Source organism: Notolepis coatsorum (assembly GCF_963971535.1).
Source record: "Notolepis coatsorum genome assembly, chromosome: 8".
Taxonomy (NCBI): Eukaryota; Metazoa; Chordata; class Actinopteri; order Aulopiformes; family Paralepididae; genus Notolepis; species Notolepis coatsorum.
The window spans coordinates 60,236,670-60,380,848 of NC_140172.1; the positions used below are offsets into that span (position 1 = coordinate 60,236,670).

Consider the following 144,179-nt stretch of genomic DNA (forward strand, 5'->3'; position numbering starts at 1 on the left):
ATGTATGCAAACATATAAAAACACATTTCATTCATGTTTCTACCTTGTTTAGTCAAAAAGATATGCACTTAAATAGATTTCAGCCTGGCACTGGCGGCCATGTTGGATTTCTCAATTTTGAGGCCTTATTTGACATTTTGGAGCTTGGTATACAGCAGATTTGGATTCAGCACCCCTCAAGTTCCTTCAGGGTTATGATTTTCTGAAAATTTACCCTGTCTACAATGGGAACACAACACAAGCAATACATTTGCTTAGATTAGATTCAAATGTATTGTCACTATACAGCTCAAGTACAGCACAACTAAAAGAAGTTTGATATTCAAGTTTAAGTTTGTTTTTATCATGTTGTGATGGATCAGTTTAATGTGGGTTGGATTTTAGTTTATTCCTGTGTGCTTTGGATGTATTTTGGGTTTTCTCTGGTGAGCTGTCAATCACCAGACACCAGTTAATTGCCATGTGGCATGGCAGGTGTGTGGGCTTGATTGGTGTCAGGTGTGCACTGTGCAGTGCCTTTAAGTAGGCTTGGTTTCCTGTGTTCGGATGAATGAATGATCATTACATATATAGCGCTTTTTTAACAATCCCCTGCATAATAGATTCATAGCATTTAGGAATAAAAAAAACGTCATTTTGAGACATACCTCATCATGGTCCTGAGGGAAATCCTTGGAATGAAGCAAAACGGACAAGGAGTGCAGCAAGATGAGCAGACGCGCATGGCAACGGGGAACAGGACAGCAATGACCCTGGCATGTTTGCATCCAACTGACGGAAAGCCAATGTCTACAAGCCAGTAAGCCAGTCGTTTTGATACCTTACACTTGTGTGTGGTGTGAAAGCTCTCACAGGAGTTACTGGACAAAAATCGGCGGAATAAAGATACAATATGGATTACAATAGTGTGGGTGGGTGGTCACCCACACTAATAAAGGTTAAAAGACAATACATTTGAATCTAATCAAATAGTCCTCTATAAATGTAGCAAGTTTCATAAAAAGTTACTATGGTTCTATGAGCTGCCATTGATACCCACTATACAGAATAAAGAAAATAGACAATAAATGTACTTGGCCCCTAATGATATGGAGACAAAAGGTCTACAAGCCAATGTCAGGCTCTCTAATTACCTTGACGGATGCATTGTTTTGGCTCAGCATTTTCTCCATTGACATTATTCATTCAACGTAGCAAATTATCACCGGGTTGCTCCAATTGGTTACTCTGAATAGTTCAAGGGAAAAGACCGGTACATACTATTCTAAATTCAAAGAGGGGTTAATTTCAGGAACACTATTCTTTAGGGTAAAATGGCTGGATGGACCAGTGTAAACCACTATGTAAGCCACTGGGATGGTACGGCTTTGAATCTCACTTATACAATGTTGTAAACTATATTCCTGATGAATTGAAAATGGGGGACCCTGATGTAAACAAGATGAAAGTCTTTCTCTGGTCTGCATCCCCTTAACAATTGTGTGTATTGAGAGAAAACGGTGCTTTTTCAATGTATGTGATGTATAGATTGGGGAGAGATGACCACAGCTAAAATGGTAGATCGAAATGTGCATGGAAGCAGGAGACGGTGATAGAACGGTGACCAGCGGATTGAATACACTGCCAGCGAGGGTGTTTTGTTTTGCATTCCTTGGAAGAACACAGATAAGAGTGTACTGTAGGCCCAGGAGGGAGAGAGGTTCATCTTAATGAAACGTGAGTTTATTAGTGTTAAAGGTTATGCAGTTGTCATGACAACACGTCGCATGACAACCAGAAGGCGGGGCCGTCGTTGCGACGACGAACATCTATAAATCGAACGGTGTTTCCGGGTGTAAGGCAGACCAGAATATGACCAAGAGCGAGTAGGACTGAGATCACACGAAGACACTTCCTCCTCCACCACGGAGGGGGGGGGAAGGGAGAATGCCACATCATCATTACAGTAGCTTCGGCTAACACGAGGAGGGTTAGGCTGACGACCAGGCCTGAACACTATTGGACTGAATAACAAAAGGACGATATATGAACACACCAAAAGATCATTAGAAATATACTCTTCAAGGACAATACAATCTGTTAACATCTGAGCTGAGGTTTCTGTTTAGAGAAATAAAACCACGCTTTTCCTTGTAAGGTATTTCACGTTGTCGAAGTGTCGAATTCTTACGGAGGTGGGGAATTATTATGGTTTATGGATTGCACTAACGGGGGGAGATAAGGATCTTATCTACCAGTATCGGAGACGTCAGGACCATTAAAAGTACACAACGCAGAGGAATTGGATGGAGGGCCAAACAGACGAAGACGTGATACTGGCCAGTTTGATCAGAATCTTACAGTTGGTGCCGTTGGGACCCGGATTTGCAAGAGATTAAAACAACGGGAACAGTTGGTTGTTGTTGGTTGTTGATGACAGCCGGATTTGCAAGAGATAAGAACAACGGATAAAGACTTTTTCAATAATGGGGCGACAGTGGACAACAGTCATCAATGTGTGGGAGAATCATGATCGAAGCAAGGCCGGCCAGCCCTGGGAGAGAGCGGCGAGTCGAGCGGTCAGGAGGCGAACCAGCGCTGTAGGGGAAACAGCGCTCCGATAAAAAATGTGAGTTCACTGTGCACACGGTTGTTTTGATCTTTTAAGCCAAATAAAAACGAACAGATAGTGAATCCGTAAACGTAAACATTTCTAGTTCGACAGAGAGAATGCCAGCTGTAATAATATGAGCAGAGAGCCATGGTGAAAATCGAGGGGGTTATCTACAGAGAATGAAAAGCAAACGAGGCAGGCTGCACAGTTTTGGTTTAAGGAGGGTAAATGCGAGATGAGGAAAGGGGGGGGGGGAACGCTTGAATCAGATCGAAAAATTGTTATGGCGGGACTGTTTTCATAACAGAAGGAAAGTCGAAAGGAGATTGTACCAGTGTGTATTATGTCCGATCAGGCAAGAGTATTAGTCTGAGAAAGCGTCCCCTGATAATGGATAGGAAAGAGAGGAAAAACAGCTGTGTTTTTAGGCCTTAGAAGGAAGGGCAGCGTTCGTTTGTTGAGAGAGTAGCCATTTGCACCGAGTTAAAATGGCAGCAGAGCCACGAGGGGTTTAGAATCAGGAAGTGACACGTCAACTAAACCACCATAGAGGAGGAGTAGGTCGCCACCTAGTGGTGGAGGGGGGGTAGTGCTGGGGAGTTTTCATTACCCATAGGGGAATATTTAGCACAGAGTGGATTATTATTATAATAATAATATTAGATATAGAGTTTAATTATACAATGGATTAAATAAGAATTGCACAGAAAGATGGTGCAGTTATTTGAATGGGTTAATTATTGAATAAAGAGGGAGTTTGAATTCCAGTGGGGCCTTCTCACACCTAATAAATAGGCAGAGTCTTGAGGGGACACGTCACCAGAAAGAACTGGCGCGCGCTGGGGGTCACCCGTGGGACAAACGTAGAGCGCCGAGTGGGTATCGTTTAGCTGCTGGTGTCACGCCGGAAGACAACAAAACAGGGAACAGCCCTGTAGGATTAGATATGGGTGTTGAGAAGGTGGGGGACTAATAGAGAACAAATAGGGGCTTGCAGAGGAAAAAAAATATATAGAGAACGAGCTGCAGGCCCAAAGCCATGGTAGACTAATAGCAAAACAAGGGAAGTCGATTGTACAGACGACTGCCGGTGTTGTGTTTCTGCTTTCAAGGGGGGAATGACACCGACAGCGATGGAGATGACCAGGAGACCGACTGGAGGAGGAGGAAGCCGCAGGGGCCAGGCACCGACGCCTGGTACACAGATCATCCACGACGAGAGAGAGGAGACGGCGGCGGTGGAGGAGCAGATGTGGAGAGGACAGCCAGAGACACTGAGCAGTAGCAGACCAGGGGAGACATTTTTGCCTAGGGGACCGCGCCCTGGAGGGGGGGACCAGCTCAGGAAAGGAGCCGTCACTGAAAGGGGCCCTTGCCCTAGATAGAAGACGGGACCGGCCCGAGATGGGAGGTGTACTGTAAGAGAGGGAAGGGAGCGCTCTGATTTGGACGTAGGTGTACCTAATAGGGGGGCCGAAGGGTTTAGGTGTGTCGTTTGAAAAGTTGCAATCTGTGTTTTTCTCTGTCTCTCTCTCTCTCTCCTCCATGACCGTTGTTTATCCTTTCTGGTTTGGGTGTGATGCGGGTAATGGAAAACAAAAGGAAAAACAGCAGACGGCGGGGCCCTAATTGTTATGAGTCTATTTTTGTGTATAATTAATTGAAAAACCAAGTAGTCTTATGATTCTGAGGGGTGATAAGAATCAAGGGGGGATTGAGAGAAAACGGTGCTTTTTCAATGTATGTGATGTATAGATTGGGGAGAGATGACCACAGCTAAAATGGTAGATCGAAATGTGCATGGAAGCAGGAGACGGTGATAGAACGGTGACCAGCGGATTGAATACACTGCCAGCGAGGGTGTTTTGTTTTGCATTCCTTGGAAGAACACAGATAAGAGTGTACTGTAGGCCCAGGAGGGAGAGGTTCATCTTAATGAAACGTGAGTTTATTAGTGTTAAAGGTTATGCAGTTGTCATGACAACACGTCGCATGACAACCAGAAGGCGGGGCCGTCGTTGCGACGACGAACATCTATAAATCGAACGGTGTTTCCGGGTGTAAGGCAGACCAGAATATGACCAAGAGCGAGTAGGACTGAGATCACACGAAGACACTTCCTCCTCCACCACGGAGGGGGGGGGGAAGGGAGAATGCCACATCATCATTACAGTAGCTTCGGCTAACACGAGGAGGGTTAGGCTGACGACCAGGCCTGAACACTATTGGACTGAATAACAAAAGGACGATATATGAACACACCGAAAGATCATTAGAAATATACTCTTCAAGGACAATACAATCTGTTAACATCTGAGCTGAGGTTTCTGTTTAGAGAAATAAAACCACGCTTTTCCTTGTAAGGTATTTCACGTTGTCGAAGTGTCGAATTCTTACGGAGGTGGGGAATTATTATGGTTTATGGATTGCACTAACGGGGGGAGATAAGGATCTTATCTACGAGTATCGGAGACGTCAGGACCATTAAAAGTACACAACGCAGAGGAATTGGATGGAGGGCCAAACAGACGAAGACGTGATACTGGCCAGTTTGATCAGAATCTTACTGTGTATTGAGCTGTACTGTATTGTACCCATTCTGCAATCTGTTAATAAAGTTTTCAATCAATCAATCAATCAATCAATCAATGTCTACTTAAAACTTGACGTGAGGTACTTATAGCTCACATTCACGCACAGAAGGTAGAGGCAACCATGCAAGACGCAAACTTAAAACCATAAACTTCTTAAAAGGAGGATGTCACCCAGTTCAAGAGTTCACAATGTTCTTCCTGTTCCACAGGACAGTTGAGACAATGAATGGGGATCAGACTTTGAGGCTTTAATTCTGGATTTGACATCCTAGTTGGTTACATCACCAATTGGAGGGTTCTCTCATTGCGATGCAATTCATTGCATTTAAATAATTGTTATTTTTTTGGTGGTGGTGGGGCCCATTTACGTTTTTATCACGGATTGGTCCTTTAAATGAAATAATTTTTATAATAATCGATGAGGTGAACATTCTATCAAACTAAGGGGCTCCTAGTAAAAAGATCAACACTTTGATATGCAGATGCAAAACACATGCTTATAACACATTTCCATATTTTAGACAAAAAAAATTCAATCTTATTTCAGTTTGACTTTTAATCCCCAGGAAATCACACATTGAGAGACAGTTTCCCAAACACAGATTAAGAACATTTCATAGCTTCTTAAAAACTGCTTTAAAAAGGTAGTGTGGTACATGTATATTATACTTATTTAAGCCGTAAATTTGTAATATTTGTGCAATCAGGCACATTCTAATAATAATAATAAAAAAAAAATGAATTGATTAACAGTTATTTATGTTTAAAATGTTTAAAAAACAAACAAATCTAGAATGGCAATGCTTAGTGACCAATACTTTCCTGTTCAAACCTAAAGCAACATTTGTGGCATGCTGCACATACGTCTCTAACCCGGGAACTGTGTTGCAATCAGACTGAACTGACAAATCAGCTGTTTCTAGTCAACCTCAGTAGCCTAAAGCTTTTAGGGATAACCTAATTAGGGCTGAACGATATGGGGGAAAACACACAATTACATTTTTTACAGATATTTCAACTTAAATATGATTCATTACATTAGAGGGAATAGTATTCTTAGCGTCATTATAATTTTTATGGAACAATTCAGTTTTCTTACATCTGTAGAATATAATTTGTAGACAAAGGCATCTCTGCAGCAGTAGAATACTTAATCTAGACTGGTATTCTGTTGGCTGTCCCCTCTTAGTCAATTAATCGGCCAGTTTGGTCTTAGTCGACCATGAATTTGTTAGTGGATTAGTTGTGAGTTTTTTTTCCATGCTGAAATACTTAGTTCCTAAAAAAAACGATGAGCACATCTCTGGTAGGCACAGGATTTAAAGTGGTCCTTCTGCATGATTGCATGTGGGGAAACAATTTAACAGATTTGTTGATTAAATCAACTAGGCCTAAGCAATCAACAAATTCCAGGTGACTATTAGTCGACTAAGAATCTCTTTAATCGAGGACAGCCCTAGTATTTTGACACATTTCACAGTTATCAAATATTGCAGCCTGCTGCAACTTGGATATTGCACTATTGCTTATTGTGATTTCATAAAAATGTAGACGACTTGTTCAGCCCTAAGCCTAATGGCATATCCTTTCTCAGTCTTCACCATATGAAGGAATACGGAGTGTATCTTGATATATGGGCACAGTCATATACATACAGCAGCTGACAACACATTTCCTAGTCGACCATATAGAACAGCTATACAAGAAAAACAAATTGGAAGGTGAATGATTTAGTGTCCCTTAATTTCCCTAACAAATACTTTAATATACAGTATATACAGTATACAAACATAGGCAGACAAAGGCTAATAAAAGTATTTTCTATGGCTAAAGCCTCTGGCTAAAATCTATATTTGCCAGAATAATTTTACTATGCAACATAGAAACCCACGGCACTCAGATGCTGTAAAACAGTCGCTGTAAAACAAAAGACGCATAGATCTCTCTTGTGCTTGTCGAAACCAGAAAATCCACATTTAAAGTCAGGTGGAAACCATAACAACCAATAGTAATCTATGTTCTTCAACTACTTCACAATGTCAAGAGTTGGTTTCTGTGTTGCATGGTAAAATGATCATGGCCTAATCTTACATTTCTTTCTTAGAGACTATGTTCATAGAGAAAATTGTTGTGAAGTCAGAAGGTGGTGCCACAGCGGAGCTCCATTAACAATCAATATAAAAACAGCCAGCCAGGCTTGCTGGGGTTAAGCAGGATGTCTATATCACTTTGTATAAAAATTAAAAAGAAGAAAAAAGGTTCACAAAATATTTCTGTATCTACATTTGATTGTGTCTTTAATGAAAAGAACCAAATAATGATAAAATAAAAATTTTGTGAAATCAAACAATAATTTCTCATTATCTGATTCCTTTGCACACAAAAAGATTAAAATAGGACATGATCTGAGCAGCGCTGATCTGGGTTTTCAGGAGAAGAGTAGAACGATAGATAATAACATCTACATTTAATTTTTTAAACATACCTGGCTGGCATTGTGCATTTGGTTTGAACAGTGTTTGTAGAAACCAGGAAATTGTATAGTGCCAGTATCAGCTTTCCCTCCTCTGCCTGCCTGGCTGCCTTTCGTTTCTATTGGAGGCTCTGGGGATTCGTCACAGCACACAAAGTATTTTCTGTGGAGGAAAATGTTGGCATGGCATGTGGCCCAAGCCGTTGGGAGATAATGGATTTCAGAGTGCAGCAATGATGTTGTTGTGTCCTATGTGAAAAGGTCTTTAAGGCTACGATTACACTCGTCATTTCAACTTCAATTTCTGAGACTGCGTGTCCACAATTGGCATGTTATGCAACTCCCGTGATTGGATTGCTTTTAAACTCTCTTCCTCTTCACACACTGCTTGTGTAAAATCTTAGTCCACATTACTTGTCCTGCTCTTACTTCCCATCACATTATATTGTTGCATTTACGAAAATATTATGCAAAATCATCAATCTGTCAATTAGGCTAAAAGGAATCCTGGTATGATTGGGCGACACAGATTCCAATGAAACAACTAATGTAACTACAGCCTAAAAGACCCATAATATGTTGATGATATACCAGAGTTTGTTCAAATCGACAACTTGATAAAGCGAAGATTTAGAGCGCTTTCAGACCGACCATATAGCACAATCAATCAAATATACATGACAAGCAGCAGAAACATTTTTGCGTAATATATTTGTAATATTCTATCATTCATTGTATAATTTGACTGTGGAATTACATATGAAATAAAATGGAAAAGTAACTTTTAAAAACATCCACAACTTGACAGGATTAAAAAAAAATCATCAGACATTTCCTCTCTTGGCATATCCCCGAACTACAGGTCCTGCCAAAAATCAAGTGAATCATAATTAAAACAACAAACGGTTGTGAAGCTGGATTTATGGGACATAAATCCCCACATACAGAGAGTATAAAAGTTAGTGTGAACGCTTGGATGTTTCCCTTAGAAACTACAATAGTTACTCCCCAAAATCATAATCGAGACCACAACATTCATTGCATTTAGCTACACAGGATTCATTTGATCATTCATTTCAGGCTTAAAATCATATAAAATCCCTAGAAATAACATTTACTGTACTATGAGGCTGTATTATAATCTGGCAGCCCGTTTCAATCTGTGCCTTACGATGAATTGAAAATGGGGGACCCTGATGTAAACAAGACGAAAGTCTTTCTCTGGTCTGCATCCCCTTAACAATTGTGTATTGAGCTGTACTGTATTGTACCCATTCTGCAATCTGTTAATAACATTTTCAATCAATCAATCAATCAATGCAACACTATAGTGCTTAGGTCAGATGGGGTATATTTACTACTTATAATCCATTTGAGGCATGGCAATGTCATTATATAAAAAAACTAGTGCAGATACTGCATCGACCCACGGTGACTTTAATACGTATTAATACTCGTAATTATGTCTTATCAGGGCTAAACTGAATGTAAATGTAATTAAATTGTATGTAACAATCAGAATCCAAGGAATAATTTCACTTGCGACAAGAGACATTATCGATTTGTGAAAGTAGAGAACTTTAGACACTGGTCTAGGGCTCGCCCAAAGTATTTGTTTGGCTGAGGCTCAGATACCAACGTTACTATTCGGAGGGCATTCATTTATATTTTCTTATTGGACATTAGCTTCAAATGGACACACACACACACACACACACGCACATCCTCTCCTTACTTAAAGTGTCGTCAGCAAAAAATTACACTTGGCTATTTTAGCCAGTGGATGGTTCTTCAAGCACAATTGTAGCTGAAATATTTTTGTTCCCCCACAAAACCAACTGGAGAGTGAAAATGAAAGTAAACTGAAGTGGATTAGAAAGGACTGGACTGCTCTGCAGAGTTTCAAATAGAGCTAAAAACGGATATTATTTTTAGCTCCAACAAACAAATATCTGAAGCCTATAAACTGAAGGCGATACTGTGGGGCTTGTGGATAGGATCTGTGGATAAGAGCTACAGTACAGTTGTGTTTAAACACAAACAAGCAGGTTCTCCTGCCTATATCGGGTAAAAATATTCTGTTAGAATGAACCAAAATGGCAAGTGTTTTAAAAGTCTATGGCTGAGACTCTTTCATAGACAAACATGCATACTTCATACGGTAACGTGGTGACAACACACCCGGTAACAGACGCCTCTTCCAGATAAAAACAAATTCAAATTTTTTAGCACAACTAATGTCGGGCCCCGTCTCTGACCCCGTCTCAGACCCCGACGGCACCTCTACCGATGAGCTGAGCCGCGTCGTCTTCGGTGGGCTGGGGGTCCTCCTCTCCCGCCTCATCCGTTTCGGAGTCCGTCTCCTCATGGGGGGAGTAGTAGCCATCGTAGCCTTGGAAGCCCAGGACAGGCGAGTCGCCGTGGGTGGGGGAGGCTAGGCACTGGGCAGTGGTTACCGTGGTAACGGTGGCTTCGTAGGCTGTGGGGATGCCGGAGGGGGACCCCAGGTTAGAGGAAGAGGGGCGAAGCAAAGGGGTGCGCTCCGTGTCACCCTCTGCCCCTTCCTCCTCGCCGCCTCTTCTGCCCTCATCGTCGGACTCGGATTCTGAGTAGTCCGGGTTGGGCCGCGTCACGCGCTGCTTGCACACGGGGCACGTCTTCTTGGTCTGTGTGAGCCAGGGATCCACGCACTTGCAGTGGTATGCTGAGAAGAGACGAGAACAGTGAGAACGCTTCAGACGGAACCCATTATCTGTACAGAAAAAACACCTTTAGTCAAACTGTTATTATATATTCAGAACCATATGCTTTTACAGAACACCCATATGCCTTTAAATGCTATTTAACTTTACAACAGAATTAGTAGAAGAAAATGTATAATGAATGAAAACTATAATGTAATTAAATATGAAATTAAAGCTGTGAGGAGTTAATGATCAATACTATGCAGTGAAAATTTATTTTTGTTAATTTGGTTATGTTCTCCAGCACATTGGAGTTGAAATGGAACAATGACTATGAGGTTAACGTTCAGACTTCCAGATTTAATTCAAGGGTGTTTACATCCATATCTGGTCATCCGTGTAGGAATTGTAGTCATTTTTACACAGACACCCAGCCCCCCAATTTTAGGGGACCAAAAGTAAATTAAATTTAAATTAAAGGGGCACATAACCAAAAACAATGCAGATTTATTTTGCACATACAGTAATCTCACACACATCGCAAAACTCTAAACTGTTTTGCACACATTTAGTAATTACAGCTCAATGACATGATAAGGTAGCAGTCCCTATAAGACAAGGTATTGCTATTTGTTCATCTACATCATTTCATGGAGCTATAATTAACACAACACAATGATTCAGTGTCCCTGATTACTTCACTGGTGGCCATATTCAAATTAATCTACTCTCAATAATTGTCAAGAATCAAGAATCAAGGTTTATTTGTCACATACATACCAGGGGATACAGTGAAATGCGGGTGGTCATGCCTGCATTGATTGTGCAAAATACAATAATAAAAATAGGCATAGAAAAAATAAAATAGGTAAGACACAACATATGCATGATTAAAAAAAATACATTCTAAGTTCCTGAGAAACTGGTTCCTATATACACTACTATACAATATACAATTTCAAATTTTAACTCTTAACCCATTCCGTGCCAATCACGATGATAGTTGGGTTAACTCGCCATCGCTTGCGTGCCAATCACGAGTATAGTTGGGTTTTAATCGTTATTTCTTTTATTAGCGATATCCATTCATTTTCATCCATCCAACCTGATGTTATCGTTAGGAATGGGTCTGAGCTCGCAAAAGGGCAAATACCGCCGCCTATCGTCTCCCGGATGGTATTGCACATCATTGGATTGGATTGGCTGGGTATGTGCATCAGAAAAAAAACTCCGGTCCGGGTTTCCCTTCTCGGGCATGCAGTATCGTGTTACCACATTGACTGGGGAGGCAGGGAGCAGCATGGATTATGTGTTTTGGACTATAACGTTGGATCAATGGACGTGATCGATATTTGGAATGGCGATCAGGAATTGGATTAATCTTTTTGCAGAACATCTGATGTGAGGTAAAGACTCTATGTTACCAGTCTTGGGTTAATCAGATGTTCCTTTCACCGCCATCGGAGCGTGTGTGTGTGCCGTTGGCGCGGAGCAAGACACGGATAAGCGATTTTTCAGCCCGCTTCTCTAGCGTGCATAAGGACACATACAGTATCGATAATCTAGCGTTTATTTGAAAACGATTCATAAATCAGCCGAAAGATTTCAACGTGTTTTGTGTATTCCACTAAAGGGCTATTATCGCGTCTTTCTCTGGAATTACTAGAAATCTCCAAAACTATACTCGTATTCAAAACGGTATAAAACGGAAATGTATCGATAAAAAAACAATCCGTTTCGTACATGTTGACTGCAAGCAAGTCATTGATAAGCGACGGGTGTATTAGACCCATAGCCATAATTTAAGATATAGTTTAAGCATTCGCAAATATCCCCGTCCTCCCATTGATTAAAGCGCTGGCCTACAAGACCGATATTGTCACAGCTTTTAGAATGTATACATACTGTATACATTCCGAAAACGTGAGATTCTTGTTTTCCTAAACTCCTCAACCGTAGTAGTGTGCACATACATTAAATAAATAATATACATAAAATACATTATATACATACAAATACAATACATTGCAATACAACAAATATACTTAAGATAATCCTATACTATACAATATTACTTCAACAAGACATTTTGTACGTGACCATGATGGTTCAGACTCAGTCTCTCAGTCAGTAGCCTATTGACCCGGTGGAAGTAGCTGTTCAAAGTTCTTTTGGAGGTGGATCTGAGACTCCGCTACCGTCTGCCAGACTGCATGAGCTCAAACAGTTTATGGTTGGGGTTGCTGGGGTCTTTCAGAATCCTGTGTGCCTTGCTGACGCACCGCTCGGTGAAGATACAGACTATGGTGGGTAGCTTGCTTCCACAGATCTTCTCGGCCGTTCGCACTACTCTCTCCAGTGCTCTGCGGTCGCTTTGGTTGGCATTTCCAAACCATGCGGTGGTGCATCCTGTCAGTACGCTCTCCGTGGTGCCTCTGTAGAAGGCCCTGAGGTTCTGTGGGCCCCCCATGCCACATTTTTTAAGTCGCCTGAGGTGGTAGAGGCGTTGCTGGGCCTTCATCACCACGTGGCCAGTGTGCACTCCCCAGTCCAGCATCTAATTTGGTCATAACCGGCCGGCTCTGAATGTGTTAATGTATCTAAACTATACTATTAGTACCCCCTTCCTTTAAAGTAGGGATGTCCGATATTATCGGCCTACCGATATTGGCATTAAAATGTGATATCGGAAATGATCTGTATCGTGTTTTTATTTATTTATTTACATTTATTTAACCTTTATTTACCCAGGCAAGCAAGTAAGAACAAATTCTGATTTTATTTATCGTCAAAAGTATGCATAATGTTGTTAATTCCACGACAAGAAATATGTAATGTTAATTACCTGAAATTATTCCGTTTTTTGGGGGGGGGGGGGGGGGAACCCTGCATATATCAGTATCGGTTGATATCGGTATCGGAAATGAAGAGTTGGACAATATCGGTATAGGTAAAAAAGCCAATATCGAACATCCCTACTTTAAAGTGACATTTTGTTTAAGTGATTGTTTTAGCGGTTGCCGCATGAGTGTTGTGTGTGCGAGTGTCTATGTGTGCTCATGTGTACTTGTGAGTGGAGAGTTCAGTAACTTCAGTGTTCTGATGGCCTGGGGGAAGAAGCTGAGCCGGAGTCTCTCTGTTCTTGCAGCGTGTGACCGTAGGCGCTTGCCTGACCGCAGCAGCTTGAACAGGCTGTTGTTGGGGTGGTGGGGATCTTTCATAATTCTGCAGGCTCTGGATTTGCACCTCCTGTTATAAAGTCCTGCAGGAGTGGTAGTGCAATACCCGTAGTACGCTCTGCTGAGCGCACCACTCTCTGGAGTGCCTCGTGGCAATACGAGCAATTTATAAAAACATGTTGGCAAAACATAACATTAGTCTGCAGAAATGCACCGTTTTCGACTGCTTTGCTCGCAGTGTTGCATCTGCATCCACGTCCACTGCAGGTAAGCCAAGATACGAAGTTAGCTAGGCTAATAACGAATTATTACGAATAGGCTAATAAATCAAATATAATTGCTTAGCTAATTGTTTAGCTACAAATATATTTGAAAGATGACAACTTTTTATAGATCGTCAGGCTGAGGCTGCAGCCACCATGTCCCAGCCCACCCCTCCTCCCTCTACCACCACCGGTCCCAGCCAAGCCCAAAGTCCCTTCACCCTAGCAGCTAGAGGAAGGATGGCAGAGGATAGGGTGAACGAGTGTCACAGGGTTACCGTTGCTGAAGAAATAATATTTATTTATTATATTTATTTATAATATTTATTTATAAAGTTATAAATAATAAAGCAATGCCGATTCCGTTCTTAATTGTTTTTTTTTCTTGCAAAAGAATAAAAAATAACCGATAAGAGTATCGATAAAGTACCGAACCTTTAAGCAGTATCGATAAGAGTAGTAGTATCGATAAAATCCTAACGATACCCATCCCTACTCCCGATAGGCCTTCTCGTCATTGTTAGAGATCAGCCCCACCACCACTGTGTCGTCCTTCACTATGGAGTTGGAGCTGAACCTGGCCACACAGTCATGTGTGTACAGTGAATACAGCAGGGGGCTCAGAACGCAGCCCTGGGGGGACCCGATACTCAGGGTGATTTTGCTGGAGGTATGACCCCCCCCACCCTGACCGCCTGGGGCCTGTCACTTAGAAAGTCCAAGATCCAGGCGCTCATGGCGGAGCTCAGACCCAGATCGATCAGCTTGTCAACCAGTCTGGTGGGGACTATGGTGTTGAAAGCTGAACTATAGTCAATGAACAGCAATCTCACATAGCCCCCCTTCTGACTGTCAAGGTGAGATAGTGTGTTGTGTAGTACTTGGGAGACTGCATCGTCAGTGGACTGGTTTGTCCTGTATGCAAACTGCAATGGGTCCATGTTACTGGGGAGGGGAGGGAGGCACAGATGTAATCCTTGACCAGCCTCTCAAAGCATTTCATGACCACAGAGGTGAGTGCCACCGGTCTGTAGTCATTAACTCATTCTGCGCCAATCACGAAAAAAGTCGGGTTAACTCGCCAAACATTCAGCGCCAATCACGAGAAAAGTCGGGTTTTAATCGTTATTTCTTTTATTAGCTATATCCATAAATGTTCATCCATCCAGCCTGATGTTATCATTGGGAATGGGTCTGAGCTCGCAAAAGGGCAAATACAGCTGCCTACGCCTTCCAGCAGGTATTTCACTCTATTAGAAATGGTGTAGTTTCTTTTCGATCTGAGCCGTGCGGGCGGGGTTTAAATACTCAGACGAGGCAGGGCTTTACAACGATGGCATGGAACAGTAACCCTGCCCGCCCGTTCATGAGTAACGCTCTGTAATGTGGGACGGACCTCCACAAGCTAAATTTGGAATGGCGATCAGATAATTGGATTATTTCTTTTGCATTACATCAGATACCAGGTAAGAACACTGATATTTCTTTCTACCCCGATCGACGCTGTCTCTGTTTGTGTGTGGCTGTGTGCCGTTGGGTGGGAGGTGGCGGGGGAGCCCCACGGTCCAGGGCTCTTTTCATTCTTGCATGAGGAAGGATAATAATGATGATCTAGCGTTGATTTCAGGAAGATTCGATAATCAGGTGAAAAATGACAACGTGTTTAGTGTATTCCACTAAGGGCTATTATCGTAGTGTATTGCACTAAAGGGCTATTATCGCGTATTTTCCTGGAATTACTCTGAAGCACCCAAACTATATTCATATTCGAAACGGTATAAAACAGAAATGAACTGATGAAAAAACAATCTGTTTCGTGGATGTTGACTGGAAGCAACTCACTGACAATTGACTGGTGTATTAGACCCATAGCTTTAATAAAAGATATATTTTAAGCAAGCGCCCCATTGACTTACATCGCTGGCGTAATAGCGCCTTCTAGCGCATTAAGCGATGGCGCAGAATGAGTTAAGGCCTGCTGGAGAGGAGTTTTTTGGCACAGGGATTATAGTTGACCTTTTGAAGCAGGCAAGGACCACGTACTCAGCCAGGGATAGATTGAATATGGATGTAAATACTGGGGCCAGCTGATTTGCACAGGACTTAAGTATTCGTCCCGTTATCCCATCTGGGCCAGCTGCTTTCCGAGTATTTACACCCCTGAACGCTAATCTCACGCTGTGTTCCGTCAATGAGTGTGTCCCCCCTCCGCTGATGAACCCCGCGGCAGCCGGTGCGTCAGTGACGTCGTTAGCCGGTGAGCTAACGTCGCCACTGCTTGCTCCAAACCACGCGTAAAAGGAGTTGAGTTAATACGCGAGAGAGGCATCGGCACTCACTATTGAGGGGGGGGCTGACTTTATAACCAGTTATCGTTCGTACTCCCCGCCATAAGCCTCTCGTGCCGCTCTGTGCCATCTGTGTCTCCATCTTGTTCGCATATCGCCGTTTAGCAGCCTGCACCTCTTTGCGTAGCATATAGGCTGCTACCTTATACTCTTCCATACTTCCCGATGCTCGGCCCGAGTTGTAAGCAGCGGTACGAGCATTCAGGGCCACTCGGATGGAATTGTCCCCCCAAGGTTTCTGGTTTGGGAAAACACTCACCTTCTTCGTGGGGACAATACCGTCAGCTAACGTTGCTATAAAGCTAACAACAACATCAGCATTAGGGGTGGGGGAAAAAATCGATACGTAGTAGTATCACGATACTTTGCGTGGCGATACTGTATCGATACAGGGACGCCAAGTATCAATATTAAATTATTCATAAAAAAATATATATATAATGGGCGGCTAAGTGGCACAGTGGGGGCAAGGCGCTCGCCACTAACGCAGGAGATGCTGGGTTCGAGCCCAGCTCTCGCCGTTGCTTCCGGCTTGGCTGGTCGTTCATACTAATACAATTGGCAGTATTAGGGGGTGGGAAAGCCGGTGGGTGGGGATCGGACGTTGTGGACAGCGACTCCTACAGGTCGGTTGGTGCGCCTGTACAGCAGAATCAGGAAGCAACGGGGGCAGCGTGAGCCTTCCACACGTTACTCCTCGCCGCTGAGAGATTGCGCTGTACAGGTGAAAAGATGCGACAGCTGCCTCCTCGTGTACCGGAGGGGACACGTGATGCAAGGCTTGGTCCACTTTGCAGCCGACCAGTGGGAGGCATGGTCTAACAACGTTCGAGACAGGGGAGGGTAGAATTGGATCATACGAAATTGGGATGGGAGAAAAAATAGAAAATGGGGAGAAAAAGTAGATAAAGAAAAATATATATATACCGGTATATATATATATATATATTTATTTATTTTTTGTATAAGGAAGTTGCATTGTTCATTTCAATACCTGTAATAGTACAGTAGTCCACACACACACATGTGCATTCAGTTAAGTTGGAATATGACTGTAATACAAACAGTTCAGTTTGTCAGGTACATGCAACACAGATTACAGTGTTTACATCCGTCTGCTTGAGAAAATACCATGTTCTGCAATAAAAATGATTGAAGTGAGATGAACAGACTGAACTTTATTTTATTAGATAAAACATGTCGACAGTTTTACTACAGGTAAAAGGTAATACAAAAAAATATATATATAAAAATTTTAATCGCAATATTAATATCGCAATACTCAGCGTATCTCGATATATTTAGGACGCAAGTATCGCGATAGTATCGTATCGTGAGGTCTCTGGCGATTCTTACCCCTAATCAGCATATTCACTGACGTCACTGGAGCTCGACCGGAGCATACCCCAGTCGACGTCCTCCAGTGTGTCTTGTAGCGTGACCTCTGAGCTCTCGGACCACTGCTTAACCTCTCGCGACACAACAGCCTCTCGGGCTCTTTGTTTGTAGCCGGGCAAAAGAAATATGGCGTCGTGGTCAGATTTACCTAGGGGAGGAGCCGGTACTGCCTTATAGCCCTTCTTAAAAGGGGTGTAACAGTGATCTAGCGTATTCCCTCCCCTGGTGGTGCATGTAATGTGCTGGTAGAAGTTTGGCATAACGTTTTTAAGATTAGCCTTATTGAAATTGCCAGCTACGATCATAGCCGTGTCTGGATGCTTGATTTGGTGTTGGTTCAATGAGTCCTGTAGGTCTGCCAGAGCTTTGGCGGTATCTGCTTGCGGTGGGATGTATACTGCTGTGATGATTATGGCTGTGAATTCCCGGGGGAGATAGAACGGGCGACATAGAATGGACAAATGTTCAAGGTCCGGCGAACAGGAGCGGGAAAGAATCTTTAGCTCCTTGGGGCTGCACCAGCCGTTGTTTGTGAGGAAGCAGACCCCTCCACCTATGGACTTTCCCGACTCTTCTGTTTGGTCAGCGCGGAAGACAGAGAAGGAATCAGATGGGATGATGTTGTGATCCGGTGTTGATGGCTTCAACTATGTCTCCTTAAAGCATAGGATGTTGCAGTCTCTCACGTCCCGTTGGAATCTAATCCTTGCACGGAGATCATCCATCTTATTCTCCAGCGAACGTACATTCGCCAACAGAATCGATGGGATCGCGGGCCGGTAAGCAGAACTCTTTAGCCTGATTCTGATTCCACTTCTCCGTCCTCTGTGCTTCCGTTTGATCTCACCGCCTTTTCAATTGTCCTCGTCTTTGTCCTTGTCCCGTCTTATCTCCGATGGCCAATCTTGGCAAAAAGTGTCGTTAAACTCCTCTTTCAGTCCGGAGTTTAAATCCATAAGTGACTGGCGGTCGTACGACGTCCAAGCATGGTTTTTATAAAAAAAAGTATTAAAAAGAAACATAATAACTAAAAGTGCGCGCAATCTCTGCGGAGCAAAACCAACGGCGACCGACCTCGGTCGCGCCATCGTACCATGATGTGACGTACCAATTGTCAAACTAAATGAATGTGAGATTTGGATTGTGTGTGAGATTATGTGCAAAAATAAATCAGCATTGTTTTTTGGTGCCCCTTTAACATAAACCTATAAACATAAACCTTCCACTGTTATGCCGATGACACACAACTCTACATAAAAACTGCCCCAAACCCCTCTGCAGCTCTATCATGCCTCAACACCTGTCTTGAGGAGATAAAGGCATGGATGAACAGCAACTTCCTCCAACTAAACAGCAAAAAAAACTCTGACGGCCAGGTAATCCCCCTCTCCCCCTCAGTCACAAATCTGGGGGTTCGATTTGACCCCCACCTGACCTTCAACATCCACATAAAACACCTCTGCAAGACCTCATTCTATCACCTAAAAAATATATCCAAACTCCGTCCCACTTTAACCCTGTCAGACGCAGAGAAGCTTGTTCATGTCTTTGTCTCCTCAAGACTGGACTACTGTAACAGACTCATCGGGATTCCTGACAAGAGCATCCAAAAGCTGCAATACATCCAGAACAGTGCTGCCAGGATCCTGATGAGAGTCTGTAAACACGATGACATAACCCCCATCCTCCACTCACTACATTGGCTCCCCGTCTCATCCCGGATCAATTACAAAATCCTGATGCTCACCCATAACTGCATAAACGGACATGCACCCCTCTACTTTCAGGAACTCATCACTCCACAATCCTCCACCCGTACCCTCAGATCTGCAGGTAGCCTGCTCCTTCGGGTCCCCAATACCCGGCTCTGCACCATGGGTGACCGAGCCTTCTGCACGGCTGCACCACGCATGTGGAACAGCCTTCCCATCCAGCTGAGGGCACCACAGAGCCTGGACTCTTTTAAAAGCAGGACTGAAAACCTATCCGTTTCAAAAGGCCTTTGACTGTTAGCTTTTTATTTTTATCTTGTGATATTATTTTTTTCTTGTGCTGTTGTCTTACATTTTCTGTTTATACTATGTTTTTAACTATGTTCTATTTTTATTCTGTATTTAATTTTTTTTACTAATAATTATTTTATTTTTTAACTGTTTTAACCCTGTAGCACTTTCGGATCCCAGTGAACAAAAAGTGCAATACAAATTAAATTTATTATTATTATAAACCTAAGAGTGGTCAGAATGAACAGCCTGATTTGCAAAGACGAAGAAGAATCAAATGTCATCATTACTAATACACTGTAGGCCTAATATAAGTATTAATAATTACCGTGTGAACATGGTAAAACTCGCAGCTTGTCTCCCTCTTCATACTCATCCAGACAGATGGCACAGACATCATAATCATCACCTGCAAGAGAAGGCATTTACAGAGTTAAAAGAGGAATATCACTTGATAAAAATGTATTATTAAAATAATTAAATAACCCACAGTGTGTGTCCTCCTAATGACTGACCACTCAATATTTGTGAGCATGAACTTGCTCGCAAAAAGCCAATAACCAGCACTGGGTCACAGCAGCTATGCTTCAGTTTCCTCCTACGTTCTGGTGTAAAGTCGACATTAAAGGCTCAAAGAGCCGCTAATGCGAAGCCTGTTAGCCAACGTAAACATAATCACGTACAACAGAGTCCTATGACATTTCTTTTTTGCATTTCAAATCAATAAATCCGTTAAGACAACTTCATATGGGGGAGCTCCAGTAGCTCACCACGTACCGCGAGCGCTATTTCGGCGCCGTGGACAACCGTGCTCGTCACGGATCTGGGGTTTAGCGAGTTCGAATCCCGGACTGCAGCCGTGCCTTTCCCAGAGTGTCTTCCCCCCCATCTGAACCCTTTCAGCCTGTTTCTGTCGGTCATCCTTGACCAGAATAAATGTGATAAACACATAAAAGAGCCAGGGGAATGGCCAAAGTTTAAAAAAAAAGACAACTTCATATGACACCAAATGGCTGATGTGAATTGCCGACAATGCATCAGCCTATACGTGTGGATTTGTCGGAATCATGTGTTGGAATAATGAGACAGTACTAGGGTTGCAGCAGTGATGTGAAATTTCCCATGACTAATACATTCTTGACAACACTGATATTCCGGTGACACTGGACATTTTACATAATGACGCTCATTATCTGTAGAGCGCTTACAGCGCTACATTGATCCGCTGTGTCTAGTCTGTTTTTTTAAGTTGACGTTGGATTGTAATAAAAAAATAAACCAATGGACAGTAATACCTTCCGTCAAGTTTCTATCTGACAGATGTAGCCGTTATTTAGCACATCACTCAAAGATACTTTTGCTGGTCTGGACTGATCCTATGAGTTCCTCTCCAGTCAAGTATTCGCTGCTGCAGGTTTTAACACTTTGAGTGCCAGCGACGAGAATTCTCGTTAGTTCATGCCAACCGTTGAGTGCCAACCGACGAGAAATCTGTTTTTAATCGTTATTTTTTTTTTTATTATCGATTTCCATTCATTTTTCATCAATCTAGCCTCACGTTACCAGTGGGGATCTATCTGAGCTCGAACAGGGAAAATACCGCCCCCTATCGTCTCTCCGGATGGTATTGCACCCCATTGGATTGGACTGAATAAAATGGGTGGGGAAAATGTTTTACTTGTCAGGCATGTAATCCGAGCCTATTGCAGTCATCGCCCACCATCAGAACAGCGTGGAATATGTCTTTCGACCACCCAGCATTGGATCAATAAACGCGATCGATATTTGGAATGGCGATCAGGAATTGGAATAATCTTTTTGGAGAACATCTGATCTGAGGTAAGGAATCTATTTTTACCAGTATTGGGATAATCAGAGCCGTTTTCACCTATATATCAACGTGTCCCATATGTGTGTGTGTGGCTGAGTGTGTGCGTGCTGATCAGGAAATAAGATAATCGATTTTTCAGCCCACTTCTATAGCGTGCATAAGTACACATTGTGGTGGAAAATATTATCATGTCATTATAGATCTGTGTTGAGATATCATTTTACAGCTTGACTGTTTCAGTGTGACCAACTAGTGTAATGTGTCTCTTTAAGAGACTCCAAGGTACCGACATCTCCCCAGCCAGCCAAAACAAGGTTATTACTTCCCGTAACTGGGAACAATTTTTATTTACTTTCATCATCATATCTGTTCTAATGTTACGTCTTGCAAGTGTGTATAAACTATGTTCTGCCCAGACCTCCTGGTCACTTTATGGCCAGACGCTAGTGTGTAAACATGATGTATCCGTCTGTACTGTCCTTTCATTGTGGCCACGGTGAAATAAACTTTTCTATTATTAATAATGACTCAGAATGATTTATAAAACGGCTCATCATTTTGTCCTTTAATATTTCCCATTACAACATATACTATCGATTAGGCCTGCCGCGATAAGCAATAAATCGATTAATCGGCGCGATAATTCAAATGAATGCAATGATTTTGACGGGCGCGATTAATTGCTATTTGCGCGTTTGTTTTAATGAGGCGGAACCAGTACCCCTTGTCAGTCACTCTCCGTGTGGGGGCCCGCTGGCCTTACTACAGCGCACAGCACGGGAGCTCCGTGGGGCACTAGCAACGGCACATATAGCTTAACACTTTGGGTGCCGGGAAACGCTTAAACACGTCATTCCCGGCCATGCTCAAGTTGCCGAAGACGCTTTACAGCGTCTTTGATATCAATATTTCAAAAATCTGGGATCGGATTCATATGTCCCCTCCGCTGGCCTGAGATCCACCAGGAGGACCCACTGAGCTCTCTGGCGGTTCAGGAGCGCCATCTGGTGGCCGATCGGTGCAATCGCTTAACAGGAAGTGCCGTAGAGGTTGTGCTGGACGGCCGTATTACTTCCGGGCACTCGGTACATGTCCCGGGACTCTGGCTCGTCACACTACATAGCGATCGATTGCCAATAACTCGATAAACAACATGATTTGGACGTATATACCATTATACAAGCTGGAGATGGACCGGGTAAATCTACATCCCATAATGATAACATTTCTACTCTACGATGATCGCCCAACGGCGCGCGGAGACTGGGGTGAGTTTTAGCGTGTAAAGTTACCGTCTTCGATACTAACTGCTATTATCAACATTTGACCCACATTAGATCAATCAATCAATCAAATTTATTTATAAAGCACATTTCACATGACGCGTGTCAACCAAAGTGCTGTACAGAGGGTAAATACACAAGATACATATAGACAACAATCACACTCCGTTTTATGGGAGGGCACACAGGCAAACACATAGAAAAACAGGGCATGAGTCAGTGAACGGGAAAGGCTAGTAGGTAGAAGTGGGTTTTGAGCCTCGATTTGAAGGCATCTATCGAGGGGGCGAGCCTAATGGAGGTGGGGATGCTGTTCCACAGTTCAGGGGCTGCGATAGCAAAGGCACGGCCCCCCCTGAGCTTGAGGTTAGACCTCCGGACTGTCAGGAGCCTCTGATCGGCTGACCTGAGGGACCTGGTGTTGGAATAGGGGGATAGGAGGTCTGAGATGTAGGAGGGTGTGTGACCATTAAGGGCTTTAAAAACAAATAGGAGAACCTTAAAATCTATCCTGTAGCGTACTGGGAGCCAATGAAGGGAGGCAAGGACAGGGGTGATGTGGTCTCTCTTGCGGGTTCCGGTCAACAGTCTGGCAGCAGCGTTTTGTACCAGTTGTAAGCGGGACAGGGAAGACTGGTTAATGCCTATATAGAGGGAGTTGCAGTAGTCTAATCTAGATGAAATGAAGGCGTGGATGACTCTCTGAAGGTCTGCAGGGGAGAGAAGGGCTTTGAGTTTGGCAATGGTGCGTAGTTGGAAAAAACATGCCTTTACCACTGAGTTTACTTGTCTGTCAAATTTAAATTGTGGATCAAAAATGACCCCTAGGTTCTTGACATACGGCTTGACCAGGGAGGACAGGTTGCCAAGGCTGTTGGTAAGGGTGGTGACAGCGTCTGGGGGACCGAAGAGGATTATTTCGGATTTGTTTTGATTTAGTTGTAGAGAGTTTTGTGCCATCCAACATTTAACATCATCCAGGCAGGATATGAGACTGTTAAGTAGAGACTGGTTGTTGGGTTTCAGGGAAACATAAAGCTGTGTGTCGTCAGCATAACAGTGAAAAGAGATGTTGTGCTTCTGAATGATTGGACCAAGGGGTAGCATGTAAAGGGAGAACATGATCGGGCCAAGGATGGACCCTTGTGGGACCCCACAGGAGAGGGAGGTTGAGGGGGAGGAGCAGTTGGCGATGTTGACAGCAAAGCTTCTATTTGTGAGATAGGAGGAAAACCATGCTAATGCAGTGTCACTGACACCAACCCCATGTTGGAGACGATCTAATAAAATGGTGTGATCAACAGTGTCGAAGGCTGCACTGAGGTCAAGCAGCATTAAAATAGAGCAGTCACGGTTGTCAGCGGCGAGGAGTAGGTCATTTGACACTTTAAGGAGGGCTGATTCTGTGCTATGGCCAGTCCTGAACCCTGACTGAAATGTCTCCAGGATGCTGTTCTGGTGCAGGTAGGGAGACAATTGGCACAGAACAACCTTTTCAAGTATTTTTGACAGAAAAGGAAGCTTGGAAATGGGCCTGTAATTACTGTGCAGGGTGGGGTCAAGGTTTGGTTTTTTCAATAGGGGCTGGACTACTGCATGTTTAAAGCAGGATGGAACAGTACCAGTTGCCAGGGAGCTGTTAATAATGGAGAGGATGCTGGGACCGGTTGTGTGAAAAACCTGTTTCAGGAGAGCAGTGGGAACAGTGTCAAGGGGGCAGGTTGCAGGTTTCATAGAGGAAACTATCTCTGTGAGGGTGAGTAGACTGATGGGCTGAAAGCAGGTCAGTGTAGATGAGCAGACCAGAGGGACAGCTACATTACGTGTGGGGGGTGAGATGTTCCTTCTGATATTTTCAACTTTGGTGGTGAAAAAATTTGAGAATTCCTCACACTTAGCTGGGGACACATCCAGGCAGGTGCTGGGGGGGGGGCTAATGAGAGAGTTGATGGTAGTGAACAGGGTCCTGGGGTTGTGGGAGTTGTTGATGAGGTCAGAAAAATATGTGACTCTCGCCGCTTTAACCGCTAGCTGGTAGTTAATGCGACTGTCCCTAAGCATTTCAAGTGAAACTTGAAGTTTGTCACGTTTCCACTTCCGCTCTGCCTTCCTATACTCTTTTCTCTGGGCTCTGGTGTTATCATTGAGCCAGGGCTGCCCTTTAGGCTTAGGTTTTTTCTGTCTAAGGGGGGCTACAGAGTCTAGAGTGGAGAGGCAGGTGGTGTTGAAAAGGGATGTAAGCTCTTCAGTGCTAAGATGGGAGGGAGAGGCTTCAATAGTGCAGGTGTTAGGGGCAGCTATGAAGGCAGTGGAGAACTTACTGGCAGTCGAGGGGTTAATGTTGCGAGAGAGACGTGCAGGGGGAAGGGGTTTGGGTGTGGGGAGTAACAGAGATAAGGTAAACATAACAGCAAGATGATCAGATGAGCATGCATTTGTTGTGATTAAACTGGACACTGGAAAACCAGATGTTAACACTAGATCTAGTGTATGGCCCAACCTGTGGGTAGAGTCAGTGACGAGCTGGGAGAGACCAAGCGAGTCAATCAGATGTAAAAAGTCTGACACCATAGGCTTGGAAGGGCAGCATACATGAATGTTAAAGTCTCCAAGGATCAAAACTTTGTCATGCTTTGACATAATAGTAGAGATAAAATCCGAAAATTGTAAAATAAAGTTCTTACTACTTGGCGGTCGATACACAAGAACAATTAGGAGGGGAGAGTCCAAGTCTAGCATAATCAACTGTACCTCGAAGCTGGAGAAATTATCACAGTTGAGAGCGCGGCAGTTGAAGGTTTTTTTAAACAGCACGGCCAGACCTCCTCCTCGTCCGGAGGATCTGGCTGCCCACGGAATTATAAACGCCCCCTAGCCCATCCGGTCAACATCAGATGACGTGTAGTAACTTCTAGAAGTACGTCTAGTTGGAATTTTTTATATCGCGCTGATTGCCATAAAACTGTATTGCATCATCAATATAATGTATTTGGGGCTATAGATCACGTTCTGGAGAAAGCTGCAGAAAGAGATGAAAACATACTTATACATTAGACCATACTTTACTATGAATATGTGAATGAAAAAGTTTAACGTTGCTACACAATGAACAATACATATAGGACTTTGAATGGGCCCTAATAATGGCAATGTAGCAATAGAATTTAAAAAGTTATAGCCCTGCAAAGAAGGGGACTTTCTCTATAGACAAATAGAGCCGGCAACCTACGGTTGATAATGAATTTAACCCATGGCAGCCAAAGTGTTAACTACATTTCTCAACAGTGTTGCTCCTTTTAACCAAGTAGCGTTCTTTGTAGTGTAACGTTAGCTATTTTTAGACCCAAGTAGTTACTCGCTACTGCCCGGAGAAACTGGACTGCTAAATAAACAGGGTTCCCACGCTTGCCCTGAATTTTTTTTCCATACTACCTCCTGATTTTCCAGGTACCATATTAAGTGATGATCTATAGGCCCCTGAAGTTTTCCGCCCCCATCCGCGCCCCCCCTCCCCTCACACACACAACCCCCTAGGACACCTGACTACTTACTTGATTTAAAAGATGTACCAGTCAAGTCTACATTGTAAATGCTTAGAGATTATGTCTTATTGATAATATCAATGCATGAAATAATGCAACAAGCTGGAGATGAACAACAATTTATTGAACTGGAACACATGAGCACTGGGATTGATATATGTTCTCTCTTCCACTCCTCTCCTATCTCATCCTGTCCTCTCCACACCTCCCCTTGTGTCCGCTCCTGTCTTCTTTTCCTACTCTTCTCAACTCCTCGTAATCATAATCGAAATTAATCGTTGTGAGGTTGCATCGTTTCACCCCTACTACTCTTACTCTGTAAAAGCGTTTGTAAAAGCTTTTGTAAATCAAACTGGTTATCGTTATGAGAGCTAACCAGGGGCGGATTTAGGATTATAGGAGATCCGGGGCTTAGCCCAGATAGGTGCCCGTCTTTTTATTTTTATTTATTTTCTTTTTCAAATTTTTTTTTGCAGGCAAGCGGCAGATTTTTTTTGAATTTAATTAACCTGTACGTGCAATTTCCTGCAATATAGAGCCTTCAATCTTGACCAATAAAGCTGCTCTTTTCACTATAAAACTCAGTTAACCATAACGTAGTTATGGTTAGATTTATATATTGGGGGGGGGGTATATCATATTTTTCATATGATCAAAAAGTGGTGGAGCAAGAGCATACCTTTGCTCCCCCAAGTTCAATAGTGGGAGAGCAGAGATGCTCCGAATGCTCTTATGGCCAGGCGTCTATGATTCACTGATACAAAGTAAAATAGTGCAGTGCAATAAAATAGTTAGTAAAATAGAATAAAATAATGCAATAGTGCATTGCAATAAAATAGTTATCATCGTATTTTTTCGGGAGGCCGGTAAGGAGTGCATTACAGTAGTCGAGTTGGCTTGAAATAAAGGCATGGATCTGGTTTTCAGCGTCCTTTTGATTTATAAATGGCCGTACTTTAGCTATGTTTCTAAGGTGGAAGAATTAAGTTTTTGTCAACTTGTTGATTGTGATTTAAAGCTTAGGTCTGAGTCTACCATGACACCAAGACTTAAAGGCCAACCTCTAGGTTAAACCCTACTGATCAATTATGGGTAGTTTACATCATTGGTATATAATTTCATTATTTATTTATTTCCATTTGACACCGGAAATGCCACTCTGAAAGAGTTAAAAAGGTCCACGCACGAATAACATGCACGCGCGAATCAAAAAAGCTTATCAAAACGCCGACGTCACAACAGGTGTGGCTTGCATATTAATGAGCCGAATCTAATGTTGCTTTTCCACTAAAATAAAGTACTCAGTTTGTCTCCGTGTGGGGAGGCGGGGCTGCTGGTGATCAGCATGAGAGCTCCAGAAATGACACGTGAAAAACTGCAGACCACTGATTGGTCAGAAGAGAGACGCGTGACGTCACTGTTTGGGGAGTCTGAACGAAAACAGAATGTCCGCGCCGCCATCTTTAATGTCTCGCGTAGGATATCTTTTGTGTGTTTGCAGCAAGAAACGAGTGCAATAAAAAAGGATACAGTCACTGTGTATTCTGCCTCATTTATTGATGAAACAAAACCGACATCAACACAATTTGCCACCGAGCGGAGAGTTTAGTCTGACAAAAAGATCGCTGATTAGTTACGCTTGTTGTTGGGGGTTAGGGACGTAACGTTAGTTAGCCTAATGCTAACGTTAGCAGATAGACACGAGAGGCTATCTGTGTAGAATAGACACAATGAGGTAACGTTAGCGTTAGCATAATAGACACAACGAGAGTCTGGTTAATGTTGTTATTGATTGATTGAAAACTGTGTTTTACTCTGGCTTGCCAAGCTCATCATAGCCCCTTTCGTGACTGATGCACCGAGTGAAGCTTGTGGACTCGACAACAGCGGCGGCCGCAGGGCGCCGGAGCCCGCAGCGCTAGTTAGCTCATAGCTATCGTGTAACACTAGCCTTTGCGGGCTCGGGCGCCCTGCGGCTGCCGTCGCGTCCATGGGCCCCCCGGCAGGGCACCCGTGGGGTCGGGTCGGGGTGTACAGAGAGGAGAGAACCATTTTGGGTCGGCCGTTCATGCCGGCCAGCGAGCCGGATGTCGGGATATGTTGTTAGCACAATAGCTACCAAGCTAAGCTATGTTATCTACTAACGTTATAAACACAATGTGTACAACGACACAATGATTTACATTATTACAAATATGGTAACGTGGTTAGCTTTAGAGATGGATGGATGGCTATAATCACGGAGCAATAGTGAGGTGAAACAGATACATTTCCATTCGGCTAGTAGTAGCAAGCATATATCTATGGTAGCAAGGCTCTCTGCCTGCCACTAGCTGTGTGACTCTCAGCGCCCCCTGGTGATACCCCTGGTGACCAATACCTGTTGTGACGACATTACACGTGCACGTTATAAACCATTGATTAAAATATGCAAGTGCATGTTGATTGTGTTGGGCAGACAAAATGTTTTGATAAAAACGCTAAAACTGGGTCAATTTCAATACTTTTTTTTACAATTCTTCATGAAAGTCACTGTTGGCCTAGTCCACATTGTTTATTGAACAAAAATACAACGTGGAGGTTGCACTTTAACTCACTCAAATACAGTTAGCAGCTGGATAGACCACAAATGGAAATTAGCTTCTGCTAAATCTGGTGCAAACATATTTTCATGCAACAATGATGAATTGTCAGAAAAAATAAAAAAAATATTTTTTTTTAAAATAGATTCGGGGCTTTTCAGAAAACATTCAGGGCTTGAGCCCAAGTAGCCACCCCCTAGCCCCGCCCCTGGAGCTAACGTTGGCTAGCTACTGTACCTGGTGCTGGCTAACTGGCTCGTTATGAGAGCTAACGTTGGCTAGCTACTGTACCTGGCGCTGGCTAACTGGCTCGTTATGAGAGCTAACGTTGGCTAGCTACTGTACCTGGAGCTGGCTAACTGCCTCGTTATGAGAGCTAACGTTGGTAGCTACTGTACCTGGCGCTGGCTAACTGGCTCGTTATGAGAGCTAACGTTGGCTAGCTACTGTACCTGGCGCTGGCTAACTGGCTCGTTATGAGAGCTAACGTTGGCTAGCTACTGTACCTGGCGCTGGCTAACTGGCTCGTTATGAGAGCTAACGTTGGCTAGCTACTGTACCTGGCGCTGGCTAACTGGCTCGTTATGAGAGCTAACGTTGGCTAGCTAGTTAGCAAGATTGCACTGCTTACTAACTAACGTTGATAAACCCAGGTTTACCACACAGTTAAAACACAGCTACTTACATTTGAGGATAAACTTGCATAAGAAGTTTCACTCAAGTTTCACTGTAGATGCCAAGGCTCCATTGGCTCACCAAGCTGCCTGCATCAAATTCCAACATCCAATATACCATATAGGATGCCAAGAGCATGCTCTACAACATGGGATCATCCATTTCTATCTACAGTAAAAGCTGTTCACGTGTAAAGGGTTTTTATAAACTCATGTTAATTCTGTGCTCAATAGTTACATTTTATTACACATCATCCAATAAAATTTTCCAGGACAACTGTTTCTATTTCCATGTAATTGGTCACTTTTGCTCAGTTTCCATGCCTTTCCATACCTGGAAAATGAATCCCATGAATCCCATGTTTTCCAGGTCCGTGGGAACCCTGATAAAGATTAAAGATCTAGCGTTGATGCTCATTCAATGCTAACAACATTAGCTAAATAGCTAACAAACGAAATACAACGTATAGCATAGCTACAACACAGAATAACGTTAATACAATTACATGCATCATTGTTTACAATGAACGGGTGGGGCTAGTCAAAGGACTGGACACGGGGACAAGTTAAACATGAATTAATTTATTATAACAGGTAATCGAGTTGCGCTCTCGTGCCTACGCACCACAGGGCTATTCTATTATATACGGCTTTGACGCTTCCTCCTCATCGTTGATTGCCTGTAGTAGCTGCATCTAACGTTAGTAGCTAACGTTAAAACTAACCTAAAGTTAGTTGTTCACCAACAATCTCAACATTTGTTGTATCATTAGCTCAAAAACACAGAACCGGACGAGACAAGTTGGCCGCTCATAGGTGCTGCTAGGATAATAACAAAAATACTTCCGCTCCGGTCGGTGGGCTTCAAAATAAAAGTCTAAAACACCGGAAAAGACGGAGCGGTGGGCTTCAAAATAAAAGTCTAAGGCCATGGTTAGACTAGTGTTTTTGTGGTCGTTTTTGTGGTAGTTTTGAATACGTTTGCTGTCCCTATTAGATAGAAATGCCGTTTTGGCAGGAAACGTTGTGGCCCTACTGATAACGCTAAATTGTGTTTCCGTTTTGGAATAGCGCCAAAAACTCGCCCACAACATGTCGTGTAATCTGCGCGGAGCCGTTGTTGCTCAACACCCATGCGCAGTAGATACCATCTGCGTGCCCTTCCGGTGACAACAGAGCTGTCCCAAATAGCTGCAGCTACCATGTGTTGTCAAGTTATTGTTATAAGGACCCCAGTCCAAGCTACAACAGTCTGCATACCCTTAACAATTGTTTGTATTGAGCCGTATTGTATTGTACCCATTATGCAATATGTTAAATAAAGTTTACATCCATTCATTCTGCTAGCATTACCGATTGCATGAGCACTGCAGCTGGCTAACGTGAGCTAGCGTTAGCTATCAGACCCTGTTAGCTCAAGCTCCTCTTTCAATCTTAACAAGCATTAAACAAAATGGCCCAGTCATCTATTCACCTTTGTTTAATACACACAGCGTTGTCTCTAATGTTATCTAGCTACTGATAGCTCCTGATATCATCAGTTTGGTGCTGGCTGGTTAACGTGAGCTAGCGTCAGCTTCTAGCCACAATGCTATACTGTTATACTGGCATATTCCATTCACGTTAGCATGTAGCTAACAACATTGTTAGCTACATTGTTTCATCAACAAATGAGAGGCAGAACACACAGTGAATGTATCCGTTTTGTTTATTGCACTTTTATTACACTTTTCTGAAAAATAAGTGCTGCATTGGGTAAATAGGCATTTAAAGATGGCGACGCCTTGTTGACATTTTCTTTGCAGGAAGTGTATTGGCACATTCAAGTTCTGATTGGTTGAAAATTGCCTTCATGTTCGCCACCTACTGACACCTACTGCTTTGGCAGTGTACTACATCACTGTGCTCAGGTTGCAAAACGTATGTCTCACTCGGCTACCGCTACGTTGCGACCTGGAAAAGCGAAACTCATCTGAAAACGAAACAAAGGTGTAACCGCAGCCTAAAACACCGGAAAATACGTTTATTTTGTACAGCGTATTCCTCCACGAGTACATCATGTGATCAATCGATCTGGATTATTTTTGCCCATCCCTAGTTTATCCTGTGCTCCATTCCAATAGAGATAGTATATATTTTGGTGTTTATTTGATTATTGTTTCACTGCCTTTTTATTTATTACGTTTCCAGTTTTTTCCTCACACTTTATTAACATTTTGTACATGGTACCGCGGCGCAAGGTACATTAATAATACATGTACATGTTAAAAGGATGACACAAAAAGCCAGACAGAGGGCTTGTTTCCAGTTTCAGTTTGTTTTATAATAAACAATCAAACTGAGCATTTTTTTATTTAGGATATTTAAAATGTCTTCCAATGTTAAATAAAAGTTTATTGCACTTTGAAACGGTGTCCTTGCATTATTATGCTATTATCATTATATTAGTGAATTTTTAAAAGAAAATTGAGAACTTTTGGGAAATAAATGTCTCCAAAAAAGAAATTCTCTAACCGGTCGCAATAATATCGCTTATCGCGATATTTTCGGGCGCAATTAATCGCCCAGCAAAATGTGTTATCGTGGCAGGCCTACTATCGATAATCTAGCGTTTATTAAATAGGCCGAAAAATGACAACGTGTTTTGTGTAAAGCGCGATTCCTGCAGATTCCTTTTATTTTTTCTGAAAGTTTCAAAAGACAAGCATTTTTCAAAATGGTATAAAACGGAAATTAACCGATTAAAAAACAATCCGTTTCGACAATGTTGACTGCAAACAAGTCATTGATAAGCGACGGTCGTATTGGACACATAGCCATCATTTAAGATATAGTTTATGCGTTCACAAATGTGAGCGCTCCGTCATTGAATAGAGCGTTGGCACTCAACGGGTATGTAGGACTGGCACGGCTGGCACGGAAAGTGTTAAATCCAAATCCTTGTGTCGCCTCTAGACCCTTCTTTCTCTACTTCATGTGAAGTTAAACGTACTCTACTACTAGAAATTAAAGTGAAACTTAAAGTGGAAATGAAGCAGTGAACAATGTGATCCTAGTTTGTTTGTTGTGTACCTTGTGTAAGACAGGGTTCTATAATCAAATGTGAAATCTATCTTATTTGTCTGAAAAATCAAATATAATATCCCTGTTTTCAACATGGGCGCCGCCATTTTGTTGCTGACGTCATGGCTGACGTCATGGGGCTTGTTTGGTGTATACACTGCTGGTTAGCTGCCTATAGTGAATGGGTCAGTCAGTAAATAAAATGTTGCCTACAAAACAACGGGACCGCGGTGGTTCTGTTTGTATTGCTCCTGGCTGTTCAAACTAATTTTACCATGTGAGAGAGAGGAAAGTTGGTTAATTTCCACAAACTACCAGTGAAAAAAACAGTGTTGTTGGCATGTTGGCTCAGGCTGGCTGCACTCAGGCGGCGTGATCAGCCTGTTGGACAGGGAATGAAGATCCCCAGAGAACACTTCATTGCCTCGGATTATGTTGTTGGGGGTGGAAGGTTTGTCCAGAAGACCACTAATCAGCTGAAGCCTGATGCGGTTCCCTCGGTCTTCGAGCTCTCGGGAGCTAGCACTAGCCGGGAGTTAGCACCAGCCGGGGACCGGCGTTAGCAACCGGGAGCGTCGCGGAGCATTCAGCCTGCTGGCTACCTAGATCCACTTCAACCAGCCGAGCATCGGGAGCTCCAGCAGCTTGTCGATGTGCTAATAGCCTGGAGCCAGCTACCGTTAGCTTGCCGAGGCTATTAGCACACCGACAAGCTGTGTAGCCAGCTACCGTTAGCTTGCCGAGGTTCCAGCACACCGACAAGCTGTGTAGCCAGCTACCGTTAGCTTGCCGAGGTTCCAGCACACCGACAAGCTGTGTAGCCAGCTACCGTTAGCTTGCCGAGGTTCCAGCACACCGACAAGCTGTGAAGCCAGCAGGCTGAATGCTCCGCGACGCTCCCGGTTGCTAACGCCGGTCCCCGGCTGGTGCTAACTCCCGGCTGGTGCTAGCTCCCGAGAGCTAACGCCGGTCTGTCTGTCGAAGACCGAGGGAACCGCATCAGGCTTCAGCTGATTAGTGGTCTTCTGGACAAACCTTCCACCCCCAACAACATAATCCGAGGCAATGAAGTGTTCTCTGGGGATCTTCATTCCCTGTCCAACAGGCTGATCACGCCGCCTGAGTGCAGCCAGCCTGAGCCAACAACACTGTTTTTTTCACTGGTAGTTTGTGGAAATTAACCAACTTTCCTCTCTCTCACATGGTAAAATTAGTTTGAACAGCCAGGAGCAATACAAACAGAACCACCGCGGTCCCGTTGTTTTGTAGGCAACATTTTATTTACCGACTGACCCATTCACTATAGGCAGCTAACCAGCAGTGTATACACCAAACAAGCCCCATGACGTCAGCAACAAAATGGCCGCGCCCATAATGATAAATGCTTCAAAAATGCACATAACAAATTGTTTTTTCTTAGAAACTGCTTATTTTTATAACGTGATTTTTTCTGTGGCTTATCTAAATACTAATGTGATGATATGAATATGTATTTATCGCACTGCTTCATTTCCACTTTAAGCTGCTCTGTACTGAAAAGTAGAAGTAGTTTGGATATAAAGTACTTATCATCAATTGGTGTGATATTTGTTGCGATACATTGGCAGAACAATATCATTGTGACAAATTGCAGGTCTCTATCATGTACAATATTGTGGCAATGGCAAACAACATTATTTCTTTGGGACAGACAGACACTCATACTAGATTGATTGATTGATTGAAAACTTTAACACTTTGACTGCCGGAAAACGCTTAAAAGCGTCATTCCCGGCCATGCTCAAGTTGCCGGAGGACGCTTTACAGCGTCCTTATATCAATATTTCAAAAATCTGCGATCGGATTCATATTTCCCCTCCGCTGGCCTGAGATCCACCAGGAGGACCCACTGAGCTCTCTGGCGGTTCAGGAGCGCCATCTGGTGGCCGATCGGCGCAATCGCTTAACAGGAAGTGCTATGGAGGTTGTGCTGATCGGCCGTATTACTTCCGGGCACTCGCTATAGGTTCCGGGACTCGATCTCGACACACTACATAGCGATCGATTGCCAATAACTCGATAAACAACATGATTTGGACGTATATACCATTATACAAGCTGGAGATGGACCGGGTAAATCGACATCCCATAATGATAAAATGTCTACTCTACGATGATCGCCCAACGGCGCGCGGAGACTGGGGTGAGTTTTAGCGTGTACAATTACTGTCTTCGATACTAACTGCTATTATCAACATTTGACCCACATTAGATGATTGGTATAACGCTGCCCACGGAATTATAAACGCCCCCTAGCCCATCCGGTCAACATCAGATGACGTGTAGTAACTTCTAGAAGTACGTCTAGTTGGAATTTTTTATATCGCGCTGATTGCCATAAAACTGTATTGCATCATCAATATAATGCATTTGGGGCTATAGATCACGTTCTGGAGAAAGCTGCAGAAAGAGATGAAAACATACTTATACATTAGACCATACTTTACTATGAATATGTGAGGGGTGGGTGGGGAACACTGTACAAGCAAAACTGTACATTGGAATATTGACAAAACCATACTTGGTCATTTACTGTACATTGGAGGGGGTTGAGTTAGGACATTTACAGGGGCCAGTTTTGAATTGCAGTCTCCCGTAGGTGTTCTTTGAGAGTGGTTTCTGAAAGTGGGTAGTTGTTACGAAGGATCAGATTAAACCGAATCTATATATTTACTACTTGATATATATTGCATAATATTTGTATATCGTCTGATATCCCTTGTGTATTCTTTGTACATATACACGGAATATCCCTTTTACCTAGTACAGACCATAATATTTCGTTCTCCTATTGGATAGCGATCCACTAGGCGCCACTGCCATACCCCCAAGGTCTAGTTCAAAGTCACCGCCAAAGACATGCCTGAACATGATCGGCTCTGCGCAAGAATACGAGACAGAAATAAGGCTGGTACTAGTTTGTTCACCTAACGTATAAATACGTCGCAGGTGGATACAGAAGCACTTAGCCTAAAGTCAAGTTAACCTAGAACGCGTTACCCTCAAACGTTAAAGCCTTCATCACGAGTCAACGACCAAGTGAAGTGAGCAACCGTGCATCTAAATAGAGCACTTATAACCGCGTGCGAATAGGATAGTAAAGTGTCAGAGCTTAGTGGAATAACGTCAAGTTCGACCTAGTTAATGTGAAGTACCGCGCACCGGAGAATCTACACCGGTGAATGCAGAGCCCTTTTCTGGCTGGATTATTATTATATTGCTTTGGTCCTGTGGCTGTTGGAACGGAGGAGAATCGTCTACACCCACTACTGAGTGGGATTTACCCGTGAGGAACATCACTCGAGCCCGTCTCTAAGAGAGGCTGACCGGCTTTCACCTATGCTGCACGCATACTTGGATTACAGCTGCTGCTTTCGTCTGCCGATCAAGGGAGTAATGTACCGACTCCCGTAGCTGGAGCTTATTGATTCCCCGTTGATCCAGAGTTTGCATTCGAACATTTCCTCCCCCTGCTGGCCTACAACCGGAGGGACCCTACCAGTATCTCCCGCTGCCCTACTAGTGTACCATAGATATAATTCCTAAGATACAGGTGGTATTCATTATCTCCTGCGTAATATGATAATGGACTTACGTTATTGATTTACTCACGCACATTCTTTGCCTTATAAGCGCGACTCTACGTAAAGTATTGTTATATACTATCATTGCTGCTAATAAATATTATTATAACCCAGATTTGTGTGGAACCGTGTCATTGTGGAGGTGTTCATATCATATACCTGTGTACTGTATGGCCAGTAGTAATGTACATAAGACAGTAGTGGTTTAATGATACCATACTTATTAATACAGTCAGGGAATTGTACCCCTCAGTTAAAATTGGTCCTTCGAGCCGGAGGGTAATTAGCGTAATATCAATATAATATTAATATTAACATGGCCGATGATGAACACTCCACAAACGGTTCTCCTAAGCTAGATCGCCCAGAGCGCAGACGTCAGCCACCTCCCTATCTAGAGGCATACGCTGTCAGTCTAATACCTAGCTTTATAAAGAAGTTAAATGCGGATAAAACAACTAAAGCGGATAGTCAAAGCACGTCAAACCCTACCGAACAGGCGACCATGCCAGTAGAGACCCCAGTGGGTTCTAACGTAACTGACCAAGCTCACGGGGGGGACCAGGAGGGACCCGACATGACTTTACCCCCCGCCGACGCCAACGAGGTAGTCCCCGGAGAGCTCCAGGATAAAGAAAGCCCTCCAGGGACGGAACCCGACCCACCACAAGAAGAGACGCACACCCAGGAGATGGACCTCCTCGGAGCGCGACAGGAGAACGGATCTCCAACGAGCACTGCCAGAAGCCGATCACCTCCGCCGGTGTCTTCCCCCAGCGAAGCGGACAAGATGCTGGCGCAGGCATTCATCGCCACCCTGGCAGCCTCCACCGAACGCGATCGACTTCAAGCGCAACAACTAAGTGAGCGCGAACACTCTACCATGGAAAGAGAACGCCTCCAGGCTCAACAGACGAGCGAGCGCGAACACGCCGCAACCGAGCGAGAGCGCTTCCAGGCGCGGCAAAGGAGTGACGAAGACCGCATACGCCTGGAGACCAGACGCCTCCAGACGGAAGAGAACATTGAAAGAAGCCGCGCCGATGCACAGCACGCCGCCGCCAATGCACAGCGCGACGCCGCCAATGCACAGCGCGACGCCGCCAATGCCCAGCGCGAAGCAGCGCATGACGCCGCCCATGCCCAGCGCGAGGCAGAGCGCGACCGGCTGCAGGCGCAGCTGATGGACAAATTGATTGCCATGGCGACACCCCCTCACTCCGCACGGAGCTCCCGGAGATCGTCACGACACGGGTCTAGGACACATTCCCCTACCCGACCAAGCGACCCGGGACCCCGCCAACAGGAGGATCCTGTCCACGTCTCCGAACCCCCTCCCCGGCCGGTCCATACGAGACCCAGCAACCGGGAAGAACCGGACCACGCCGAGAGACTGAACAGAAGACTCCAGGACCTAGCAGAGGAAGAGGAAGAGGAGGAATGTCAAGCCGACCAGCAGCAACGTACTCTGGACCAGGAGGCCCAGTACAGCCCCGACCAGCAGCAACGTACTCTGGACCAGGAGGCCCAGTACAGCCCCGACCAGCAGCAACGTACTCTGGACCAGGAGGTCCAGTACAGCCCAGACGTCAGCCCCGAGGCACTGCGCTACAAACCCCCGACTCAACTCACGGGTGAGTTTGACGCACCGTCAGCACCGAGGAACAGCACCTGGGTACCCGACCTTCGGTACCCACCAAGTACCAGTCCATGACGACACGCAAGGGGAGACTCGCCCAGGAGGCCTCTCCCCCAACGCTCACCGATGTGCCAGCCATCCATGGCATCGTACCTTGGCACACCGACGTTCGCGGACTTCACACACGAGAACAGAGCACAGTACACAGAGCTACGAATGTGCTTAGAGACAATGATGTCCGATGTACCGGATGAAACGTACAAGTATGCTATCCTACTCAAGCACCTGAAGGTGCCCAGAGCGCACAATATAGCGCTGGCATATTCCAACTCTACTACCCCATACACCGCGGCTCTAGTAGCCCTCGACCAACGTTATGGACGCATATGGGACTACGTGATACAGGAGATAAGAGACATTGACCGTCTCCCCCCAGCCAGAGACAACAGAGCATTAGATGACCTCTCTATCAAGGTACAGTCCCTGGTAGGGATGCTGGGGTCCCAAAAGGAAAAAGGGATATACGAACTGTACGCTAACTCTAATGTAGAGAGGATATTAGAGAAGCTCCCTCCCGCCCGACAAGAGCGTTTTCGGCGGCAGAGAGACCACAGTGACCCCAACGGCCCAGAGGCATCCCTCCTAGACCTGTCTGAGTTCCTCGCCAGGGAGGTCAGCAGCTTACGACTGGACACGTTCGTATGGAGTGGACCAAGCCCAAGACCTCGGGGATTAAATGATAACCGCCGGTCGGTGACCGTTATGCACCAAGCCGAATCAGTACCGCCGCACAAGAACCACAACACCCCCTCGACAAAAGAGGAGTGGAAGATTGAATGCCAGTACTGTGAAGGGGAACATCGGCTGTATCAATGCGACACTTTCGGGAAGCTGACCACGGATGAGGTGAGTCAGTGGATCAAGGACCACCGCCGCTGCTTCCGCTGCGCGCGCAGCCATATGGCAGCTGAGTGCCGCTTGAAGAAGAAGTGCGGCAGGTGCGGCGGCGCCCACCTGGAAGTCCTGCATGACATCAACAGGCGTCCGCCAGGACAACAGAGTGGGCCCGTCGCGGTAATGTACCATGCCGAGGCGGTGGCACCAGCGTTTCCGTTAGCCGGTAATTACCGGTTTTTGACCGGCAAAATCTGTTGAAGTCCGACTTATTTAATATCTCCGGTCTTAATGTCCGGTGAAAATAATTCCCTGAGTCTAAGCACAATTTGATTATTTGAATTGTATTAAAATAGGCTAAAATTAAATAGCCTATGCGATGAACGAAACGATCATTACATTTGTTTCCTCGTTGCTTCTAATAATGACAACGACGTTGTCGGCGAGAGCTTAGTGCTGGTGTGCGGACTTTTGTGTGAAGCTGCAGAGCCAGAGAGGCAACGGCACAATGCAGTATTCCAGCAGTACTCCAATTTGGCCATTTTCAGCCAATGTTGGGTGGGGGGCGCTGCTGTGCGGTTCCCAGAAAAGAGCCAATAACAGCTAAATCAGCTTCTCTGCAGCGCCATACTCTTTGCAAATAAGTCGTTGCGAGGTGGAGAGAGTCGTCACGCAAACCACGATAATGTTGCCGTCTCTCTGCTTTCTCAGTTCTTCGCTTGATATAATTAATACAAATGTCCAATATAACGGAATTCGTTAGCTCATAAAAATGTGATTATAACAGACTGCTGTTTAGTGTCGGACCGACTGCCCACATACGCGGTCTATTTTAGTTCAAGTCAGCAGCAGCACGGAGTATCGAGGGACTTATTTTATTTGGAATATATTAATTAATGACTGTATACGCAAAAGTAGCCTAGTTTTAAGTAATAATATTATAAATCTACATGCCTTGAGGATGACATTCTTTATATTGCCTGCCTATCAATTGTTTTAAAGCTCAATAAACTATGACCGGAATTAATCTCATTTGTCCGGTAGATTGAAATCTTGCAGGTCACGGAGACCGGCAACAATTTTTTCTAACGGAAACCCTGGGTGGCACCAGTACCAAAGATCCACCAGACCGCTCCCTACTGTTCCGACTGCTACAGCAGACACTGGGAGTCACGGTGCTACTCGGACGACCGCAAGTCGGCACCACCCCAGACGATCCAAAGCAACCGACCAACAGGAGTGCTCCACATTGACCAGCATAGCGGGAGCATAGCCCTACCCTCACAACGGACATTGAGTAGTGGACAGTGCGGTTAATCTGTCTCTGCTTATCTAATTAGGTGGGACTAATTAGGAGGCGGCTGTTACGAAGTATCAGATTAAACCGAATCTATATATTTACTACTTGATATATATTGCATATTTGTATATCGTCTGATATCCCTTGTGTATTCTTTGTACATATACACGGAATATCCCTTTTACCTAGTACAGACCATAATATTTCGTTCTCCTATTGGATAGCGATCCACTAGGCGCCACTGCCATACCCCCAAGGTCTAGTTCAAAGTCACCGCCAAAGACATGCCTGAACATGATCGGCTCTGCGCAAGAATACGAGACAGAAATAAGGCTGGTACTAGTTTGTTCACCTAACGTATAAATACGTCGCAGGTGGATACAGAAGCACTTAGCCTAAAGTCAAGTTAACCTAGAACGCGTTACCCTCAAACGTTAAAGCCTTCATCACGAGTCAACGACCAAGTGAAGTGAGCAACCGTGCATCTAAATAGAGCACTTATAACCGCGTGCGAATAGGATAGTAAAGTGTCAGAGCTTAGTGGAATAACGTCAAGTTCGACCTAGTTAATGTGAAGTACCGCGCACCGGAGAATCTACACCGGTGAATGCAGAGCCCTTTTCTGGCTGGATTATTATTATATTGCTTTGGTCCTGTGGCTGTTGGAACGGAGGAGAATCGTCTACACCCACTACTGAGTGGGATTTACCCGTGAGGAACATCACTCGAGCCCGTCTCTAAGAGAGGCTGACCGGCTTTCACCTATGCTGCACGCATACTTGGATTACAGCTGCTGCTTTCGTCTGCCGATCAAGGGAGTAATGTACCGACTCCCGTAGCTGGAGCTTATTGATTCCCCGTTGATCCAGAGTTTGCATTCGAACATTTCCTCCCCCTGCTGGCCTACAACCGGAGGGACCCTACCAGTATCTCCCGCTGCCCTACTAGTGTACCATAGATATAATTCCTAAGATACAGGTGGTATTCATTATCTCCTGCGTAATATGATAATGGACTTACGTTATTGATTTACTCACACACATTCTTCGCCTTATAAGCGCGACTCTACGTAAAGTATTGTTATATACTATCATTGCTGCTAATAAATATTATTATAACTCAGATTTGTGTGGAACCGTGTCATTGTGGAGGTGTTCATATCATATACCTGTGTACTGTATGGCCAGTAGTAATGTACATAAGACAGTAGTGGTTTAATGATACCATACTTATTAATACAGTCAGGGAATTGTACCCCTCAGTTACAGTAGTGATTCACATTCCTTTACAGCTTTGGGTAGGGCGTTCCACATTGATGTGGCATAATTGCGAAACGTGTTTAGTCCCTTGTTTGAGCCGAATCTGGGTTTAACATGATTTGTGGAGCTCCCTCTGGTCTTGTGATCGTGGTATTCACTGACCTTTGGGAAGTATTTTGACATGTACATGGGTACCTTGGTCGTGTAGTGTATCTTGTAGACCAGGCCCATTGCAAGTTGCTGTACTCTGTTGTCTACTCTAAGCCATCCTAGGTTGTCAACGTGGGTAGGGGTGAGGTGGGTTCTAGGTGCTTGGTTGCAGCTAAAAACCCTGTTTTCCTATTGGTGAGTGTAAATCTGTGATGTTGATTTAACCACTAACTATCTAGTGGTTACTTAAAGGTGCTATGCATTATAAATGTCATTTTTCAGTCTCTAGCATTGTATTATAGTAATAGGAGTTCGTATCAATGTGTTTTTGGGCCTAAATACTATATTGGCGAATTCCTCAGCTACAGCCCATCCCCTCTTTGCCTCTAGTAAATCAGGTCATGTTGATTTGACGACCTGGTGCACGTCACAGGGCGCTGTTTATAGCGCACGGTGATGTGATTGGCTCTGTGGTTTTAGTAATGCCCGCCTCCATTCTTGCTACCTGCAGGGTGGAAGGTTTGTCCAGAAGATCACTAATCAGCTGAAGCCTGATGCGGTTCCCTCGGTCTTCGACAGACAGACCGGCGTTAGCTCTCGGGACTCGGGAGCGATCGCTAGCTACTTAGCACCAGCCGGGGCCGGCGTTAGCAACCGGGAGCGTCGTTGAGCATTCAGCCTGCTGGCTACCTATATCCACTTCAACCAGCGTCGCGGAGCATTCAGCCTGCTGGCTACACAGCTTGTCGGTGTGCTAATAGCCTCTGCAAGCTAACGGTAGCTGGCTCCAGGCTATTAGCACATCGACAAGCTGCTGGAGCTCCCGACGCTCGGCTGGTTGAAGTGGATCTAGGTAGCCAGCAGGCTGAATGCTCCGCGACGCTCCCGGTTGCTATCATGTGCAGGTCCTCTTCTCAGACCTGTGTGGCAAAGCACTGCACACGCATCATGCAAGCTACACATCGCTGCATGTTGATCAATGGTGGCCCACTCGGTGCATCACAGTGGGCTACTATTGTGCTAACAACAACCGCGGTGTCCGGCTTGTCGGCCGGCATGAGTGCTCGATTTGGGGTGGTTCTCTCCTCCTTGTGTGCCCCCGTTCTCGCGGGTGTCCTGCCGGGGAGCTTGTGGACGCGACAACAGCGGCGGCCGTAGCGTTAGTTAGCTCATAGCTATTGTGTACCACTAGCGTTACGGCGGGCTCGAGCACCCTACGGCTGCCGCCGTTGTCGCGTCCATGGGCTCCCCGGCAGGGTACCCGTGGGGACGGGGGTGTACAGAGAGGAGATAACCATTTTGTGTCGGGCGTGCATGCCGGCCAGCGAGCCGGACGTCGGGATATGTTGTTAGCACAATAGCTACCAAGCTAAGCTATGTTAGCTTCTAACGGTGTATACACAATATGTACAACGACACAATGATTTACATTATTACAAATATGGTAACGTGGTTGTGGCTTTTACAAATAGTGGTAACATATATATAGATAGACAGTACTGCTACATCTCTATATTTATGACATACCATATTTGTATTGCTACAGTACTGCTCAGTACTGCTATGATGGAGACCAGAGAAAGACTTTCGTCTTGTTTACATCAGGGTCCCCCAATTTCAATTCATGGTAACATTTTATATATATATAGATAGACAGTACTGCTACATCTCTATATTTATGACATACCATATTTGTATGTAACCTGAAACCTAATCTCTGACGGGGAGATGGGCGGAGCTATTTGGTGGGTGGCTGTCACTCAAAGCATTCTGCCAGAATGGGTGGAGCCAAGCCAATAATAGCCTGCTTTCATGAGGCTGAAAAATGCTGGTTTTGAGTACAAGATTAGAAATATAAAACAATGATTATTTTTGGAATAAAAATTACAGATGTGTTACATAGACTCACAGGAAGTGTGTAAAGTTGCCCAAATAGTGCTAGGAATAGCAGTGCATAACCCCTTTAAGACTTCCATTGTAACTTATTTCCGTGGAGCAACTGCACACACATCAGAACTTTGTAGGAATTTAGGTTATCATTTTAGGCTATGTTTGAACCTAAGTACAGCTAGAGAAACAGGCTGCAGAGAACTATGACTAGGGATGGGTACCTTTCACATTTGAACCGATACGGTACCGGTACCTGTGAATCGATACCGGTACCCAACGGTACCTTTTTTCTGTACTTTAGTCTAAAAAAAAATTATTTACCTACCTCAGTCGTGAAAAAAAAAATCCTAACTTCAAATAACTACAATTTCGACCGTTTTCGGCTTGCCATTGCTCCAACTGCTTTGTTGTTGAATCAAGTCAAATCCTAGGTAAGCATATATTGTGCGTGTGAACGTTGACATGAAAAGAAAAAAGGTAAAAAAAACAAAAAGAAAAAAAAGTTATTTTTTTTTGGTATCTCACTTGAATCGATACTTGGTAGTACCGACGTGTTTCGGTTCGGTACCTCAAAAGAACCGAATTCGGTACCCATCCCTAACTATGACGAATATGTAACATTGTCAACATGCGCTGTGGAATAATGATCCCCTCCCCCCTCCCATACTTATTATTCCCCCAACACCTCTCTAATCTGTCTACCCTCCCCCATTCATACAACTTCGTCTCTCCCTCCCCCCCACTCCCATCCACCTTTCAACCCTCTCCAGCCCTCCCCAATCCAGAGGCTGCAGAATAATGAAAGACCTGCACCACCCCAACAAGAGCCTGTTCAAGCTGCTGCGGTCAGGCAAGCGCCTACGGACACACGCTACGAGAACAGAGAGACTCTGGCTCAGCTTCTTCCCCCAGGCCATCAGAACACTGAACTCTCCACTCACAAGTACACATGAGCACACACACAAACAACACACATGCTGCTGCAACCACTTTAAACAAAATGTCACTTTAAACTAAATGGAAAAGTCACTTGAAAGGAATGAGGAATATAAAAGTAACTTTAAAGGGGAACTATCTTACTGTTTCTTTCACTATTTGGGCAATTTGACACAATTCCTGTGAGTCTACGGAACACATCTGTAATTTTTTTTTTTTTTTAAATGCATTGTTTTGTATTTCTAATGAAGTACTCTAAAGCAGCATTTTTCCACTTCAAGATTTCAAGCTCGTTTGTGGCTGGGCTCCGCCCATACTCGGAATGCGATTTGAGTGACAGACCCCCACCTGTAGCCCCGCCCATACTACTCTACTATCATCAAAGTGAACCTAATACAGAAAAAATATGCCGCACGCACACACAAACACACAGAGACGGCTCCCTCCCCCGAGAGCCCCCACCCGTGCTAGCTCAGTGTTCTCTCTGTCTCCGACGACTCCCTCCCCCGATAGCCCCCACCCGTGCTAGCTCAGTGTTCTCTCTCGGTCTCTCTCTGTCATCATCAGCGTGGCTATTTAGCTAGCTAGCCGCTAACGTTAGTTTACCATGTAAATTAATGACTAGTCTAGGATGCAAAGCACTTTCACTTTTCACTGCACATAGAAACAGCGGGAGCATTTCGGGAGCAGCACATGTCCTGCATGTTTTGCTCATACTATTTACGTTAGGCTAACTCACTGCACTTCCTTCCTTGCGGTCAGCACTAAATAAAGGTAGATTGTGGGCAGTGGCTCCAACCACAGTGTGTGCGCCTGGTGGCAACAAACATAGACGGGGCGGGCATTATTATTAGGGGTGGGGGGGGGGGGGGGGGATCGATACGGAGTAGTATCGCGATACTTTGCGTGGCGATACTGTATCGATACAGGGACGCCAAGTATCGATATTTAATTATTCATTTTTTTTTTTAAATAAACGTGACATAAGTATCGCGATACTATCGTATTGTGACGCAAGTATCGCGATAGTATCGTATCGTGAGGTCTCTGGCGATTCCCACCCCTAGTTATTATGCAGATGAGAATTGTTGGACGTCCAAGATACGCTAAGTTTCAGATGACTCAGTTCAGTGAGGGAGAATATTGTGAGATGTGAATCGGAAGAATGCGCCAAAATGAGAATGAACACATCCTGCGCCAAAAACATCGTACAACGTGATTCAAGTTCATGCTAATTCTGTCATTCCACGGCGTACAACATTATTTTGATCATATTTCATTTTTTCGCCATGGTATTCATATTTCCTTCACGGAGCCTGGTCTGATGCTGTGTGAGCCGGCACAACTCTGCAACGCTTCAATACTGCCCCCTGGTGGATGATCGGCGAGTTGCCAAACTGAAAATGGCCGGTTGGATATCGGTGCGTCTCCGAAATGCGTCCGGCCACTCGCTTATTGTTGCGGGACTGTATACATACGTCCCTGTGTAGCGATAGCTGCCATAACGCAATAATCGATACGATTTGGCCGTGTATTATGATTATACAAACCGGAAATGGATTTAGGCGATCGCCGTCAAATAAGTGGGATGTTTTTGCTCCAGTCTCATCGCCCAACGGTAAGAGGACGCTGACGTTACTTTCAGCCTGTTTGTTTATTATTATCCATGCAAACTGCTCCGATCAATATATCACCCATACTACATAAAGCATTTACCGACAATCACGGAATTATAAACGCCCCCCCCCCCCCCCCCCCCCCGTTCACCCGCGCATGATCAGTCTTAACGTTTAGGATCATGTACAGTTGAAATTTTTAATATAGCGTGTAACACCAACAAACGGCATTTGATAATCTATATACCGTTTATGCCTATATCTCACGTTCTAGGAATTACTGCAGGAAACGATAAAAACATATTTATATTCTAGACGGTATTTTCGTATGAACCCGTGAATGAAAAAGTAAAACGTTCCTACATAGATAGATAATCGATGTTGAATGGGCCATAGTAAACATTGATGGATATAAGCGTGGCAGGGAGACATAGACCCCATTAACACTTTGAGCGCCAGAGGTTAATTCCGTATTAGTCCCTTGAATGCCCAAATCCGCTCCAATGTTAACTTAATATGGCCTAATCTATGTTTTAAATTATGTGTCTAATCTGCCCGTCGCTTATCAAAGACTCATTTTCCAGTCAACATTGTCAAGGCAGATTATCGCTTCATTTCCGTTTGATAGCATTTTGAAAATCACTCGGTTTTGCGGAAAAAGCAACCCATTCTATGATAATCGTCTTTTACTGGAATATTCCAGAACGTTGTCATTTGTCGGCCTATTTATGAATCATTTTCAAATAAATGCTAGATGATCGATAGTATATGTGCGCGCATGCACGCTTGTGTCGCGCGCTGATAATCGCTGCTCTTATTTCCTGATGGCTTTTACAGTCAATCAGCCATATCACATAATCACATAAAAGCGTATATCTCCGTGAAAACGAGTCTGATTATCCTAAGACTGATAACATAGATTCCTTACGTGACATCAGATGGTATCCAAATGGTATATTCCAATTCCTGATCACCATTCGAAAAAATCGATAATTGTATTGATCAACCGTGTATACAGTAGAACACATAATCCCCGTGGCTCAGCGGCTCCAGAATGAACTCTGGTAGACCCCGGTTACATCAGTGAGAAGTAAAATGTGGAGTCAGAAATCCTTTCTCCCATTCACTTTCATTGAGTCCAATCCAAAAGGGTGATTTACCATCTGGGAGACGATAGGGGGCGCCTTTTTCACATCCGAGCACCAGGGGTGCCTGGAACTCCAACGGTAGGCTCGCTTGATGCAATATTATGATTTCAGATCGCTAATAAAAAAAAAAAAAACGAATAAAACGAATATTCTCGTGATGGGCATTCAACCCGCGGGGGGTAAACCCGAGAAATCTCGGGCGTGGCATCCAAAGTGTTAATATAAACCCACATAGCTAGAAAACAATGCTAAACACTGGAAAAGGCCATTTATAAGATAGTTCCCCTTTAAGGAAAGAACAGATGTGGTTCTTGTATGGTATAGTTTAAATATAGTACGCATAACATAATGAAATTGTATATTGTATTGTAGTGTACAGTGCCTTCTCAGGAATTTAGCATGTCTATTTTTATCATGCACACCTTATGTCTTACCTGTTTTTTTTTCTATGTCTATTTTATTATTGCACAATGGATGCGGGCATGACCACCCGCATTTCACTGTATGCCCTGGTATGTATGTGACAAATAAACCTCTTGATTCAATCCATGTCAACCCCCTCCTCCTCCTTCCAACTCACCCCACCCCCTCCCAACCCAATATCTGGCCCTCTCATTATACCTGGCCCGACCACAATCCCCTTCTCTCTAAGACCTAGGTTTAACTGGATTCTGGAGCTCTTTGGGGAGATACTAGGCTTGTCTCCTCATGGAGTCATCCAGCAATAACTCTTGATATATTTGTACTTGATACTCTGAGATAAATAAATCTGTGTTAACCAAGTCTATATTTGACATCCTTATGAGTACATCCTTACTCATGGTAAATTCCTCCACAATGCCCTGCCTGGAATTGTTCCATTGACAATGGTTCAGTGCAGTTAACACAAAATCATCAGATATAGTCTAATATCTACAGTACGTCATTTATAATAGTCCAATATTCAAATAACTGTCCAAGTGGTATACAATTTTAAACCAAAGGAGGGGGTAAAAAAGGAAAGATAACTCATATGACAAAAAAAATAACAAGGAGTGTCATAGATTCAAAGTCTTTGTGCCACCACTAGGGGCAGAGTGGCTAACCGTAAGTGAGCGAGTGACACTGCAGGGCTATGTTTCATTAGTTCTTTAACATGTCCTCGCTGACTGCTCCTCTGCACGTCCCCTCAGGGGAATCCCTGCAGCCTAAGCACAGTTCCATCACTGTGAAAAACTTTGTGAGATCGACCCTTCCAGGGCCGAGGGAGCAAGTCAATGATTTTTCATAATTTCCTGTGAAGTAAACACATAATATCAAGATAACTATAATAATCCTAGACAAAAATCAATCAGTGATATTTTCGAAGTCATTACTCTGTAATTACTTAGATTTTTTTTTTTACAACCAAAGATTACACTGTTGCCCCCTCCTCCATTGACGTTGTCTGCATAAGAGCAAGTGCATTCCATTTCAATCCCCCACTCCCGCTCGCCCTCCTACCATGCACCCCTGCTCTCGTGTGACGTGACACATATTACCAAGGGTTGAGGGAAAGTCAGGGAGGGTACAGCTAACAATTAATCAAACCCAAGTCTGACGTTATTTGCATCTAAAACACCAAAGGATCATAAGAACACAACATCAGATTACCACTTGTAGTTCTTGCTCTACAACATTCTCAAGGTGTATGTTGTCTTACAACGCACCTACCAGACCCACTTAAGAGGAATACATCAACATTTGAGCATCCAGTGGAAAGTTCAACACGGTATAGAACGCTTTAGCACACCGTTAGGTTCTCTCGGTTCCATAGAAGCGCGTCAAATATCCCCGATCCATATGTTGTGGTGGATTATGCCGTGGAGCAAATAGACATTGGATGTACCAGATGGTGATCAAACAATTGGAATATTATTTTTGGAATACCGGTACTCCCGATCACAGGTAAGCACAATCTGATGTCAATTTTAGCTTGATCCTGCAATGCTTTTATACCGATCGGGCTGATTTAGTGTCCAATACGAATGCCGTTACTGACAATCAAATAATCAGAAACAACCCCCCCCCCCCCCCTTTCATGCATTCATGATGGAACATAATACCTATGATATAGATTTGATTTCGGAATAATAGCGTGTAAAGGCAAGACATGGTAACGTCTATAGTGGAATTGACGTATACGGCTATACAGTAACTCAGCATTTCTCAGCACCGCTCTAAAACCATACTTATATTCACCACGGTATAACACGGGAACGTATGGATGGAAAAATGTATTCTTTTTCACATATTGAATGATAGATAGGTGCTGTCAAATGTGCTGTCAAATGGGCCATAGTATTGTATCCATAGCTATAATATAGAATATAGTTATAGCCCTGCAAACACCACCACATATTCCTATACTATACTTCATTATTGTTATTGTTATTATTAACAATATTATTATGATGGTTGTATCAACCCTAAATCTGAGTTGGGGGGGGGGGGGGGGGGTGCAATGCAGACAAACAGCTGCATACAGTGCGACAATTTCACTCACATTTGCCCATTCATTTTTGGACACATCACACACCATGTGCCGTCATAGCTCCACCTACAGGCCTAATGGAGAACACCAGGAGAACACCAGGATGTGAATGGAGGGTGAATGTGAGGTATATCGTGTAAATAAGTTTTGATTGATCGCAAGACTAAAAAAATAAATAATAATAAGTTACCAGAACTTAAAAATATTGAGTTCAGTTACTGTGCATTAAGGTTTTCAGTTTTCAATCCATAATAAATTAACAGAAAATAAGTACACAACCACATTATTTCAACCTAATAAAACTATGTTTATTGTCATTGTTTTAAGAACACAAGTTGACTGGGTAATTTTGAGTACAAAAAATGGCTTTTAACATGTGCAATGTTCAATGACATAGAAAAATAAATAATAAAATTAGTTGATTAATCCCACTGGTCACAATGGTGACCGTAATAATGTTTTTGTTATAAGGCTCTGCAAATGTTACTGAATGATGTAGCAATGTATTTCCAGCTAAATTGAAATAATAAACAAATAAAGGGTCTCAATTAAATATGTGGTAGTAAAAAGAACCTGAGGGAGGATTTCAACAAGATAAATGCGACAACAGTGCAAAATATTTCACTATAATATTTCAAAGCAAAAAAAATAATAATATTTTTTATATTTTAATTTAAAAAAAATGTAATGCTGCCCCCTGTGCCTATGAAAATGCCCACGCAGGCACGCGTGCCTAGGGTTGCCTACCCCTGCTTTTGAGCGTCAGCCTTTTAACAACACATCACGCATATCGCTCCGGCACTGATTGAGTTAAGCATCCTTGGGATTCTTGAAGGGTGCTATAGAAATCAGCACTGTGGCTACAATTAGATATTATATTATATAATTTCTGTATGTTTTAAAATCAAGCTACAGAGTAGGGCTGGGCGATATGGCCTCTAAATAATATCGCGATATATTTTGGCTATATCACGATACACAATATATATCGCGATATTTTTACATTTCCTCTAAAGCACTTAAAAATGCCCATTACATTTGAAAATAACATAAATGAAAGTGCACTCTTTGTCCATGCCTCTAGACATTTTAAAATAACATAAATGAAAGTGCACTCTTTGTCCATACCACTAGACTAGGCATTTTAAAATAACATAAAATTAAATTGCACTCTTTGTCCATGCTACTAGACATTTTAAAATAACATAAATAAAAGTGTACTCTTTGTCCATACCAGTAGGCATTTTAAAATAACATAAATGAAATTGCACTCTTTGTCCATGCCACTAGACATTTTAAATGAAAGTACACTTTTTGTGCATAATGTCAAAAAACAAGTCTGGTCAAAAACGGTAAACAAAAAATTGCTGCATTTTGTGCATGGTTGTGTCCTGTGTGTTTGTGACAACCAGTCAGTACCAACAGGTATCTAGAGGTTTTGTGCCAAAAACACAAGCCTATCAACTAGGGATGCACCGAATGGGAAATTCTTGGGCGAAACCGATACCGAAAATAGGAAACAGTTGGCTGAAAACCGAATGCCGAAAATGAATATGAATATATATATATAATGTATTGTTTTTTTTTGGCTACCTGATTATGGCAAAAGACATGATTATGGCAAAACTTAACTTAAATAATATTAATAATCACTATTATGGGCCCATAAAACATTTATTCAGCACTTTTGAATGCATACATTAATTCCAGACTGACTGCTGAAAGATTGTACAATTTAAACATTTTCTCTTTGCATACAACAAAATGTGCATTAAAGTAAAGTGCATTTTCTTTTCTCTGTAGGATAACTACAACAAGTGCATTCAGAACAAAGCCAAGGTGCTTTAAAACTGCATAAAGATCACGGGCGGTTAGGTGGCGTAGCGGAGATTGCGTTCGTCACCAACCCCGGAGCTGTGAGCTGGATTCGCCTGTTCGAATCCAGCTCACAGCTCCGGGGTTGTCACCAGCTTGGCTGGCCGTTCACACCAATACAATTGGCTGTATTAGAGGGTGGGAGAAGCTGGCGGGGTGGGTCCGGGTCGTTGTAAACAGCGACTCCTACAGTTCGGTCGGGGCGCCTGCTAAGCGCGGATAGGACCTGGGTGGGATAGTGTGATCCTTCCACACGCTACGCCCTCTCAGGGAGGATCCGCGCTTGATTGATTGATTGATTGAAAACTTTATTAACAGATTGCAGAATGGGTACAATACAGTACAGCTCAATACACACAATTGTTAAGGGGATGCAGACCAGAGAAAGACTTTCGTCTTGTTTACATCAGGGTCCCCCATTTTCAATTCATCAGGACATAATATGTATAGATGTATAGATGTAGTATAGATGTAGTATAGATGTAGCAGTACTGACTATCTGTATGTCATGTATGTCATATATTATATGACATACATGACATACAGATAGTCAGTACTGCTACATCTATACATTTATGACATACCAGATTTGCAAATACAGTACTGTTTGTGATACAGAAGGAGTCAGGAAAAGGGAGTATATACATTTGACGTAGAAACTGTACATTGGAGGAGGTTGGGTGGGGGGGGTTGGGTACACTGGGATATTGACAACCATACTGGGTAATCTACATTGGAGGTGGTTGGGGGGGGGGGGGCACACTGTATATACAAGCAAAACTGTACATTGAGGGGGGGGGGGGGGGGGGGGGGAGACACTGTACAAACAAACAAAATTGTACATTGGACTATTGACAAAACCATACTAGGTAAATGACTGTACATTGGAGGGGGTTGGGTTAGGATATTTACAGGGGCCAGTGTTGAATTGCAGTCTCCCGTAGGTGTCCCTTGAGAGAGGTTTTGAAAGTGGGTAGTGATCCACATTCCTTTACAGCTTTGGGTAGGGCGTTCCACATTGATGTGGCATAATTGCGAAACGTGTTTAGTCCCTTATTTGAGCCGAATCTGGGTTTAACATGATTTGTGGAGCTCCCTCTGGTGTTGTGATCGTGGTATTCACTGACCTTTGGGAAGTATTTTGACATGTACATGGGTACCTTGGTCGTGTAGTGCATCTTGTAGACCAGGCCCATTGCAAGTTGCTGTACTCTGTCGTCAACTCTAAGCCATCCTAGGTTGTCAAAGTGGGCAGGGGTGAGGTGGGTTCTAGGAGTAAGGTCAAGCAGTAGTCTGACCAGTTTGTTTTGAGATGTTTGTAATTTTGTTTTTAGCGCCTTTGAGGTGCTTTGGTACCATGAGGTGCAAGCATAGTCGTAGTACCCCTGAATGAGTGCTCCTGCCAGAGTCTTCAGGGTATTCTTGTTTACCAGAGAGGAGATCCGGTACAAGAATCGAGTTCATTGGTTGACTTTTTTTATTACATTGGATGCCATTTTGTCACAGGAGAGATTAGCCTCTAGGATGGAACCCAGGTAGGTAATTTCATCTTTCCTTGTGACAATATTGTCACCCACTGTAACTGAGAAGCTGTCGGTCTTGCTGAGTTTGTTATTTGAACCGAAGAGAATGGACTCTGTTTTGCCCATGTGTAATGATAGTTTGTTATCAGCGAGCCATATGCAGATTCTGCCTAGTTCCGAGCTGAGGGTTTTTTCAACCTGTAACTTGTTCTTGTCAGAGACCAGCAGGGCTGAGTCGTCCGCAAACAGGAACAAGTTGCAGTCACAAGCTGACGACATGTCATTTGCATAAATAAGGAACAGTAGCGGTCCTAGTATGCTTCCTTGTGGAACACCACAGCTCACTGTGAGGGGGGGGGATAGGGTACCGTTTACCTCCACCATCTGTTCCCTCCCCTCAAGGTAGGATTGCATCCAGCTCACTGATAGACTATCAAAACCAATTGCTTTTAGCTTGTCAATCAGAATGGAGTGATTGACCGTGTCAAAGGCCTTTTGTAGGTCCAGCATGACCATGCCGCAGTATTTGCCTGCGTCCACCTCTTGTTTGATGTGGTCATTCAAATAGAGAAGGCATGTGTCAGTGGAGTGGGATGTTCTGAAGCCAGATTGGAATTCGTAGATTAGATTTTTTTCCGCTAGGTACTTTTCGACCTGTTCGTAGACTATTTTTTCCATGACTTTCGAGATGGAGGTGAGAATAGAAACAGGGCGGTAGTTGCCTGGGTCTAATTTGCTGCCCTTTTTGTGCAGAGGGGTCACCCTCGCAATTTTGAAGTCCTTGGGGACGTGTTCCTGTTTTATGGAGAGGTTTATTATGTGTGTGATGATTGGGGTGATGGCGGCTGCTGAGTCTCTGAGGAATTTGGAAGGGATGTTGTCGTGGCCAGTGGCCTCGTTAGGTTGGAGGGCGCTCAGTTTATTGAGTACCTCATCTGTTGTTACCATTTCCAGCTTGAAGTCGTCCTTGCGGACCCCTAGGTTTTTGTAGTAAGCTACTATGTGTTCTACCCCATAAAGCCCTGAGTGGGAGGGTAGTTTGTTTACCAGTGTTGTGGCTATGTTTGTGAAGGAAATGTTTAAGTAATTGGCTACATCCAGCTCGTCTGTGATGAGCGTGTTGTCCGTTTTTATGTTTATGTTTGAGAATCTGGTTTTAAGTTTTTTACTGCATCCTAGTTGATTATTGAGTAATTTCCAAAGTTCACGTGGTTTGTTTTTGTTTTCCTCAGTTTTGTCATTGATGAAATTCTTTTTTGCAGTTTTGATCATGGAGTTTACGTCGTTTCTTAGTCTGTTTCTTTCTAGTTTGAGTTCAGTCACGTGGGCTTGGAGTTCACTGCCCGTGCTTTTAGTAAGCTTTGACTGACTTTTACGAAACTCAGAGCATTTTTTGTCTCTGGTTTTCATAGCGGCCAGTATTTCGGAGTGCATCCACGGCTTAGCGCGATTTTTTACCCTGGTGGTTCTTAGGGGGGCCATGTCGTTTAGTATTGTTGAGAATTTGGTTTTGAAACCAAGCCATGTTTCTTCAACCAGTGTACCATTGAGTTCATCTGACCAGTCCAGACTCTCCAGTTCAAGGTTGAAGGCCTCGCTAGAGTAGGTTTTGAGGTCTCTAGATGTGACTGTTTTGTGGCAGCCAGCCTTTTGTTTTAGTTTTTTGCGGGTACAGAATATCATATAATGATCACTTAACCCGCTGCCAGGTGAAAAGAAGCGGTTGATTGGCTGGACGTGTGTCGGAGGAAGCACGTGATAGCCTCCACTCTCCCAGATGATCTGACTGTGGGGGGTAAGTGCGCAGCGACCAGGAAGGGGATTGGGAATTGGCATACGACTAACATTGGGATGGGAGAAAATCGGGGGAAAATGGAGGGGGAAAAAGATCAAAAAAAAATAAAATAAAAAAACTGCATAAAGATCTGCATAAAGACACACACACACACACACACAAGAGGTGTTCAAATCAAATCAAACCCCCCCTCTTAAAAACAAAAACCTATGTTTAACCTAGCCATCTATAAAACATCATGCTAAAACTGTGAAACAAACATCCTACTCCCCTAAAGAAAGAAATACATAGCAAACATGACTCAGTTATGCAATAGTGCTGCTGCTTTTTATTTTGTTAAAATCTTTTAGTTAATAAGACTAAAAGACTACAATATGACTACAACGATTTGATGACTGCTTCCTGTCCTCGCATTTCCATTTCCGTTTTAACATACATTTTTTAACAACAGATTGCTGCTAATTAAACACTTCATGGAAACGGAGTAACGGTATGTCGAGTTCATACGTGTAGTGTAGTATGAACTCGACATCATAACGTTAACGTTACTCCGTTTCAAGTGTTGCTGCCACCGTTGCGTCGCAGATTGATCGTACACTGTTAGCTCCGTAGCTAATCCGCTCCTAGAGACTATCAGTATCAACGGCATCTGGCTTGAGGGCTGCCCGGTGGCATGTAACTATGTTCCCACAGGTACTAATATAAATAATCGTTCCGATGGGGAACTGCTGTATACTCGATATATCGCCCACCCCTACTACAGAGAAAAACATAATTCTTTGGAGTTGCCAGATGGTTGATGTCCTTGCTTTAAAGATCATGCTAGCTCGTATTTGGTTTAAAACAAATATTGTACTAATGTGTTAGAATTATGCATTACAGGGCGACTGGGTGGTGCAGCGGATATTGCGCTCGTCACCAACGCAAGAGACACCGGTATCGAATCAGACTGTCAGCGTTGCCTCCGGCTTGGGCCGGCCGTCATACTGACTCAATTGGCAGAGTCAGCGGCAGGGGAGTCGATGGGTGGTAGTCTGATCGTTGTAAACAGCGACTCCTACAGGTCGGTCAGGGCGCCTGCACAGCAAAGACAGGAAATGGCGGGGGCAGTGAGAGCCTCCCACACGTTACACCTCGCCAATGAGAGTCCGCGCTGGCAGGTGAAAAGATGTGACTGGCTGCCTCCACATGTATCAGAGGGGACATGTGATGGGCTTCTATCCTCCCTACGACCGGCCAGTGGGGGGCACATGCGAGCAACGATCAGGACAGGGGATGGAGAATTGGCACGAGAGGTAAATTGGGATGGGAGAAAAATCACAGAAAAAGGAGGAGAAAAAGTAGATAAAAAAAAATAATTATGCATTACAGCGAAAATACTTTACGCGTAGAAGTGAAATTGGTTGGGGCGGCTGGGTGGCGCAGCGGACTAAGCGCTCGTCACCAACGCAAGAGACACTGGTATTGAATCCGGCTGTCAGCTTTGCCTCCGGCTTGGCCGGCCGTCATACTGGCTCGATTGGCAGAGTCAGCGGGAGGGAAGCCGGTGGGTGGGTCCGGGTCGTTGTAAAACAGCGACTCCTACAGTTCGGTCGGGGCGCCTGCACAGCGAGGGAAGGATCTGGAGGGAGGTAGTGTGACCTTCCACACGTTACACTCTCCCAGTGAGTCCGCGCTGCCAGGTGAAAAAAAGTGGTAGGCTGGGTACACGTGTCGGAGGAAGCATGCGATAGTCTCCGCCCTCCCAGACCGACGGTAGGGGGTAGAGTGCGCAACGACCAGGAAGGGGATTGGGAATTGGCATAACGACTAACATTGGGAGGGGAGAAAAACGGAAAAAGAAGGGGGAAAAAGATTAAAAAAAAAAATGTAAATAAAAAAAAAATTGAAATTGGTACAATCTCTGTCGTACAACAGAAGGCTGATCAAAGAGTTTATTTGCCAAAATGTTGATGTATTGCCATAAGTGCGACTAAGTACACTATGTCCATCTGAAGTCTATACCATAGTAAGATTATACACACTTGTATACTAGCCATTCGTAGAGGAAAAAAAAGCTGAAGATATCTTAATTAACAAGAACACAAGGTAATGGTCCTAATAGTTTTTTTTTGTCTGAAATAATTTTTACCTTTCTTAAATTTATGGATTGGGATCCGCTTCAGCTGTTCCCTACTTAGGCGATTCTTCCTCATCCGCTTCCTGTACTGTACACAGCGTACAACCTGAACCAATGCAAGGACAAAAATTAAGACAATGTTATTGGTGCGATGATGATAAATTACAAACATTTTCTATAACATTTAACATTATATGAAACTGAAATGCAGCTATAGAAGCCCTACCCTGCCACTCTGTTCCAATAGAAATCTATACAAAAAATGCATAGTATGACTAGAATACATAAATAATAAATATAAATAACTGCAATAGTACTACTAAAATAATAAATACTACTACTAATAATAAAATCAATCAATCAATCAATCAATCAATAAGCACTTACCAAGATCACAACCATCACAAGAATGATCATGCCAACCACTCCAGTAAAGGGAATGAGATAGTAGGAGAGAGGAAATGCAAACTCCGGCTTCAGGATCACATAGGCCCTGCACACCAAACACAGAAGCATTAGGTTTTGGATGGCAACGTAGTCATGTTCATATAAATTTAGAGTCTCTGCTTGAGGGTTTTGAGTGGTAGTGGTTTTACGACTAGACGCAAAAGATTTGGCCTGCCAAGTAGTGTCCTCAGGAAAATTGCATCGGAAAACTAACACCACCATCACATTCCATGTTGAAAAGTACACATCCCGGGGAAGACCGCCTGCCGATCGGAGGCCGGGAAATATATATATATTTTTAAATCCAGCTTGAAGCTGCTGGTGCCTCTAGGAGTCTGTGGAAAACCTTTGTTGGGAGTGTATAGGGATGGCTAGGCACTACGTCATCATATTACAAAACGCCACTTCCGTGTTCTGTTGCTTCCAGGCGGGATATTCAAAGGCAGTAAAATGGTGCAGTGCTGTGTCCTAGGTTGCAGCAATAGAAATTATGTCAACAAAACAGTCTCTTATTACCGCTTTCCTCCGTTACCGTTTTTACTACAGTTTCTTAATTTTTTTTGGTTTGAGTTATACGAGTTGAGACCCCTTTTCAGACTTTGAGAAGTCAGCGAAGTAGGATGTCACAGTAAAAAGGGTGACCGGTTCCTGGGCTGTAGCCATTGCTGTTTACATTGGCCGCATTAGACTAAACATGCTAGTGGACACGGAAGTAATTTGTGATGTCACACTAGCCATCCCTATGCACACAGAGTCTGGCTTTGAAAAGTGGTGCAGAGCAGCTCTATTCCTGCTGGACATGCAAGCTCACTCTTGCTAATTTCTCTGAAATTGCCTACCCAACCTTTAACTTGCATCAATTGTATTACATTAACCCTTTCTCTGCCGGAAACGGCTTACGACGTGTTTCAAGTTCATGCAAATTCTGCCAGAGCACGGCGTATGACGTTATTCTGATCATATTTCATATTTTCGCCATTGGTATTCATATTTCCATCACGGAGGCTGGTCTGACGCTGTCTGAGCCAGCACAACTCTGCAACGCTTCAATACTGCCACCTGGTGGCTGATCGGCGAGTTGCAACCAGAAGTGGATCTCTTGTGATCCCGGTGAGTCTCCCTATTCCGTCCGGCCACTCGTATATCGTCGCGGGACTCAATACACACACCGTGGATATGGATCGTTGCCATAACTCAATAAACAACATGATTTGGGCGTGTATTCGTATTATACAAACCGGAAATAGATCGCCTCGATCCCCATCACATGACTGGGATCTGTTTGCTCCAGTATCATCGCCCAACGCTAAGAGGAGGATGCCGTGAGTTTCAGCGTGAGTGTTTATCATTATCGATACAAACTGCTCTGATCAATATATCACCCATACTACATAAATCATTTAACGTCGATCACGGAATTATAAACGATACCCCCCCCCCCCCCCCCTCCGTTCACCCGCGCATGATCAGTCATAACATTTAGGACCATGTACAGTTGAAATTTTTTATATAGCGTGCATCGGTATCAAACGGCATTTGATAATCTAATATGTGCATTTATGTCTATATCTCACGTTCTAGGAAATACTGCAGAAAACGATAAAAACATATTTATACTCTAGACGGTATTTTCGTATGAATGTGTGAATGAAAAAGTAAAACGTTCCTACATCCTGAACGATAGATAATCGATGTTGAATGGGCCATAGTAATGTCAATTTAGCAATACAATTTAAAAAGTTATAGCCCTGCAAAGAAGGTGAACATCTCCATAGACTTACAGTGCTGGCAGAGATCAAACATCAATGGATATAAGCGTGGCAGTTAATGTGTTAAAGGCCAAATCAGCAATCCAAACATAAACAAATGGGTAGCCCCACCACAAAAGAAAAAAAACACAATACAACTAACACTAGACAACAGGTCGTTTTTAAATTGTACTGTATTTGCTGTATTGTGTGGCTGTAAAAGGTTTGTTTATGCTGGCCATGTAAGCGCTGGAGTAAAATATATCTACCGTATATTCCGCTAGAAATGGAACACAAGTTGTATATTGTGAAAATACTTTTGGCCAGATCAGCCTTAGTGTACTGAATTAAAAGTATACAGGTATGGATCCAAATAGAAGTCTGCGATTCAACGACACCGTTGTCTGAGGTTTATCTTGGCAAAACATACCATGAGAATACTAGGAATAATGTATATCAAAAAGCAGGGTAGCCGGACCAGCACTCTCAGTTTCAATGTTTTTAATGGCAGCCTGAATAGATAGCAGACATGTTTCGGACAATGTCCTTCTTCAGTGATATGGCTATACTAGGAATAACAATTGACCTATTCTCAAACTCTGCCCTTGGAAGCAACAGTGATGATTGGAGGATCAAGAGAAGAGGACAGGGCTTGAATGACCTGAAAACCAGCCACCTGTCAATTATTTACATATGATCCAATAGGGTCTGTGAGTTACAAGTTTCTATCACTATAGTGTTCATAGCTAAGTATTACCAGGATATTGGTGGAGTATCTCTGCTTCCTACCAACTAACATGGCAGTCAACCGATAATGCTACAGTAATGACATAGTTGGCTTGGAATACATTTCTGACCACGTAATGTCAAGAGTGTTGCAATGGTTGCTACAAAGACACAATCTTTATTGGTTTTATTCATTGATGTCTCCTTGGTGAATTCAAATGTATATTAAAAACAAACTTGGGAGTTTACTTACCCTTGTTCTGGAATGATGAAGTTCCTGAGAATTTGGGAGGCATAGTAGCTGGTGAAGACTGAGGGAATCTCAATTTCCTCTGCAAGGGTGTCTACATAAACATCCGAATAGAACAGCCGTTAGATAGAAATTGGACAGCGGAAACCGCCAACAGTAGGGACTTTCAGCCAAACGATGTAAATGGGTCGAGACATGTTAGGAAGCAGCCTCACCATTGCTGTAGTTCATAGAGAGCAGAGTGTCGGAGTACATGTTGTGAATGATGGCAGCGCTGAAGCCAGCTTGTTGTGCATGAAGAACCTGGGAATCATTAAAAAGTCCCCTTTTACACTTTGATTCAAATATAGGTCGGCTGCCAGTCCGTTTGCGGTGGTGAATACGCATGTTTGTCTCAAGGCTAGCCCTACATGCATCATCAAAGCGCATGTAGGTGTTTTTAATGCTCTGTACCATTATTACTATCCAAAATGTAATACATTGTGGAATATTACTGTAATGAGCTGTATGTGTATGATCCAAGCGTCCTATGATCCTCATAGGAGCATAACAGAAAAAAGCATTCCATGTGAAGGTATTGTGTATTTTTGCATGTCAACACATTTTTTCTCCCCATTTTCTATTTTTCTCCCATCCCAATTTCTTATTATCCAATTATACCCTCCCCTGTCTCGAACGTTGTTAGACCATGCCTCCCACTGGTCGGCTGCAATGTGGACCAAGCCTTGCATCACGTGTCCCCTCCGGTACACGAGGAGGCAGCTGTCGCATCTTTTCACCTGCACAGCGCGATCTCTCAGCGGCGAGGAGTAACGCGTGGGAGGCTCACGCTGCCCCCATTGCTTCCTGATTCTGCTGTACAGGCGCACCAACCGACCTGTAGGAGTCGCTGTCCACAACGTCCGATCCCCACCCACCGGCTTTCCCACCCCCTAATACTGCCAATTGTATTAGTATGAACGACCAGCCAAGCCGGAAGCAACGCCGAGAGCTGGGCTCGAACCCAGCATCTCCTGCGTTAGTGGCGAGCGCCTTGCCCACTGCGCCACCAACTAATAAAGAAACTTGAACTTGCATGATTAAAATACAGTACAGTCATACTGCATGATTAAAATACAGTACAGTCATACTGCATGATTCAAATACAGTACAATCATACTGTGTGATTAAAATACAGTACACTCATACTGCATGATTAAAATACAGTACAATCATACTGCATGGCATTTAAAACACACATAACACCACATTTACTACTGACCTTGATATCAAAATTACAATCATAGCGTCTAATGAGAGCTATGAATCTGGTGTCGTTGGGACTGACAGATGGAGGTGGTGGAGGCGGGGCTTCTATTGGTGTGCAGCCATTGAGTGGACGAGACTCTACCAGAAAGCCCTGGTGGATAAAGACTCAAAATTATGATTGTTATGTACCAAGGACATAAACCATGTTTCTCTGCTGTACTTCACCATCTCTCCATTAGTCTCTCTGTATGTTCTCTACTATACTTCTCTCTCCATTAGTCTCTCTGTATGTTTCTCTACTATAATTCTCTCTCCATTAGTCTCTCTGTATGTTTCTCTGATATACTATTCTTTGTCCATTAGTCTCTCTGTATGTTTCTCTACTATACTTCTCTATCTACATTAGTCTCTCTGTATGTTTCTCTACTATACTTCTCTATCTACATTAATCTCTCTGTATGGTTTCTGCTATACTTCTCTCTCCATTGGTCTCTCTGTATGTTCTCTACTATACTTCTCTCTCTCCATTAGTCTCTCTGCTATACTTCTCTATCTGTTAGTCTCTCTGTATGTTCTCTACTATACTTATCTCTCCATTAGTCTCTCTGTACGTTTCTCTACTTCACTCTCTCTCTAACCATTAGTCTCTCTGTATGTTTCTCTACTATACTTCTCTCTCCACTAGTCTCTCTGTATGTTTCTCTGCTATACTACTCTCTACATTAGTCTCTCTGTATGTTCTCTACTATACATTAGTGTGTTCTCAGTGTCTCTCTGTCTCTACATTTATCTGCCATACTTGTCTCTCTCACCATTAGTCTCTGTATGTTTATCTGCTATACTTGTCTATCTCCATTAGTTTCTCTGTATGTTTCTCTACTATACGTATCTCTCTCCAGTAGTCTCTCTGTATGTTTGTCTGCTATACTTCACTCTCTCTCTCACCATTAGTCTCTCTGTATGTTTCTCTGCCATACTTGTCTCTCACCACCATTAGTCTGTGTATGTTTCTCTCTCCAGTAGTCTCTCTGTATGTTTCTCTGCTATACTTCACTCTCTCTCTCCATTAGTCTTTGTATGTTTCTCTGCCATACTTGTCTCTCACCACCATTAGTCTCTGTATGTTTCTCTGCTATACTTGTCTCTCTCTCCATTAGTCTCTCTGCTATACTTCACTATCTCTCTCACCATTAGTCTCTCTGTATGTTTCTCTGATATATTTGTCTCTCTCACCATTAGTCTTTGTATGTTTCTCTGCTATACTTGTCTATCTCACCATTAGTCCATCTCTGGGCAGTGGGGATCCAAACAAGGCAGGTAGGTCCTCAAACAACATGGATGTCATGTTGCTGTAATGCTGCCAAAAAGAAAAACAGGAAAATGATCGTTCCATATTAATTCTAATGTGCATCTCTAATTCAACAATACCAATGAAGAACTAATGGATTGAATACAAAGCCAGAGCATTTAAGGATGGATGTTTAAGAAGATCACACTTGCCGCTTCTAAATACTGCTGGAGCTTACTATTCAGTATATGATGTGACATACTACATACAACATACTTGAAGGACCTGCACATCCAGGTGGAAGTGGCTGTTTGTAACACCAGAAGAAAAAAAACGTTCACTCACAGCTACGATCACTTGCTAGCTGTGCAATCGAGAGAATACATTTTTTTTAATGTTTGTTTCGGAACTGTTAGTTGAATTGGAAATAACACGGGAAATAATAATGTGGGATTGAAACAATCCTGTAGCAAACATCCAACATGAAACAAAATCTCTTTCACATACAGTATTTGCATACAAACAGAATACACGCTCAAAATTGCATACAATATAATATGCATCATGGTGAATTCTGAAGCAGTGATTGACTGTATTCACAAGGAGACTATTTTGCTCTAATGTCACGCTCAGGTTGGGTTCCATCCTGTTCCTAAGGACGGGTTCCTTTCCATCCTGGAAATACGGTGGGAACAGGGCAGAAAGGAACCGGACCGAGCATGACATTAAAGAGCAAAATGGCCGTTGTGTGAATGCGGTACACAGTCTCCCGACTTCTCTGCAATTAGCTGCCAGAGTACTCACAGCATATATGTAGGCGTGCGTCGTCGTGGGGACCAGGGAGCAGCATAACGTCAGCGTCAGGACAACCTGGACGCCCTGGCACAGCATCCTGGCTCACTAGTGCACACCGAACTGCGGTTTAAGGATGAAAGAATAGAGGGAGAAAACATTAGGGTTGGGTACCATTCACATTTGAACAGATACCGGTACCTGTGAATCGATACCGGTACCCAACGGTACCTTTTTCGGTACTTTAGTCAAAAAAATATCATCTACCTCAGTTGTAAAAAATTTGTCCAAACTTCAAATTATGTATTATTATTATTTATTTAGAACAATTTGTTAATATATATATATATATAATATTGCAGCGAGCATTGTCTGCATCTAGCTTTGTAAAGTGTAACCACACTTGCGACCATTTTCGGCTTGCCATTGCCCCTGCCCCGACTGCTTTGTTGTCGTTGAATCAAGTCAAATCCTAGGTAAGCGTGTATTGTGCACACGAGCGGTTTGACGTGAACGTGCTGCACATTTCATAGGTTTCGTTTTGACGTGATCGGAATTAACCTAAATGTGGCACCGGTGGATCTCACGTGAATCGGTACTCCGTAGTACCGACGTGATTCGGTCGATACCCTTAAAAGTACCGGATTCGGTACCCATCCCTAGAAAACATAATACTATGTCATGTTCACACTAGGGCTGGGTGATGAATCTAATCGTAATTGCAATGTCAGCCTGTGCAATTACATAACCGCAAAAAAGGCTGCAATTTAATAGACCTGTTCGCTGTATATGCCAGACACAGTGGGGCAAAAGGAACGTAATCCTGGTTGTTCACTCAGTTGGTATTGCTGATTGGCTCAAACATGGTTTGTTTGTAAACAGTGAACAGGTCTATTAACACTATGGTCGCCAAAAACGCTGTACCACGTCATTCCCCGCCATGCTCATTCTGCCAAAGACGCCGTACCACGTCTTTGATATCAATATTTCAAAAATCTGTGATCGAAATCATATTTCTCCCCCGGAGACTTGAGATCTACTGAGTTGATCCCCTCTCAACTCTCCAACGGTTCAAGAGTGCCATCTGGTGGCCGATCGCCCAGAGCGGAAACAGGAAATGGAAGCTGGTGCTCATTCCAATTCGGTCCGATCACTCGCTAATAGTCCCAGGACTCGAGCTAGACACAACGGATAGCAATCCGTTACCAATAACTCGATAAACAACATGATTTGGACGTATATACTATTATACAACCTGGAAATGGATCGCATATTTCTACATCCCATAATAGGAATATTTCTGCTCCACACTAATCGCCCAACGCTATGAGGAAGCTACGGTAAGATTCAGCGTTTTTTTTTAACGTGTTCGATATAAACTGCTCTGATGATCATATCACCCACACTAGATGAATCATCTAACGTTGGCCACGGAATTATAAACGACCCCCCCCCCCATCCGGTCAACATCAGATGATCAGTAGTAACTTCTAGAAGCACGTCCATTTGAATTTTTTTATCTCACGCAGATTGCTATCAAACTGTATTTGATCATCAATATAATGCATTTAGGTCTATAAATCACGTTCTGGAGAAAGCTGCAGAAAACGATAAAAACATACTTATACTTTAGACCGTATTTTAGTATGAATATGTGAATGAAAAAGTATAACGTTGCTACACCCTGAACAATAGATACTTGATGTTGAATGGGCCATAGTAATGTCAATTTAGCAATACAATTTAAAAAGTTATAGCCCTGCAAAGAAGGGGAACTTCTCCATAGACAAATAGAGCTGGCGGAAGATGGTATATTAAGAATATAAGCCTGGCGACCAAAGTGTTAAATAAATGTGTGTGTGTGTGTGCTGACTGCATACGAGTGAAAGCCTGCAACTTCTCGAATTAAATTAAAATCAGAGCCGCTAAATAGCTGCATATTAGGGCTGTCTTAAATACTTCAAAGCTTCGTTCGATGGGCATGAGATTCGAATGGGGAAATAAAATTTGAATATATATAAAAAAATATTTAAATTTTTTTAATAAAATGTTTTTCTTCTTCTGCTAAATCAACTCTGCCTCTCTTTGTTAACTACAACAAGCAATGCCGTTTGTTATTTAAGATGAGGTCGGACTCGGCACTGACAGATTTGTGTTCATTGTGCTGCTTTTATAAAGCCTCAAATGACCGCTTACAATATTTCATGAAAGCAAAGTGTTTCGTTTGTCTAAGATTTAAAAAGGTTTAAACTTTACAGCACTCACAATTCTCTATAGTATTTTTTATAGTGTACCGACCCATATAAAAACATGTCTTAACACAATGGCCGCCAACAACAAGTTAACTCGTTATAGCCCGCCAATCGAATTCTGCCAACGAGTATACTCGTTATTATGATAGTTATTTATTTTATTCGCTATTTCCATTCATAATTCATCCTGCTGTGCTGTGGGAATGTGTGGCACTCTGTCTGAGATCGCAACGGTCCGATATCGCCGACTGGTGGTATGCGGCCGGTGTTGCACTTACTTTCTGAAGGAAGCTTGACTCTGTGCGTCAGTGAATGTCTTCTAGGCGGAGTTATCTTTGAATCGCCTTCGGGATGCCAGAATCATTATGCTTTTGGGGCTTATGGCATGGGCCAAATGGACATACGATCTAGCAGATGGCAATCAAATAATTGGAATATTCTTTTTGCAGTCTCATCGGCCACAGGTAAGAGCAATCTAACGTTAATTTCAGCTTGATTGTCCATTGCCATCAGAGCCATCGCTCTGATCAACGTATGCTGTTGTACTAACGAATGCCGTTAAAACGACCCCCCCCCCCACTTTCCTGCATGCATGATGGAACATAATATACCGATCATAATATGCATTTGAATGTTTTATTGTAGCGTGTATAGTAGGGGTGGCCGATATTGGCATTCAAATGTGATATCGGAAATTATCGGTATCGGTTTAAAAAAAATATATATATATCTTTTTTTTTTACATTTATTTTTATTTGTTTATTATTTACCCAGGCAAGCAAGTAAGAACAAATTCTGATTTTATTTATTGTCAAAAGTATGCATAATGCTGTGTTAATTCCACAACAAGAGATATGTAAAGTTAATTACCTGAAATTATTCCGTTTGGGGGGGGGCTGCATATATCGGTATCGGTTGATATCGGAAATTAAAGGGGAACTCCAACATTTTGGGAAATTAGCTTATTTAACATCTTCCCTGGAGTTAGACAAGAAGATGCATACCTTTTTTGTCTCTGTGCGTGCATTTTAGCTTTGGGAATAGACGCTCCGTTAGCATAGCTTAGCTTCATCACTGGAAGTGAGGCAGGACAGTAGCCTTACAGTGCCTTACAGTGTATTGCAAGGTCTGACATTGACCAAATTTGATATGCATGACCTTGGTGGGCTCTAGGTCAACTCCTGAAAAGGGGGTCAATGTCAGACCTTGCAATCAAAAGTTAGGGGGCGCACTGAAATTATGGCAAGGGTTATTAGCCCCCTAACTTTTGATTGCAAAGTCTGACATTGACCCCCTTTTCAGGAGTTGACCTAGAGCCCACCAAAGTCATGCATATCAAGTTTGGTCAATGTCAGACCTTGCAATACACTGTAAGGCACTGTAAGGCTACTGTCCTGCCTCACTTCCAGTGATGAAGCTAAGCTATGCTAACGGAGCGTCTATTCCCAAAGCTAAAATGCACGCACAGAGACAAAAAATGTATGTATCTTCTTGTCTAACTCCAGGGAAGATGTTAAATAAGCAAATTTCCCAAAATGTTGAGTTCCCCTTTAAGAGTTGGTCAATATCGGTTATCGGTAAAAGCAGCCTATTACTAGCATTCCAGGAATTATCCTAGACCACTCTAAAACTATACTTATATTCACCACGGTATAAAACGACAATGTATGGATGGAAAAAATATTCCTTTTCCACATCTTGAACAATAGATACCCGATGTAAAATGGGCCACAGTATTGCATACCGTAATTCCTCTAATAGTAACCGGGTCTCAAATACAAGCCGGGTCTCTATTAATGGCCGGGTGCGCTCTTGAGCTAAGCAATTATAAGCCGGCCTCCTAATACAAGCCGGGTTACTAATATACTGAGCTGCATACTGAGCTAGTTACTTGATTTCACTTTGAAAACGTTGAAATGACCAGTGACCACCTGTAATTGCACTGTTTACTATTTCATACAGTACTTGGTTTCAATAAATGAACCCAGTACATTTTACTGGGTTCAAACTGACACAAAATGTTGATTTATTCATTATGATCCGTTTGAAAATTTGAAATATAGGCCTCCCTCTTATACAGGCCTCCTCCTAATACAAGCCTGGTACCCGCTACAGTTGAAACAAATACAAGCCGGGGTTACTATTAGAGGAATTACGGTATATAGCTATAATATTTAAATAGTTATAGCCCTGCAAACAAGGTGAGTGACTCCCACCGTTTACAGTGATGGCGTCAGCTGCTAAGGATGAGGCTATTGCGTGGCAGTCTATGTGTTAATAAAAAATTAAGTCGAATTCTGCCTTTGTCTCTATTAACACTTTGATCGTCGGGGTTAAATTCATAATTTACCATCCCTCGCCAGCCCTATTTAACATGGAGAAGTTCCCCTTCTTTGCAGGGCTATAACTTTTAAAATTGTATTGCTAAATTGACATTACTATGGCCCATTCAACGTCCTATATCTATTGTTCAGGGTGTAGCAACGTTATACTTTTTCATTCACATATTCATACTAAAATACGGTCTAACAGTTTGGTAGGAATCTGTGCGAGATAAAAAAATTCAAATGGACGTACTTCTAGAAGTTACTACGTATGATCTGATGATGACCGGATGGGGGGGGGGGGTCGTTTATAATTCCGTGGGCAACGTTATATCATTCATCTAGTGTGGGTGATATGATCATTAGAGCAGTTAGTATCGAAGACATTAAAAAATAACGCTGAAACTCACCGTAGATTCCTCTCGCCGTTGGGAGATGAGCGTGGAACAGAATTTTTTCTATTATGGGATGTCGAAATATCCGATCCATTTCCAGGTTGTATAATAGTATATGTCCAAATCATGTTTATCGAGTTATTGGTAACGGATCACTATCCGTTGTGATCAGCTCGAGTCCTGGGACTATTAGCGAGTGATCGGACCGAATTGAAATGAGCACCAGCTTCCACTTCCTGTTTATGCCCTGGCCGATCGGCCACCAGATGGCGCTCTTGAACCGTTGTAGAGTTGAGAGGGGCTCAACAGTACATCTCATGTCCCCGGGGGAGAAATATGATTTCGATCACAGATTTTTGAAATATTGATATCAAAGACGCTGTCCTTCGGCAGAATGAGCATGGCGGGGAAAGACGTGTTTCAGCGTCTCCGGCGATTAAAGTGTTAACTACATATAAATATTTATATAATTGTTTGCTTTATAGACAAAGGTTGCAACATAATTATGTAATGTAATGTAATCCAAACGATACCCCCATGGGTCAGTGTTGGGTCCAAAACTGTTAATCTTGTACATTAACGAGATATGTAAAGTATCCAATATATTTAAATGTATTTTATTTGCGGATGACACTAATCTTTTTTTTTCTCGTGAGAATATCCAGCAGCTTTTAGAGGTCATCACATCTGAAATGAAGAAATTTAAAAAAATTGTTTGATAGAAACAAATTATCATTGAACTTGAGCAAAACTAAAATCATGTTATTTGGAAACTGTAGATTAAATACTCAAGTACAAGTTAAAATAAATGTGATTATTGAAAGAGTTTATGAAAATAAATTCCTAGGTGTAATAATAGACCATAAAATCTGTTGGAAACCTCACATAAAACATGTCCAATCTAAACTGTCACGAAGCATTTCAGTCATGAGTAAAGTAAAGCACATTCTGGATAGAAAATCACTCTACATTCTCTACTGTTCACTAGTTTTACCATATTTAAATTACTGTGCTGAAGTCTGGGGAAACAATAATAAGTCTACACTACAACCACTTTTTACATAAGGATAGTTCACATTGCAGGTTATCGTGATCACACAAACATATTATTTCAGTCAAAAACATTCAAGTTAAATGATCTTAAATGATTTAAAACGGCACAATTAATGTATAAAGCAAAAAGTCATGCACTTCCAAGAAACATTCAAGAACTGTTCTTTGATAGGGAGGGAGGTTATAATCTGAGGGGAGAACTCAATTTAAAAGTGCTAAATGTACGCACTACCATGAGAAGACACTGCATCTCGATATGTGGAGTGAAACTGTGGAACAGTCTAAATGTGGTGCAGAGCTGCCACGGTTACCGCATTACCGCGGTATCGCTGTTACATCACGCCCACCGCAGAGTTTAGCTGAATACCGCATCACCGCTGTTTTTTTATAATAATACTCTCAACCAAAGCAATGCAACAATTTTGATTGACAGTCGATTCTGCCAATTACGTCACACCGCTTGCACCCGCCTCTGCTGTTACCAATCGGCAAGCACGTATTTGTTTTTTACTTCCTGAATGTCAGCCATTGATCAGAGCTCACAACAAGGCTAATAACGTTAGCTCCCCACCGGAGTGGACTACCATCGCTCCTCAGGAGTACTAAACGAGGCATAATGATTTTACTGCAACAAATGTCATAATAAAAGCCCTTCGTTCTATACACTTGTCTGATTGAAAACTTTATTAACAGACCGCAGAATGGGCACAACTCAGCAGTGCTGAGTTGTGCCCATTCTGCGGTCTGTTAATAAAGTGATCCATATCTAGGGCTGACCTTCGAAGCTTTTTTTGGCAATCGAAGCTTCGGGGCCGAGCTTCGATTTTAATTCGAAGCTTCGAAAAAAAATAATAATAATATAAAAAAAAAAAAAAAAAAAAAATTATCTTATGTTGTGGGACTTGTACAGCACTTTCGTAAACGTTGTTGTTTTTAAATGTGCTCTATAAATAAAGTGGGTTGGATTAATTAATTAAGTAGCCCCTTTCGTGACTGACGCATCCAACAAGGTTTCACTCGGCTGTGTGATTTAATTCAAGGTGGATCGCTGTTGTCGTTTGAACAACTTCAGATTTCATGGGAACTACCAATCCCCCAAATCAAGAATGTTTAAGATGAATGAAGTAAGATTTTGATTATTTGAAATATGGCCTGTGTAGACTAAACTATGCACAGAATTATGTCAGTCTACAAGGTCCGGATTCTACATGGTCCGGCAATGTAGACCTTGTAGACTCCACTACAGACCAATTATCAGTGAATGTTCATGCATTTTTAACACTTTGAGCGCCACGCCTGGTTTTCCGTTTTACCGCTTGAATGCCACCATCGGCGCCAATGTTAATGTTAATATCGCCTAATCTATGTTTTAAATGTGTCTAATCTGCCCATCGCATTATCAAAGACTATTTTCCAGTCAGTGCTGTGAAGGCAGATTGTTTTTTTATCGCGTCGTTTCCGTTTCAGAGCAGTTAGAAAAGCCCCCGTTTTGATATAAAAAACAGCTCATTCTGGAGCATTCTATGAACATCGTCTTTTAGTGGAATATTCCACAACGTTGATATTCGTCGGCCTTTTTATGAATCGTTTTCAAATAAATGCTAGATGATCAATATTATACGTGCACGCAAGCACATTACGGCCGCGCACTGATAATCGCTCCGTTGATTTCCTCACAGACTTTTACAGTGAAACCGAAAGAAGACATTTCACAAAACAGCTTATAACTTCATCAAACTTACTCTGATTATCCTACCACTGATAACAGAGTCCTTACCTGACATCAGATGGTATCCAACTGGTATATTCCAATTCCTGATCACCATTCGAAAAAATCGATAAGTGTATGGATCCAACGCGAGACTGTAGATCTCCATGAGGCTCCAGAATGAACTGTGGTAACCCCGGCTGGATCAGTGAACTGGAAAATGTGGAGTACCGGATTTTTTCCCCCATTCATTTTCATTGAGTCCATTCCAAAATCACTTATGTCATCTGGGAGACGACAGGGGGCGCTTTTTTCCACAGTGATCACCGGCGCAGCTCGGCTATACTTGGGTAGGCTCGGGTGATGCAATCATTTTTCAGATCGCAAAAAAATAATAATAATAATAATTCAGAGAAATCTCGTGAGTGGCACGCAACCACCTATAAAAAAACCCGAGAAATCTCGTGAGTGGCACGGAAAGTGTTAAGAAGGGCAACTTCCACAAAAAAACAAAGAACTCACCAAAACATCTCAGTAGCACCTTATCTAAATGTTATATTTCATATATGGAGATTCATATTTATTTATGTATTGCATGCATTTCTACATTTTATTTCCTATTTTGTTTATTCATCCCAGTATCTTTCTTTCTTATGTGTGGAATTCTACAAGGCGCGCACACACACACACACACACACACACACACACACACACACACACACACACACACACACACACACACTTACATTTAGTCATTTAGCTGACGCTTTTATCCAAAGCGACTTACAAGTTCTGTACGACAAGACAGCAAGAAGGGTACAACTCTATCAGCTGAGTAACAATGTTCATCAAAGTGTTGCGTGTTACAGTGTAGGTTAGTTTATTAGGACAAGTGCATGACAGTAAGGTTAGTCACGGTTAGATATATTTTTTTTTTTATCATTTCAGATAATGGTTGAAGAAGTGAGTCTTTAGTCGACGGCGAAAGATTGGACGGGATTCGATTTTTTTTTTAAAAACTTCGATTTTTTTTTTAATGTTCGAAGCTTGTGCCATCGAACGAAGCTTCGAAGCTTCGAAGTATTTAAGACAGCCCTACTCAGCACGCTCTGCCTTGCTATGGTCCGGTAAATACGCTGATGTTATTGAACGTGTAACTACCGTACTTTTCGCACTATAAGCCGCACCTGAATATAAGCCGCAGCAGCTAAATTGAATGATGTGTACATATATAAGCCGCACTGGACTATAAGCCGCAGGTGTTTTAATGTTTAATTACCATATGTAATTAGCATTGGGACACAATACTGTCGGACAAATAACAAGAATTAACTAATTTACAAGTTGTATTAAGTTTAGCAAATAAGGGAACAGATAAATAACATTTCAATGCAGTCAAAAAAGCAATATTTCGATTTTTACATTTTCGGGTTTGGTCACGTCGAGTCACATATAAGCCGCACCGTTATATAAGCCGCAGGGTCGAAAAATGGGGAAAAAAGGTGCGGCTTATAGTCCGAAAAGTACAGTATATAACGTTAATGCCACAAAACGAATGCCTTTTTTTTTTTATTCTCTTTTTCCCCCTCCTTCTTTTTTCCGATTTTTCTCCCATCCCACTGTTAGTCGTTATGCCAATTCCCAACCCCCTTCCTGGTTGTTGCGCACTTTCCCCTACTGTTGGTCCGAGAGGCCGGACACTGTCACATGCTTTCCTCCGACGCATGTGCAGCCTGGCCGCGCAGATTCTCACTGGGAGAGTGTAACGTGTGGGAGGCCGCACTACCTCTCACCAGATCCTACCTTCGTTGAGCAGGCGCCCCGACCGAACTGTAGGGGTTGCTGTCCACAACGCCCAGGACCCACCCACGGCTTCCCTCCCCCTAACTCAGCGTCGGGGGGGGGGGGGGGGGGGGGGTAACCGCCGGGCGCTACCACCCCTGCCTGCGACACCGAGTGAACGGCACACGACCAGAGGGGAGACTTCGAATCCGTGTTTCACTTTCAATAACGAATGCGTGCTTGCCGAATCCCAAACAATATTCATGCTGCAAAGTCATCCTCTAAAGATAGACATTTAGACTAGAGGCAGGCTATATGCTATAAAGAGTAGACTACAAAAAATAAAAAATAAATGCATTCAAACTTTTTATTTTATTTTTGCGGTAACCGCGGCGGTAGGAAATATTTCGCAAATTTGTGCGGTAAGGAAAACATCAATACCGTGGCAGCCCTAGGTGCTAAAGCAATGTCCAAACATGAGACAATTCAAACTGATGTATAAGGAAATTATGTTCACAAGGTACAGGGATGAGGAAGGGACTTGATATTCACGGGTGTTTACATTTTATTTTATTTCTTTCATGTTTTACATATAGTTTTTGTTTTTTTGTTTTGCATATATATATATATATATATATATATATATATATATATACATTTTTTTCTTTTCTTTTTTATGTTTTAAAATAGTACACTCATTTGAGTAGTGGAAAAGGGGTAGGATTAAATAAGTGTATACTTCTTCCTACTCCTTTGTAGATTGAGTTGTGTTTTGCTTGTTATTGTTTGTTTGTATTATTTGTATGCACCGATATGAAAATTTGCCACCGATACCGATTGTTCAACTAACACAATCGGCCGATACCGATATTTGTGGCAAAATATTTTTTAATTTTTTTTTTGTAATATTTATTTTTTTTGTAATTTTTTTTTTTTTTTATGAAACTACTGTATATTTGTCTTACAAATTGTGCTCACCGATATGAACATAGGCCTCTTTACTTACTTAAAAAAAGGAAACATCAAGAAATAGTACTATCTCTCTCCCAGTATGTTCTGCAGGGCTGCAGCTAGATACTAGTTCTCCCAGCATGGTCTACCTGCTGGGCTGCAGCGAGATACTATTGTCTCAACCAATGACATTTTGATTGACAGTCGATTCTGCCAATTACGTCACACACCGCTTGCACCCGCCTCTGCTGTTACCACCAATCGGCAAGCGTGTTGCATTTTTTACTTCTGCTTTTGTCCGCCATTGATTTTGACGACAGAGGTTTTCTAGAACAACACGGCGCGGCCGACGTTTAGCTTTTAGCTCCGCAGGATGACTTAAATGAGGCATAATGATTTTACTGCAACTAATGTTATAATAAAACAAAGCCTTTCTATACATGTCTGATTGAAAACGTTATTAACAGATTGCAGAATGGGTAAAACTCAGGGCTCTGTGAGCAACGGAAGGAACTGAGCTAGTATGAACGCTTGCTACGTTCGGGTAAATAATATGCTGATGTTATGAACGTGTAACACTAACTATATAATGTTAATGCCACAAAACGAATGCCTTGTTAATCATAAGTAGTAACTTTGATGCAGTAGCTTGTGTGTGTGTGTGTGTGGGGGGGGACTGCCCGGACTGGGGACGGCGTTGTGCAGGTCGCGAGTGAACTTTCTTTTGTCTTGACTCTACACAAATTGATGGATATTTATCGGCTACTGCCATCGGCACATTTGAGCTTATCGGCCGATAGACCGATTGCAGTCAACAAGGCACTTATCGGCCGATACCCGACCGATACATCGGTGCACCCCTAGTTTGTATTCATTGCATGTTCGAAAAATAAAGATTTCAAATAAAGTACCCAACCGTACTGAAAAAAGTGACTGTACGAAAATGTTTCACTGTGCTCCTAAATTATTTAATTTAGGTGTGGCCATGTGCTCCTCTGGAAAAAGGTAAGCGTTAAATCCTGTTTAATAATTGTGATTTCAGGGGGGGGGGGCAGGTGGCGCACGGAGATTACGTTCGTCACCAACACCGGGAGACACTAGGATTCGCCTGTTCGAATCCAGCTCCCGGCGTTGCTATCAGCTTGGCTGGCCTCTCACACTGATACAATTGGCTGTATCAGGGGGTGGGAAAGCTGAAGGGTGGGTCCTGGGCGTTGTGGACAGCGACCCCTACAGTTCGGTCAGGGTGCCTGCTCAGCGAGGGTTGGAACTGAGGAGAGATAGTGTGGCCTCCCACACGCTACACTCTCCCCGGTGAGAACCTGCGCGGCCAGGTTGGCCTGCCCCAGGCTGCACATGCGTCGGAGGAAAGCATGTGACAGTCTCCGGTCTCCTGGACGAACATTAGGGGAAAGTACGCAACAACCAGGAAGGGTGGGATGGGAGAAAATCGGGAAAAAGGAGGGGAAGAAAGATAAATAAAAAATAAATAAAAATAATTGTGATTTCAATCAAAATAATTGTGATTAGCCCTGGTTCACACTAGGGATGTTAACAATTCATAGAAAATCGATTGATTGATTGATTGTTAAGGATTTACTCACATGAAATATACTCAATCTATCTACGTGGGGCGGCGTGGCTCAGGGGTAGAGCGGTGCGGGTCGTCCAATGATCGAAGGGTTGGTGGTTCGAATCCCGCTCAAGCCCATGTCCATCCCACTGTCGTTGTGTCCTTGGGCAAGACACTTAACCTACTTGCCTCATATGAATGTGTATGCATGTGAATGAATGTTGGTGGTGGTCGGAGGGGCCGTAGGCGATGATTATTCGCCACGCTTCTGTGAGTCTGCCTCAGGGCAGCTCTGGCTGCAATTGTAGCTCAATTGTAGCTTACCACCACCGGTATGACTGTGTATGAACGAATAATGGACTCTGTAAGCGCTCTGGGGTAACTGGGGTGTCACAAAGAGCGCTATATAAATCCAATCCATTATTATTATTACTATCAAACAATGATATACTGTCATCCCCGATAGGCCACACTTTGAGGAAACCGGCTACCAGTACTACACGACAGGCCCCGACTTGGAATCCCCAGGGGAAGCGGAAGAGAGGGCGGCCTAAGAACACCTGGACACTGAGGCGAAGCTCAAGAGACAAGGAACTAGCTGTAGTTGTGATAATGATCGGTTCAGGAACATGCTTACAATTTGCAACCCTAGTTCAACTTCACACATAATCCACAATCGTTGATTGTCATGTATCACATATTTTGTTCTGACTAGTGGGGTCTGGGATGTTGCATGATGTAATGGACCATGTAGACCACATTGGCTAATGAGTGCAATGGCAGAACACAAAATCAATCGCAATCATTATCATTCCCTCAAGTTTCAGACCAGTGGTGGCTGGTGAGATATTGCTTGGTTTGAGACCGAACAAATTAACGACCCAATGTAGTACCTCAGTTTAAACACAATTTAAAGTAAAATTCTTAAGTTGTACTTAATCACCCCATGGCATGGGGAAATCAGTCCTCTGCATTTGGCCCATCCTAACTATTTAGGAGCAGTGGGCAGCCACACAAATTTGACAATCTTTTTCGTGGTTAGAATCATGGTTGTTTATTTTATTATTTTTTTTAAACATGTATGTGATTGGTGGGCTAATATGTTACTTCGGCTATTCCATTGTTTATTACTGAATAGTATCGCTGTTATTTGTCTCCCTTCCCACCTGTCATGTTGTTTTAAACCAGGCTCGCGTGCTACACACTGTGTTTTTCACAAACTCTACTTCCTGAGTATCCCCCTGGGCTGATATTAGAGCTTGCTGACATAGCCAACAGTCAAGTTAACGTTCGCTAAGAACATTGTTAACCTTTGCTAGGGGCAGTAACGTCCACGTTATTATCACCAGAGGACGCGAATCATATAACATTAACATGTTTAACATTAACGTTACTGGTCCACTAACGACCATCGAATGAGTGAACGTTAGTTACTGTTACGTTATGTCACTAAAGTCAGTCACGACTGTCACGATGCATCGTTCTCACAGATGATGTCAACAGAGAAGGATTAGCTAGCTAATATTGAATTTGCTAGCTAGCGTAACGTTACTCACATTTTCGGTAGATTAATACAAACATACTTTACCTCTTTAACGTAGCAGCACGGCTACAAGCGTAAAACAATTCACAATGTTGGTTTAACGTTTCCTAGACTAGTCAATTGTCTGTGTTTGTTTCACTGTTGCCCAGTTGAAAAGCTAGGTGAAGTTAGCTTCGCTGCCAACTGGCTTTGTTGTTCCTCTTCTTCCTGGCGTACTTTTTCTTCTTCTTGATATGTTTTCCTTACTGTGTTTGGCATCCAGTGTTTTTGACGCATTACCGCCACCTTCTGGAGAAGGATCCAAGTGCAACCTACTGTATGTCTCCCCCAGATGGAGACAGGTTGCACTTGGAATCTATTGACCTTCTGTTATGTGTAAACCGGAGCACTTAAAATCCTATCCCACGATCCAGTTTATGAAGTTGAAAAGTATATTCCTGGCTGTGTTATGTTCTCTACTGCCTTAAAAAAAGTTAAGTCAGTTGTATAATCAGGCTCTAGTCTACAACCAAGGGCTCGGACGACCGGCCCTGCTGCCAGAACTATCGCTGTCAGAACTCGGGACGTGAGAACTCATATCCACATGCACTCATTGTACTTTTTTGTATTTTGTACTTTTATATTGTATTTGTATTTATATTTTTATAGTGTATATAGATACTGGACTGTATAGGACTGTAAAGCTCTGTACCACCCCCCCCTGTACCCCCCCATACTGCTTTGACACCTGAATGTCCCCAAGGGGATTAATAAAGGATAATTTAATTTTATCTTAATCCCACTCCCCTCAACTCCTCCATCAATTTCTATCTGGTACTTGCTGCAGCCTGCTACTAATGATGGTGACCTATGTTTCACTGATAGCGATCACACAGGATGTTTTAATGCACCATGCCCCAGTCTTAACCTTATAATGATAACCCCCTCTCCCCTGTTTCCAATAATATATATTTTTTGTGTTGATCTCACCCCCAAACTCCACAGAGTAAATTACCCCAAGACCGGCAGCCACGCCAAATGAACTCCAAACACTCAAGTAGACAGACACAACAGCAGTCAAATGAGAAGACATACAGCACCACGGACGGTCCGAGGCAACACCGGGACCCCCGGGAGATCCCGTAATACCGCAGAAGCTGCAGCAAGCCCCCCACTCAAGGAATCCCCAAAACGCCAGCGAACCGAGGGAGCCCAACAATGAAAACCAACCAAAAGCCATCAAAACACACGCAAGAGACCAGCACCCAACTCCAGGAAAGGTCTGGGAAAGGTCCAGCCAAAGCCATAGGTGCCATAGGCTCCAACCAAACCCCCCCAGACCTCCCCCGGAGTCGAACACCAGCCTCCCGCACGCGTCCCGACGGACCAGGGCCAGTCCCCACCACTGAACTCTCCCAACCCACCGACACCCCAGGGACGCATTAAGAACCCACCACAACCCCCACAGCACCCCAAAGCGTCCAAAAGGTCCCAGTGCCATCCCAGACCACCCACAACGCTGCATGCCCCCCCATCCAACCACCACCATGTCCATTCACCGGAACATCCAGAATCCAGAGTGGTGTATATCATATCTATCACCAGTGATAAATCTAAGCAGAATGATACGCATAATCTAGTGGTTTGAGAGTCGAAGGGGCAGCATTTCTGTATATCATGTCTCCATAATCCAAGACAGATAGAAAGACTGCTTCAATAACCGTCTTTATATACATCATTGGGAAGATCTAGATCTATTCCTGTACAGGAAACCAATTGTCTGCCTCAATTTACTGGCAAGGTTGTCTATATGATATTTATACAAAAATGTATCATCGAGCCAGATTCCAAGATATTTATATTCAGTTACCCTTTCTATGTCAGACCCATTTCTAGTCGATAGATACAAACTGTTGTGGTAAATATTTCTGGCCCAAGAGAACACCATGAATTTAGTTTTGCTTGCATTTACAATCTCATCTTGCAGAGCATTAAATTAATGTTGTTAATTAATGTCCGCGGTACAGTAGATAATTGTGTCATCTGCATATAAATGGGCTTGACAGGCCTTCAAGGACAAAATAATATCATTAATATAAATAGTAAATAAAACGGGGTCTAGGATCGATCCTTGTGGAACACCTTTTTCACCTTTCACCTTTCAGCCTGCTTTGCATGCACATACTGGAGTGTGTTTGAGGAGCCAGAGAACATTGATGGATACACAGAAGCGGTCTGTGGATTTATCCAAAAATGCACTGAGGACATTGTACCTAAAAAGACAATCCGGGTTTATCCCAACCAAAAGCCCTGGATAAACACTGTAGTTCGAGTGGCCCTCAATGAAAGAGACGAAGCCTTCGAATCTCAAGACATGGACAAAATAAAAAATAACTAATACAATATCAGGAGAGAAATAATAACTGCGAAAAAGGAATACAAGGAGAAGATAGAAGAGCAGCTGAACAGCAACGACACAAGGAGTGTCTGGAGAGGCCTACAGAATATCACAGACTTAAAGGGGAGGAACAACCACACAGCCACCATCGCTGCCTCCCTACCGGATGAATTTAACACGTTCTACACCCGGTTCGAGGTCAACAACCCCTCCCCCGCCCACCTCGCCCCCATCATGCCTGTCCCCACCACAGTCATCACTGAGGTGGAAGTGCGCAAGGAGTTCCAGCGCATTAATATCAGAAAAGCAGCCGGCCCGGATGGAATTCCAGGCCGAGTGCTCCGGGCATGCGCAACAGAGCTAGCGGGGGTGTTCACCAGGATATTCAACCTCTCCTTCACCACATGCAAAGTTCCAGCCTGCTTCAAATCCGCCACCATCATCCCAGTGCCCAAGAAAAGCAACACCACTTGTTTGAACGATTGGCGCCCTGTTGCTCTCACTCCCATAGTGAGCAAAAGCCTGGAGAGGATTGTGAAGTCCATCCTCAAAGAGATCCCACCCACCCTAGACCCCCACCAATTTGCCTACCGGCAAAACCGTTCCACAGACGACGCAATAAACACTGCCCTCCACCACGCCCTCATGCACCTGGACAAACCCAACACCTATGTGAGAAAGCTGTTCATGGACTTCAGTTCAGCTTTCAACACCATAGTCCCCTCCATACTGGACACCAAGCTCAGAGACCTGGGCCTCAACCCCAGCTAAGTATTCCTGATGCAGGCTATTGGACAATGGTCACTGATTCCTAAATCGAAAAACACCACTAGCAATGATCCTGTCTAATCTATTGGAAAAAATGTAATCAATGAAAGTAGATTTTGTGGTTTTCGTTGGGTTTGGCCTAGTTGGTTCACTAATTGTTGACAGAGTCAGCTATGGGGCGACAATAATATGTTCATGAGGCATGGGTTCTCTCTTTAGCCATTAAACGGCGTGGTTTATTTCACATTGATACACAGCAGTACATGAAAGTCCTTCTCTTGTGAGAGCGACGGGGAAAAGACAGAGGGGGAGTTAACAACTCCTTTTATACCCATTACCTGGCGGCAGCATTAGCAGCTCCGCCTATAGCGCCCTCTTGTGGAAACAGTTAGACACAGTTAGACAGTTACTTGCAATCATACATAACATCTAACTTTAACACTCCCACTTATGGTTGTCTAGTACACTGTACAACTCCTTCAAAAACAATTTACAAAGGAAATAATACAGTTCAGAGCATCAAAAAGGATATGGCAGTCAATACTATATAACAGTCAATATTTACACACTAAACATGACCTCTGCAAATCTTCTCAATTTCAGTTTGGAAACAGGCTTCGTCATAGCGTCTGCTACCATGTCGTCTGTTGGACAATAAATCAGTGTCATTCTTTCTTCTCTGATGACAGATCTGATGAAATGATATTTTATATCCACATGTTTACACCTCTGTCGGCACACAGGGTTTCTAGCAATCGCAATGGTTCCCTGGTTGTCCTCATAAACAACAGTCTTCTTATATACATAGGTATCCATTCCTTCGAGCAGTTGTTCTAGATAAATACATTCCTGTATTGTCATAGCTAGAGCCATGTATTCGGCTTCACAAGTTGACAGTGCCACTGTGGGCTGCTTCTTTGTTTTCCACGAAACCAGTGAGCTGTTTGTGTTCAAACTCACACAATACCCTGTGGTACTTCTTCTGTCTGTGGTGTCTGCCGCCCAATCTGCATCACTGTAGGCTTTTTTTTTTTTGTATTTTATTTTTTTATTATTTTTTAAACAAACACATAAACAAACATGACAACACACGATAAGATATACAAGCATTAATTGTCAGAGCACATCCAATGAAATCACATTTTAGTTAATTGTCTTATATAAGATATACCCCTAATACCTGTTATCTAAAAACCTACACACATATGCTCCAGCTCGAACCCCCCCCTCCCGGACCCCACCTTGGGTAGTACCTCCATTATCCCTCGCACCTAACCAGACACTACCATTATAAGCTAGCTTTTATTCTCTCCACCACTTCTAACCACATTGACATTTTGGATTCATTGAGACCCAGAATTCTTGCTGTAGATATTTCTTGATAAATCACATCGAGATATGTAAGAAACCAAACTTTCCGGCAAATTTTTTCCGGTTGAAACCAGCGTGATGCGATCAGCTTTTTAGCTACTGTGATACCCGATAAAACCAATCTCTTTAGCTGTGGATTTACTGCAAACTCAAAAACATCATTCAATAGTAATACCGAGGGGTGTACAGGTATATTCCAAGATACGAGTTTTGATAATTGTTGGGTCACATCTTTCCAGAATGTCTTAACTGGTGGGCAGTCCCAATACATGTGCATAAATGTCCCTTCGTCCCCATTTGTACATTGGGAGCATTTGGAGTCTTGTTTAAGACCCATTCTGCACAGTCTTATAGGAGTCAAGTATGTCCTGTGAATATAGTTAAGATTGATTTGTTGATGGTCCGGGTTCCTTGATGTAAGTCGGACATTTGCCCAGGCTCCTTGCCAATCAAAGTCATTTTCCAGGTCTGGTATATCCCTCCTCCAGGCAGAGTCTAGTTGGAGGGTTTCATACGAGGACGTTAGTAATTGATGATAAAAATCTGAAACAAAACCTCTCGATGTCTCTCTTTCATAGAAGAATTTGTGGTATCTGTGGTGTTCAATTGGTATGTCTAATGGAACACTGTGAGACTTCAAACATAGCTGTAACTGTATGTAAAAAAGCCATGTGGACTTGGTGAGATTAAATTTTTTGCGTATTTCTTTATAACTACAAAAACCCTGTTTGTTAAAAACATCCCCTAATGAGTGTATGCCTTGCTCTTCCCATATAGGGAATCTTATAGGTCGTTTTTCAATTAAGAGTGCATTGTTATTGAATAAGGGAGTATGATTGTGCCATTTATGTGGGTTAGGATTTTTTTTTTGTGTTTCACGCCATATCCGGATCGCATGAGTAATTATGGGGCCAAATTTCCGTTCACAGTGCTTGATTGGTAGTTTAGTGTATGCTATGTCCTTCAGTCTATGTGGGGCTACTATGTTTTCTTCTAATTTTCTCCAGGATACTAATGCTTGGGGGTCAAACCATGTTGTCAATGGTCTTAATGTGTACGCCTTAAAATATTGGAAAAAATCTGGAAATGCAATGCCACCATCTGCTTTATTTCTCTGTGCGGTGGATCTTTTTATACGTGGTGGTTTGTTATTCCAAATAAATTTGTATGTGGAGGAGTGTAATCTTTTCCAGTAACCCTCTGGAGGGGGTAACGGTAGCATTGAACTGAAGAAGTTGATTCTAGGTAGTACATCCATCTTAACTATTGATATCCGTGCTTGTACTGTGTTTTTAAGTTTTGCCCACCTATCAAGGTCGTCTTTGATTTTGTTTTGGATTTTTGTGTAATTGTGCTTCACCGTTTGTCTTATGGTGGGGAATATTTCCACTCCCAAGCATCTAAAATGTTTTACCATCGGTATCTCTCCTGGGAGGGTTATATCTTTTTTTGCAGGGGTGTTAAGTGGAAGGAAAGCCGACTTCGGCCAATTTATCTTAAATCCCGATAAATCACCAAAGTTCTCAATCAACTTGAGCAGATGAGGCAATGTGGTGTTGGGGTTTTGCATGAACAATATTACGTCGTCCGCATATAAACTAATTTTATGTTGTGTGCCCTTGATTACGATTGGTTCTATGGATTGGGATTGTCTTATATATTGTGCTAAAGGCTCTAATGATAGATTGAATAGTCCGGGACTAAGAGGGCAACCCTGTCTGGCTGAGCGTGATACCGGAAAGATTTTGGAGATGATTGTAGCTGTTGTAATCATGGCCGATGGGTCTTTGTATAATACTTTAATCATATCAATGAATCCTTTTCCTAACCCCATCCTTTCTAATACTGCCCATAGATACGACCATTCCAGCCTGTCAAAGGCTTTCATAGCATCCAGGGACAGCATCGCCTTAGGTATGGTGTCATCCTTGTCGGCATCTAGTACGTGCAGTATTCGTCTTATGTTATCAGTGATCAGGCGGCCTCTTATAAAGCCAGTTTGGTCCGGGTGAACTAAAGACTTCATATGCTTTTGTAATCTGATGGCTAATACCTTAGAGTACAGTTTGATATCGGTTCCGAGGAGGCTTAAAGGTCTATAACTACCGCACTCGTTGGGGTCTTTGTCTTTTTTAAGGAGGACTGTTATGAGTGCAATATTGTCATTCTTATGGAAGTTCCCCTCCTTGACTGAGTATAAGATCATATTTAGTAATAAGGGTCCAATTATGTCCCAACAAGAAAGGTACATTTCTGATGGGATACCGTCTCTTCCAGGAGCCTTACCACTTTGCATTTCGGATATGGCCTTCTTGAGTTCCTCTAGTGTGATCGGTGTTTCTAACTGTTTAGCGTCATCCTCTGAAAGTTTAGGGAGAATAATTTGATTAAGATATGTGTCCATTTTGTTTTGATCGAAGGTCGTTTCTGATTTATATAAGTCGGAGTAGAATTCTTTGAATGTATCGTTTATTTTTACAGGGTCTGTTTCAAGTACTTGTTGTGCTCTAATGGTAGTTATATCTGCAAATTTTGCATTAATTCTTAATCGCATGTGTTGTGAAGGATCAGATTAAACCGAATATATATATTTATTTATGGATATATATTTAATAGTATTTGTATATCGTTTGATATCCCCTGTATATTCCTTGTACAATATGCACTGAATATCCCTTTAGTCTACTAAACAGCCCATAATAGTTTCATTCTACCATTGGACGAGAACCTGGCGCCAGCAGCCATACCCCTAGGTTCAAGTTCAATCGTGCCGCCCAACATGTCGTGGCAAGCCCGGTTCCGCGTAGGAATACGTCTGGCGAAATACGAATGGTACTATTTGTTCACAGCGCATATATATGGCGCAAGTAAAGTAGAACTTTCTTTTAGTCCATTAGTTCTTTACCCTCCAACCTAGTAACAGACGCGAAGCCTCACCCACGACGCACGTGTGGTGCAGTAAGGCCTACTTGGCCTCAGAATAGGCATTGAGATATCGTGTGGATTAATAGTTGAATTGTCATAGTTTGGCACTATACCGTCGAGTTGGACGTATTTCTATTAAGCTAATAATAGTCTATTATGTATGGTGCATCGTTCGGTTAGAGTTATAAAGTGAGCAGCACCCCCATCGTTCCTGACGTTATCTGGAGTCTTAACCAGGCTGGGCAGACCACTTGTGGTGCTTGCATCCGAGGAGCTCCGGGCCAGGACGAGTGGACCTGTACATTGGATTACTTTACCCGGACGATGGCGAGCCTTCCACGGCTTGGATTATCTACATGCTTTGGGTGCTTTGATTATTCCATGGATAACGGCCAACACTGCTGAGTGTTGGAACTACCCCCCGGAGAGGAGTCCAGGTGAGACGGCGCTCTACACCAGTGAGGTCGCCTCACGTCTCTCCGTTGTGGACCGGCAGCTACCGTCCACCAGAGGGTCCAGCTGTATTCATCTGCGGACCGAGGTTCTGTGGGCATCGTGTTCAGGACTCTGAATTCTCCCAAGAAATCGTCGGCCAGATGGGATACCGCCAGCGGCTCTTCTAACCCCCCCCTCCTACTGTCTTACAACCAGCGGGACCCCCCCCCCTTAGTGTATCCAGCTATAATCATTTAAGTACCATCGCTATAGTTCCCTAAAGAACCGGGTTGTATACTTACTCCCTGCGTAACCAGAGATTGGACATTCAATGTTGATTTACCTACGAATACTCATTTGCCATACAAGTGCATTTCAAATCATAAATGTCATCAAGTGAACGTTGTATATACCCTTTGCTATATAAAATATTCGATTTGTACATTTGTGTGGACTTCGTTTCATCAGGTGGGAAAGTGTTCATCATATCTATATCATGTACTGGATGGCCAGAAGTTAAAGTACAAGAGGTAGTGGTTTAATAATACCATACTTATCAATACAGTCAGGGAATTGTACCCCTCAGTTACAATTGGTCCTTCGAGCCGGATGGTAACTAGTGTAATATTAATATAGTGTTATTAATATTAAAATGGCCTATGATGAACACTCCACGAAACGGTCCTCCTAACGTAGAACGCCCGCAGCGCAGACGACAGCCACCTCAGTACTTAGAGGATTACGCTGTCAGTCAACTACCTAGCCTTCGACAAACGGTAAACGCGGTAAAAGTAGAAAGTAAAATTATGTCTGACCTTAACGACCAGGTTTCCCCGACCACAGAGGCCCTAGTAGGTTCTAATGTAACTGACCAAGCTCACGGTGGGGACCAGGAGGGAGCTGACATGCCTTTACCCCCCGCCAATACCGAAGAAGTAGTCCCCGACCAGCCCCGGGAGGAAGACAACCCTACAGAGAGAGAACTCTGCACGGAAGAAGAGGAGGAGAGCGCCGAGGAAATAGAGCTCCAGGACTCCCCAACGAGTACACCCAGGAGCGGCTCACCCAGGAGCGGCTCACCTCCACAACCGCCTTCCCCCAGCGAAGCGGAGAGGATGCTACAACAGGCGTTCCTCGTCAGCCTGACAGCCTCTACCGAACGCGATCGACTTCAGGGTGAACGCGATCGACTTCAGGGCGAACGCGATCGACTCCAAGCACAGCAACGGAGCGAAGAAGAGCGCATACGCCTGGAGATGAGACGCCTTCAGACGGAAGAGAATATGGCAAGAGACCGGGCCGACGCCCAGCGCGCCGCTGCCGGTGCCCAAAGAGAAGCAGATCTCACCAAGCGCGAAGTCGAGCGCGACAAGTTACAAGCGCAGCTAATGGAGCAGCTGATCCTCAAGGCAACACCCTCTCCCTCCGCCAGGGGTTCAAGGAACTCGTCGAGACAACAGTCAAGGGCAGCGTCTCCTAATCGAGCAAGCGACCCTGAACTTGACCAACAGACCAAGCCTATACCCCCCGCAGACCCCCTTCCCAGACCGGTCCAAGCGAGACCCAGCTACAAGGAAGGAGCGGCATACACTGCGGAGAAGCTAAATAAACGACTACAGGATCTGGAAGACCTGATAGAGGAAGAAGAGGGAGAGGAGGAGAACCAAGCCCGACGACAGCACAGTACTCCACCGGACCAGGAGGTCCAGTACAGCCCAGGCTATACCCCCGCGGCGCTGCGCTACAGACCCCCGACTCTATTCACGGGTGAGCACGACGCACGACCAGCCCCGAGGAATAGCACCTGGACCAGCGGGCCATGGTACCCTGTCGGTACCAGCCCACAGAGAGGCGCAAGAGGGGACTCGCCTAGGAGGTCTCTCCCCCAACGCTCGCCGATGTATCAGCCATCCACGGCGTCATACATTGCCACGCCGTCGTTTCCAGACTTCACCTATGAGAATCGAGCACAGTACACGGAGCTCCGGATGTGCTTAGAGACAATGATGGTGGATGTCGCTGATGAACGTCACAAGTATGCAATATTACTGAAGCACCTGAAAGTACCGCGAGCGCACAATATAGCGCTAGCCTATGCCACCTCTACGACCCCATACACTGCGGCCCTAGCAGCGCTGGACCAGAGATATGGACGTATATGGGATTACGTAATCCAAGAGATAAGGCATATTGATCGCCTACCCCCAGCAACAGACAATCGCTCATTAGACGACCTGTCAATCAAAGTGCAGTCCCTGGTAGGGATGCTGGGAGCGCAACGGGAAAAGGGCATGCATGAGCTATACGCCAACTCTAACGTCGAGAGGATTTTGGAGAAGCTGCCACCCGCAAGACAAGAGCGTTTTAGGCGGCAGAGGGACTACCGGGATCCTAACGGCCCCGAACCATCCCTCCTTGATCTAGCCGACTTCCTGGCGAGAGAAGTCAGCATCTTACGACTGGATACGTTCGGGCGGAGCACGCCAAGCTCCAGAGAGGGACCCAGGAGAATAAATGATGGAAGAAGATCGGTGACTGTCATGCACCAATCAGAGTCAGTACCGAGCAGTAAGAGCCACAGTACCCCCTCGAGAAAAGAGAAGTGGAAGATGGTGTGCCCCTACTGTGAGAAAGAACACTGGCTGTCACAATGTGACCTGTTCACAAAGATGAATGCAGAAGAAGTGAGTCAATGGATAAAGTCCAACAGGCGCTGTTACCGATGTGCGCGCAGTCACATGGCAGCCGAATGCCGCCTAAAGAAAGGGTGCAGTCGGTGCGACGGAGCCCATCTAGATATACTACACGACAGTAACAGAAGACGGCCTTCACCTGCACCATCGAGCGGCACCAAGGCAAGTGTCATGTACATTGACCCCGCCAGCAGCAGCGGCGCCCAAGTGCTCTTAAAGGTAGTCCGTGTGACATTGAGCTACCAAGATAAAGTCATGGACACTTACGCCGTCCTTGATGACGGGTCAGAGAAGACCCTTCTGCTCGCGTCCGCTGCGGCCCAGCTGGGACTGCGGGGGAGCGAGAACCAAATGACGATTCGGACAATAAGAAGAGATTTAAAGACGATAAAGGGCGAGAATGTCTCCTTCACTATCGCAGCAAACGGGCAGCCAGAGCGACGGTATAGGATTACAAATGCTTTCACCAGCCAAGAAATAGGACTATCGCAGTACACCTACCCCATCGCCAAGTTGATGGATAAATATGTGCACCTGCGTCAACTACCTATCCCGCTCATAGACGGCGCTACCCCGACCCTGCTGATAGGCTCCGACCATGCAGAACTCATAGTCCCGATTGACCGGGTCCATACAGGACCCCGAGGCTGTCCTGCAGCAGTCGAGACCCGCCTAGGGTGGACACTACAAGGCCCCCTCGCTAAATCTCTCCACCGAACAGCAGCCACTAGCTGCCTCCACTCCAGAACGACAGAAGAAGACACCACTCTCCTGCAGCATGTCGAGAGGCTATGGACACTAGAGACAATGCCCTTTAAGAACGAAAAGAAAGATATTCGTTCTAAAGAAGACATTTACGCCATCAACCTACTCGAGCAAGGGACAAAGAGAGTCACAGTCGGCGGAGTGATGAGATACGCAACTCCACTCCTGAGGCGAGAGGGAATGCCCACCTTTCACGCAAAGAAAGACGCCACGGAGCGCTATCTATTGAACACAGAGCGGCGCCTAGCCAAAGACCCCGCTCAAGAGAGTGTGTACCGCGCTGAGATTGAGAAGCTAATCACAGCGGGACACGTGACAAAGATTGACATTAAAGAGGCCGATCAGACGACCGAATCATGGTACGTGCCGCACCACAAGGTCCATCACAACGGCAAGGATCGCATTGTGTTTAACTGCAGCTACCAGATCGGATCCCAAAATCTGAATAAAGAGCTCTTGCCCGGCCCCACACTCGGCTTCTCCCTACTAGGCGTGCTACTGCGCTTCCGCCAGGACAAGGTGGCTATCAGCGGGGATATCAAAGGGATGTTCCTGCAGGTGAGACTAGTGGAGGAGGACAAGCCCCTGCTGCGGTTCCTATGGAGAGAGAGGATCGGAGATGAGAACCCAGCCATCTACCAGTGGGAAGTACTCCCCTTCGGAACCACATGCAGCCCGTGCTGTGCTACATTTGCACTACAGAAACACGTCGCAGAGGACCCAGCAGCAGATGAAGAGGTCCGACACAGTGTGAAGAACAGTTTCTACGTGGACAACTGTTTACAAAGCGTTTCGACTCAAGAAGAAGCCGAGGCTCTCCTAATCAAGCTACGCGCCTCCCTGATCAAAGGCGGCTTTGATCTCAGGCAGTGGGCCAGCAGTGACCCGCACGTATTGCGCAGCCTCTCCCCCGCGGACAAGGCTGCCAGCAGCGAGACCTGGATGGCGACCATCCCAGGAGAAGCCCAAGAAATGACACTAGGACTAGTCTGGCGCTTCAAAACAGACTCGCTCCACTATAGACACAAACCCCTGACTCCAGAGCAGGGAAGGTCGACGGCGACACCGACCACCAGACGGAGTGTGTACAGAACACTCGCCAGACAATATGACCCGTTGGGATGTATTCTACCTTACACCACCAGGGCAAAGATGATTGTACGAGCACTATGGGACAAGGACCAGGGCTGGGACGACCCCATACCCGCACACCTTGCCTCAACATGGAGAGAGTGGGAGACGGAACTCCGCTCACTCCCAGGCATCAATATACGCCGCAGCTACTTCCCATCCACAGTGAGGCCAGAGACATGCAAGATTGATCTACACGTCTTCAGCGACGCCTCCGAAGTAGCCTATGGATCGGTGGCCTACTTGCGTGCCCAAGAGAAGGGAGGAAAGATACACACTGCTTTCATCCTGGCTCGCTCAAGAATAGCCCCACGAAAGCAACAATCTATCCCGCATCTAGAGCTCTGCGCAGCCCTAGCAGGAGCGCATCTAGCCACGTTAATCCAACGTGAACTCACCATTCCGGTGCACAGAACAATCTTGTGGTCAGATTCCACGACAGTACTCACATGGATCAAGTCTGATTCATGCAGATACAAAGTCTTCGTGGGAGTCAGAGTCACCGAGATTCAAGAGTTAACAGAAGCAGCGAGCTGGCGGTATGTGGACACCAAACACAACCCAGCTGACGTCATCACCCGGGGAATGTCTCTGGATGACCTCACCCGTCGCAACATCTACAGTGGCGGACCAGAGTTCCTCAAGCTCCCGGAGGAGGAGTGGCCTACGCCCACCCCACGGGAAGCAAGTAACGAGGAGGCTGAGAACAAGAAACCTATGTTCTGTGGACTGAGCACAGTCGCCTCCACAGACCCCAACATAGATGACTGCATTACCCTAGAGAGTGCGCAGCAAAAGACATTCCTGTGGCACCACCCAGAGATTCAGTCCACCACTGACATTTCAGCAGCTGACTACGAAGAAGCAGAACTTCTTCTACTACAACGAGCCCAGAGAGACTCGTTCCCCGATGAGCTAGACTGTCTACAGGGAGGAAAGCCCGTCCCATCAGACAGCAGACTGCTCCACCTGGCACCCGAGAGTGACGCCCATAATCTCATCAGAGTGGGTGGTCGCCTGCGGAGAGCCCCCGATCTACCGGATGACATTAAGTACCCGATAGTCTTGAACAGCCGACACAAGGTCACAGAGCTGATCATAAAGAAATACGACGAGGATGTACACCACGCAGGAGCAGAGAGAGTCTTCGCGGAGATCAGACGTCGCTATTGGATACTTCAAGGAAGAGAAGCGGTGCGACGCTTCCAGCGAACCTGTCTAGACTGCCGAAAGTGGCGCGCGCAGCCCAGCATACCACGGATGGCTGACTTACCCCCCTGTCGCCTCCGACTCGGCGACAAGCCATTCCACTCCACAGGCATGGACTGTTTTGGCCCGTTGTATATAAAGAGAGGAAGAGGAACCGAGAAGCGGTGGGGTATTGTATTCAAATGCATGACCACCAGAGCGATACATATCGAGCTCCTTCCGACCATGAGCACAGACTCATTCCTTATGGCCTTCCGAAGATTCACATCACGGAAAGGAAAACCGTCTACATTGTTGTCTGATCATGGGACAAACTTCAAAGGCGGAGAAAGAGAGCTGAGAGAGAGCTTCCAAGCTATGGGCCCAGAACTTAAGACCCACCTAGCTCCATCCCAGATTGACTTCCAGTTTAATCCCCCGAACGCACCCCACTTCGGTGGAACCTGGGAACGAGAAGTACGTTCTATAAAGACAGCCCTGTACGCCGTGCTTGGGGCCCAGACTGTGGCGGAGGAAGTCCTAATGACAGTCCTCACGGAGATCGAGGGAGTATTGAACTCAAAACCCCTCGGTTACGTCTCCAGTGATGTAGCAGATGTCGACCCAGTCACCCCCAACACACTCTTAATGGGGCGGCTGGACCCTGCGCTACCCCAGACAATGTACAGGCCTGAAGAAGCGAACGGCCGAAGAATGTGGAGGTACAGTCAAGTACTAGCTGACAAGTTTTGGAGCAGCTTCCTACTCCACTACCTACCGTCTCTACAGACCCGCCAGAAGTGGGTAAAGGAGAGAGACAATTTGACAGAAGGAACAGTCGTCATGATTATCGACCAGTCACTACCCAGAGCTATGTGGCCGGCTGGCCGCGTAAGCAAAGTGATCACCGGTGCCGATGGCAAGGTCCGAGCAGCTGAAGTACTCGTCCAAGGGCGAACTTACACACGACCCGTGGCGAGGCTAATAGAACTGCCCCGACTCCCAGATACTATCGATGATGACCATGACCCCATGACTTTGTGAGTTGACTGACCCTTACAGCGGACCTTGAGTGGTAGACAGTGCGGTTAATCTGTCTCTGCTTAGCTAATTAGGTGGGACTAATTAGGGGGCGGCTGTTGTGAAGGATCAGATTAAACCGAATATATATATTTATTTATGGATATATATTTAATAGTATTTGTATATCGTTTGATATCCCCTGTATATTCCTTGTACAATATGCACTGAATATCCCTTTAGTCTACTAAACAGCCCATAATAGTTTCATTCTACCATTGGACGAGAACCTGGCGCCAGCAGCCATACCCCTAGGTTCAAGTTCAATCGTGCCGCCCAACATGTCGTGGCAAGCCCGGTTCCGCGTAGGAATACGTCTGGCGAAATACGAATGGTACTATTTGTTCACAGCGCATATATATGGCGCAAGTAAAGTAGAACTTTCTTTTAGTCCATTAGTTCTTTACCCTCCAACCTAGTAACAGACGCGAAGCCTCACCCACGACGCACGTGTGGTGCAGTAAGGCCTACTTGGCCTCAGAATAGGCATTGAGATATCGTGTGGATTAATAGTTGAATTGTCATAGTTTGGCACTATACCGTCGAGTTGGACGTATTTCTATTAAGCTAATAATAGTCTATTATGTATGGTGCATCGTTCGGTTAGAGTTATAAAGTGAGCAGCACCCCCATCGTTCCTGACGTTATCTGGAGTCTTAACCAGGCTGGGCAGACCACTTGTGGTGCTTGCATCCGAGGAGCTCCGGGCCAGGACGAGTGGACCTGTACATTGGATTACTTTACCCGGACGACAGCGAGCCTTCCACGGCTTGGATTATCTACATGCTTTGGGTGCTTTGATTATTCCATGGATAACGGCCAACACTGCTGAGTGTTGGAACTACCCCCCGGAGAGGAGTCCAGGTGAGACGGCGCTCTACACCAGTGAGGTCGCCTCACGTCTCTCCGTTGTGGACCGGCAGCTAACGTCCACCAGAGGGTCCAGCTGTATTCATCTGCGGACCGAGGTTCTGTGGGCATCGTGTTCAGGACTCTGAATTCTCCCAAGAAATCGTCGGCCAGATGGGATACCGCCAGCGGCTCTTCTAACCCCCCCCTCCTACTGTCTTACAACCAGCGGGACCCCCCCCCCCTTAGTGTATCCAGCTATAATCATTTAAGTACCATCGCTATAGTTCCCTAAAGAACCGGGTTGTATACTTACTCCCTGCGTAACCAGAGATTGGACATTCAATGTTGATTTACCTACGAATACTCATTTGCCATACAAGTGCATTTCAAATCATAAATGTCATCAAGTGAACGTTGTATATACCCTTTGCTATATAAAATATTCGATTTGTACATTTGTGTGGACTTCGTTTCATCAGGTGGGAAAGTGTTCATCATATCTATATCATGTACTGGATGGCCAGAAGTTAAAGTACAAGAGGTAGTGGTTTAATAATACCATACTTATCAATACAGTCAGGGAATTGTACCCCTCAGTTACAGCATGGCTAATAGGTGACTAGGTTTAGAACCTTGGAGTACTGCTGTTGTCTTGTGCTGCGTATTTGTATTTCCGATTGTTGTCTGTATATGGCATTGATCTCTATTTTTAGTACGTTAACTTGATTCTCTAGTCGAGTTGAGTTGTTGTATTTTAGAGAATTAAATAACGTTGAGTAAAGCGTTTCCAGCTCAGCCAGTTTTGTGCATTGATTCTTGCGCATTTTGGAGGAAAAGCTATCCGTGAAATCTTTGATCATTCCCTTTACCGACATCCATATTATTCTGGGGTCTTGCACCGAGTTTGCATTCTCCCGTTGGAATACTATAAGAGCTTCTTTGAGTTGTGTAATGAATTCCTTGTTATTAAGCAGCATCGAGTTAAATCGCCATCTTGGGGCTCGGGAGGATAGTATACCAAATGTTCCTTTAAGGAGTAAATAACAGTGATCTGATAGTGCGTTGGGTATCATTTCCACTTCATAATTATCAAATAGTCTCTGTGATGCAAAGACATAATCTATTCTGGATAATGTGTTATGTCTCGCAGATCGACAAGAGTACTTTCGGGTCGTAGGATTAAGTAATCGCCATAAGTCATTTACACCTGTAATCTTCGACCAATCCTTTAATGCCTTAGATGAATTCTTTTGTTCGCTGGAAAAGGCGAGGTAAGATTTGTCCATCCTTGGGTTCCAGATGGCATTAAAATCCGCACCTATTATAAATGAGTAATCGGGAATGTCTAACATTGCATTGGTTAGTGTAGTGAAGAAATCCTCTTCGTACAAATTTGGGGCGTATACCGCTACCAACGCTATTTTCCTGTTCTTATGTACAATCTTAGCTATAGTTATCCGACCTTCTACATCAGACCATACTCCCTTTAATACAATATTCAACTTACGTTTAACGACTATGGCTACACCCCGAGTTCTCGTACCAATAGAAGAGTGACTAATATTATGATATGTGTTGTCCGCTAATTTATCTATGTCTTTCTCTAGAATGTGCGTTTCGCTTAGCAGAGCAATGTCCACATGTTCTTTTTTCATCAGTGTGAGCACGCTTTTGCGTTTGAGTTGGTTATTTATTCCCCCGGTGTTCCATATCATTATATTCAAACTAGCCATAATCTATACATGTTGTAGTGTAGTTTTTGGTAATGCTTCTGGAGTGCGAGGCAATAATAGATATACATCCAACTAGTGAGGTCCCGTTGAGAGCCGAGCTTAAAAACATACATATATACAAATAAAAATCCCCTTCCCTCCCCTCCCACAGAGAGTCGTACAGGATTGTGTTCCATGAACACAACCTTTGCGTATGACTCCCTCCCTTGCACCACCGGATATCCCAGAATGATCCAATTATCCTTAACTTTCCTATGTATACCATAGGATCTAACACTCTAAATTCTACCATAAGTAGAATGTCGACTTTGGCTTGGCCACTTTCCCGTTAAATAAAAATTTAAATAAGATAAAACTAAAAATAAAGACCAAAAATAAGCTTCAATTATCATGCCCTAATCACTTACATTTTATATGAACTTGTGTAATTTATAGTAACCCATGAATAATATGGAGGTATTGAACTGAAAAGAGAGCCTCAATAAATCAGAGAAAACAGAAGAAAAAAAACAAGTAAAAGGAAGAGAACATTAACTTAGATCTTAAAAGAGCTTTGCTATGCTTAAACATCTAAAGTATAAATTGGAGAAGTAGTGGAAATATTTCCAATTAATAAAAAGCAGTTTTTAAATACATATATGCAGCATTTCCCCTGGCCAGGGGTGGGCGATGATCCGTTGTGTAGAATGTTATTCCAGCCGGCCGCTGCTATGATGGTTCTGTGGTTCTGCAGCTAGATGCTGTTTATTATTCCCCCGAAGGGCTTCTGGTAGTATGTCTGGCCACGTATTGCTGTTATTCCAGAATGTTCCCTATATCAAAGAATGCTTTAGATGATCTAGATTATTCCAATATGTCATTTTTACAGTGTTCGAATGTTCCAGTATGTTCTGGAGTGTTCCAATTTTGAATCCAATATGTCCGCAATAATAGAATCCCGACGGGGAAAGCATTCAATAACTCTGAGCTCGTAGGTCTCTCTGTCCCAAATCATCGGTTCATTAAAGTTTATACTATATGGTGTCCATGCATAACAGAGATTAAAAGGCCATTTATACACTATCCTGCGTGTTGTGCAGACATGTATTTGGCTGCATCTTCAGGCGAGTTGAGGAAAACCCTTGCTCCTTGTTTATCGACGATGCGAAGTATTGCAGGGTATATTAATAGGGGTCTGTATTTCTCCAGATAGAGTTGAGACATCACCGTCTTGAACTTGGCACGCAGGTCCACTACCTCACGACAATAATCTTCAAAGCAGTGTATTGGTATATCCTTGTATTTCAGATTGCCTTTCATCCTGCGAGTTTCACGAATAATAATTTCTTTTATTCTGACTTGGCGCAGGATAACCAATATCACTCTGGGCTTAACGTTATTGTCATTGGATCGGGTCCCCAATCTGTAGCACTGTTCCACCTCTGGTACTTTAGGAAGGATCTCTGTTCCCAAGATGTTCTGTAATTCTGTGGCAAACTCTTCAGGGTGTGCGCAGCTCACCGACTCGTCCAGACCGACTATACGAATATTCAGCTTGCGTTTTTGATATTCCATCTCGAATATTTTGGCTTTCTGTTCTTCATTGATTCGCTTAAGCTCCATCGTTATATCGCTGAGCTCCGTATTGAGTTCTTTGTAGTTTCCCTTCATCTCAGCAGTTAGGTTAACGTTGATATCATCTACTTCTTTGTAGATTCGAACGAAATTTTGTTGGTGGACTTCCATACCTGTTTCCAGAGCCTCGGTGCGTTTAATATGTGCATCGGCGTCCGCTCTTAGCGCTTCTATTTTGCCTTCGATAGATTCTTTGATAGCATCTACTTTTTGGGTTATTGTAATCTCCATTTTCTCCATTCTCCGGATGATATATTCGGTGTCCGCGGAGGTATTTGAAGGGGTTGAACTTGAAGCGGCCACTGTCACGTCTATATTTTCTGCTATTTGCCGCACGAATCCTGCTTCCTTAGGCGGGTCCTCTGCGACTGGTTTTGGTCTCGTTGTGTCTTTCCTTGTTGTTGGCATCTCGATTCTTTTGGTCAATATAGTTAGTTGATAATCTCAGTTGATATATGCGTCAAGTTTTAAACGCATTAATGGTTTATAAATATGTTTTTAAAACGAAAAAAATAAATAACGGGTGAGCAGCTGCGTCACATGCGACTTACTCCATTCTAACGCTAAACCGGAAGTCTGTAGGCTTTAAGCCCTAAGCCCTCGCTGCTCTTTCTGAAACAAAGCTGTTTATCTGCTGTACCTTTGAGATAACAAAAAACATGTTTTGCTGTAATCCAGTGCTCCTCTGTGGGGTCAGCAAAATGCTGTGACAATTTACTCACTACAAAACATAGGTCAGGGCGAGTACATAAATAAAATAAATGAGGCTACCTACAGCTTCTCTGTACATTTTTACATCTGTCAATTTCTGAGCATCCTCTTGGTAGTCTAGTTTTTGCTCACATGGTGTTTCCCTTGTTCTACATTCTTGCATGTCAAAATGTTTCAGGATCTTTTCCACATATCTCTTCTGGGATATTTTTACACAATTGGCAGACTGTTCGAAGTCCATGCCTAGAAAATGCTTTAACCTACCAAGGTCCTTCATTTTGAATCTGGTGGAGAGCATACCTTTCACCTGTCCTAGGTTTCTAGTGTTGTCTGCTGCGATGATCAAATCATCCACCCAAATGACAATTATCACTTTTCCTGACTCTTTTGACTCCCTTGAGTAAACACAGGGGTCTACTGGGTTCTGTAGGAAGTGATCTTCAATGAGACATGTATGAAGCATCTCGTTCCAATTTCGCCCAGACTGTTTCAGGCCATAAATGGATCTTTCTAGCTTACACACTAACTTATCTCCTTTCTTCTCGTAACCTTCAGGTTGTTCCATGTATATCTCCCTATCTATGGGTGCGTGCAGGTAGGCTGTCTTCACATCCATCTGGTGCAAAATCAAACTGTCCTCAGCCGCTTTCTGCATCACTACCCTTACACTGGTCAGATTGGCTGTGGGGGAGAAGGTCTCACCGTAGTCTATCCCCTCCCTCTGACTGTAACCTTTAGCTACAAACCTGGCTTTGTACTTGTCGTGGCCTTCAATACCCTCCTTGATTGAGTACACCCATTTCCCTCCCACTGTCTGTCTGCCCTCTGGTAACTTGGTTAGAGTAAAGGTGCGGTTGTCCTCTAGGGACCTCATCTCCTCATCCATTGCTCTCTCCCATTTACTTGATTCAGGGGACACTATGGCCTCTGTTAAGCCTTACACCAGGTCCTACGCAGGGCCCTGTCTTCGAGGAGCTTCTAGCCCGGGGTCCTATGACAGGTCTCGCTGCCGAGGAGCCCCCGGACCACGGTCCTATGCCGGGTCATGTCTAATCATAACAAAAATGCCCTGAGTGGGAGGGTAGTTTATTAACCAGTGTTGTGGCTATGTTTGTAAAGAAAATGTAAGTCTTAAGGTCCCCCTATAGGACCCCCTGCTTTTCTTTATCATAAATCAATCAATAGAGACTGTATTAGATCCCCAATTATCATATCATGGGGTATCATTGGAAAGGCACACTCATTGGCTACAACCCTGTGCAAAGATTTTCGAGATCGCCAAATGATTGACGGAGCTAGAGCCCCGGGAGTCGGGGGTGGTAATGTGTACTTTTGCGTACTTTGGGGCACGCCTCACATATCGGCATGTAACTCGAGAACCGCTGAACGGATTTTGTCACCTGAAAGGGAAATCGACAGGCAACAAATAGGGCTTTAATTCTATCTATATATTGTATTAATAGAAATGCACACCCGAGCCACTAGAGGTCGGCAAATAATCGTACACATGTGGGCCTTTGGATGCTAAGAGGTCAATATTTTTTAATATTTTTTTTGTAGCCAAGAGTAAAGACCATAACCCTATCAAAAACAGTAGTCAAAGTGTATATTTTCATTTTTACCGATGTTTTATACGATTTATCGGAAATACAAATTTATCGGAAAATGCTAATTGTAGGAAAGCCCTGTTAATAAGACTACGTTGTTCTGTAATAGCCCTTTAATATGTTGTTGTTGACAGGAAAGGGTAATTGATTTATGCCAGTGTAATCGTTCAGCGTGATGTGCTCCAGCTAGTGTCGCACTCTAGTCTTCTGATAAGGTTACTGGCCCTTTAAGAGTTTCTCCCTCTAATGTGGGCGAGTTTGTCTCCGTGTTGCTGCCTGATGGTGTCGCAGTAGAAACATCTGTCCCTTTGAGGAACGTGTGCGTAAATGACACGTGAGTACAGTACTTATGTTTAGTTCCTGCGTATTCATTCACTCAGCTTACTCTACACTTACAGTATGTCCACATTGATCCATTCCTGTTGACGTTGTTTCTCTCTGTTCTCGAGAGGCTGCGCCGTTAGCTTAGCCGCATGTTAGCCAGCCTAGGCTGTCTCTGCTAGTGATGTGCTGCGTGGTTAGCTTAGCCGCACGTTAGCTAGCCTAGGCTATATAACTATAACTCACTCACTACCTCTAGTGAATTGAATGTATCTTTACACCTGGTTTACAGTCCGCCTACCTATATTGTTTACATGCATTGCATGAGTAATTCCCTGCATATATATAATAACTCTGGTTAAGTCAATGTCTTAGTTACTAGTTGCACTATATTACTAATGAATATTATTGTAGCTATAGACCACATGTTTATGACATTATGTTTATGTACGTCACTACTGTGTTTACTAATGTATACTGTATTGTATTCCTTTGTGTTTACTAATGTATACTGTATTGTATTCCTTTGTAGACAACCACACACACATGCAAATTCCCAAATACAACCACATTAACTGCAGCACGCCTCTGTGTGATTCTTTAATCAGAGTCACAACCCCATAGTGTCCGCCAGCTCTATCAAACGCACCCTGTGGAGGCCCTAGCCCTCCGTTTCACTAATAATTGTAAAAACCGCAAAAATGTACCTCTCTTGTTTGGACATAATTGGACCCTTATTACTAAATATGATTTTATACTCAGTCAAGGAGGGGAACTTCCATAAGAACGACAATATTGCACTCATAACAGTCCTCCTTAAAAAAGACAAAGACCCCACCGAGTGCGGTAGTTATAGACCAGACCTGGGCATTGTACGGCCCGCGGGGATGATTCTGACCGGCCCGCGAAAGATTACATGATAATAAAAAATAAATAAAAAAAAATAAAAAATATATATATATATATATATTTTTTTTTAACTTTTTTCTTTTCATGTCAACGTTCACATGCACAATATATGCTTAGGAGACATGCTCAGAAGATGTTGGTTCTCTTTGGATCCACCTACATATGTGAACAGACATTCTCAGTCATGACGTTTACCAAGTCCAGGTACAGATCCTCTCTCACTGATGAACATCTGGCAGCTGTGCTTCGCATCTCCACCTCAGACATGCAACCTGACTTTGATGGACTTGTTAAAGCTCAACAGAGACTGGATTTCTCACACTGAATGAAAAAAATAAATAACTGAAGAACACAAAAATGTGGAAATATAACAAGTGAAATGGGACACTTGATATTTTTTTTCTTTTTTTTGCACAGTTCTGAAAACATTAAATGTTTAATATAGACATGTAAAGTAAAAAAGGCTACAAAACTGGGACACTTTTCTTTACACAGTTCAGTGACATGTCTTGTTTATTTTTGCTATAAGATGATGTGATGTCTTTAGAAAGCTAAGAAAATCCTTGTTTCAATAGTATATGAAACTCAAAATGCCTTTTGTTATTAAAGGGGAACTATCTTATAAATGGCCTTTTTCAGTGTTTAGCATTGTTTCCTAGCTATGTGGACTTATATTAATATGATCTATGTCTCTAATTATCATATTGGCGCATTCTTCCAATTCTCCTCTCACAATATTCACCCTCACTGAACTGAGTCATCTGAAAATGTGATGATTTGTGATGTCAGAAAGACACCGCTGCATGATAATGTTCAGGCGGCGCAGTAACTTACCATTGTGGTTGGAGCTCAGCCTCAAAACGGCTTAGGATCTTGAGGTAGAAAAATGCTGTGTTTGAGGACTTGATTAGAAATACAAAACAATGAATAAAAAATAAATAAAAAATTACAGAGGTGTTCCATAAACTCACAGGAATTGTGTAAAAGTGCCCAAATAGTGAAAGAAATAGTAAAATAGTTCCCCTTTAATGTTTCACATTTTGTTTATCATTTTGGAAATAAATTCTATTTGAATAAATTATATTTTTGAAAGCTAACCTCACCTTTTAATTGCCAAATAATAACATACACTCTTACCAGGGGTAAAAAAATGCCATTTAATGCTTTTTATATAGAAATAAAATGTATATTATGCATAATTGAGTTTGGAATTTTGGCCCGGCCCCCCAACATATTTTCAGTTGCTCATTCGGCCCCCTGGGAAAAATAATTGCCCACCCCTGTTATAGACCCTTAAGCATCCTCGGAACCGATATCAAACTGTACTCTAAGGTATTAGCCATTAGACTACAAAAGCATATGACGTCTCTAGTTCATCCGGACCAAACTGGCTTCATAAGAGGCCGCTTGATCACTGATAACATAAGACGATTACTACACATACTAGATGCTAACAAGGACGACACCACACCTAAGGCGATGCTGTCCCTGGATGCAATGAAAGCTTTTGACAGGTTGGAATGGTCGTATCTATGGGCAGTATTAGAAAGGATGGGGTTAGGAAAAGGATTCATTGATATGATTAAAGTATTATACAAAGACCCATCGGCCATGATTACAACAGGTATAATCACCTCCGAAATCTTTCTGGTATCACGCACTTCTAGACAGGGTTGCCCTCTTAGTCCCGGACTATTCGATTTATCATTAGAGCCTTTAGCACAATATATAAGACAATCCCAATCCATAGAACAAATCGTAATCAAGGGCACACAACATAAAATCAGTTTATATGCGGACGACGTAATACTGTTCATGCAAAACCCCAACACCGCATTGCCTCATCTTCTCAAGTTGATTGAGGACTTTGGAGATTTATCGGGATTTAAGATAAATTGGCCGAAGTCGGCTTTCCTTCCACTTAACGCCCCTGCAAAAAAAAATATAACCCTCCCAGAAGAGATACCGATGGTAAAACACTTTAGATGTTTGGGAGTTGAAGTATTCCCTACCATAAGCCAAACGGTGAAGCACAATTACATAAAAATCCAAAATAAAATCAAATACTGTGAGGTTTGGTCCGCTCCCCGCCACACGCTCCGTTCCTTTAAGGTACTTTGTTGATTAATTGCATTCCCCGCCACACGCTCCGTTCCTGTAAGGTGCCGTGTTGATTGGTGCTCTCCCCGCCACACGCTTCTGGAGGGTGTATCAATTTCATCCCGCAGCTGTCACAGCTTGTAATCAGTGCCCTGTGGCTTTATATACCCTGATCCCCCTACTATCAATGTTGGATCGTTCTGAATACTCCTGCATTTGCCTGCCTTCCCCGTCGCTGTTTGCTGTTTTTTGCTCTCCAGGACTTTCGTGGAGAATCCCTGTGGAGAACCTGGTTTACCGTTCTGAGCTGCGCCTCGTTATCTGCCCGCTTTACGCGTTGCGCTCTGGTGAGTTTTTGGAAACAGTTCTTTTGGATCATCAGTTTTTTGTGTGTTTGTGAAACACCGAAGAGATCCCGTTTTTGTTTGTACTGTTCTCACCTATTTTTGTGTTGGATTTACACTTTGGATTACCGTATTGTTTTTTCTCTGGACTCTGCTAACTGTGTGTGGTACACCGAAGATCAAGTCACTTGGATATATACTGGATCAGTCACCTCTCTGTTTCTGTTGTGCGCTGGGCTAACTCAGATTTCTCTCTCTCTCCGTTTCCACCGGGAGTGAAAACTGGGAGGATCTGCAGAGCCGCTTCAGACGTCACAAGCCAATTCCTCACCACCACCTACTGGGAGTATCTGCAGAGCCGCAACAACCTTCACATGCCAGATTCCCCGTTTGTTCGGTTGCTCAACTTCATTCCATCTTGTAACTCTGAAAATAAATACGCCCTTGCTTTGGCTAACTCTGAACAACTCTCTCTGTGCCGTTGCGTTTGAGGTCGGTTACAAACCCTAACATTACGATACAACCATGACGACCACAGCCGACACAGAGAGAGTCAGAACAGCGTTGGCAGTCCAGATAGAGTTAACCAACGACCACAGCCTACAGCTAGATGCGGCTGCGGCTGCTGTACAGGAACTCCGAGAGCAGGTCCTGCCTATTCAGGGGTCCCTGGGCTCTCTGGCTAGCCAGCAGTCTAATATTCTCCTCCACTTACAAGTGCTGAGTGAAACCGTTAACACCTTGCTTGTAACCCCACTTACTTCAGGAGCCTCGGCCGGTGCATCACCCGCAGCCCTGGCAGGCCCCGCGCCTCCCGATCCCGCACCTCGGGAGCCCCGTCTCTCCGAACCACGGTTGTTCGACGGTAACTTCGAGGATTGTGCCACATTCATCATGCAATGTGAGTTGGTTTTTCGTCATCAACCCAGTCGATTCACTTCAAGGGGAGCCCAAGTGGCTTACATGACTAACTTGCTCTCAGGCCGGGCAGCCCAGTGGGTCACTGCCTCCTGGGCAATGGGGGCAGATTTCTGTTTTTCCTACCCTGACTTCGTGGCTGAGCTCCGCAGGGTTTTCCACCACCCAGCCCGTGGCCAGGACCCTGGAGCCCGGTTGGGTACCTTCCGGCAGGGCAGTGGCGGGGCCACCGACTACGTGCTGGAGTTCAGACTGGCGGCAACGGAGAGCGGTTGGAACGATCAAGCACTTCGTCTCACCTTCATGAGGGGGCTCAACGACGCAGTCAGGGACCAGCTCGCGACCCGTGAGGAACCTGAGTCCCTCGAGGACCTGTTCAGCCTCGCCATTCGCATCGACGGACGCCTCCAGGAGAGAAGACGTGAGAGAACCCGACAGGGACCTCCAGAGGTACTCCGGACCCCCCGTACTCGTGACGGCACTGCTGGTCGCCCTGCTCCCAACACGACTGGTGGCTCTTTTCCCTCCTGTTCGGTGCCCGAGGAGGAACCCATGCAGCTGGGACGTTCTCATCTTAGCCAAGCTGAACGGGAGGCGAGGTTCAGGTCCGGCCTTTGCCTCTACTGCGGTCGGGATGGACACCGTATCGCCAACTGCCCCACCCGGGAGATCCTGGTGAGCCGTTTTTCTCGTTCCCAGAGCCGTGCACCACCTAGCCGTCTGATGAGCGTCACCCTGGCCTGGGCAGACCAACGGGCCACGGTGGAGGCACTCATTGACTCGGGGGCTGACGAGAGTTTCCTAGACTTCGAGTTTGCTACCCGGGCCAACATTCCACTTGAGGACCTAGTGAGGCCATTGGAGGTATTCGCATTGGACCAACACCGCCTGGCTGACATCACTCAACGCACCTGCCCTGTCCTGCTCACCATTGCTGGTAACCACGTTGAGAGACTCCAGTTTTTTATCACCAGATCCCCTCTTGTCCCAGTAGTCCTGGGCCGGCCCTGGCTCGCGCTGCACGAGCCCCACATCGCCTGGTCCTCCGGTACCATCAAGGGTTGGAGCTCCTCCTGTCATGCCCAGTGTCTTCAGGCGGCGTCCTGTCCCTCGCCCCGGAGATCCGTTGGTGAGCCGCCTCCGGACCTCTCGACCATACCCCCCGAGTACCACGACCTCATGGAGGTTTTCAGTAAGTCCAGGGCTCAGGCTCTTCCGCCTCACCGGCCTTACGACTGTGCCATCGACCTCCGCTCAGGGGCTCCCCTTCCCGGCAGCCGCCTCTACAGTCTGACCGTCCCGGAGAAGGCAGCGATGGATCAATACATCTCTGAGTCCTTGGAAGCAGGACTCATTCGGCCTTCCTCCTCTCCTGTGGCGGCCGGTTTCTTCTTTGTTGGGAAGAAGGACGGAGACCTTCGACCCTGCATCGACTATCGCCAGCTCAACGAGATCACCATTAAGAACAAGTATCCTCTACCTCTCATGAACTCCACCTTCGAGCCTCTCACCCAGGCTACCGTCTTTACCAAGCTGGACCTCCGGAGTGCCTACCATCTAGTCCGTATCCGAGAGGGCGATGAATGGAAGACCGCCTTCAAGACTCCCAGGGGCCACTACGAGTACCTGGTGATGCCGTTCGGCCTCACCAACGCTCCGGCGGTATTCCAGGCACTCATGACCGACGTCCTTCGTGACATGCTGGAGGAGTTTGTGGTAGTATACCTAGACGACATCCTCATCTTCTCCAAGACCCTCGAGGAACACATCCAGCATGTCCGCCGTGTGCTGGAGCGCCTCCTCCACAATCGGCTCTTCGTCAAGGCGAAGAAGTGCCGATTCCACTCCGACTCCGTCGATTACCTGGGCTTCATCGTGGAGAGAGGCTTGACCCGAGCTGATCCTCGCAAGATCCAGGCCGTGGAGGAGTGGCCGGAACCCACCTCTCGGAAGGAGTTACAGAGCTTCCTCGGGTTCGCCAACTTCTACCGAAGGTTCATCCGGAACTACAGTCAAGTGGCGGAACCACTTACCAGACTGACCTCTCCCGCCCTGCCGTTCGACTGGTCCCCAGCGGCGTGTGCTGCGTTCTGCTCCCTCAAGAAGAGGTTCACTTCCGCCCCGATCTTGCTCCATCCAGACCCCAAGAGACAGTTCATCGTTGAGGTGGACTCCTCTGATACTGGACTGGGAGCTATCTTATCCCAGCGGTCGGCAACAGACCAGAAGGTACATCCGTGCGCCTTCTACTCGCGTCGGTTCCTCCCTGCCGAGAGGAACTATGACATCGGCAATCGGGAGCTGCTGGCGGTTGTGGCCGCCTTGGAGGAGTGGCGTCATTGGCTAGAGGGGGCCGAGGAGCCGTTTACCATTTGGACGGACCACAAGAACCTGACGTACATCCGTGCTTCCAAGCGCCTCAATGGCCGGCAGGCCAGATGGGCCAGCTTCCTCAGTCGGTTCGACTTCTCGCTGACGTTTCGCCCTGGTTCCCGCAACACGAAGGCCGACTCCCTGTCCCGGTTACACTCCAAGGGGGCTCCAACCACTGAGGACCCGACTCCCATCCTCCCAGAGGCCAGGGTGGTAGGAGTCGTCACCTTGGGCATCGAGGGGGTGGTAAGGCGTGCCCTACGCTTCCATCGCGCTCCAGGCAATGTACCGGTTCATCGTCTCTTCGTCCCCGACTCGGTCCGGTCCCGGGTCCTCCAGTGGGGCCATACCAGCCGGTTCGCCTGCCACCCGGGCGTTCATCGCACGTTCTCCTTCCTGGCTCGTCGATTCTGGTGGCCCACCATGAGGAACGACGTCAAGGAGTTCGTACTGGCCTGCGCAGTCTGCGCCCGCAGCAAGGCCTCCCACCAGGCACCCTCCGGGCTATTACAGCCGCTTCCCATTCCGAGCCGTCCTTGGTCACATGTGGCGCTGGACTTCGTCACAGGTCTTCCCTCCTCCCAGGGGAACACGTGCCTACTGACCGTGGTGGATCGGTTCAGCAAGGGGGTTCACCTCGTGGCCCTTCCCAAGCTTCCCTCGGCGGCCGAGACGGCGGACCTCCTGACACGCCACATGTTTCGCCTCCATGGTTTTCCCCAGGACGTCGTCTCGGACCGGGGGCCCCAGTTCACTTCCCAGGTATGGCGGGCTTTTTGCAAGGGATTGGGGGCAACGGTCAGTCTTTCCTCTGGTTATCATCCCCAGACTAACGGACAAACGGAGAGGATGAACCAGAGTGTGGAGTCTGCTCTTCGGTGTGTGGCTGCCGAGAGACCAGCTTCTTGGAGCCGTTTCCTTCCCTGGGTCCATCAACTCCATGGTCAGTTCCGCCACCGGCCTCTCACCCTTTGAGGTATCCCTGGGCTACCAACCCCCTCTTTTCCCTGCACAGGAGACGGAGGTGGCAGTTCCCTCCATACAGGACCACCTCGACCGGTGCCGTCGGGTCTGGGAGATCACCAGGACCGCGCTGCTCCGGTCATCAGAGCGCGCCTGTCGTGGGGCTGACCGGCGCCGGGTTCCTGCGCCGACGTACCACCCTGGGCAGAGGGTGTGGCTTTCCGCAAGGGACCTTCCACTTCGGTCCTCGGCCAAGAAGCTTAAACCCCGGTTCGTCGGACCTTTTGAGGTTCTGAAGGTACTCAGTCCGGCGGCGGTGAGTCTTAAGCTTCCTGCGTCCATGCACATTCACCCCGTTTTCCATGTGTCCCGGGTTAAGCCTGTCTCTCTCAGTCCCCTGATGCCTCCTGCTCCGGAACCACCTCCTCCCGAGATGGTGGACGGTCACCCCCAGTGGCAGGTCCGCCGGTTGATGGGCGTTCGGCGGTGGGGTCGGGGGTTCCAGTACCTGGTGGACTGGGAGGGGTACGGTCCGGAATAACGGAGCTGGGTCTCCCGCCAGCTCATTGTGGATCCCGGCCTGATCACCGACTTCCATCGTGCCCATCCGGGCGAGCCGGGTCGGCCTGGTCGCCGGGTGGCTCCCGTGGAGGGGAAGGTACTGTGAGGTTTGGTCCGCTCCCCGCCACACGCTCCGTTCCTTTAAGGTACTTTGTTGATTAATTGCATTCCCCGCCACACGCTCCGTTCCTGTAAGGTGCCGTGTTGATTGGTGCTGTCCCCGCCACACGCTTCTGGGGCAAGTATCAATTTCATCCCGCAGCTGTCACAGCTTGTAATCAGCGCCCTGTGGCTTTATATACCCTGATCCCCCTACTATCGATGTTGGATCGTTCTGAATACTCCTGCATTTGCCTGCCTTCCCCGTCGCTGTTTGCTGTTTTTTGTTCTCCAGGACTTTCGTGGAGAATCCCTGTGGAGAACCTGGTTTCCCGTTCTGAGCTGCGCCTCGTTATCTGCCCGCTTTACGCGTTGCGCTCTGGTGAGTTTTTGGAAACAGTTCTTTTGGATCATCAGTTTTTTGTGTGTTTGTGAAACACCGAAGAGATCCCGTTTTTGTTTGTACTGTTCTCACCTATTTTTGTGTTGGATTTACACTTTGGATTACCGTATTGTTTTTTCTCTGGACTCTGCTAACTGTGTGTGGTACACCGAAGATCAAGTCACTTGGATATATACTGGATCAGTCACCTCTCTGTTTCTGTTGTGCGCTGGGCTAACTCAGATTTCTCTCTCTCTCCGTTTCCACCGGGAGTGAAAGCTGGGAGGATCTGCAGACGTCACAAGCCAATTCCTCACCACCACCTACTGGGAGTATCTGCAGAGCCGCAACAACCTACACATGCCAGATTCCCCGTTTGTTCGGTTGCTCAACTTCATTCCATCTTGTAACTCTGAAAATAAATACGCCCTTGCTTTGGCTAACTCTGAACAACTCTCTCTGTGCCGTTGCGTTTGAGGTCGGTTACAAACCCTAACAAATACGACCTTGACAGGTGGTCAAAACTTAAAAACTCAGTACAGGCACGGGTATCAATAGTTAAGATGGACGTCGTACCTAGAATCAACTTCTTCAGCTCAATGCTACCGTTACCCCCTCCAGAGGGTTACTGGAAAAAATTACACTCCTCCACATACAAATTTATTTGGAATAACAAACCACCACGTATAAAAAGATCCACCGCACAGAGAAACAAAGCAGACGGTGGTATGGCATTTCCAGATTTTTTCCACTATTTTAAGGCGTACACTTTAAGACCACTGACAACATGGTTTGATCCCCAAGCATCAGTATCCTGGAGAAATTTAGAAGAAAATATAGTAGCTCCACATAGACTGAAGGACATAGTATACACCAAATTATCAATTAAGCAATGCGAACGGAAATTTGGCCCCATAATTACTCATGCGATCCGGATATGGCGTGAAACACAAAAAAAATATTCTAACCCACATAAATGGCATAATCATACTTCCTTATTCAATAACAATGCACTCTTGATTGGAAAACGACCTATATGATTCCCTAGATGGGAAAAGCAAGGCATACACACATTAGGAGATGTTTTCAACAAACAGGGTTTTTGTAGTTATGATGAAATACACAAAAAATGTAATCTCACCGATTCCACATATTATTTTTACGCACAGTTATTGTTATGTTTGAAGGCTCACGGTGTTCCATTAAGGATACCAATTGTACACCACAGATACCACAAATTCTTCTATGAAAGAGAGACATTGAGAGGTTTTGTTTCAGATTTTTATCATCAATTACTAACGTCCTCGTATGAAACCCTCCACCTAGACTCAGTCTGGAGGAGTGATATACCAGACCTTGAAAAAGATTTTGATTGGCAAGAAGCCTGGGCAAATGTTCGACTTGCATCAAGGAACCCGGACCATCAACAAATCAATCTTAACTATATTCACAGGACATACTTGACTCCTATAAGACTGAACAGAATGGGTCTTAAAGGGGAACTATCTTATAAATGGCCTTTTTCAGTGTTTAGCATTGTTTCCTAGCTATGTGGACTTATATTAATATGATCTATGTCTCTAATTCTCATATTGGCGCATTCTTCCAATTCTCCTCTCACAATATTCACCCTCACTGAACTGAGTCATCTGAAAATGTGATGATTTGTGATGTCAGAGAGACACCGCTACATGATAATCAGCTGAGTTTCCACACAGTTCCCACAGTGGTTGGAGCCCAGGCTCAAAACAGCTTAAGATCTTGAGGTAGAAAAATGCTGTTTTTGAGGACTTGATTAGAAATACAAAACAATGAATTAAAAAAAATAAAAAATTACAGAGGTGTTCCATAAACCCACAGGAATTGTGTAAAAGTGCCCAAATAGTGAAAGAAATAGTAAAATAGTTCCCCTTTAAACAAGACTCCAAATGCTCCTTATGTACAAATGGCGACGAGGGGACATTTATGCACATGTACTGGGACTGCCCACCAGTTAAGATATTCTGGAAAGAAGTGACCCAGCAATTATCAAATCTCTTAACTCTGAATATACCTGTACACCCCTCTGTATTACTGCTGAATGATGTTTTTGAGTGTGCAGTACCTCCACAGCTAAAGAGATTGGTTTTATCTGGTATCACAGTGGCTAAAAAGCTGATAGCATCACGATGGTTCCAACTGGAAAAAATGTGCCGGAAGGTCTGGATTCTTACATATCTCGATGTGATTTATCAAGAAATATCTACAGCAAGAATTTTGGGTCTCAATGAATCCAAAATGACAATGTGGTTAGAAGTGGTGGAGAGAATAAAAGCTAGCATATAATGGTAGTGTCTGGTTAGGAGCGAGTGATAATGGAAAGATTATCCAATGGGGGGTCCGGGAGGGGGGGGGGGGAGGGTACGAGCTAGAGCATATGTGTGTAGGGTATTAGATAGCAGGTATTAGGTGTATATCCTGTATAAGACATTTAACTAAATGGTGACTTCATTGGATGTGCACTGTTAATTAATGCTTGTATATCTTATCTTGTGTTGTCATGTTTGTTTATGTGTTTGTTTAAAAAATAATAAAAAAATAAAATACAAAAAAAATAAAAACGCAAGGAAATGACTAAATCCAGATTCAACCCTGCCATTGGAAAGATGAGCATTTTCTCTATCCATAGATGTATGATTTGGCCATAATAAGGGCAAGGTCAAGTTCAAGGTCAAATATGAATTTATAATTAAAATCGATTATCATTAATTACTGTATCTACAAATCCTTCTGTTTAATCATCTTCCCGCGGTTCATTTGCTTAGATCTTTTGTACACATGATCTCAATAAGGTGGTGAATGAGCTCAGTGAGCATTTTCTCCTACCCGTATCAATTTTTGATCAAAGATGCAAAAATCTAAAATCATAATTTATATTCTCCTTTTCTTCATTACAATTTACTCAAGCCTAGTAACAGACAATATTTCTGACACTGGAAATACATACCAAGAACATGCTAATTGACCTTGCAGAAGTGGAGCAATCTTCCATTTACTTAGGCATGTACCTTTAGGCGAAATACGGCTTACAGCTTATCAGGTAGGTCTGAGGTACTCCACTTACTACTCTGTAGCAGTAATCAATGCTGGTAAGTGTACTGTCATCCTCGTCACTTTCTCTCCGGGCATAGTCTGTCAGATACTTTGGGGGTTTGTGTTCCCGTGAGGGATACCTCCCACTGCTTGGGGCACGTGACGTCACCCTCGGGTGCTCCTCGTCATCGTCCTCTGGGGGTTGCTGACTGTCTGTCTGCACGACCGTGCTAAGTACACTAGGCTGAGGTGTCTCTGTTTCTTCACACCTTACTCTGGAGTCCAGCTCTGGCTCCTCTGTCTGTGTCTCGTTCTCACATGTTGTCTTTGTGACAAATTTGACTAGCCTGTGTTTCTGCACTCTCCCTTTACCGGGATAATAGACTAGGAAAGCAGGGCTTCCTTTGTCGTGCCCTACAAAGAGTCCTTTTTCACATCTGGACTCAAGCTTTCCTCTGTCCTGCTGGTAAGCATAACACACTGATCCAAATTGGTGCATTCTAGCTAGATTACACTTCTTTCCTGTCAGTGCTGTATACGGGGTGGTGCCTGTGTGCTTATTAAAGCACCTGTTTCTGTGGTAAGCGGCTTCTTGCACCGCATAATGCCATAGGCTCTTAGGTAGGTTACCAGCTATTAGCTTACACCTAGCCATTTCGAAAAGAGTACGTCCTTCCCTCTCTGCCACTCCGTTCTGGTGTGGGGAGTATGGACATGACGTCTCATGTCTTATCTTGTTCCTTCTCAACAGTGATTGGAACTCTCTATTTGTGAACTCGGTTCCGTTGTCGGACCTCAAGCATCTTATGTTACCATAAGGGGCTACGTCTGCCAGGAATTTCTCCGTGGCCTGGAGTGTGTCACTCTTTGCTTTGAGAAAGTAAACAAACACTGCCCCTGTACACACATCTGTAAAAGACTGTACATATCTAGCCTCCTATGGACTCGTTGCTTACTGGACCGGCTAGATCTGTGTTAACTAGCGCAAGTGGTACCTTTACTTTTTCTGTGGGATTTCTGTTTCTCGATTGAGTGAACTTCCCCTTTATGCACACTACACATTCTTTGTCAGGTCTACGCTTTTCACCTTCAATGTGCATGCCTTCTGTCACTGCTTGCAGTTTCAGTAAATCCTCGTAATTACAATGACCCATAATCTCATGCCATGTCTGAATATCGTGACTGACAGTCACATTACACATATCATTATTATTACAATTGTCATTGTCATTACACTCTATTTGTAGATAATACATTCTCTTGTACACCTCTATGTTAAATCGGGTACCGTCAGGCTCTACAAGAACATTTTTACCTTCATTGAAGAACACTTTGGCACCATTCGCAGTAGCAGATTTTACAGAGAATAGTTCTTGTGGGAATGAGGGTATGTAGAGAGCGTTCTTTAACATCACTGTACACCGGCGCCCCTCACTGTCTATGAGGCATACCTGTGCGTCTCCTCTCCCTTGCGCCAACCCGTAGGTGCGCTTCCCATCTGCCAGCTCCATGCTGTGTCTCTCTGGGTCGAAGGTGTTGTCAAAGTTCTTGAATCGATTCCTGTCGTTGATGACGTGGGACGACGCACCTGTGTCCACGATCAGTCCCTTCCTTTGGGCCTGCTGCAGCTGCGTTGGCCGGGTGACTTATGCTGTCTGCGCCCCGAAGATGAAGTCCTCTTGTCCCGCTACTCTCCGGGCGTCATCTCGATCCGTCTCATGTCCACCCTCGTCGCCATCTTGTCCACTGCCGCCATCTTGTCCATGCGCGTACCGCGCGCTCTGGTCGCGTTTCTTCCTGCACACTTTGTCTGTGTGCCCCGTGGATTTGCAGAAGCTACACCAAACAGTCTTTGTGCAGTTATCTTTCTGATGACCTTTTTCTCCGCATCCCCAGCACGCCAGCTCCGTCGTGGGCCTGGTCTTCTCTCTCTGCGTCGCCAGTAGTGTGAACGGTTTGTACAGCTCCGGTAGCCCTCTCATCACCATCGCCATCATTAGTCCATTGCTTGGTGCTTCTCCTGCACTCTTCAGCGCCGTAATGATCTGCTCAGCTCTGATGACGTATTCGGTCACAGTCTCGGTGTGCCCCTTCTAGAGGGATATGATTCGGGGTCTTCCTTGTCTGATATAATGTTCTCTCAACACTTTCAGGCTTTCTCTGCCTTTGTCCTTAGTGTCGCGGAATATCAGCCCCAAGCTTGTGTCGTCTAGCAGTGGTGCTAACTCACAGTATGCATCTGCATTATGCTTGTTGTCCAGGGCTCGCGCGGCCGCCGTTACTTCTCCCGTGGGGGCCGTCAAGATCGTCGTCTTCAGTCCCACACCGTGCATGCAGCACAACATGCGCTCTTCCCAGAGCTCATAGTCCTCGGCTCTTCCGTTGAACGAGGGCCATTTGCTCTTTCCTTTTGTCGCCATCCTCTTGTTGATGGTAGGCGTAGCTTTAGCTCTTGTTGGCCTAGCGTCTAGCCACGCGGTGCTCCCGGTGCTAACCTAGCCTATACTTCAGCTAAACTTGCTACCCTTTATTATTTCGCCCCTGCGTGATCTGGGCCCTGTTGACAGAATCAGCTATGGGGCGACAATAATATGTTCATGAGGCATGGTTTCTCTCTTCAGCCATTAAACGGCGTGGTTTATTTCACATTGGTACACAGCAGTACATGAGAGTCCTTCTCTTGTGAGAGCGACGGTGGAAGAGACAGAGGGGGAGTTAACAACTCCTTTTATACCCATTACCTGGCGGCAGCATTAGCAGCTCCGCCTATAGCGCCCTCTTGTGGAAACAGTTAGACAGTTACTTGCAATCATACATAACATCTAACTTTAACACTAATCAATTGGGTTAGGTTTAGGTTTTCACTAACCTCCTTGAGATACCCAGAATTATTTACTACCCAGCCAATCTAAAGTCACCCATTATGAGCATTTCTGTGGTGGAAATATGCATAATTAACACTATTATAAACACTATTATATTAATATTAATTGATTTTAATACCATATCCCTCCACTAGGACATGAAAGGTCATATTAAAGGTCACTTGCAGACATGCCTGTCTTTGAGTGTCAACAAGTAATGAAATACAATGTCATGTTGTTGATGCAAAATTGAATTCTGAAGTACCATGTCATCATGTTGTTTACAACATGTTGAATTCTGTGTAAGACTGATACGAGATCAGCTTTTGGGATAAGGAGCAGAGCCTCCAAGCTGATTGGATTAATGGTAATTTACATCATGAATCAGATGTCCAATAACCCACAGGATAAATGACACAAGGGTCATTGATTGGTTAAGATCAGATTTGTATGATAAGAATAACCCTCCCCTTTGTGTTTGTTATAAAAGCTGATATTAGTGTGTGTTTGGGAGTCTCTCCTCCAGAACTTTATTAAACACTGGAGGTAGTCAGTTAGAAGCAGATAGTTATCTCTGTTGGACGTAGCTGCAGCAGGCAGAGGTAAATGATGATTTGTCCCTGATTAGCAGAGACGCAGAGAGACTCAGTTATCGTGTCAAATTGTTGGTAACTTTAAATAAAGCTTTTCTTCAAAATACACTTCAAGGTAAGACTTCTGTTTTTATATTATTGTGACTCCTAATTATTCTCACTGTATGGGCTACAAACTGTGATTTACATAATTGTGTAAAGTGAAATTGCATAATTGTCACGACAATTTTGGCACCCCAGACGGGACCCTTAACTTGACTTTTCCTAAGCTAGGGATTGTGGCTGGACTTGTCAATACAGGATCAAAAAGAAAAAAAAGTAACCAAGCCCATATTTAAACATGAGAATTCTCGGAAGGAATATATTTTTTTCTCTCTGTAACTGTGAGTCAGCTACCAAGAATATTTTCTGTATAGAACCACATCTGTGAGACTGAGCTCCAGCGTCTTGGAAGATGCATCTGGCTGGAGTTTTATAGTCTCTAAGATCAGTATCAAAGCGTCTTTGGTGTCAGGGGCACGATATCTGTCTGGGGTAATGAATACAGCCGGACCGTGCCTGGCCGGAGCGTTGGGATTTTGATACAGATTGGGATAGAATTAACTCGGACTAAAGGAAGTTCTCTCTGAGTGGTGACCACTGCATTTTCCCAAAACATCTGAGACTACAAAATTAAGAGGTCTGACATGACCTGGAAGAACGGCAGTTTTTCGAGTGGCTGCGGTCTGAAATAAGATAAGGCTGACTCACAGGACCAGGGGCAGAATATATTTTTTCCTCTGAGTAGGAGCAAAACGAGAGCAGAGACATTACAGAAGTGTATTATTGGAATAAGCTAGCATTAAAATAGTGTAAAATCAGACGATTATTGGTTGTGTAAGGGGTTTGAGGCCCTCTGCAGAAAAAATTATTGCATGAAAAGGTTGCAGTGGCTTTCTCTGAGCCACAAATTGTGAGTTCAAGTCCCACGATTAGTAAACCATTGTAGCTATACCTACTTACCATTTAAGGTATGAGTCAACCGCGAGGCTATCTTGATGAAAGACAGATGAGAGATGAAGATGCGTAATAGACTGACGCAGAGATTCATTATGTTTGTTATGGTTTGTAACCGACCCCAATCGCACAACACAAGACAGGTATGAGAGTAAGCCAAGAACTGGGCATTTATTGAAACACACAGAAAACGGCACTGTCCCTTTAAGGGAGAACACAAATTACTGGAAAACAAGAAATGGGAAAAAGGCACAGTGCCTTTAGGAGGCGAGCTGGCTAAGGGGAAGGCTAAGGGAACAGGACCAGGGCAAGGGACAAGGGCAGGAACAGGGAGGACTAGGAGGACTGGACGGGATGACTAGGAGGACTAGGAGGACTGGACAGGGAGGGCTAGGAGGACTAGAGAGGGGAAACAGGGACAGAGGCTCGCGGAGGCGGGCTGGGGAGAGGGAGGACTGGAAGGACTAGACAGGGAGGACTAGGATGACTAGGAGGACTGGAAGGACTGGACAGGGAGGACTAGAGAAAACAGGGTAAGGCCTTGGAACAGGGCGAGGGCTGGAGCTGCTTACAGGGACAGAGAAAACAGACAAAGCCTGGGATACAAGCATTAGAAGAATGTTGCTGCTCTGCAGCTTCTCCCGGGAAGGTTCGTCTGAGGAATCTGACAGTGACGTCAGAGCCGCTCTGCAGAATCATCTCGGCAGCTCTCCGAGGTGGTAACGGGACCGAGAGAGAGAGAGAGAGCGGGTTAGCTCAGAGTACAGTTGGGAACAGACAGGTGACAGGAGGAGTGACTTGTCCCAAACAGATAATCCTAGTGACTGAATGTCCCAACTACAATCCAAATGATAATATCTTCGGTGTGAATACACACAGTGAGCGAAGTCCCAATAATAATCCAAGAGATATTATCTTCGGTGTGAATACACACAGTGAGCGAAGTCCCAATAATAATCCAAGAGATATTATCTTCGGTGTGAATACACACAGTGAGCAAAGTTCAAACAAATATCATCCCAATGAAACAATCCAAAAAGCAGGCACAGGGTGAGTGACAGACTGAACAAAAAGCAGGATCTCTTCAGTGTTTACACACACGAAAAATGATAGGGTCAAAAGAACAGTCTTGCAAAACTCACCCAGGCGCTGTGCGTAAAGAGAGCAGAATCAAACAGGGCGAGCGCGTCGTTACGGGAACGGGTTGTCCAAGCGGAGGTCTGAGTGGTGCGCGTCTGTTTGGAGTACGCGCCGGTACGGAGAGCGCATCTGGCGCGGAGGTCTGAGTGGTGCGCGTCTAGAGTGCGTCAGGATGCGCGTCTGGATGCGCGTCTGGAGTGAAGAGCGCGTCAGGCTCGGAGGTCTGGATGAGCGTCTGGAGAGCGTCTGGATGCGCGTCTGGATGCGCGTCTGGAGTGAAGAGCGCGTCAGGCTCGGAGGTCTGGATGGTGCGCGTCTGCTTGGAGTACGCGCCGGTACGGAGAGCGCATCTGCTGCGCGGAGGTCTGGAGTGGAACACCGGAATACCTCCCGTAGAGGTTTAGAGAGCGCAGTACGGTGTCTCCTTCCAGGCAAACGGCGACAGGTGGCGAAGGCTTGAGCGCATCTGGCGCGGAGGTCTGGGGTGGAACACTGGAATACCTCCCTTAGAGAATTAGAGAGCGCAGTACAATATCTCCCTCCAGGCAACGGCGACAGGTGGCCAAAGCTTGCACCTCGTCTCACGCCGGAGATAAAACAGCATACAGACAGAAACAGAACTCCCGTAGGAGCCTATAGACAGAGAACCTCCCGAAGGAGTTAGGTGATAGAGATATGATACGGAACGACCCGACAAGGCCAGAGGGGAAGAGCGAGGTACTTAAAGCCCAAAGGGGTGCTAATTAGAATACACATCAGGTGCGTGAAGGTAATTGATACTTTAACTAGAAGTGTGTGTTCGGCACCAGACCAATCAAACACATCATGACAGGTAGTCCAAGGGTGTGGCTGCTGAAGAGCAAACGAGAGTAAACGAACGCGAGGGTGGGGGCTAGTGAGGTGAGGAGAACAGGGAATTGAAGGTCAAGGGAAAGGCGAACCTCACAGTACTCCCCCCTCCACGGGAGCCACCGGGCGACCCAAAAACACAGACAGAGGGGCAGGGGGAAAAAAAACAAGGCAACAAACAAAAAGTACTGGGCCATGCTAGCAGGGGAAGCTACAACAAAAGTGGGGCTAGTAAAGGAACAGGGTAGCTGAGGGGTAACCAGGGTAGCAGAAGGGGTAACTAGAGGAGCTGAGGGGTAACTAGAGGAGCAGAGGGGTAACTAGAGGAGCTGAGGGGTAACTAGAGGAGCTGAGGGGTAACTAGGAGGAGCACCGGGAAGGGGCTAGCAGAGGGAAAGGGTAGCTGCCAGGGCACAGATAGCTACAGGGCCTAAGCTAGCTGTACTGCTACATTAACAAAGAGGCTGCGCTAGCTGCCGGAGCTAGGCTAGCAGACAAGGCTGGAACAGGGGCACTGGAGAGGGGAACAGGGAAGGGGCTAGCAGAGGGAAAGGGTAGCTGCCAGGGCACTGATAGCTACAGGGCCTATGCTAGCTGTACTGCTACATTAACATAGAGGCTGCGCTAGCTGCCGGAGCTAGGCTAGCAGACAGGCTGGACCAGCATGAGAGAACAAGCTAGCTGGAAGGACAGTCCTAGCTGTGGGGAACAGACCTTGCTAGCTGAAGGGGCAGTCCTAGCAGTGAGAGAAAACTGACCTTGCTAGCTGAAGGGGCAGTCCTAGCAGTGGGAGCAAACTGACCTTGCTAGCTGAAGGGGCAGTCCTAGCAGTGGGAGAAAACTGACCTTGCTAGCTGAAGGGGCAGTCCTAGCAGTGGGAGAAAACTGACCTTGCTAGCTGAAGGGGCAGTCCTAGCAGTGGGGCAAACTGACCTTGCTAGCTGAAAGGGCAGTCCTAGCAGTGGGAAAACTGACCTTGCTAGCTGAAAGGGCAGTCCTAGCAGTGGGAAAACTGACCTTGCTAGCTGAAAGGGCAGTCCTAGCAGTGGGAAAAACTGACCTTGCTAGCTGAAAGGGCAGTCCTAGCAGTGGGAAAACTGACCTTGCTAGCTGAAAGGGCAGTCCTAGCAGTGGGAAAACTGACCTTGCTAGCTGAAAGGGCAGTCCTAGCAGTGGGAAAACTGACCTTGCTAGCTGAAAGGGCAGTCCTAGCAGTGGGAAAACTGACCTTGCTAGCTGAAAGGGCAGTCCTAGCAGTGGGAAAAACTGACCTTGCTAGCTGAAAGGGCAGTCCTAGCAGTGGGAAAACTGACCTTGCTAGCTGAAGGGGCAGTCCTAGCAGTGGGAAAACTGACCTTGCTAGCTGAAAGGGCAGTCCTAGCAGTGGGAGAAAACTGACCTTGCTAGCTGAAAGGGCAGTCCTAGCAGTGGGAAAAACTGACCTTGCTAGCTGAAAGGGCAGTCCTAGCAGTGGGAAAAAAACTGACCTTGCTAGCTGAAAGGGCAGTCCTAGCAGTGGGAGAAAACTGACCTTGCTAGCTGAAAGGGCAGTCCTAGCAGTGGGAAAACTGACCTTGCTAGCTGAAGGAGCAGTCCTAGCAGTGGGAAGGCTACACAAAAAGTGGAGGCCATGCAGAGGGACCGGGTTAGCTGCCTGGGCATGGCTAGCTACAGGGCCTATGCTAGCTGCAAGGGCTGCATTAACATAGAGGCTGTGCTAACAGCCGGGGCTAAGCTAGCAGACTGGGGCCATGCAGAGGGACTGGGTTAGCTGCCTGGGCATGGCTAGCTACAGGGCCTATGCCAGCAGCAAGGGCTGCATTAACATAGAGGCTGTGCTAGCAGCCGGGGCAAAGCTAGCAGACTGGGGCCATGCTGGTAGTAGAGGCCTAACAAGCTGCAGAGGAGCTAACGAGGCTAACAGGGAAGCAAACAGGGGAGCTAACAGGGGAGACTAACAAGCTAACAGGGGAGCTAACAGGGCTAACAAGGAAGCTAACAGGGCTAACAGGAAAGACTAACAGGCTAAACAGGGGAGCTAACAGGGGAGACTAACAAGCTAACAGGGGAGCTAACAGGGCTAACAGGGAAGAAAAAAAAAGGCAAACTCAACATACACCGTCTGTGCTGGCTGGGGTCGTCGATTGGTCGGGTCGTACTGTTATGGTTTGTAACCGACCCCAATCGCACAACACAAGACAGGTATGAGAGTAAGCCAAGAACTGGGCATTTATTGAAACACACAGAAAACGGCACTGTCCCTTTAAGGGAGAACACAAATTACTGGAAAACAAGAAATGGGAAAAAGGCACAGTGCCTTTAGGAGGCGAGCTGGCTAAGGGGAAGGCTAAGGGAACAGGACCAGGGCAAGGGACAAGGGCAGGAACAGGGAGGACTAGGAGGACTGGACGGGATGACTAGGAGGACTAGGAGGACTGGGAGGACTAGACAGGGAGGACTAGGATGACTAGGAGGACTGGAAGGACTGGACAGGGAGGACTAGAGAAAACAGGGTAAGGCCTTGGAACAGGGCGAGGGCTGGAGCTGCTTACAGGGACAGAGAAAACAGACAAAGCCTGGGATACAAGCATTAGAAGAATGTTGCTGCTCTGCAGCTTCTCCCGGGAAGGTTCGTCTGAGGAATCTGACAGTGACGTCAGAGCCGCTCTGCAGAATCCTCTCGGCAGCTCTCCGAGGTGGTAACGGGACCGAGAGAGAGAGAGAGAGAGCGGGTTAGCTCAGAGTACAGTTGGGAACAGACAGGTGACAGGAGGAGTGACTTGTCCCAAACAGATAATCCTAGTGACTGAATCTTCGGTGTAAATACACACTGTGAGCAATGTCCCAACTACAATCCAAATGATAATATCTTCGGTGTGAATACACACAGTGAGCGAAGTCCCAATAATAATCCAAGAGATATTATCTTCGGTGTGAATACACACAGTGAGCGAAGTCCCAATAATAATCCAAGAGATATTATCTTCGGTGTGAATACACACAGTGAGCAAAGTTCAAACTAATATCATCCCAATGAAACAATCCAAAAAGCAGGCACAGGGTGAGTGACAGACTGAACAAAAAGCAGGATCTCTTCAGTGTTTACACACACGAAAAATGATAGGGTCAAAAGAACAGTCTTGCAAAACTCACCCAGGCGCTGTGCGTAAAGAGAGCAGAATCAAACAGGGCGAGCGTGTCGTTACGGGAACGGGTTGTCCAAGCGGAGGTCTGAGTGGTGCGCGTCTGTTTGGAGTACGCGCCGGTACGGAGAGCGCATCTGGCGCGGAGGTCTGAGTGGTGCGCGTCTAGAGTGCGTCAGGATGCGCGTCTGGATGCGCGTCTGGAGTGAAGAGCGCGTCAGGCTCGGAGGTCTGGATGAGCGTCTGGAGAGCGTCTGGATGCGCGTCTGGATGTGCGTCTGGAGTGAAGAGCGCGTCAGGCTCGGAGGTCTGGATGGTGCGCGTCTGCTTGGAGTACGCGCCGGTACGGAGAGCACATCTGCTGCGCGGAGGTCTGGAGTGGAACACCGGAATACCTCCCGTAGAGGTTTAGAGAGCGCAGTACGGTGTCTCCTTCCAGGCAAACGGCGACAGGTGGCGAAGACTTGAGCGCATCTGGCGCGGAGGTCTGGGGTGGAACACTGGAATACCTCCCTTAGAGAATTAGAGAGCGCAGTACAATATCTCCCTCCAGGCAACGGCGACAGGTGGCCAAAGCTTGCACCTCGTCTCACGCCGGAGATAAAACAGCATACAGACAGAAACAGAACTCCCGTAGGAGCCTATAGACAGAGAACCTCCCGAAGGAGTTAGGTGATAGAGATATGATACGGAACGACCCGACAAGGCCAGAGGGGAAGAGCGAGGTACTTAAAGCCCAAAGGGGTGCTAATTAGAATACACATCAGGTGCGTGAAGGTAATTGATACTTTAACTAGAAGTGTGTGTTCGGCACCAGACCAATCAAACACATCATGACAGGTAGTCCAAGGGTGTGGCTGCTGAAGAGCAAACGAGAGTAAACGAACGCGAGGGTGGGGGCTAGTGAGGTGAGGAGAACAGGGAATTAAAGGTCAAGGGAAAGGCGAACTTCACAATGTTGAATAATTGAGATTAGGGTAGCTGGCTATAGCACTAGCTATTAAGACCTGTGATCTCTGAGATTTTGTTTATCAGTCCTGAGGAGGCTGGATGAAAGGAACCGTAAATTGCATGCATAGAAATAACAATAATAATTATAAACAAATACGGAGGCGCCGGCTGAAAAATATTGTATCTATAAACCAGGTCCCAGTATATATGCTGGCCGAAAAAGATTGTGTCTATAAATATTCAGGTCCCAGAATAATGCTGGCCAAAAAAGATTGTATCTATAAATCATGGTCCCAGAAAATATGCTGGCCGGAAAAGATTATGATCTAATAAACCAGGTCCGGACGTCAAAACGTTAAGTTATAATTATTTCAGAAACACTCAGAAAAAGAAAAATAATAATAATACAAATTCCAAAAGAAACGGAAATTAAGCACACACACGATATTAATTATAAGTAGTTAAGTTTAATGGGACATAAGTGTAAACAGTGGATAGACACTGACAGCTCAAGCCACGCCCTGCAAGGTGGCCGAGCTGATAAGCACACACACGCAAAAGGGCCCTGCGAGCCCCCTGGCAGCTAGCCAGGACACACAGACACACAGACACAGGGCCTGTGTCATATATACAGTAATACATGGGTATATGTTTTGTTGACCGGTGTTTGTTGTGTGTCAATGTTTTGTCACTGTTTTTGTCAATGTATACTACTAACCACCAGTGTTAGATACAAGGAAAATAATAATAATACGTATATGAGAGAACAGAACCCAAACTTCTGGAGGATGACAAGATCGTCTTGATCAAACGATCTCTTCATCAAATCTGTTAAAAGATCGGCACAACATTGCTGATAGCACTCTCAATGGCATTTATTTTCGTGGATAAAGACTGTACAGTTACCCATCTATTGAATGCCCTAACCTGAGCCCCGAAGAAGAAAGAGCTACCATGCTCGTATAGTTTCAAGTTCAAGTTCAAGTTTCTTTAATAGTTGTCATACAGAAGTACAGCATTATACAAAATGCTTCTTACTGTTACGCTCCAGAGACTGTGCTAGACAAGATAAGTATGAAATAAAATAGTATAGCATGTAAAAATAGAAGTAAAAATAGAAGTCACAGTGTTCAGTATAGACATATGTACAATGTTCGATGCAGAATAGAAGTAACTGAGTTACCATACAATATACAATGCAATGTACTAATATACAATACTATATAGTGCAAAGCAGAAATGGGATGAGGTACAATTTAGGTACAATTTAGAGTAAGGTGTACGGGTTGTAGTGCAAATCCTTTACCAATAAATATAAAGTGTGTTTAGGTGTTCTAAAGTGTGGAGAGTGGGTGCTGCAGTGTGTTGTTTGTTTAAAGTGAGTGTGTCAGTGTGGATGTGTGTGCTGTGTGCATTTGATGGTTGTTGCATAGTGTTTATTGTTCATTGAGCAGCCTGATGGCCTGGGGATAGAAGCTTCTTCTGAGTCTTTCTGTGCTCGCCATGAGACTCCGGTATCGCTTGCCGACCGCAGCAGTTCAAAGAGGCAGTTGTTTGGGTGGCTGGAGTCCTTGATGATTTTCTTAGCCTTACCCCTGCACCGCTTGTTGTAAATGTTCTGGAAGGTGGGAAGCCTCCAATTGTGCGTTCGGCTGAACGTGTTACTCTCTGTAGTCTGCTTCGGTCTTGTGCAGTGCTATTCCCCAACCAGGATGTGATATTTCCAGTTAGGATACTCTCTATTGTACATGAGTAGAAGTTCTTAAGGATCTTCTGACTGACTTGGAACTTCCTTAGGCGCCTGAGGAAGTAGAGGCGTTGTCGTGCCTTCTTCACAACACTGTCAATGTGTGTGGTCCATGTCAAGTCCTCGGATATGTGGGCTCCGAGGTACTTAAAACTGTTCACTCTCTCAACCGGTGCCCTGTCGATGCTGAGGGGGCTGTAGTCCCTGACCCCCGACCTCCTAAAGTCCACAATCATCTCCTTTGTTTTGCTGACGTTCAGGGAGAGGCTGTTCTCCTGGCACCATCCCGCCAGGACCTTGACCTCTTCCAGGTAGGCCCTCTCGTCGTTTGCAGAGATCAGGCCCACCACTACTGTGTCGTCAGCTAATTTGATGATTGTGTTGTTATTCCGCTGAGCCACACAGTCATGTGTGTACAGGGAGTAGAGGAGGGGACTCAGAACACAGCCCTGGGGGGACCCTATGTTGAGGGTGATGGATGAGGAGGTGCAGTTTCTTGCTCTCACCACCTGGGGTCTGCCCGTCAGGAAGTCCAAGACCCACTGGCAGAGGTCATAGTTCAAGCCCAGGTCCCTGAGCTTGGCTATGAGTTTGGAGGGGACTATGGTATTGAATGCTGAGCTGTAGTCGATGACTAGCATTCTCACATAGTTCCCCTGCCTCTTGTCCAGGTGTGATGCTGCTGTGTGCAGCACATGGGCTATGGCGTCCTCTGTGGACCTGTTGGGGCGGTATGCAAATTGCAGGGGGTCCAGGTTGATGGGGAGGGAGGAGCAGATGTAGCCCTTTACTAGCTTCTCAAAGCACTTCATGGCTATGGAGGTGAGAGCTACAGGGCGGTAGTCGTTGAGGCAAGCAGGCTTGGATTTTTTAGGTACAGGGATGATAGTGGACTTCTTCAGGCAGGTGGGGATGACAGCCTGTTCTAAGGACAGGTTAAATATGTCAGTGAATACTGGGGCCAGTTGGTCGGCAGACTCGGCACATACTTTTAGGACGCGGCCAGGGATGCCGTCCGGTCCTGCTGCCTTCCTGATATTCACTTTTTTAAAGGTCCACCTCACCTCATGCTCTGTTACCCTGAACACTGAGTCTCCATCAGCAGACCCCCCCCCCCCATTGCCGTGGCTTGTAGGCTGGTGTTGTTATTCCCAGCCTCAAACCTTGCATAGAAGGTATTGAGATCATTTGCTAAGGAGATGTCACTGTTCAGTTTGAGGGAGGTGCCTTTGTAGTCTGTCATCGTTTTGAGGCCCTGCCACATAGCTCTGGAGTCAGCCTGTTCAAACTGAAGTTCAATTTTATCCCTGTAGCGCCGTTTTACCTCTATTACTGTCCTCCTTACGTTGTATCGCGGCACCTTGTGGTCATTCATGTTGCCTGCCACCAGGCTGGCGTTGTATGCTGTGGTGCACGCTTTCAGAGCTTCACGGACGGATTTGTCTACCCAGGGCTTTTGATTTGGGTAAACTCTAATTATGGTAGTGGGGATTGTTTCTTCCACCAAAGTATGAACAAAGTCCAGCACTGTCTCCGTGTAGTCATTAATGTTATCTGTGTTGTCACGGAACACGCTCCAGTCTGTGCACTCAAGCGCAGCCTGTAGCGTCTCCTCTGACTCCACATCCCATTTCTGCACCTCTCGCGAGACTACCGGAGTGCTCTTGATTCTTTGTTTATATTTTGGTGAAAGAAAGATGGCCGGATGATCAGATTTACCGAAGCCACTAGCAGAATTAGCCTTGTACCCACACTTGAATTGCGAGTAACAGTGGTCTAAAATGTTACCGCCTCTGGTGTTACAAGTCACATGCTGATAGAAGTCCGGCAATACCTTTCTCAGATTGGCGCTATTGAAATCACCCACAACCACAATAGCAGCATCAACGTTAGCTGCCTGGAGTTTGTTTACCTCGTCGTGGAGCCTGGAGAGCGTGTCACCAGTGTTTGCTTGTGGTGGAATATACACTCCGACCAGGATGATCGACGTTAACTCCCTCGGGAGGAAGAAAGGCAGACACTTGATGGATATATATTCCAGGTTGGGGGAGCAGTGGTTGGAAAGTTCCTTCACGTTGGCTGGATCGCTCCAATTGTTGTTCAACATGAAGGCTATTCCACCACCTTGCTGTTTTCCGGATTCTACTGTTCTATCCTTGCGGTGAATGAAGAAGTGTTCCGCCGGTTGGATGGCGTGGTCTGGGACGTCCGGCGTCAACCACGTCTCGGTGAAGCAGAGAAGGTTACAGTCTCTAACGTCTCTTTGGAATTGAATCCTTGCTCTGATGTCATCTAGTTTATTGTCTATTGATTTTTTCAAGTCAAGTCAAGTCAAGAGTTTTATTTGTCACGGCATACAAGTATACAATGAAATGCGGGTGGTCTTGCCCGCAACGATGTGCAATACAGTGGTACAACATATAATAGAATCCAATAAAACAACATTGTGCAATAAACAGGTAACATAGTGGGGCATCTCGTTATTTGTACATAGTTATTTACAGAGCATGGAGGACATGCAAGGTCCCTTGGTAGTGCAATACACTGTTACTGTTGCTATACTATTTTTAAAGTGACCCTTCCTTTGTGGCCATAAGTGTGGATGTGTGCATCATGAATGTGTGCTTGCTCATGTTAAAGTGGCTGCTAGTGTGCGAACGTGTACAGCGTGCGTGTCGTGTGTGTGCTCATGTGCGCTTGTGTGTGGAGAGTTCAGTATTCTGTGGCACTCAGTGTTCAGTGTTCAAGGCTCTGATGGCCTGGGGGAAGAAGCTGAGCCAAAGCCTCTCTGTCTTAGTAGCTGGGGTTCGCAGGCGTCTGCCTGACCTCAGCAGCTGGAACAGGCTGTTATTGGGGTGGTGAGGGTCTTTCATTATTCTGCAGGCTCTGGATTTGCACCTCTTGTTGTATAGAACCTGCAGGGGAGGTAGTGCAATACCCGTGGTACGCTCGGCTGATTGTACATTGGCTAGCAATATACTGGGTAGTGGCGTTCGGTGTCGCCTGGTTCTCAATCTGTTACAGACTCCAGCTCTCTTCCCTCGTCGCCTGGATCCTTTGTTCCTTGGGTCGAGGTATGGTCCTGATGTTCTCAAGATCTCAACAGGCCATTGTTGTGGTTCAGAGAGCTGATCCAGAGAGTAATCCAGTTGGTAAGTTTCCCGTAATCCAATGTCTATGAGTGACTGACGGTCATACACATTAAATGCACCAACAGTTGGTACAAACAAAACTCTTAAAACTATAAATATTAACAAAAGTAAGCACAGTCTCGACGGAGCGCACAGACAGGCAGCCGGTCGTTGCGGCGCCATCTTCATACATATAGACCATTCCTGATGAAGAAGCTGAGGAAGCGGGGCGGCTACGTGGCATAGTGGGCAAGGCGCTCGCCATGAATGACGGAGACGCTGGGCTTGCCTGTTCGAGCCCAGCGCTCCACATTGCTTTCAGTTTAGCTGGTCGTTCATACTAATACACATTGGCCGTATTAGGGGGTGGGAAACTGATGGGTGGGGATCGGGCGTTGTGGACAGCGACTCCTACAGGTCGGTTGGTGCGCCTGCGCAGTAGAATCAGGAAGTGTCGGGGGCAGCGTGAGCCTCCCACGCGTTACTCCTCGCCACTGAGAGATCGAGCTGCGCAGGTGAAAAGATGCGACTGCTGTTACCTCAAGTACCGGAGGGGACTTGTGCTATGTTGTGCCACATTGCAGCCGGCTTGTGGGAGGCAAGAAACAGCGTTCGTGACAGGGGAGGGTTGAATTGGATGATACGAAATTGGGATGGGAGAAAATATAGAAAAATGGGAGAAAAAGTGGACCAAAAAAAAAAGAAGCTGAGGAAGCTAGTAATGTGCGCTGACCTCCCCGACCCAAGTGTTAAGGGAGGTCTCGTTTTTACAAAGGCTCTACAAATTTTTATTTGTATTATTATTTTAGATGAAGTATTAAGATATGCAAGTCATGCAGAGCAAGACCTGAGGAACGAAGGGTGGCGTAAAGTAGAAGAAGTGAGAAATCAATTACAGCTACAGCAGCTACAGACATTTGAGCGTCCAAATGTCCGACCCAATGGTCTAAAGCAGGGGTGGCCAACCCGCGGCTCGCGAGCCGCATGCGGCTCTTTGCCCGTCAATGTGCGGCTCTTCCATCCATAAAAAAAAATTAAAAAAAAATATTTTTTTTTTAAATTTTTTTTTTTACTTTTTTTTTTTACTTTTTTACTTTTTTTTTTATGTCACTCATTCCATAAGGACGTAGAATAAACATTTACAATTTTTTTTTAAATGGTCCATTTGCATGTTCTTGGTATCTGAATCTAGGGACATATATGGATCAGTGTCAGAAGTAGTGTGTCTGTTACTAGGCTTGAGTAAATTGTAATGAACCAAAGGAGAATATCAATTCTATTTAAAAAAAATATATATCTTTGACTGTAAATAACACCATGCTAAAATTGACCAGACCTGAAAAATCTAAGCAAATGAATAAAGGGAAGATGATTAAACAGAAGGTTTTGTAGATACAGTACTGAATTCTGCCATCTTTTTTATAATGTAAATTTCTCCACCATTCTTCATCATATTGCAACACCGTTTTTTGCAAGACGTTCACAGAAAGGTAGAGAAACTAACTGCGTTCTGTTTTATGGCAATAACGTTCAGGTTTGTGGGAGATAATCCCAAAAAATAAGAGAAATTAAAAAGTAAATCCAGAAGTCAGATGATTGACAGGGGCTAGGTAGGGTAGTTTTTCGAAATTTGAAAGCCCTGAGTCTCTTCCTTCAAAAGACTACACTCACTTTTGGCTGTGCCACTTCCTCCTGTCAATATGCGCCGGTTTCCGACTCAATGCCCTGAGATTTCTATAATCTTATATTTCACTAATAACAGTTAAAATAATTGGTAAACAAACATAATGCTGAAAATATACACTTTTACTGTATATCTCGGGCTTTAGAGGTTAACCCTGTGAGGCCCAAATTAAAAAGAAATTAGCAACTTCAGAGGCCAGAGGGTGGGACATATAAACACATTTACTATCAAATAGCATTGTGAGGCTGAACAACAGGACCAATTGACTATACATGTGCTTAAAGGGGAACTATCTTATAAATGGCTTTTTTCAGTGTTTACCATTGTTTCTTAGCTATATGGACTTATATTAATAGGATATATGTCTCTAATTCTCATATTGGCGAATTCTTCCAATTCTCCTCTCACAATATTCACCCTCACTGAACTGAGTCATCTGAAAATGTGCATATCTGTGATGTCAGAGATTTCTCAGCTGCATAATAATGTGGCAGTTGATGTGGCAGTTGGCACCAGGCCACACAGTGGTTGGAGCCCAGCCTCAAAACGGCTTGAGGTAGAAAAATGCGGTTTTTAGTACTTGATTAGAAATACAAAACAATGCATTTAAAAAAAAAAAAACCTAGGTGTTCCATAGACTCACAGGAATTGTGTAAAAGTGCCCAAATAGTGAAAGAAATAGTAAAATAGTTCCCCTTTAACATTTTTTAAATAAACATTATTTTTTTAAATGGCTAAAAGTGATTTTGTAATTTTGCAACCGTGGGTCTCACAGGGTACTTTTAACCCTGTGAGGCCCAAATAAAAAAGACATTAGCAACTTCAGAGGCCAGAGGGTGAGACCTATAAACACATGAAGGGTGCCGTGACTGAAAAAAAAGTTGAGAAACGCTGGTATATGGTGTGGCTCTTTGTGGTACCACAGTCATTTTTTTGTGGCTCTTAGTCTCTGACTGGTTGGCCACCCCTGGTCTAAAGGGACCAGAAAGTAGAAGATACAGTTTCTTTAAGCCTCCACAAAAGGGAACAAAAACTAAGGGTGGACACCCGGGAGGTAGAGATACGTGCCGTAATTGTGGAAAAGAGGGACACTGGCAGAGGGAGTGCCCTACGGCCAGAAAAAGATGACGGAAATAGATGGGGAAGGCCCCCGGAAAGGAGGGTGAATACTCCCCCAATATCTCCATATTGAGTGACAGCTCAAAATTGACAATAATGACAGATGAGCCAGAGGTATACAATATGATAAAATATGGGGTAGCCAAACCTATATATTATTATTCATGGAACCTATCAACAGGTCCTGATTCGATATCTGAACAATTAGTTAAAGAAATTAAGACTGGATGGGAGTTTGAAGCGGACATCATGTCCCCGCCAGAATTACATGTCACAGCGAAAACTGTGACAAAACCTGACCCCCAGTTTGAGGAAGAATGGTTCAAAAACCAATTTTCTCTGCTAAAAGGAAAATACATATACGTTTCAAAAGAATTCTGTGCATTATCTGTACAACTGCCTGAAATAGAATATACACTTTTTTCTGTTCCAGGCAGCACAGCTCACGTCTCAATCTGTAAAGCAAAAGATAAGACGTGGCAGGGAGTAGGACCAGGGTTCGAATTATCACCTGAGAGCTATGGGGGCCCCCTGAATTTTTTTTTTTTTACTATTTTTTTTCCTGGAATTGTGGCTGTTTTCGAAGTCATATTTAGAGGAATATCTCATTAGGATTAGTCTAATACTAAGTAATAATGACATCACACAACATTCTAATCATTAGACCAGGGGTGTCAAACTCATTTTCACAGAGGGCCACATCAGCATTATGGTTGCCCTCAAAGGGCCAAAGACCGTATTAATGTTAATGTAATGTAAAATAAATGTAGCTACTCATTTACATATTGTTAAACATGTTGTTTCTGTATTTATTACTTATTCAAGTTATACATATTGCATATGCATTTGTATAGATGTAAAAATATATGTTAGCTTATGTTATTTTAACAAATAATTTTAGTTTATCAGAACCCCATATTACTCCATCAATCAATGATCAAACCATTCAAGTAAATAACAAAGAAGAATATCATCAAATACAAGCTATGACATTAAGTTTGTTCAAAACCTTTTTGTCACAGTCAAGAAGGGCAGAACTAACAACTAAGCTGCAAAGAACACGTGGGACAGATGTAGCAGATGTTACAAAAACAAATGGCTGCACACAACCTTGCAGAGGCCACTAATGGAAGATAGTTTAATTAACTTTAATTAACAGATTGCAGAATGGGTACAGTACAGTACAGCTCAATACACACAATTGTTAAGGGAATGCAGACCAGAGAAAGACTTTCGACTTGTTTACTTCAGGGTCCCCCATTTTCAATTCATCATAACATATATGACACACACGACATACAGATAGACAGTACAGATACATTTATGACATACCAGATTTGCAAATACAGTACTGTTTGTGATACAAAAAGAGTCCAGAAATGAGAGAAGAGAAGAAGTACCCAGAGACAGATCTACAGTATTGGTACAGTATATTATCCTGTAAAACAATAAAGTCGTGATGACAAAAGTTGGCTATAAGAGAATAGTCTACACACTAGATCAATATGTCTGCAGATGTGCTATACAAGCTCATAAGATAAGAGTGTAATACCTTATTAGGTAGCAGTCTATTCAAAGGTTAAAACAAGGTTTCCCCCAGTAGATTAGGCTTATATTAAGCTACTCTCCCAATCTAATTTATATTATCACAAGAAATAAGAAGCTTACCCTGTCTGTAGGCTCCAATGTGGAGAGTTGTTGTATTCCCCTCCCTTGCTTTCGCCTTTCTTAATAAGTCTCCTTTTCTAGATCCAAAATTGAGTCAGTTGTTGTCTACAGCGGTGACTTCTCTTTCTTTCTGCCCTCCTCAGTTCCTCTCTACAGGGGTGTCAAACTCATTTTCACAGAGAGCCACATCAGCATTATGGTTGCCCTCAAAGGGCCAAAGACCGTATTAATGTTAATGTAATGTAAAATAAATGTAGCTACTCATTTACATATTGTTAAACATGTTGTTTCTGTATTTATTACTTATTCAAGTTATACATATTGCATATGCATTTGCATAGATGTAGAAATATATGTTAGCTTATGTTATTTTAACAAATAATTTTAGTTTATCAGAACCCCATATTACTCCATCAATCAATGATCAAACCATTCAAGTAAATAACAAAGAAGAATATCATCAAATACAAGCTATGACATTAAGTTTGTTCAAAACCTTTTTGTCACAGTCAAGAAGGGCAGAACTAACAACTGAGCTGCAAAGAACACGTGGGACAGATGTAGCATATGTTACAAAAACAAATGGCTGCACACAACCTTGCAGAGGCCACTAATGGAAGATAGTTTAATTAACTTTAATTAACAGATTGCAGAATGGGTACAGTACAGTACAGCTCAATACACACAATTGTTAAGGGAATGCAGACCAGAGAAGGACTTTCGACTTGTTTACTTCAGGGTCCCCCATTTTCAATTCGTAATGAAATTGCTATTATGTGTCTGCAATGCATGAACACACAACTGTAACTGTACTCAAAAATAACAAAATAAGGGTTGTCTCAGTTCACAACTATATTGGTCAAGTTTTGGGTGGGACTTGTTTGCGTCCCTACAGCTTCTTATTCAATTGAGCGAGATGCTCGGTTATGTCACACAGCCAGCTTGCATCTGACAGTTCAGACAATATTTCTTCAACCCTTTGTTACCTATTCCGCCTGGATCTTTTTTGTATTTTGGGCTGTAAAATTGTCAAAGAATGTCTGAGTAAGTGCTTTTGGCTTTTTTCCTTTGTTACTTCATCAATACCTCAGATGTTTAACACACATGTATGTGTAAGAATGTGTAATAACTAAGGCTGTCAAAGCTTTATTAACGCATTAACCCACAATTATTTTAACGCCGCAATTTTTTTACCGGCGTTCTTGGGGGGCCACATCAAATGACGTGGCGGGCCGCATTTGGCCCGCGGGCCATGAGTTTGACACCTGATTTGATTTGATTTGATTTTTATTTAGTACATACAATTTATACAATAGTATAAAAACAAGGGGTACAAGGATAACATGTGAGAGTCTGTCGACTTGTTTCCAACATGGTCCCAAGAAAAATACAATAAATCACAAAGAAAGAGTTAAGATAAAATAGATACAACAAGTAGATAAAATAGACAACACAATTTTCTAAGAGCCTCATTACAGCATGTCATGTTCCTGTTCTTCAAGAGTGGTGGCCAAGCACCCTCTGCAACCTATTGTTGCAGATGTCGCTTCACACCCCTCTTGAAGACAGCAATAGTGGGGGAGTTTTGGATGGCCCTGGGCAGAGAGTTCCACAGCCGGCAGGCTGTAGACAGAAAGCCATTCTGTGAATAGGAACCCTTTCTAGGCTCATAAACTGAGAGCTGTCCAGACCGTAACTGTCGTCCGTGGACCTGGCCACGCAGGACAATACGAGAGCATAAATATCTGGGGGCAGATCCATTTAACATTTTATACATATGTCCCAGTTTCAGAAAGGAGACCCTCTGCTCCACAGGGAGCCATCCCACCTCATTGAAGTGACATGGCTCAATATGGGTTCGAGGTGGCAGATTTAGGACCAATCGTATGGTCTTATTTTGGCTGGTTTGTAGCCTGTGCATTAGACTATTGTGTGATGTCATTATTCAGGCTCATTCTTAACCATCAATATTTGTTCATTTTCTTACTCACCTCTGATATATAATGCCATATTTACTTATTTGCATTTTGCATCTGAAAAAATACAACAATTTAATTTGAAAAATGAGACCAAATTTATGAACTTGAATTAACATTTATTTGTCTCTGCACTTATAAATCAAAAACTAACAAAATAATCTAATGGAAAATAAATAGTTGTATGGCACAACAGCAGCATTTATCAGGACACAGTAAGTAACATTATCATCTGATAATAAAATGAACATAAAATAAATACTTGTATAAATCAAAATAAATAATGTTATAAACAAATGTGAACAGGTAATCAAGAACTGTATGAAAAATAGTAGCAGCATCTTCTTAGAACAACAAGAAGAAAAGTAACTACTGCAGCATGTCACCGACATGCAGACTGGAAGAGCCGGGATTCAAACCACTGACCTCTTTTATCCAAAGCGAGTAGTGACGACTATATTCTCTTCCTCAACTTCTTGCTCTGAGAGCTAGTCACAGTCCCATTCATCCACTGCTCTGCCAAATGGGCTCCAAATGATTTATTTAACAATGTCTTGGCGTTTTTACATGGAAGGCAGCCAATGCATCCCTCCTTGTCAAATAACCAGCTATATTTATTTTTCCAAAAGTTGCACTGACTCGGACCCCAGCATTGTGGTGGTTGAGTAGCAGCACAGTCCAGGTCTAGTGGTGGAGACTCGGGTCTGGCAGTGGCAACCGGCGCGGTAACAATAACAGGTGCACTGCGCACAGGAGCAGCAGAGCTAACACTAGTACTAGCACTAGCAATGTCAACTTCAGTGACAGTAGCGCTGCTAGCTGCTACACTAACAGCGTCAGTCTTTGGCCTTTTTATAAAACCAAAGCTGTCCAGCTTTGTACAGCCTTGCGGCGGGTTGAGCCTTTTTTTCTTTTTTTCTTTTTGGCGGCATGTGGCGTACTGTTTAGTGTTTATGTTTTCAGTTGCAGGACATGGACCGGCAGCCTTCTGTTTACAGCAGCTGCTTGCTGCTTCTTCTTCACTAGGTTGGAGTAGCGTTAAACTTATGGGCGACGCATAGCGGCTTGGAGGTGAAATGCAGCCTATTCCACAACATTAATTACTCAGTTCTTTTAAAAACTGAAAAGAAAAATATGATCTATTAACAATTTATTTAGGTAACATAAATAATACTAATTCGTAAAAAAAAAAAAAAAAAAATATTATATAATTTTTTTTGAGAGACCCCCACAGGGGGTCTTGACTATGGGGGCTCAGACTATAGCTATGGGGGCTGAGCCCCCATTGGCCCCCTCATAATTCGAACACTGAGTAGGACCATGGCTGGCACTATGTGAAGCCATTACTGATGGATGTTTTCAAAATCTCCTATCCCCAGGTATTCATGGGAACGCACCAGATTCATGTAGTGCCACCAGAAAAATCCATACAGGGAAATATCTCCAAATGACACAAGGATTGCCTAAAATATTGGAAGAGGTACCAAGCGGCCTATGGGCAAAAGATAAATATGACGTAGGCTTAATAAAAGGAGCCACTCCCCTGGTGGTGCTACCGAAAGGTTCACATGGGCCCTGCAAGGCCCAATACCCCCTCCGGCCGGACGCTGAGGCAGGCATTACTCCAGTATTTGAATCTTTACTCGCATGAGGAATCATTGTGCCTTGTGAAACATCACCTTGTAACTCACCCATTCTGCCAGTAAAAAAGCAGATGGAAAATCTTGGAGATTTGTAAATCCGACCACAATACTTTCACAGCTTCCTGCTGGGTCAAAGTATTTCACAGTAATAGATCTGGCTAATGTTTTTTTTCAGTCTGCCTGTAGAGGAGGAGTCACAGTATTGGTTTGCTTTCACCTTCAAGGACAGGCGTTTCACATGGAAGCGTACACCCCAGGGATATGCCAGCTCACCGGCGTGTTATAGTTTTGCATTAGAAGAAAGAGAATGCCCTAAGACCAGACAAAAGGGGGGGGGGGGCGGAACTGTTACTGACAGAGTGAGGGAACAGCACCTCAAAACTTTGCAGAATTAGCCAAAACAATTAAATACATCAAATGTAATTTACATGATAAAAGTGAAAATACAGAGATGTTAAAACAAATTCTGTGAGTTATCTGTACAACTGCCTGAAGTAGAATATACATGTTTCTCTATTCAGACAGCACAACGCTCACGGCTCAGTCTAAAGTAGAAAGAACAGACGGACAGCTGGACAAGGCAGGCTGGGGGGGGCTCTGATAAGAGGTTATCAAGATCAAAGTGGGCAAAGAATTACAGGCCCGCGGCTGTCACTGACAGACAGAGGCACAGACTATAAATGGCTATTTTCCCTATTATAAACTAGATTGAGCTATGGTTTAAAACCATTGTTCAAAATGGGGGAGGATAGAGAAAATAGCCATTTGCCATTTATTAGGATACTGTAATGTAGAAGAGTTCTTTTGGACGGATTCAAAGGTTGTGTTAGGCAAAAAAAAAATGAAGAATAGGAATAATGCTGAGAGCAGACAAACACTTTCTGGGGTGATGAAATAGCTGACCTGGCAGTGTCACATGACTGAATTAGCCAATAGCATCAAAGCTAGAACAAGCTAAAGAAAATGAGTGCAGTACTCAAAACGTCCACAAGAGAAGAAAGAAAATAAAAGAAATCTTTCCATCCAAGTTATAAATAGCCTAGAAGGGATAGAAGAAAGAAAGCAGGAATAATGCACCAATCTAACAAAGGTTCTAGTTTTTCTATCCGCTCGCAGGTGAAAAAAGCCCTACTGAAACCACGGAAGGGCCCACTTCATAGCCTGCAACCAGGAGATTGGGTGGACCATACCAGGTCCTGCTCAACACCACGTCTGCATTCAAGGTTGCAGAACAACCAAACTTGGATCCACGCCAGCCACTGCAGAAAGGTTCCAGAACCACAGGATCTCCAGTCTTAAAAGTATCCTTGAAAAAGACGATTAAAAGAATCACATTATAAAACGAACAAAAGAATGTGTAAAAAGTATAGGGAGGTATACCTGGTTTAGGAAGAGCCGGCGGGTACTGATTGAACAGTATCAATTAATTTTTTTTATTTATTGTTTTTGTGCGGCGAAGCTGGAGAAGGTGCCTGTGCGGACTCTAGTAGGGCCGACGAAGATTAGGATAAGATCCAGAGAGATTAGAAAGACCATAGGCAGAGAGAGAAAGGAAACCAGGTATACTGAAAAATAAATATACTGAAAATAGATAAGGATATAGATAGACATGAGGTCAGACAAGCAGGTATGGGCCTTACAAAGGAATGGGGGTATAAAATTCACTACCATCATACTCACAATTGTACTTTCCTTATTTAAGGGAGACAAAATAGGTTATTGACTCAGTGTACAAAGGAACACCTGCAAAATATTGTTGAGAACTTTGAGATTGGGGTGACTGAGAACCATGAAGGAAGATGTGAGAGTATTGTTGAGAGACATTGGTGGAAAGGGAGATTTTGTCTGATATAGATAAACCTGTCATTTCACCTACAGTGACCCCTGTAGCTTTGACTTTTAAGGAGTTGTTAACTCTTAGTATGAAACATGAAACATTTTAAGTGGAAGTGAGGAAATAATGAGGTGCAAGGTTTTGTAATTTAGTATATCCTTACATTATACAATATTGCTACTGACTTAAATATTTCCCCTTGAATATAGTTAACATGTTGTTTCCATGTTAAAATATATGATAATCATGCATAAAAGTTATAACCACCACCGGCAAAATCCATACTGGGTTCAGTCCTGGATATATTATGGGCCACAGCAATTGTCTGCAGTAGCCAGCGGATTTAACAAAGAATAGGAGAGGGAATATTATTTTCCCCGAGCAGGTATACCTGGTCTGCAACACTAAAACCTATAGTTGTATACCTAGAGAAAATGTCAAAGGGTACCTGTTATTTAGCTTATCTGACACCATTAATCAGAAAAGCCAGTACTAATGAAATTAGTATATACCATAAAAAAGTAAACGTGCGATCAGTCAAGGATCACGGATTATGAGTGTAATGCGTCCACAATATGGGACCTAGAGATCCCAAGCTAAGATAGCAGTGTTGTCTACAATATTAGAGAGACACAGAAATCTAACCGAAAAGGTTTTGACTTCCCTACAAAAAGGGGGGGGGGGGGGCATGTGAAAAGCTTCACGCTGAATGTTATTACATCAGCAACTCAAAGTGTGCCAGGTCAAGTGGGATGTTTATATGTATATAATTATCTGAAGGGGGGGTGAATTAACTATCGAAAGAGAAGTGAAGGAAATAATAATAAAACAAAGTAAAGACAATTTTACAATAATTACCATTGCCACGTTACAAGAATCAGCTATATGTTCGTATGAAAAAAGATTAAAAGATTCCCCATACCCTGACTGCATCCAGTGAAGAAAAAGGGAAGAAAAGGAAGCAGAGGGGGCTAGTTAGTAAGTTTGTGCGCATGTGCAAGATCCATACAGCAAGAGAAGTGACAGGAAACATGTGGGTTGCTGATAAGCACAATGTCCATTTATGAAAAGAAAAAAACTGTGCAGCGGTGAATGTTTTAAAATGAATGAGGCATAAATGATGCCAAGTTTGAGAAATTATAAATGTACCACAGATTATATAACATGAAGTGTTGAGATTCATATGCTTCCAGGAATTCGCCGGAAACTCCGGGAATGGAAAGACAGAGTCAAGCATCGGTTTGCAGTTGTGCATCATGGGACTTGTGACAAGAGGGGCCTGAGCAACCCAAATTAGCTCCAGGCTGCCATCAACAGCAACAGGAGGGAGGGCCGGCGACAGAACTTTGGCAGCTCCCTGTTCACCTACTGGGCCAACGGGACCCCACCAGGCTGTCATCCCCAAGCTCCCCATGGCCTCCATGGGCATGGCTGTGGGAATCAACGGAGCCTCGATGACCTCCAACCATGATGATCAAGAAAGTACAGAAGCTGAGCGCTGCTCTAAGTGAGCAGGTTGATGAAAGAAAGGAACAGGTGGACTGACTATTGGGATAACTTTCCAGTTAGAAGATACGCAAGATATGGAAGTGTGCCAGGTCATGGGTGTACACTGGACTCAATGAAATATGGAGAAAATGATTATGCTTATAGGGAAATGTTAACATGTTCACAATATATTGCTAAAAGGGAAAATAGATATGACAAGAAAGGTAAACAAACAAATGCCCCAGATGAGAGTGTGATAACAAAATTGGGTCTATGGCTCTGTTGTGTCTTCACACTAGAACTGGAGGAAAGGCCATGTCATATCTCTTCAACCTTGGCTGTGTTTAAGAGACAGACACTGTTTAAAACTGTCGCCTATAGTGTTTGGGCTGTATACTAGTCAGACTAGTTAAAGTTTTGTACAGAGAAATATGTATTTAACACGAAGTGGATAATATTTCCTTCACAAAAAAGCTTACAGGAAAATAAGATACCTATGCACGAGTAAGGGTCTAGGCATGGTGTAGTGGCTATATTAATATAAGTGTTTAAGGGGGGAATTGTGGTGGAAATATGCATAATTAACACTATTATAAACACTATTATATTAATATTAATTGATTGTAATACCATATCCCTCCACTAGGACATGAAAGGTCATATTAAAGGTCACTTGCAGACATGCCTGTCTTTGAGTGTCAACAAGTAATGAAATGCAATGTCATGTTGTTGATGCAAAATTTAATTCTGAAGTACCATGTCATCATGTTGTTGACAACATGTTGAATTCTGTGTAAGACTGATACGAGATCAGCTTTTGGGATAAGAAGCAGAGCCTCCAAGCTGATTGGATTAATGGTCATTTACATCATGAATCAGATGTCCAATAACCCACAGGATAAATGACACAAGGGTCATTGATTGGTTAAGATCAGATTTGTATGATAAGAATAACCCTCCCTTTTGTGTTTGTTATAAAAGCTGATGTTATTGTGTGTTTGGGAGTCTCTCCTCCAGAACTTTATTAAACACTGGAGGTAGTCAGTTAGAAGCAGATAGTTATCTCTGTTGGACGTAGCTGCAGCAGGCAGAGGTAAATGATGATTTGTCCCTGATTAGCAGAGACGCAGAGAGACTCAGTTATCGTGTAAAATTGTTGGTAACTTTAAATAAAGCTTTTCTTCAAAATACACTTCAAGGTAAGACATCTGTTTTTATATTATTGTGACTCCTAATTATTCTCGATACCAGGGGGCGATACCAGTGCATACATAAAAAAATATTAAATAAAAAATTAAATTATATAAATTATACCTTTTTTTTTTATTTTATTTTTTTTAATACAGCTACTGTTTTATATATACTGTTTTTTTTTAGTAATAACTAGAAAGTAATGGTATTTATTCAACAACAGGTGATTGATTAATGATACTAATACAAATCTATACAATGAGTATGAGGCTGCAGCACTGCAGATATACCCTACTCCAACGATCCACACGGACATTACACGGTGTTGCACTCGCTACCCAGTGGCTCTGCAGATATACCCTACTCAGTCTACAAGGCTCCGTTGAAAGCACAGAGGATCTGTTGTGATTTTTGCACAATAAATATTCAACATTCTCTTTTGAGACTCCGCCTCACACTCAGTGATGGCCAAATGAAGCACTGAACCAGTATTGAACCACTTCACCAAATGTATTGAACATGGGTTCATTCATTTAAATGTTCGTTTCAGTGCCATCTCCTGGCGAAATAGGAGACTGCAAAACAGGTTAGGAGACTGCAAAACAGGTTTGCTTTGCAGTCTCCTATTTCGCCAGCAGATGGCACTGAAAAAAGCAATGTTTAGAATTGATTGTTTTGTAATATATATATTGTTACGCACTCACACTTAATTGATCTGATCATAACAATAACAGGTGTTCCCAATGGAACAGAGTATAAAGAGGCTGGCATGCAACACACTTTTCTCTTCCCTACACAGGTTCACACACAGGTTTTTACTTTGAATTATTTCCTTCTGGGGATGGAGATTAATTGTATGATTGATAGTGTAAATATATGTAGTTGGGACAGAGAGGGTGTGCTTGGAAAACGGGATGTGCAGGATAATGATGATGGCTGTGCTTGTGTAACTAGGGCAGGGTGCGATTATGGGACTCTGGGGGACCCTGATGTAAACAAGACGAAAGTCTTTCTCTGGTCTGCATCCCCTTAACAATTTTATGTATTGAGCTGTACTGTACCCATTCTGCAATCTGTTAATAAACTTCTGTTAATAAACTTGTTATTCAAAGATTTTTATTGAGGAATAGAATTTTTTCAACAGTTTTTGGATTGAGACGGTTTCTTTTCTTGCTGACCTGTGAGGTTCGCCTTTCCCTTGACCTTTAATTCCCTGTCTCCTCACCTCACTAGCCCCCACCCTCGCGTTCGTTTACTCTCGTTTGCTCTTCAGCAGCCACACCCTTGGACTACCTGTCATTATGTGTTTGATTGGTCTGGTGCCGAACACACACTTCTAGTTTGAGTATCAATTACCATCACGCACCTGATGTGTATTCTAATTAGCGCCCCTGTTGGGCTTTAAGTACCTCGCTCTTCCCCTCAGTCCTGGTCGGGTCGTTCTGTATCATATCTCTATCACCAAACTCCTTCGGGAGGTTCTCTGTCTGTAGGCTCCTACGGGAGTTTCTGTTTCTGTCTGTTATGCTCTTTCACCTCCGGCGTGAGATGCGCTCAAGCCTTCGCCACCTGTCGCCGTTTGCCTGGAGGGAGACACTGTTCTGCGCTCTCTAATCCTCTACGGGAGGTATTCCAGTGTTCCACTCCAGACCTCCGAGCCAGACGCGCATACAGACGCGCATCCAGACGCACTCCCGACGCGCATCCAGACCTCCGAGCCAGACGCACTCTTCACTCCAGACGCGCATCCAGACGCGCATCCAGACGCACTCCAGACGCGCATCCAGACCTCCGAGCCAGACGCGCTCTTCACTCCAGACGCGCATACAGACGCGCATCCAGACGCACTCCAGACGCGCATCCAGACCTCCGAGCCAGATGCGCTCTTCACTCCAGACCCGCATCCAGACGCGCATCCAGACGCACTCCAGACGCGCATCCAGACTCCGCGCCAGATGTGCTCTTCGAACCGGCGCGTTCTCCAAGCAGACGCGCACCACTCAGACCTGCGCGCCAGATGCGCTCTCCGTACCGGCGCGTACTCCAAGCAGACGCACACCACTCAGACCTCCGCGCCAGATGCGCTCTCCGTACCGGCGCGTACTCCAAGCAGACGCGCACCACTCAGACCTCCGCGCCAGATGCGCTCTCCTCCAGACGTCTAGCCTGCGCGCTCCTACTCCATCCCTGTAAGCAGCTCTGACCCTCGCCCAGTTCCAAGGCCCGAACCCTGTTTTTCTCTGTCCCTGTTTCCCCTCTCTAGTCCTCCTAGTCCTCCCTGTCCAGTCCTTCTAGTCCTCCTAGTCCTCCCTGTCCAGTCCGTCCAGTCCGTCTAGTCCTCCTAGTCCTCCCTGTCCAGTCCTTCCAGTCCTCCTAGTCATCCTAGTCCTCCCTGTCCAGTCCTCCTAGTCCTCCCTGTCCAGTCCTCCTAGTCCTCCTAGTCATCCCTGTCCAGTCCTCCTAGTCCTCCCTGTTTCCTGCCCTTGTCCCTTGCCCTGGCCCTGTTCCCTTAGCCTTCCCCTTAGCCAGCTCTCCTCTTAAAGGCACTGTGCCTATTTTTCCATTTCTTGTTTCCCAGTATTTTGTGTTCTCCCTTAAAGGGACAGTGCCGTTTTCTGTTGTATACAATAAATGCCCAGTTCTTGGCTTACTCTCATACCTGTCTTGTGTTGTGTTACGACCCTGGCTCATGGGTACGCAACCTATGTGTAATCAACACCAAAACCCTGTGCTCTAACTCAAAAATGCTACTAAACCAAGGAACTACTAATATAACTATAAGCTAATGTACTGGTAACCCAACGGACAAGGACTGTAAGAACCTGACAGCTCTTTCACTAGGCACAGAACCTGCATGTGTGTTTCTGGGTCTGCCTTTGAAGCTCCCCAGCAGGTAACCAATCAGCACTAATTGGCTAATTGGCAGCCCTCACCTGCCTGCCCTGGTGACACAGGAGTGACCAGGCCTCTAGTACATAACACCTCCCCCACCAAACTGGTTGCCCAAGAGGCAACCACTACACAACAACCCATAAACAAAACAAAAACAACTGTGACCCCTTAGTTGTCAGGGCCTCTACCACAACAGCGATAACGGGTACCACAAACACCGGTACTACGATCGTGAGAGGGCGTCTGCTAGCACGTTGTCCCTCCCACGAATGTGGCGAATATCCAAGTTATACGCCTGGAGGAACAAACTCCATCGCATCAAACGATGATTCGAATTCACCATGCTGCGAAGAAAAACCAAAGGGTTATGGTCTGTATACACAACAAGGGGTAAACTGGAGGATCCCACGTAAACATCAAAATGGTTCAAGGCAAGAACCAAAGCGAGCGCCTCCTTCTCTATAGTAGAGTAGTGCAGTTGATGCCTGTCAAACTTTTTAGAAAAGTAGCACACTGGGTGCTCCACCTCTAATGCATCCTCTTGCAGGAGGACGGCTCCAGCACCGAGGTCACTAGCATCCACTGCCAACTTGAATGGCAGTTGAAAATCGGGAGCTGACAGAACGGGAGCGCTAATCAGAATACCCTTGATGCTCTCAAAAGACTGTTGACAAGTCTCAGTCCACACGAAAGGTACCTTAGGACTGAGCAGATTGGTCAAAGGGGCAACAACAGAAGCAAAGTTCCTACAGAAACTCCTATAGTACCCTGCCATACCTAGGAAGCGCTTTAACTCCCGCCTGGTGATGGGAGCAGGGAAGCCCACTATAGCCTCCACCTTAGCTGTAATGGGGCACACATGCCCACGTCCAACCACCTTACCCAGGTAGGTAACCGTGGCCTGTCCAAATTCACATTTCGCAAGGTTAACTGTCAAGTTAGCATCACCCAACCGCTTGAACACTTCGGCCAGATGCTCCACATGTTGTGACCAAGAGGAACTGTGGATAACCAGGTCATCCAGATATGCCTCACAGAACGCTACCCCGCCCAGGACCTTGTTCACTAGCCGCTGAAACGTCGCTGGGGCATTTCGCATGCCAAAGGCCATCACTGTATACTGGCAGAAACTCTCTGGTGTGACAAAAGCGGATATCTCACGTGCTCGCGGAGTAAGCGGAACCTGCCAGTATCCCTTTAGCAAATCCAATTTACTTACAAAGGCTGCTGAACCCACCCGATCGATACAGTCGTCCATCCGAGGCAGAGGGTACGAGTCCGGCTTGGTTACTGCATTAACTTTACGGAAATCAGTACAGAACCGATGAGTGCAGTCTGGCTTATCAACAAGCAGGCAGGGGGAGCTCCACGCACTAGAACTGGGCTCCGCAATGCCATGTCTCACCATATAGTCTACTTCCTTACTCAAGATCCTTCGTTTTTCCGGATTCACCCTATAGGCATGTTGCTTAATTGGCCCTGCACTACCAACATCAATGTCATGCTCGAGTACATTAGTACGACTAGGGACATCAGAAAACAAACGTGTATGCTGTCTAAGTAGGCGCACCACATCCGTACGCTCAGGAAGTGGTAAGTACGACAGGTGTGAGTCCAAGTCACCTAGTATCTGGGTGTTTGGCAACCGGCCCTGAGAAATCTCCTTCGACACAGAACAGTCGGCTACAATAGGAGATGCAGAAACTGTTAGAACAGCCACAGGCTTGACCCCTGACTGGTCAATCTGAGCCCTATCATTGTACGTGTTGTGAAGGGCCAGATTAAACCGAATATATATATTTATTTATATATATATATTTAATTGTATTTGTATATTCTCTAATATTCCCTGATATCCCTTGTATATTCCTTGTACAATATGCATTGAATATCCATTCTAGCCTACTGAACATCCCATAATAGTCTCCACTCTACTATTGGTCGAGACCTTGGTGCCAGGCTGCCATACCCCTCAGACCCAGTTCAAACGTACTGCTCCACATGTACGAACAAGTCCTAGTTCCGCGTAGGAATCTGACTACCGCACCACTAATGGGACTATTTGTTCATAGTGCGTATATATACTGCGCTACTAAAGTAGGACTTCCTTTTCAGTCCAGTTTCTTACCCTCCAATAGAGTCACAGACGTAAAGCCTCCCCGCGACGCCACGTGTGGGAGTAAGGCCAAGTTCGCCTACCATCGGTATTGAGACATCGTGTATATTAATATTTGAATAGTCATATTTGGCACTATATCGTCGAGTTGGACGTAGTCTATTAAGCTAATAATAGTCTGTTAATATATAGTGCTTCGTGCGGTGAGAATACTACCGTAGTCAGTACCCCATCGTTTCGGGCAGAGAACTGGCTGTTTATCCAGGATGATTGACCCCATGTGAAGCTGCACCCGAGGAGCCCCAGAGCCGACGAGCGAGTGGACCTGTATACCGGATTATTCTACCGACGACAGCCCGCCTTCCCAGGCACGGATTATGCTTTGTATACTTTGATTATTCCATGGATAAAGACCCCCGACACTGCCGTGTGTTGGAACCCCCCCCCCTGGAGAGGACGCAAGGTGAGGAGACGCTCTGCAAGACGAGGTCGCTTCACGTCTCTCCCCCGTGGACCGGAGAGAGCCGGCCCACAAAGAGTCCACCTGCTTTCATCTGTGGTCCAAGGATCGCCGGCGCATTGAACGGCACTACAGTGGGTTCACCTGGGATACCCTTGGCCGGATGAGGCAGCCGGATTCTACCCCCCCCCCTCCTACTCCTGTCGGCTTACAAGCGACCGGATTAACCCCCCCTTAGTGTATCTAGTATATAATCATTAAAGTATCATTGCTGTTATTCCTTAACTATTCCAGGTCGTATATTTACCACCTGCGCCATCAGAGATTGGACATTCTCTATTGATATACCGACGAATACTCTTTGCCATAAAAGTGCATACTATTTCAATTCATAAATGTAATTAAGTGATTAAGTGCTTGCTCTACACACCATTGCTGTGTAGTAATAAACGCATACTTCGACTTCGTACATTTGTGTTGGATCCGTTTCATCTACGTGAGAGTGTTTATGATAATATATTTATGCCGTGTAC

The 144,179-nt window shown here is 44.5% G+C and overlaps 1 protein-coding gene across 1 annotated transcript; it reads right to left on the reverse strand.

Annotated features, from left to right (window-relative positions):
- Positions 1–5,731: 5,731 nt before the first annotated feature.
- On the reverse strand, positions 5,732–77,064 carry rnf167 (ring finger protein 167). The gene is made up of 10 exons (XM_084320773.1): positions 76,915–77,064; positions 63,301–63,411; positions 62,485–62,565; positions 61,222–61,359; positions 60,176–60,263; positions 59,964–60,054; positions 57,177–57,282; positions 56,802–56,895; positions 19,864–19,944; positions 5,732–10,364 (listed from the first exon to the last, which is right to left on the reverse strand). Exons 2-10 carry the CDS (start codon positions 63,385–63,387, stop codon positions 9,925–9,927), a joined length of 1,206 nt encoding a protein of 401 aa, XP_084176899.1. The 5' UTR covers positions 63,388–63,411; positions 76,915–77,064; the 3' UTR covers positions 5,732–9,924.
- Between the last annotated feature and the right edge of the window lie 67,115 nt (positions 77,065–144,179).

Bases quoted from the DNA above. Each gene is read 5' to 3' on its own strand.
- rnf167 (XM_084320773.1), bottom strand. From the start codon at position 63,387: ATGCTGTGCCAGGGCGTCCAGGTTGTCCTGACGCTGACGTTATGCTGC. The intron at 62,566-63,300 runs GTGAGTACTCTG...TCTTTTTGGCAG, and splicing joins CGCACGCCTACATATATGCT to CATTACAGCAACATGACATC. The intron at 56,896-57,176 runs GTAAGTGCTTAT...GCATTGGTTCAG, and splicing joins TTGTGATGGTTGTGATCTTG to GTTGTACGCTGTGTACAGTA.